General features: G+C 40.0%; 5 protein-coding genes and 1 long non-coding RNA gene across 11 annotated transcripts; 3 read left to right on the forward strand and 3 right to left on the reverse strand.

The window, feature by feature from the left end:
- Positions 1 to 7,017: 7,017 nt before the first annotated feature.
- LOC311066624 (taste receptor type 1 member 1-like) lies at positions 7,018 to 10,874 on the reverse strand (the record flags this gene model as incomplete). The annotated part of the gene is made up of 5 exons (XM_084087905.1): positions 10,602 to 10,874; positions 9,713 to 10,459; positions 9,300 to 9,512; positions 8,137 to 8,257; positions 7,018 to 7,934 (listed from the first exon to the last, which is right to left on the reverse strand). The coding sequence occupies exons 1-5, from the start codon at positions 10,869 to 10,871 to the stop codon at positions 7,018 to 7,020; spliced, it is 2,268 nt and encodes a 755-aa protein (XP_083944031.1). The 5' UTR covers positions 10,872 to 10,874.
- A 4,535-nt stretch (positions 10,875 to 15,409) lies between these two features.
- Positions 15,410 to 40,203, forward strand: LOC311065808 (cytosolic sulfotransferase 3). The gene is made up of 8 exons (XM_084086567.1): positions 15,410 to 15,671; positions 23,582 to 23,720; positions 24,410 to 24,451; positions 35,301 to 35,401; positions 38,114 to 38,240; positions 38,449 to 38,546; positions 38,635 to 38,809; positions 38,890 to 40,203. The coding sequence occupies exons 1-8, from the start codon at positions 15,648 to 15,650 to the stop codon at positions 39,000 to 39,002; spliced, it is 819 nt and encodes a 272-aa protein (XP_083942693.1). The 5' UTR covers positions 15,410 to 15,647; the 3' UTR covers positions 39,003 to 40,203.
- LOC311065809 (uncharacterized protein) lies at positions 24,767 to 29,830 on the forward strand. 3 transcript variants are annotated; one of them, XM_084086570.1, is made up of 5 exons: positions 24,767 to 24,889; positions 25,338 to 25,399; positions 25,928 to 26,086; positions 28,154 to 28,243; positions 29,111 to 29,830. In XM_084086570.1, exons 1-5 carry the CDS (start codon positions 24,886 to 24,888, stop codon positions 29,423 to 29,425), a joined length of 630 nt encoding a protein of 209 aa, XP_083942696.1. In that variant the 5' UTR covers positions 24,767 to 24,885; the 3' UTR covers positions 29,426 to 29,830. The 3 variants fall into 3 exon arrangements, with proteins under 3 accessions (XP_083942696.1, XP_083942694.1, XP_083942695.1); XM_084086568.1 differs by lacking the exon at positions 24,767 to 24,889 and having other exon boundaries at positions 25,162 to 25,399; XM_084086569.1 differs by lacking the exon at positions 24,767 to 24,889 and having other exon boundaries at positions 25,163 to 25,387.
- A 2,579-nt stretch (positions 40,204 to 42,782) lies between the features above and the next one.
- LOC311065807 (cytosolic sulfotransferase 3-like) lies at positions 42,783 to 80,417 on the forward strand. The gene is made up of 7 exons (XM_084086566.1): positions 42,783 to 43,110; positions 59,036 to 59,174; positions 67,333 to 67,481; positions 78,714 to 78,906; positions 79,142 to 79,239; positions 79,331 to 79,505; positions 79,590 to 80,417. The coding sequence occupies exons 1-7, from the start codon at positions 43,006 to 43,008 to the stop codon at positions 79,700 to 79,702; spliced, it is 972 nt and encodes a 323-aa protein (XP_083942692.1). The 5' UTR covers positions 42,783 to 43,005; the 3' UTR covers positions 79,703 to 80,417.
- On the reverse strand, positions 80,155 to 112,212 carry LOC311065804 (uncharacterized protein). Of its 2 annotated transcripts, XM_084086553.1 has the most exons (4): positions 112,054 to 112,211; positions 90,893 to 91,731; positions 89,844 to 90,107; positions 80,155 to 83,604 (listed from the first exon to the last, which is right to left on the reverse strand). In XM_084086553.1, the coding sequence occupies exons 2-4, from the start codon at positions 91,656 to 91,658 to the stop codon at positions 81,611 to 81,613; spliced, it is 3,024 nt and encodes a 1,007-aa protein (XP_083942679.1). In that variant the 5' UTR covers positions 91,659 to 91,731; positions 112,054 to 112,211; the 3' UTR covers positions 80,155 to 81,610. The 2 variants fall into 2 exon arrangements, with proteins under 2 accessions (XP_083942679.1, XP_083942680.1); XM_084086554.1 differs by lacking the exon at positions 89,844 to 90,107 and having other exon boundaries at positions 112,054 to 112,212.
- Positions 112,213 to 140,543: 28,331 nt separating this feature from the next.
- LOC311066512 lies at positions 140,544 to 141,880 on the reverse strand. Of its 3 annotated transcripts, none has more exons than XR_014603091.1 (7): positions 141,753 to 141,880; positions 141,468 to 141,516; positions 141,296 to 141,364; positions 141,110 to 141,191; positions 140,982 to 141,015; positions 140,812 to 140,898; positions 140,544 to 140,669 (listed from the first exon to the last, which is right to left on the reverse strand). It is a non-coding gene; the product is annotated as an uncharacterized lncRNA (long non-coding RNA). The 3 variants fall into 3 exon arrangements; XR_014603092.1 differs by having other exon boundaries at positions 141,689 to 141,789; XR_014603093.1 differs by lacking the exon at positions 141,753 to 141,880 and having other exon boundaries at positions 141,468 to 141,604.
- Between the last annotated feature and the right edge of the window lie 2,299 nt (positions 141,881 to 144,179).

Here is a 144,179-nt window from a genome sequence, read left to right on the forward strand (position 1 = left end):
GAGATGGTTTTGATGAGGATCAGTGCCAATGGCTGTCGTGTTGATGAGGCCTTCACAGGGGAGAGTCTAGTTGACACAATTTCTGCTGACACTTCAGGGATGCGTTGTGGTCATGTCTAGGTGCAGGTCCTCCATCTGGTCTGGATACAGCCCGGATCCGGCTGATTACATCATGCGTTGTGGTCGTGTCTAGGCGCAGGTCCACCATCTGATCTGGATACGGCCCAAATCTGGCTGACTACATCATGTGTTGTGGTCGTGTCTAGGCGCAGGTCCACCATCTGATCTGGATATGGCTAGGATCCAGCCTGGATCCAGCTGATTACAGTAAACCTCGGAATAAGCAGAAAGACTAATATTAGCGTAGATGCCATTCTTCTTATGATTTCTTTTTTGTACGCAATCGTGCTGTCTCTCCACAAAAATCGAAAAACGTCTAGTTTTGTTTTCTTCCAGTTGCGCTCCATTTTTTTGGCTGCTCTCTTGAGGGCCCAAGTGTGCTCGTTGTACCACTGCGTTGGACTATTTTCTTTAATCTTCTTTAACCCTCTGGGGTCTGAGGTGTTTTTGGGGCCCTTGAGATGTTCTGACATGCCCTGACATTTGTGCTTTTTTCAGTTGCTTATAAACATATTAATGGCAAAGCTGTAAATTCACTCTATATAGCACAAACAGGACTACCATAATATGTGAGCCACATGTATGTACATGTTTTCATTTTTGAGAGAATAATGTTTATGCATGGTTATTGAAAAAACTAAAAATGAAAGTTTCTGAAATAAGGCCACAAAACACATACTAAATATGTGTCAATAAGACTTTTGACTAATGGATGTCGTCGCCTTTTTTCTTCAAAATGATGTGAAAATCATCCTGCCTAATCATTCACATAAAACGATACATTGATTTAAGTTTTGTGAAACACTTTTAGTTTGGAAAGCCAATATGCGGATGGGGCGTAAACGCTCCAACAGCATCATGCATATTTAGTAGTTCACACCTGATGAGACAATACCCCTGCATACTTAATGAGCCATTCATTCAGGTGTGTCACCTGTAGCTAACTTAAATATACAAGCTTCATAAAAATTATCATTCTAGAAGAAAATTTCAGATGGCATTTAGAGGCTTTTGCATCTGAACTCTTCATATACACACACACACACACACACATATATATATATATATATATATATATATATATATATATACACGCACACATATATATATGCATACACATATATATATAGTATGGGAAATTTAGGGAGAGGTAGCCAAGGTAACCAATTTGGTAGTGTATATATATATATATATATATATATATATATACACTACCAAATTGGTTCACAGTTGGAAGCATCGCAATTTTTTTCCCACAAATTGTGCTTGCAAATTGTATAATATCCAAGGTAAACATGTCTAGTAATTGTGCAGTTAATTCTCATACTGTATTTTCAGTTTTGGAATATTTATCCTCTCCCTAAATTTGTCACTAATAAAACACAATACAAATTATTTAAAGAAAAAAATTATATTTACCTTTTAATAGTTTGTTTACATCTACCTTGTAAATATTTTTTTTTTATTAAAAAGGTTACAATTACAACAACAATTCAAGTGTAATCTTTCTTTGTAAAAACTAAAGTATACAAAACGTATTATTTGATGACTTTATTTTTGACAAAACATACTATATTTGAGCAAAATTGGCAAACAAAAGCTTATTTGATGTGGCAGTCTATTGTACAGTAAAAACTTTATAATCTATTCAAAACTAGTCAACGTCTTTCAAAACTAAAGTATACATTTTATCATACGTATTTCAAAGTAAAGGATTCATTAGTTAGTTGATGACTTCATTTTTGACAAAACACATACAGTATATATTCCTCATCTCAGTATAGCAATAGAGTTTGCTAAAAGCTGTTCATTCAATACAGCAGCATTTGAAAATCGATAATATTTTGTAAAATTACATTTATATTTGCATTTATGTCAAAACCTAGACACTTTTAAACATCAAAATGACATTTATTAATATGTATTCGTGTCAAAATGACATACAGATTTTCCTATTCAATTTTGCATGGAAACGCTTCCAAGACGCTTGCGTGTCGCGTGAAAAATAGGCGTCAGTTCTATTTCTAGCATGCACGCGTTTTCCACGCGGCTCGTGCCGCGCCTGAGACGCACGTCTCACGCAGGCAGTGTGCAAACGCGATAGCCGACCCCAGGGGGTTAAGCGCAAAGGAGCAACTGTGTCTAAAGTGCTGGAAAAGAGAGAGACAAAAGTTTCTGTCACAATATCGAGTTCTTCTAAGTTATCTGGGATGCTGAGATGATGAAACTGATCAGGAATATTATTAATAAAGCAATCTTTAGTGGCAGAAGTGATAGATCTAACATATTTGTAACACGGAGTCGGCTTTGCAACCTTGGCTAAATGGAGTATACACGAGACTAGATAATGATCTGAGATGCCATCGCTCTGCTGCAGAATATCAACGGCATTAACATTGATTCCATGTGACAATATTAGATTTAAAGTATGATTATGACAATGAGTGGGTCCTGACACGTGTTGTCTAACTCCAAAAGAGTTCAGAATGTCTCTATATGCCAATCCCAATGTGTCTTTTTCGTTATCTACATGTATATTAAAATCACAATTAGGACTTTATCTGCAGCCAGTACTAACTCCGACAAAAAAATCAACAAATTATTTGATAAAGTCTGTATAGTGCCCTGGTGGCCTGTATACAGTAGCTAGCACAAATGTCGGTAACACTTTAGAATACTGTATCTTACTTACTGCATAACTAATAAGGAATTATTGAAGAACTAATAGGTAATTCTTCATTAACTACTTCTTTACTACTGTTAACTACTAAGGAAGATGTGCTTCAGTATGTAATAGAATTTTATGATTGTGTTAAGTATCAGTTAGTTAATCAATAACTAATGAATTATGTCATATATCCTGAAGAACTACTATTAATTATCTACTATTTAAGGTTCAAGAAAAATAACTAAGAAGTAACTACTGAACAGTCATACAAAACTACATTGAGTTGTGACCTTCCTTATTTACTAATGTTATTAATATAAGAAAATACAATTTTAACAAATGCATATAAATGTTAAAGAGGTTTTGGCCTATGTGGTTTTGTGAGTGTGTTCTGTAAGAAATAAACTTCAGAAAGGAACCCCACTCAAGTGCCTTGCCTTAACTAACCTTAGATTAGTTTTTATATTGTATATACAGTACTGTGTGTGTCTGTATTCCTCAGCATAGAATGCCATTGAGTAAATTCATGTATTTGAGGCAACGACTAAGGGAAACTGAACATGTAGGGAACTTATTAGTAATTAATAAATAATTATTAGATAATTCTTCAGGAATTACTTAGAACCTGAAACAGTATTCTAAAGTGAAAATATAGGAAACCCATTAGTAATTAATAAAGAATTACCAAATAATTATCCAGGAATTAGCCTACTTATAACCTGAAACAGGATTCTAAATGTGAAAATATAGGGAACCTATTAGTAATTAATAAATAATTATTAGATAATTCTTCAGGAATTACTTAGAACCTGAAACAGTATTCTAAAGTGAAAATATAGGGAACCCATTAGTAATTAATAAAGAATTACCACATACTTCCCACTCAAATCAAACTTACTGTTAAAAAAAAACACTATCATGTGTAATCATCTTAACCTTTGTAAAATACATGACAATGACTCGTTTAGGGTAGGCTACATGATATCTTCCTTTATTTCAGATAAGGACATTTCTTAATACAGCTTATTTTATTTTGTTTTTGTCACGGTTAATCGATCCGTGTGTTCATTTTGCGTATCTGAAAACTCTTGGAACTCAGATAAAAACTATTCCAAGTGTAATCACCCGGTCTCTGTTCTCCACTTATCTTTCTTATTAGTGCTGAATGACTAAAACTGTCTAAAAAACTAAAAAATATTGTTCAGTGCTTTTTACTTTTTAAGTACTTTAAAAATGAATTACATTTGTACTTTTAAGGTTAATTTGAAAATGAATAGGCCTAATTATAATTTTACTGAAGTCATATTTTATTGGGGTATCCATACTTTTACTCAAGTTCTTGATTTGTGTACTTCATCCACCACTCCACTGAAAATTATTGTACTGGATTTTTACTGGATTATTGTAGTACTGGTAACTATGACTGTTCATTAGTAGTTACTTCAAAGTTATTTTTCTTGAACCTTAATTAGTAGATAATTAATAGTAGTTCTTCAGGATATATGACATAATTCATTAGTTATTGATTAACTAACTGATACTTAACACAATCATAAAATTCTATTACATACTGATTAGTTAACACATCTTCCTTAGTAGTTAACAGTAGTAAAGAAGTAGTTAATGAAGAATTACCTATTAGTTCTTCAATAATTCCTTATTAGTTATGCAGTAAGTAAGATACAGTATTCTAAAGTGTTACCACTACTAATTATTTGGATCAGTATTCTAAAGTGAAAAATCTCAAAAGCTTACAATGACTTCAGTCAATATTAGGTTGTTATCATGTTTTTCACTTTAGAATACTGATCCAAATAATTAGTAGATCCTTTAAAATGATGTAGTAATACTTGAGTCATTACTAGTGGGTTACCATTACCTTTTATTATAAATTATGCATTATTCATGTTAATTATGAACCTGTAGATAGTAGTTCTCTGGGAGGTATGAAAAAAATAGTAGTTATTGATTAGCTAATAATGAACTACTACATTCATCTGAGCGCTATTACTTACTAATTTGTTAATCAGAGTTTCTTGTTAGTTAATAGTAGTTACTAGAATGTTAATAATACGTTACTCATTTGTTCCTGTGTAATTATTCATTAATGAAGGAACAGTATTCTAAAGTGTTACCTTAGTAGTTATTTTAGAAGGATGTAGTAACACTTGATTCATTACTAATGGGCTACCATTACCTTATATTAAACATTGTGCATTATAAATATGTATTAACCTGTATATAGTAGTTCTTATAGTCTTCAGTGAGGTATGAATAATAGTAGTTATTGATTAGCTAATAGTGAACTACCACATCCGACTGAGCGCTATTACTTACTAATTCGTTAATCAGAGTTTCTTGTTAGTTAATAGTAGTTACTAGAGTGTTACTAATGCATTACTCATTTGTTCCTGTGTAGTTATTCATTAATGAAGGAACAGTATTCTAAAGTGTTACCATGTTTGTTATTCTCTGTATCTGTGGTTCTGTTAACAAGAAATCATCAATTGCAAGTAGACAAACAGTGCTTTGTTTAATAATAATGGTTTTCCTTTGTCTTACCTTCTCCTCTGAGCTTTCTAATAGGAGAGGCCCGCAACCAGGAAGCCACCATATATACCATCCTGAGGGGGAGGAGTTGAATTGAGAACGTTTTTGCATGTTTTTACTAAATGCTTATGGGTTTTTTTGTAGTTGAAATAAAGCATGATGAAGAATCTATGAAGATTCTAAGTTAAACTTAGAATTTCCAGTTTGTGATTGACTGAGGGTTGTCATTGGACTGTTTGAATATAGGGGGAGGAGCCTGATCTATAAAGAGAGTCCAAATGTTTGATGAAGGGAACAATAAGGAAGCATCCAACTGTTTTTTGTAGCTATTGTCAGGTTGCAGAAACTATAGAGTATGTGTTGTTGAGTTGCAGACAATATGAAGAACAGAGGAAAAAGATGATGGAAGAATTAGGAAAAGTTGGAATAACAGGGACAGGAATGAAGGAACTACTGTAAAGTGGGGAGAATGAACAAAGCAGAGGAAGTTTTTTAATTTTTTTAACAAGAACAGGTCTGATGAGAAGAATATGATGTAAATGGACACGACAGGAAAATAAATCCATAAGATGGCAGTAGTGCAATGCTAATGGATGCAAGCTGCCGTTGATTTTTGTTATGTATTAATTGTTATCTTTATTGTTCCTTTTTTTTTTTGTAATTTTTTTCTTATCCTGTGTTGGATGACCATGGTCCCTGTTACCAATTTTTTTGGACCATGCCTTGAATTGGCTTGAATTAAAGGCACACCTATGCAGTTTCCGTTTTTCTCAAACAGCGACCCCTAGAGTCGCTGTGGAGTACTTGTATTTAACGTTAATGTTGTAAATACCACTCACGCAGAGCCGTTTCTGCACTCTTCCGACTGCACTTTCTTCATTTTATTCGTGGACTCTGCCATGATTCATGTCTGAAATGCGTGCTAGTGTCTTCCATAGAGGTTGCTTCATATGTTGTTGATATATGTGACATCGTGCCGTAAAGCAAGTCGTGATTCTTGCGAGATTTGTTGGGGTGCCACCTCTCAAACTTTTTTTTTATTGATGGTTTTGCCCTACTAAGAGTTTGTTTACCATCGAAATGATTTCAAAGCTGTTATATTAAGGTACAAATCTTGCATAGTGTGCCTTTAAAGCCAATTCAAGAGTCTTCAGAGTTCTTGCTGCCTGCCTAGCCACTGTCAAGACCTCGTTATAACAATTTGAGTTGATTTTTAAATAAAGACTGCTGCACTTAGATCCTGTTTCATCTCTGCTGCAACGAACAGTGACAACATCAAAGATACAAAACTGATAATCCAAACCTTACAAATCTATATTGATTGCTTAGAGTTGTGGAAGTTTTGAAAATGTTCTTTATTACATGTAAAAAGCAAGCATTTGTGTTTACATTAACACTTAAGTGTAAATGCTAGTATGTGAAGAACACTTGTATAAATATTAAAATTATTCTCTTCATAAATCACATGTGCTAAAGTGTAGAATAAACCCCAGAATGTTTCTTCCTTCTCTACTTTTACCGTGTGTGTATTTAAGATTGTGGTAACATAATAGTGAAGGATCTAATGCTAACAGCTTAACAAGGTTTACTCCCAAGTAGAGGGGTTTTCAGAGAGCTACAAATCCTCCAACTAATGGCAACTGCAATTCCCTTGTGGATCTGCATCTTTGCATTGTGGTCTAAGTCCTACTAATGGTTTGGGTGTAATTCTGAATAGATGTTTGAAAGTATGCAGGAGTGTTCTTTTGAGGTTGGAATATTATAATGTAAGATTTCGTTATGAAATAGCTTAAGAGAATTCCATATATACTAGATATCTGGGCCATTGCATTCAAAAGCATGATGTACTTGCTTTTGACAGAGAGGTATGCTGTGAAGTACACAATCCAGCTTAGATAGTACAAAATGAGACTGAAAGTTATTGATTTGGCCATTGACTTTCCCATGTAAGAAAACAGGAGACACAGGAAACCAAGAAACCAACTTATAAACACAACTATGGTAAAGGTTATAGTGTTCCCCATTTCACAGATGAGCATAATTTGATCTTTAAAAGTCCATGAGTCAGCGATGGGTTTGTCAGGAGAGACAGTCATCCATATCACACAAGAAATTAAATGAATGGCAGAAGAAAATGCAATGAAGAGCCACTGTCCATTGTGCTTTACCCAAAGGCTGTGTACCCTAGGGAACTGAGCAGCCATTTTAAAAACACAAATGATTTGAAAGGAACCGACAGTCAAACACGAAAGACAGACAGTGAAGAAAAATGCAAAAATGGCATTTCTCAGGTGGCAATGTACAAATGTGGGTTGTCCAAAAAAAAAGTATACACTAATGGAAGACATGATCAAACATATCAACATAAGAAGACACATGCTACCACCAGCAGACCTCACCACTGGTGTGTTGTAATTATAGGTGAAAAGGCAAAATATGGCAAAAAGGAGAATAATTAGGCATGTGGCAGAAACCATGACAGCGATGGAGGAGATTTCTGTGAACTGAAGATAGACAACAGAACGTGTCTTACATGCCGCGCTGCCCTCATCAGACCATTCACTCTCTGCACATGGAAAACAGGTATAGGGGTCCCCTGAGAAACAATAAAATAATATGAACGTTTAGTAATACCATTTTGCCAAAAGCCATAATAATAGTAAGTGGATGTAGGAAAATATTGTCTTGAAATCACACTTCAAAAAGTTTCCTATATTCCAAAAGCATTGTGGTGATAGAATGGACTAAAGAAACTTAAACACAAAGGTGTTACTGACCGACACCTATAGCATACTTACGAGAATAATCCACATAGCTGTTACGCGGGCATTTTTTACATGTAAAACAGCAACTATGAAAACCTTCAAGTTGCCTTGAAAATCCCTCCTTACACTCAACAGAGCAGTTTGAGAAAGGAACCTTTAAGGAATGGGAAAACGTGTTATTAAAGTTACAAATTTTCTCAATCAATTTTACAAATTTCTCCAAACTAAGACCAGTGTTCTCAAACAATTAATACAGCCTAAACGCTATGTTCGTCTATATATGGATTGCAAATTACAGAATACAAATAATGTAATTCCCTTAACTATCATGACTTTGCCTTACATAAGAGACCATCTGTGAAAACAGAGCAAACAAATAATAAATGGCAAATGGCAAAAATAGTGCATGAGAATGTAGACTGGTCTGAGGAAGAGTAAGGGTGGAATAGGTGAAGAGTAAAGGGGAAGATTTCCAAAACTCGTTCAAGAGTCGGCAAGATGAGATGAGAGCCACTCTAATAGATGAATCATGGGTTCTATTCTGTAGTCAACGAAAACAAAAAAGAAGGAATGTCATTGGTCAGTGTTTGTCTTAGGGTTAGGCAATATCCAAATCCACCATTCATTGTGGGTTAGAAAATCACCTACATTTCGTGATGATGCTGCGCTATATTCTTCATTTCTGATTCCATTTGTTAGATATCTCCTGGAGATAGAGGATGTTCAACCACAACCTCTATGTCAAAGTAACTCTTCTCCAAGCGGCCTGCAGAGATATTGAGGCATATATCTGCCAGACATGAATTCAAGTGAATTCACACTGTCCTTTCTTTAGATACATAGCTCAAGATAAACAATTGGAAAAATATCTCCATTGTGTCATTCTAAATTAACTTTTTCAATTATAGGCCTATACTTGTGTATAAGTATGTAATTAATAGAGAACAGTTCAGTAGGTAACATAAGTATTTGCTTTTCAGGTGTTTTTCAATGACAATTTTCTTTTTTTTTTCTTTTTTTATGTGAATTTGCTAGATTGTTCTGGTATTTGTTTGAGCATATTGACCTTTGTTTGGAGAAATATGTATAACTGATTGAGAATTTTTTTCAAACTACAAAGCTAAATATTTAGAGAAGGATCACCAACAAACAAACAGACAAACAAATAAATAAATAAATAAATAAATAAGGCTTACAGAATCATTATTACTCCAGGGTAAAAGAGAGTTGTCAATGGTAAAAGTAATTTCTGGATATGTATCATATGTGCCCACCAACTCAAACTGTGGAGAATTTACTTCAGTGTGCCAAAGCACAACTGCGTAACTGATGGTTGGATCATAATTATTATCGTATTTCACCTGGCGGCCATTGAGTGGAAAATCCAGCTTTTTCATTTCTCCCAGAAGCTGTTGTCAAGTATGTTCAAATAAACAAGAAAAATAATTGATAATAATATTACTATGACTTTATTGACATAATATGCAATTTCCTTAAAATATAAACATTGTTAATTATTTAATTAATTAAAATATTGCTATTAAAATAATGAATATTGAATGTAGTTACAATTATTGGTATGTTAATGGATTCAAATAAATTCACTTACCATGTATGGCTTAGCCACTGTGTTTTTGTGGCATTTATTCATGTCACACTGCAGAACCTTATGTAATGCATGAGCTACGGTATATATAGCGGCATAAATAGCAAAGGAAAATGAGGGATTCTCATTTATAATCTCCTCTTTGGTCAACAATATGCAGTAATCACAAATTTGATTACATGTCTTACTATTACTCTTGACTTCACTCTCAGGTTTGTAATTAACATTAGTTGTTCCCCTGTCTTTATAGATGAATTTATCAAATCCAGGTAATGACAACAATCTCTCTGTAATGCCAATGACTGTACCAATATTCCTAATTCCTGGCTCTCTTGGAAGTTGTTGATTCATAGACCATGTTTCACTTGCAATCCATACTTTGTCTCGTATGTTCTCTAATATGGCTGTTTTGATTATGTTGATTGCATATTGTGGTACAGCGAAAACCACAATGACATTGATGTTAAGCATATCAATCTTTTTAAGTGTTAGACTGTAGTTTGCATTTAAGCTTAAAGCCTCTTGATAGGCCAAACAAATGCCAGTGTTGTTGATGTACTTGTTAAACAGCTTTAGTCCGTCTGAACTGTAATTGTCTTGGCTACCAAGAAAGGCAACCCAGTTCCATCCAAACCATCGTATGATGTGAATAATCATCTCTATCAGGTCTTTGTTGCTGGGCACTGTTCTTACAAAAGATGGATACTGAAGTTTATTGCTTAATGCATAGCTGGAAGCTCCATAATTCACCTTTGAAAGAGAAGAAACACTATTATTATAAACAATTAATTTAGCATATTATAACCTGGTTGTTCTAAACAAAGACTAGAACGTGTATACGTTTTTTTAATGTAAACTGTTAAAATTGTAATGTAAAATTGGTCAAATTTACCAATGGCATAAGGTCCATTGTGATCAGTGGGGCAATTGTAATAGTTCTTGTGCTTCCATATGGCCCTGTTAAAGCAATAACTTTAGGCTGATAGTTGTTGAGTTTTTCTTTAGGTTTTACTGATCCATTATTTGAGATAAAACTTAAGACTGAACGGAAATTCTTTGTATTAGAACAATGGTCAAAAATGTCATAGCCTAGAGATACATTGGGCAGAAGAGTGGTGGAATTATTAATTTCTTCAACAGCAAACCTCATCACTTGCAACATCTGATAGCCAGATATTGAGGAACTGTGCCTTGAAAACATCAGTTAGGAAGTTAATACTATAGCATGTCATTGAAAATTCAGTTTAGAAATGTGAAATGCTGTTTTGCAGTATTGCGTAATGATAATTCCAGACTGATAAAAGGTCCTTGCTTACCTGAAACATTCAGTGGTCTCTGGGGTGATAATGGGTGTTACATGATCAATTTCATGTAAAGCGAAAAGGCCACCCAATAAGTAATCTCCTTCCAAGCTGAACTAAGATTTTGACCAAGAAACTTTGAAAAAGAAACAATTACTGAAGCCCAAAAGGAAAACGTACAAGTTATTGTGAAGCATGGTTTAAGATGGACCGTTAATCTTGAAACAAGGCTGTGTAGTGGCTGGCCGTTTGAGAGAAATCAGGCTGATATACTACATTTAATTTGCTTAAAACACACTTCTGTTTGCTTATACCACTATATTCAATGATACGATTGCCTATTTCCATATCTAAACTCACAAAGCTTGTGTCAGTCAGTTATTAAGTAGAGCATTACACCACAAACGTCTCCTCATACATACATTTACAAATTAAATTCTTGTGAAACAAACTGTACCCATCTTACCTCTCAGCAGGGGTTTTACAGGTGGAATAGAGTCAGGTTTCCCAGTTAGAGGTGGAGAGGAAATACAAACAAATTACTCTGTGATGATGTATATACATTCTGAGATTTTATGCAGCTTCTGTTGAGGTGATTACTGTGTTGTTCCATCACAATTTGAATATATATATATATATATATATATATATATATATATATATATATATATATATATATATATATATATATACATATATAACAGCTTTTAATTAACCCAGTTCCTGCATACATTTAAATACTTTTGCATATGACTATAATCCAGATTTGTCATTCAACAATTGTAACATTACACCATCAGTGTCACTTACTGACAGACTTCTAAGAAAGTATAATATATGCATTATATTAGAACCAGATTTTCCATTATGTATTATAATGTACTGCATTGTACTACGTACAGACCTGGTCAGAATTGGCACCCTTGGTAAATATGAACAAAGAAGCCTGTGAAAATAAATCTGCATTGTTAATCCATTTGATCTTTTATTAAAATAATTCTCAAAAATGTAACCTTTCATTGAAGTAAAATATCATTTTGAAATAAATGTTTTTCTCTAATACACATTGGCCACAATTAATGGCACCCTTTTATTCAGTACTTTTTGCAACCTCATTTTGCCAAGATAACATCTCTGTGTCTTCTACTATAATGCCTGATGCCGCAGTATATTTAATTGTACACATGGGGTACTTTTTTTTTTTTTTTATCCCTTTGTGCACCAAAACCAACTTTAGTGTTTGCTGCAAAACAGCAATTTTTTAGTTTAATCTGACCATATAACCCAGTCCTTTTTAAAGCACCAGTTGAATGTACATTTAAATAGTTTATTAATCATTTACTTAGCACTTTTAAATTTGCTTTGATGTCAGGTGCTCTGGCTCCCGGCAAACATGTGACTACGGTGGCTGGTGTCTCTATTTCACACATTCAACAGGATTCACAGTGGGTGTTTCACTGAGTGGGGAGAATCTGTTTGATGTTGTAATCGGAACGGAAGAGCGGTGTTTTGTCCCGTGACTACAGCGTCTCACCGTCACTCAACTGCCCTGCTGCACGGGCTCTACAGCCGGAACCGAACAATGTACAGAGTTCACTAAGCTAGTCACATCCAAAGCAGTATCTAAAGCCCTTGCACTCTTACAATTTAACCTTGAATTAAAGTTTGGATGCGTGTCTCTAGTTCTGAAATCTTCTCCGTCAGCCTGACTATCTCCCTGCATTTATCACATGTAAATCCTGTGCTGACAGAGAAGGCTATTGTGATGACGAGGCAGAGACATTCGGATCCATGTGCAGATACTTTATTGGAACACACAAGTAAACAGAGTAAACAGACACGGTAATGCAGAAGCACTCAGGGGAAGTCCAGAACTCGTAGTCGATATCAGGCAAGGGTCGGGGCAGGCAGCAAACGTTCATACAAATGTCCTTGGAAACGGGCTAGGATCGAGAACCAGGAAATACTTGTGAATAACTGTAGAATGCTCAGAGTTGTACGCCGTGGCAGAAACAAGACTTCGCAGGGAACAGAGGGGAGCGGGGTCCTGATAAAGGGAAGTTGAGTGAGAACAGGTGGCAGTGATAATGAGGATCAGACAGGGATGGAAGGTGATGAGTGTGATGAGTTCTAGAATTCAGGGGAGAGTGATCTAGAGAAACCAGGAGGTGGCGTCGTTGAGCACACCATGACAGCTATGCTATACATGTTACATGAAGTGCAAGTGACAATGAGAGGAGAAGATGACATGACCCACTGTGTTTGTTGACTGATCCTACTCACCATAGTTTGTTTGATGAATGTGTAAAAGGCACGAGAGAGAAAAAATTTTTTAAATAAAGAGCGCATGGATGGCACGCTAACAGGCAAGCGAATTACTAGCGTGTTGTGCTAGCAATAACGATTTAGATTGAAGCTAGCGATGTCAGGTTAATGTGTGATGTTGAGTATGTTATATTTAACAGTATAAACAACAAGGAATGATTGTAAATGATTCAAAACAGAAAGATATACAAAGCTTACAGACGCAAACCAACTCAACAGCAGCCAAGAAATGCTGTTGAGATGCTACTTCAGTTCTTTTTATGATTCCAGTGGTGTCTCTCTTGGACCCTGGCGGTCGGCCCCTCTCTCTCAAGTTTACGAGGTGGAGCTGGAACTGCTCAGTCCAGGTGGCCAAACACCGTCCGCTCTTGGGTCCAAGAGGCACATCCAAGGAATCCTGTCGACTACAGCAAATTGTGGAGGCAAACAAAATTCTAGCACTGAATAAGAGACAAACATTTTCAATTGTCTTTGAGGTTTATTTTCTTGCAAGAAAAGGACAGCAGTCATACAGTCACACAGAGTGGCTGTAGAGTGTGACAGTGAAAAGAGGGCATCCTTCCTCCTTTATAGTTTTGACTCCCAGAATGTTGTTTTTCTAGGCCAATGATGGTATTTTCAACCATACGTGCAACATTCTTAGACTTGTTCATCATATTGTATCCTTGAGTGGAGGTCCTCCTGTCACGTACCCACAACTCTTTACTATTCCAATAGAATTCCATATTAGAATAAGGTTTGTGTGTGCTCTTTTACTGTCATATGATGGTCACACACAACTTAAAGATAAAATGTCTTCCACAATTATCATTACTAACATATACAGTCTAGGTTGTGCATTAAGTTTTGCAAGAATTTTCTTTAGACGATTCACTTCCTGGTTCCTAAAAGCCTTTGCTTTTTCAATAAACTGTAACACATCAGGGAAATATTCTTCAACTTCACAAACTGTTCTTGCATTTTTTGTCACTTTGAGAAAGGACTTTATATCCTCCACACTGTAAGACCGGCTGGAAAATCCACTCTGAAGTAAATTACATGAAACGCTACATTCAGAGAAATCGCTTTCACTCTCTGTATCAGTTGGACTAAAGTCACAATCACCCATTCTTTTCGCCTGTTTACCAATATGACGTTGCTTTAGTCTTCTCTTTTGAGGCGTTTTAAAGGCACAATCTTCTGAATCAAACACAGAACACTGATTCCCATCGAAACCCCGCTGAAAGTTGCTCAACTGCTACGGCCGAGCCGTCGCTGTTTTGCAACTCGTTCACCTGACCTGTAGACTGATCACTCACTGCGGATACTTTATATTTCTCCGCCTCAGCGGCACCCACTCTTCACTTCAGTAGTCTTATCTGCCAGCAGAACTTCTGTTACTCTTTCAGCGTCTGCTATTGGTACCAATTTTTGAGCCATACTTGTTTCAGTGACCTCAGCAACAGTAGGTAATGCAGCGGTAACATTCTGCATTTCCTCATCATCATTTTTCTCACCATCATCAGTGGATGATTTTTATCAGTCTTATTCAATTTGCCTGGACAAGCGCAGATAAAAATGACGTTATAAAACTCGTCATGAGGAAATTTTAAAGACAGATCTAATTCGCCCAGTTTTTCTTGAAGAACCAGTTTGTTCAACAGTTTGCTGTTCATGCGAGACACAGACAGAATGTTCTCAGGCCCAATCACTTCTTCTACAGCCAGACTCCACTCTTCTATACTGACCGCTGAGTCTATTTTTACACCTTGATGGCGCGTCAAAAAAATCAAAACTCCCGCTACCTGGGGCAGCCATGCTCCCAGAACAAAACCGGGAGCAGACACCCTAGAATATTATACACCTCCTTACCCTCCCAACTAAATTAATAAAGCAAAACCTAAAAATTAAATCACCAACAAAACAATTTAAAAAAAATTATTAAAAGAGAGAGAGAGAGCGAGAGAGAGAGAGGGTGACTGACTACATCTGTCATTATGATTGTGGAAAAGTTTATTGAGTGTGGACTTTCTGAACTTGCAAAACCTGTTGTTTCATGTTGAGTGCAAAGTGCAGAGAGAGAGAGAGAGAGAGAGAGAGAGAGAGAGAGAGAGAGAGAGAGAGTTGAACATGAACTTGAACGTGAGGGAGGGAGGGAGGACCAGATAAGCTGTGGTTTGTATATATAAGCATTGCAAGACTGACAACACATAATGTAATTTAACACAGAAGAGCTTCAAGAAACATTTGAGGAGAGCAAAAGAGAAGAACAAAAGAAAAAGGGAAAATAAAAGATTGAGAAAACGGTTATAAAGGAACACCTTTTCACCATAATGGAAATCCATGAATCGTCCTCAGTGAGTAAATAAATATTTTAAGTATGTTGAAGAAAATCGCATTAATAAATCAAAAGCTGTTTCATTCACCCTTGGGGGTGAAAAAATTGGGAATGGAAATTAGCAAGGTATAAATGAAAAAAACAACTGCAATGTAATTGTAATGTGTATGTTCTATTTTAGTTTCGTTTTCACTCTGTTCCTGCTTTCCTGAGGTCCTAGTTTCCCTGTTTGTTAATTAGTTTCCACAGTCCCTAATTTCCACACACCTGTTCTGTTTCTATTTGATTACATTCTCTGTGTATTTAAACCCTGAGTTCTGTCTGTTCATTGTTCCGTATCATCAATGTTTAATTGTTTGTGTTCTTCTGAGTATTCTCAGTGATTATATTATATTATAAAATCAGTTTATTTCAACAAATCTCCTGAGAATCTCCAGAATCCGGAACCTAGAATAGATTCTTTTTTCTTTTTCCCCCTTCACTATGGACTTACAACTGTCCAACTGCTCTGCCTTGAGCAGGAAGAACAAAGCCTCGAAGACCACACAAGGACATTTTTAGATCAGGGCGGAACAGGGCGGAGCAGGCCGGGCAGGCGCCCAGAGCGGAGTAGGCTGGACAGGAAGTTCAGATACGACCTTTGCGGTCACGTCGAGGCAGACAGAAAGTTCAGATACAACATCTGCAGTCCCGCCAAGGCAGACAGGAAGTTCAGATATGACCTCTGCGGTTGAGGCAGACAGGAAGAAAGTTAAAATACAACCTCTGCGGTCGTGTCGAGGTAGACAGGAAGTTCAGGTATGACCTCTGCGGTCGTGTTGGGGCTAACAGGAAGTTCATAGTTCATGAGGCTGGGCTCTGGGACAGGAGCGAACTCTGGAGCGGACTAATGGGCTGGAGTAGGCTTTGGAGCGGGCTCTTGAACTGAAGCGAAGTGCACGGCCCAAACACAATAAATGGCCATCGCTGTAACAGGGAGTGCAATTGTTAGTGGGACCACTTCTGAGACACCCAGACTTCATGCCACTGCAGAAATCGACATCAGAGTTGTGTCTTGTAGACTTGAAGCCAGTCTCAAATGCCTAGGGGTTGCCTTAATGGCTTCATGTGTAACGTTCATGTCGACCGGTAACACTGTCCATGACAGCTGAAGGCTCTGGCGAAACAACCATGACGCCTGGAGGCTCTGGTGCGGTGGCTATCTTGTGAAGAGGCTCTGGCCATCTTGTTAAGAGGCTCTGGTCTTGGGAACCCCGGACTGGAAAGAGCTGAGAGCACTGGACTTGCCACCATCAGAGCTAGAAGTGCTGGGGGGACGGTGATGAGCCAAGCTCCATGGCCACCGGAGCTTGATGCATACTCTCCTCCCCTAAAAAAATTGTATAAGAGAAGCATCCTCTTCTACTTCCCTGACAGTCAAGTCAAGTCACATTTATTTATATAGCGCTTTTTACAATACAGATTGTTTCAAAGCAGCTTTACAGAGATAACAGGAAAATAATGCAAAAAAGTTTGTTTCCATTAGAAAATAGCGTCACAGTCCAGCTTAAGTAAGTTCAGTGATGTTTCATTTTTGTTTTTAAAAAAGTTATTAATTTAGTTAATTTATATATATATATAGCCGCTCTGGAGTAAACCGTGATGTCATCGTCCAGCTCAGTTCAGTTCTTGCATAATAGTGTCAATGCAGGCAGATCAATATTATTGTTGAATATCTATCTATAAATTACAGAAACGTCTGTCTGTCTGTGTGTCTGTCTGTGTGTGTATGTGTCTGTTAACCACATATCTCTCAAACCGTTAGTCCGATGGATTTCAAACTCGACAGGTGTCTTGCTACGGGCATGAGTAAGTGCAGTGCCAAGTTTGATGTTGTTTGGGTGAGAAATGCTAAAGATATCGTTAAATATATCATTTTTAGAAGGTTGTGGTTTAAAAATAAACATTCTGACATTAGAGGGTTGTATCGGTCAAAGAAGCCCCAAGAAGGTTGTGGTTTAAAAATAAACATTCTGACATAAACACTCTGTCAGCTACACTGTTTACTTCTGAATATTATAGTTTGGTTCCAAATCGTGATAAATTTCTGTTTCAAACTTTCACATAGCATCTTTAGGTTATAATAACATAAAAAATTAAAATCCAGATTTTGATTTTCAAAGATTTATTATAAAAACGAATTATTTTTTCCCAAAAATGCAATAAATTCATGACACTTTTTTTTTTTCAAAATGCAAATAATCCATTGAATCAATATAAAAGTTATTTTTTCTCATATTGAAACTGTTGAAATCAGCCATTGCTAAGAAATATCTCCTGAACTTTTTTGACTGCGATCAGCTCACAAAAACTGATTTTGCACGGGCACTTTGCACTGCTCCCTGAATCGTTGCGCTTATTCATTTGTGGATGTAAACTGAATCTGTAAGTCAGCTATGCTGTTTACTTCTGAATTATGTTTAATTCTGGTGCGCTTAACATTATCGCTACTGTGTAAATGCTATTTACCAACTAAACATATCCTTTTCAATGCGTTAACTGATTTTGCACGGGCACTTTGCACTGCTCCCTGAATCAACGCGCTTATTCATTTGTGGATGTAAACTGAATCTGTAAGTCAGCTATGCTGTTTACTTCTGAATATTATATTTAATTCTGGTGCGCTTAACATTATCGCTACTGTGTAAATGCTATTTACCAACTAAACATATCCTTTTCAATGCGTTCACAGTCTCTTTCACGGGCATCATTTGTAGTTGCCTATGCACAAACTGTTTGCTCAAGCATAGCGTTTTCTCAGAGTTCACTGTGTGATTTCTAACATGCACAAATAAAAATGTCACTGAACTTTTGCTGTGCAATTGTAACAATGAGCACTCAAACACACCAAACCAACAATTACTAAAAACACACTTAAAACTTATTTTGCATGGGCATTTTGCACTAGTTAAATTAAATGTTAAATTTAATGTCCCCAACTAAGCAAGCCAAGCCAGTGGCAACAAAGGTGGAAAAAGGCAACAGTGGCAAGGAACCAAAACTCCATCAGGTGGCAGAATGGAGAAAAAACCTTGGGAGAACCCAGGCTCAGTCGGTGGGCCAGTCGGTGGGCCAGTTCTCCTCTAGCCAATGAATGAACAGTGTATGATTATGATTCAGGCAGCATTACAGGTCAGAAATCAGATTGGTTTGGAACAATCAGAATATTATCCAGTTCCAACTGGTTGAAGATCGGAGTCACACCGGAATGGAGATGGGTTTTGATGAGGATCAGTGCCAATGGCTGTCGTGTTGATGAGGCCTTCACAGGGGAGAGTCTAGTTGACACAATCTCTGCTGACACTTATGGGATGCATTGTGGTCATGTCTAGGTGCAGGTCCTCCATCTGGTCTGGATACAGCCCGGATCCGGCTGACTACATCATGCGTTGTGGTCGTGTCTAGGCGCAGATCCACCATCTGATCTGGATACGGCCAGGATCCAGTCTGGATCCAGCTGATTACAGTAAACCTTGGAATAAGCAGAAAGACTAACATTAGCGCAGATGCCATTCTTCTTATGATTTCTTTTCTGTACGCAATCGTGCTCTCTCTCCACGAAATTCGAAAAACGTCTAGTTTTGTTTTCTTCCAGTTGCGCTCCATTTTTCTGGCTGCTCTCTTGAGGGCCCAAGTGTGCTCGTTGTACCACGGCGTTGGACTATTTTCTTTAATCTTCTTTAAGCGCAAAGGAGCAACTGTGTCTAAAGTGCTGGAAAAGAGAGAGCCAAAAGTTTCTGTCACAATATCGAGTACTTTCATTTGAAAGTCACGTGTCTAGTATCTGTAAAACCGCATTTTTCCATCTTAAAAATATATCTAAATTACGCCATATGCTCTCATTGACAAATGCGGAACAATTAGTTCATGCGTTCATGACCTCAAGGCTAGATTATTGTAATGCTGTACTGGATGGTTGCCCTGCACGCTTAATAAACAAACTACAGCTAGTTCAAAACGCAGCAGCTCGAGTTCTTACCAGAACCAGGAAGTATGACCATATTAGCCCAGTTCTGTCAAAACTGCATTGGCTCCCTATTAAACATCGCATCAATTTTAAAATATTGATGATTACTTACAAAGCACTAAATGGTTTAGCTCCACAGTACTTGAGTGAGCTCTTAACGCATTATAGTCCTTCACGTCTATTGCGATCTCAAAATTCCGGCCAGTTGATAATACCTAGAATATCAAAATCGACTGCTGGCGGTAGATCCTTTTCCTATTTAGCACCAAAACTTGGGAACAGTCTTCCTACCATTGTCCGGGAAGCAGACACACTCTGTCAGTTCAAAGCTAGATTAAAGACACATTTCTTTGACCTAGCATTCACATAATACATTATAGACTTCTATAATTCAATGTTAGGCCGCATAGATTAGATCAGCTGGAACCAGGAACACTTCCCATAAATCCTGATGTACTCGTTACATCATAAGAAGAATGGCGTCTACGCTAATTTTAGTGTCTTTGTTTATCCCAAGGTTTTCCCGCAGCCTGCCGCATCCAGGCCGTATCCAGATCTGACGAAGGACCTTCGGCTGAACCCGATGTCAACGCAGTATCTAAAGCCTTTGCATTCTTACTATCCTTGATTAAAGTTTGGATGCGCGTCTCTAGTTCTGAAATCTTCTCCTTCAGCCTGACTATCTCCCTGCATTTATCACAGCACATTCATCACATTATTTAAAGTCCTCACCGCTACCAGAGAAGGCTATACTATACATGCGACACGAAATGCAAGTGACAATAACAAGAGAAGACATTACTCACAATGTTTGTTGACTGATCCTACTCACCACAGTTGTTTGATGGACTTGTAAAAGGCGCGAGCCGGCAAGCACAGATGGCAGGTTAACAGGCTAGCAAGATACTAGCGTGTTGTGCTAGCGATAACGATTTAGATAAAAGCTAGCGATGTCAGATTATTGTGATAGGCAATATTAGACAATATCTAATATACTGTATGTTGATGAGTAAGTTATATTTAGTATTATAAACAACAAGGAATGATAGTAAATAGAGATTTAAAGCAGAAAGCTGTACGGAGCATACAGACGCAAACCAGCAGCAAGGCAGACAAGAGCAATCGATCAGCATGTGAGACAGGAGCAATCGATCAGCGCATAGCTGAATGCAATGACAGTGAATGAGGAACCACTCAACAGCAGGGCATAGTCCAAAAACTCAAACAGCGACCCTTGAGGACCATCACGGTTGAGTTTAGATTAGTAATAATCATTGAGTCCATAACAATGTAAGTCAATAAGATCAAAATCTGGAAAGTCTGTAAGGTCTGGTGGATCCATGAGTGGCGAAGTCTGCTGTCCAAAAATGTAATCCAAAGACAGGGAATAGATCAAAACACAGGGCAAACCATCCAAACAATAACAGGGTCAAAGGGACACAGGCAAAAGATACAAGAAACCAGGACAATGCTCAGAATTGCAGTAAGACACTAGACAAGACTTCACAGAGAATAATTGAATAAACCAGGTATATTTAGTCAGTTATCAAGGGTAATGACACACAGGTGGAAGTGATCAAGCAATAATGAATCCAGGCAATGGGTTATGGAAAGTGTAGTTGTTGATTGAGTGGCAATAGTCTGGGGTGGAGTGTGCGGTTATCAAGGGCACTCCAGCTGGTGATCATGACAGTTTTCTCCATGATAATATTTTTAAATTCCATTTATTTCACCAAATGTTATGTGTTGCGAGCCTCCTTGCAGCAACCTGTGACAGTAATGGAATGGAAATGCAAATACACAGTTCAGAAAGTGTGAAAATAAACAAGAAAATCACATGATATCAGTGTGAAAATAACTAAAGTGCAATATACTTTAGGCCAGTGTTTCCCAACCGTGTGTGCCGTCTAGCAAGAGCAGCGGTGACGTGTAAAAAATCCTTACAAATTTTTTAAATTGGTAAAAACTGTAAAAAAGAAAAATACATAAATAAAAATTATTATTATTATTATTATATGCCATCAATCTCTGATGTATCAAATAACAACAAATAACACACATTCCTAATAAAAATGCACATCATAAGAAGGGTTGGTCTGAATTTCAGCTTGGGATTGTACATAATTTTCATTCCCGTGCTCACATCCAAAGTATGCACACACGCTGCCTCTCAAACAGCTTGCAAGGGCCAAATAGATTTATTTTTCGCGGCTTGTTGCTCTTAATCAAGTTGTTAATCAAATAACAAAAGGCAAAGAGAAAATCACTCACTGCTCTTGACTGAATAACTTTTGTAACTTTATTTGATTTATTTGATTTATCTGTTTATAATTTTTACAATGAAAATGATACAAGATCATTTTATATTTAATTACATTGTTCAGTTCTGTAGTATTCCTTACCCGAATAGCCCTACTACTGTTAGACCTACCTGAAAAACTTTTGATTTTCCTAGAGGCAATTTATGTCATTTGTGTCTTTGTTCCAGTTTGTTTATTTGTGCTATTGTTAGTGATTTTTTTTTTTTTTTTTTTTTTGTTCTTATTTTATTACTGACTGTTGACTTGTCTTTTTTTTAATTCAATTCAAAGTTTGAAATCAAGCTATCTTGTGCTACTGCAACAAAATTACCCCATTGTAAAAACACAAATACATTGAGTGAGCAAATATTTAGATGAGATAGTTATAATGGCAATTGAGCAATGTCTATATATTTCACAGGTTGTTTTGGTTTTTGTGTCATGTTCAGGAGCACGTTCAAGCTCAAACCGGTGCACAACATTTTGCTACGGTTTCTGGGTTGAACGACATGTTTCCTGGAAACAGTGTTCTTATGAAAAGAAAATATATTTCCCTATATGAATGATCAATATATTAAGTGGTTTAACAGTATATTTGAAAATATACAGAATATTGTATTAATATATTACAATATATCGATATAATATATTAAGAAAATATGTGACAACATATTTACTAATATATCATAATGTATGTAATTTTATATTCAGCAATACACTTCATAATATATATATATATATATATATGTGATCAGATATGCTACTGCATGTGTAATATATTGGAGATATATTGACTATATGCAACATAAATGTAATATATTTCTTAATTATTTACATTATAAATATTTTGTATTTTCAAGCTAGTTTACAAACACACAAGCACATCTGCATGCACTAAAGTATTTAGCCAAGAGACTATCATTGCTGAGGAGTACACAGCCATTACTTTTAAAATATAGTCAACCTCACCACAGGCTCTAGTCTTCAGCACAATGGTAACCCCAAAAACTCACACATACCATAAAACCTTTTAAATTCCAAAATAATAGAACATTAAACACTAATAGATCAACCGACTTTGTATCAGCATTTCCTTGTGTGTAGTGTGACTAAAACACACCAGAAACCTAACACATACATGATCAATGCATATATTGCAGTATATTGAAAAATATAAGCACTAGTTTCCCATATATGGAAATGGATTATTTAATATATCACATTATATTTTGCAGTATATTCCCCATATATTTTTGTTAATATTTTTGTTAATTCAGAGGAAATTATTGATTGCGAAGCCCTATACTTTCAATGGATGGACAAAAAATGTGATAATATTAAAAATAAATGATAGTATATAGTGGTTATTCCCCGTGGTATCGAAAATGGTATAGAATATTGATACTTTTCAAGGTATCTTATCGCAGTTAAGTCTCTTATCATCAGAGGTCATAAAAGGTCTGTCTTAAAAGGTTTGTAAATGCTGTATTTAAAAATCTATTTCTTTGTGTATGTTTTGCATTTTTCTTTTCTTCCTCTGAAACCTGAAAAACCTGATTATTCCTACGCAGGGATTAATGCAGTGAAACCACAGCAATAACTTGAGACTTTTTAATACTTTAGATGAAACTACCTGGTCGGCCTGAACTGTTTGATTTTGAGGGTGTTTCTATGATCCACTACTTCACTGACAACTGGGAAAAGGTGAAAAACTTTCAAGCAAGACCTGATGACATTCTGATCGCCACTTACCCCAAAGCAGGTGAGGGTACTGCATGATTAATAAATTTAGCCAGCATGTGATGTGACCACGGATCTATATACAGTATACATACATGCCATACGTTTAAAAGTTTTGGGTCAGTAATATTTTTTATGTTTTTGAAAGACTTCTCTTATGCTCACCCTGGCTTCATTTATTGGATCAAAATTACAGTAAAAACTGTAATATTGTGAAATATTATAATATTGTATATAATAATAATAATAATAATAAATTTCATTTAAAAAAGCTGTTTTCTATTTGGATAAGAAATCCTTGAGCAGCAAATCAGCATATTTCATGTTTCGAAATACTAGTACTTATACTGCTCTCTTCACGGTAATGCACTTAACAACTAGCCGAAACATTCTAAGACTGAACTGAACACACTTACACACTTTCCAATGACTGGAGCAGATTTTAAACACTGACTGAACACAACTGTCTCTGCATGTTTGGGCATGATCAGTTGTAAGTATCAAATCACATTCATAATCTGCCTTGCAGTCGTTAAGTGTGCCTGGCTTATCAGGACTGACAAGTTTCTGAATACTGAATAAGCGTTGCCTACATGTAGATGTTTTCATCTGACATCTCAAAATTGTAGAAGTTTTGTTTCAGGGTCACTAGGTATGCCTCTAATAGAGGATTTTAATCATGCAGAATTCTACTCTCCATTCTTCTTCTAGGTACCACATGGGTTTCTTATATTCTAGACCTTCTGTATTTCGGTAAGGATGATCCAGAGCGCCAGACTTCCCAACCTATCCATATGAGAGTGCCATTCCTGGAGTCAAGTTTTCAAATTATACCACACTGTAAAAAGTGATTCTGAGTTTTAGTCAGGTGGACTAGTAAAATCATGTCTTGTCAACTTGCAGTGTCTCACTACACAATAGGATGAGTTATGACAACCTCAACTTGAAGGGAAATGGAAAACTTTAAATAACGTGTTCATATAACAACAAAGCATAGGTTCTATCAACTTTCTGTGTAATGCGCATGTGCCAGAAACTCTACGTCATGATGACGTACTATTTGAACGAATTTGAGGCAGACGCGCCATCGCCATTTTTTTGCACGAGAAGTTGCTGATGCAAGAAAAGACGAAGGAGCCCGCGTTTGAACGAGTACAGGTGGACTTTTATGGACTGCAAATAATGAAATGAGTAAGTATACCCTAATTTGTGCTTTCTTTCATGTTAAATTAGGCTTGTTTCGTTAGCGCATCTCGTCCGTGTTTTGATTCCAGGCACATTTTGATTACATTTGGCAAACTCGATTAACGTTAGTTATCAGGAGCCACACGCACTGCCAGGCAAATTTCTGCTCGCTCGACAGAGACACCGAGCTGCTGTCGAGACGTGAGCAGAAAGAGAAGTCGTCATTAAAAGTTAATGTTTATAAATAGATAAAATAGTGTACATATAATTTTTTTTAGCGTGTTCTTAATCGGTTCATTATCGTTAGAAACACCTAATAACCAGTAATGTTAACGTTAAGTTAATATCTGAAGCAGCGCGGCCAGTCCATATTTGTGTTTAACATGACAAATAAAAATGCTTGATTGACTTATGTTTCTTAAACGCCCTGTTGTTATTTTTTCAAATGACATAGGCTACCATATGAATGTTTTTGAGCACGTGCAAACGGCGTGTCTTCTATTGGTAAGTTGCGATGTAAGTTATTAATATAAGTTCATAAATTTTTGTAGTGTAATAATCACATTATTAAACTTATATGTAATTTGTGTTACCTGTGAAGCTCTGAAGAATCATGAAATTCAGAATTACGTTATTTGTAGAAAACATTTTAACATAATAAAAGCTATATGTATAGCATTGCTCACTTTTATATTGACAGCAACATCATCAGTATAATATTCAATGCATCACCCAGCCATAGAAATAAAAAATGTTGATATTTTTTTCCTCATTGTATTTGGGGAGTAAGATGTTTTAGGGCTACATGATTATGACAAAAATCATAATTTTGCCTATTATAATAAATTTGTTTACACAACAATTGTAGACACAAACAAGTGCTGTTCTATTAGAAGATATGGGAAAACTTAATATCCTAAGATTATATGACCAGTTCTTTCATGTTGAGTGAAATTAAAATGTTTTAACTTGTTAATGTTGTAAGACTGTCACTGAGACCCTGGCATCTTTGTTAAATTTGTAAATGCATTTATGTTTTTATAGATCAGCAAAGAATTCACCAGGCTTGTGTCAAAGGACCCGAGCAAGTCCTTTTTGGAAGGCCTAGATGGTCATCTCTCAAAGCAGATACAGTTATTCAGGTCAAAGCGGTATGAGGACATTCCAGAAATGACTTCAGTACTGGAGAACGTTGATAAGGATGTGAGTCAATTTATTTTAAAGCAGTCTTTCTCTCCCCAAAATGACAATTCTGTGATCATTTACTTACTTACTCACATCATAAACCTAGTGATAGTGACATCTTTTCATACAATGACTTCAGAGTAACTGTCTAAAAAGTAACCTATACGATTTGTATGTCATATTCAAAGTCTTCTGCCATCATACAATCTCTTTGTATGATGAAAACATACACATTTCAGTCATTGTTTACAATAATGTTTTATTGTATTAGCTACTACATAAATATCAAGCCTCATTGGTTCTTGCAAGTCTTTTGATCAAATGTCATGACACAAGAACTAATGAGGTTTGATGTTGTTGTTGTAGTATGTCGTAGTAACCTTAACACTGATATGATCTGATCAGTTCATTACACAAAGTTTTAAAACTTTTAAAATAGGCAACATGACTCATCCACTACTTTTAACTGCATTTTTTATAGTGTTGACTTGTCCTTTATAGAGCTTAACAGCCTAGCCATTGTTCATTTATGAATATTTTTGCATGTGTTTAGAGTGGCATGTTGGTGAGTAAATGACAATTATCATCTTTGGTAACCTATCCTTTAAAGTGTTGTTACAACCTCAATTCATTTAAGGCAGGGGTGCCCAATCCTGCTCCTGGGGAGCCAAGATCCTGCAGAGTTTAGCTTCAACCCCAGTTAAACACACCTGAACCAGCTAATCAAGGTGTTCAGGATCACTACAAACTTCCAGGCAGGTGTGTTGAACCAAGTTGGAGTTAAACTCTGCAATACATTATTGGCCCTCCAGGAGCAGACTTAGAGTGCTTTCACACTGGGGTCATTTGCTGCGGTACGAGCCAGAGCGCGATTGTTCCTGGTTTCACACTCAATTTGATTCTATTGAACCCTGGTGCGTTTGCGTGCATATTACATCATGGCAAACGTGCACGGCGCATGATAGAAAACAGAATGTGGGTCAATATAATTCGGTGCTATTATGCGCAGCTGAGTGAACAACACAGGTTTACTGTGTGTGTGTGTGTGTGTGTGTGTGTGTGTGTGTCGCATAAGGTGACCTTCTGCTGCTTGCAAACGGACTCTTTTGAGGAGACAGTGGATTTCCAAATTTGTTGCCCTGATTCCACGTGCTGTGCGCGAATACACTCCAGGCTCACTCTCGTTCGTATCCAAGGTAAATCATCAACACTGTCATCCCTTACATGTGTTTTATTTAACTAAATACATCATAATCAGCTAAAACGCATGCGCAGGTCACTTTACTTCCTGTAAAACTGGGTGCGTGCTTGTTCAGGAAGTAAAGTGACCTGCGCATGCGTTTTAGCTGATTATGATGCATTTAGTTAAATAAAACACATGTCCAGGATGATGGTGTTGAAGATTTACCTTGGATACGAGCGAGAGTGAGCCTGCAGTGTATTCGTGCACAGCGTGTGGAATCAGGGCAACAAATTTGGAAATCCACTGTCTCCTCAAAAGAGTCCGTTTGCAAGCAGCAGAAGGTCACCTTATGCGACACACACACACACACACACACAGTAAACCTGTGTTGTTCACTCAGCTGCGCATAATAGCACCGAATTAATAAAAAACACAATATATTGCCCCATGTTCTGTTTTCTATCATGCGCCATGAACGTTTGCCATGACGTAATATGCACGCAAACGCACCAGGGTTCGATAGAATCAAGTTGAGTGTGAAACCAGACCAACGCTGCGGAGAGCGCCGGGAACAATCGCGCTCAGGCTCGTACCGCAGCAAACGAGCCCAGTGTGAAAGCACCCTTAGACACTCCTGATTTAAGTGCCATGAGCGTGTTACACCCACTATTAAATCTTATTTTGGTGCTGAACAAAAAGGTAACAAACAACTGTTGTTGCACCACATCACTGGTAAATTATTTACAACAAAAGTGTACAAGTGAAAATGTGCAAATTTGAAATGAATGTTTTTATTTTTTCTAAAAACAAGACAGAGGGAGGGGGAGAAAGGATAAACGAATAAAGAAAAACAAAGGATTGATCCAATAAAGCTGGTACTTTAACCATCCTTTAATTTACAGACAACAAACCAAACGATGAGGACTGCAGCATTGCTTGACCTGCCGTGGTACATGCGAGAGATTCCTTCAAAATTCATGAAGATATGTGAGGTAAGCTGAAACCTTTAAAGGAGAACTCCAGTCAATTTTAACATTGAGCTCATTTTTTTGTACATTTGGAGTGCTGTCAGTACAGAGAACAACGACAAAAATCGGTGTTGCCTACACCGTGTTATCCTCTTTTTAAAATTTGCACCCTGTTGACTTAAATGGGGCAAGTTTTAAACCTGCTTTTAGCCTCTTAAAATCCTTGATGTGTCATTACAAGTGCACAGCCAATGTGAGTGATTCCTTCAGAGTGAACACGGGTGAATCTGACTGCAGTAGATGTGAAAGATATTAATAAAAATGATGTTATTTCAGCCAGCGCTCATACCTGTATTTACATCCTGTTTTCGGTCGAAGTCCAAAGTAGAGTTCACGCGCGTGATCATAGGTACTAAACCTATGCACGTGAACTCGACAATCGACTACTGTGGACTTCGACCGAAAACAGGATGTAAATACAGGTATGTGCGCTGGCTGAAATAACATCATTTTTATTAATATCTTTCACATCTACTGCAGTCAGATTCACCCGTGTTCACTCTGAAGGAATCACTCACATTGGCTGTGCACTTGTAATGACACATCAAGGATGTTAAGAGGCTAAAAGCAGGTTTAAAACTTGCCCCATTGAAGTCAACAGGGTGCAAAGTTTAAAAAGAGGATAACACGGTGTAGGCAACACCGATTTTTGTCGTTGTTCTCTGTATTGACAGCACTCCAAATTTACAAAAAAATGAGCTCAATGTTAAAACTGACCGGAGTTCTTCTTTAAGGCAAAACAAGGAAAAATTGCAGGGGTCTGGGGACTGTAAATTGTTTGTGTAATTGGTTTTAAGTAATAGTACCTTGTTTTGTTTGCATTCTATAAAGCCCAGTGACATTGAAGAGGAAGTGATCAAGGGTGTGGTGATAGGAATCCTACTGGTTGTGGAAAATGTGATGGAACCTCAGTCAGCGTTCTACAATGACATTGTCCTGGTGATTGAGGAAGAAGTGGTAATGCGTCACCTGAGTGCTGTACCTAATGCTTTTCTGAACCTGATGGGCCTGGTGTACGCATTAAACCTCAACTACCCAAAGAAATTCAAATTCACTTTTGAAGTGATACAGCGCCTGTTTATTGGTGTTGGATCAGACTCTTGCACCGCAAGAGTTCACTCTTTGAAGAGCAAGTTGCTGAGATAAGACAGAAAACAAATGTTGGTATTCTTGATTTTCAAACAGACTGTTTTCTTGTTACCTTGTTCTGCTTGCTCTTTCCTTGCCATGTTTCTACGAGTGGGAACTGAAGACACTGTTTTTAAACAGTTTAATCTGTGAAGTTTTTAATACAGCTTATTGTGAATTCTTCATGTACACTTGTTCCTGCAATGAAAATATCTGATAATGACAAGGAGAGTTATTTGTACTATTTTGGCTCTAAGATGGGTCTGTGCATAGAGAAGTTTGCACTTGTTTGTGTGAGCTGTATGTATGTGAGGGTTTTTCTTGTGGAGTTTTTTTTTATCTTTGCAAGATAATTCTTTGTGTCTGTCTTTTGGGTGCAATGCATCTATTTAAAAAAAATAAATGCTGAGAGTTTCAATTTTGCAGTTGTTGATTTCATTAAAAATCTGGTTCCAGATAGATATCTAGAATTTCTTGTTAAAGCAAGCAATGCAGTCCAGTAAACTCAAATAGTTAAGTTATGATGTTGAGGAAAAATGACTATTTATGTCAATTAGACTTAGTTAATGGTTGTGAAAACATGAAAAATTAAGTTCATCCAATATGTTTTTCAGTTGACTTAACTAAAAATGATAAATGCTTATTAATTGATACAGTACGTTGGCTCAATTTACTGCAAGTTATTTCAACAAATACATACAAGTTGAGTGAACTTAAATCCTAACGTTGGTTAAACTTGACTGAGTCAATGCAATAAGATGACTTGACTAAGTCAAGTTGTGTCAACAAATCATTTTTTACAGTGCATCAGGTCAGAGATCACAGTATAATGGATGTCCCCTGAATTTGTTTGGGTTTCATGTTCTCTATTAAACTTTGTTTAACATTTTCACTGTACATTTTTTTACAATGTCTTACAAGTCCATTATATACTTTTGAATTATGAACTGAACCAAGATCACAAGTTATTAACAGATTTAGTGTTGCTATTCCACAATATTTTAAAGTCCTGCATGTATTCTATTTTCTAACTTGTATGTATTTTATTTTTTTAATTTAGTTATTTTTTTATATTAATTTTTTATACTATGATTATAAATTTTAAAACATTTGGGCCTGGTTTCACAGACAGGGCTTAGATTAAGCCAGGATTAGGCCTTAGTTCAATTAGGGCATTTAAGTAGCTTTTATAAACATGCCTTAAAGTGTCAGTGCAAGTTGCTTTCAGTTAAAACAGCTCAAACATGCATTTTAGTCTGGGGCTGAAGCCTTCTCTGTGAAACCAGGGGTTGAAAAGCCATGGAAAGACTGATTACAGACTAGGATATTTTTACTAACTCCAACCAGGAGAGGTCGCTAGTTTCCAGTCGTTGCCTAATTAAAGCTTAGTATGATGTGCACGCTCAAAGCCAAAAAGAAACAAAAAAATGACATTTTCCAGGCAAGGTGGGAAACAGATTATCTTTGTACCGATTTCAAGGGGGCACCCAAGTGGTAAAGTTTATTTGTTAAAATGCATCGTCAGAAGAACCTTTGCCAAATGCATGACAGAAATCTGTTAACCATTAAGAACCAGTGTTGGGGAAGCTACTCTGAAACTGTAGTTTGACAAGCTACAAGCTACCCATAAATTAAAGTAGCTACTCTACAAGTTACTATCAAAAAGAAGCTAGCTACATTGAAACTACTTTGATATTTATTTAAAAATAATAATAATAATAATTACATTGTATATTACAAATAATTGTTAATAAAGAATGTTTTAAGTAAAATGTTTGGAGTTTAAAACAACACAATGAGATACAATTATGATAAGAGTACATTTTTATCCAATCCAAAGATACAATACTCAAATGATGCCTATATCTCAAACTGACTGTCAAAGTGCAAAATTGCTACAAATGTCACATCAATGCAAGAACAAAATATATGCAACTTAAATTGGATACACAGGAGTAGACAGACAAAAATTCAGGTTAAACTGCACATGCAGTGATGCAGCATAGTGTGTACAGAGATCATACGCTGCTTTCATGAACACAGTGTGCATCTGCTGCAACCTATTTAATTAGATCACCTTTGCCATGTGATTAGTCAAGTCAAGTCATCTTCATTTATATAGCGCTTTTAACAATGTTGATTGTTCCAAAGCGGCTTTAATTTGATAATAGGAAATTAAAGTAACAGAGATTGTTTTGGCTTTATAGCAGCTCTAGAATAAAGTTATTGTCCAGCTAAAGTTAGTTTTGATTGATTCACTTCCGTCGCAACGATCATTAGTTATTAACTCAGGGGCCGCTAACACGACACAGTTTTAACAGAAAACTCTTAAGTTCTTTCTGCGCAAACTTCAAAGATGCGAACCAGTGAGAACGCCGATGGTGTGCACATGCACATAACGAGTTCAGTCTATAGGTAGGCGTGTAGTCCTTCCCTACAAATCAACCCTCAACAAATTACTTGTCTGGCCTTAAAATTTATAATACAGAATTTTTATCGCTTCCGCATAGCCACACGAACCGGAATTATCCCGACAACGCTTTATCTGTAGAGAGGTAAATTGAGGGGGGGAGGCCTTCACAGGGGAAAGACTAGAGGACACTTCAGGACTGCGCTGTCATCGCATCCAGGCGCAGGTCCTTTATCAGATCTGGATACGGCCTGGATCCGGCGGACTGTGGTAAACCTCGGGATAAACAGAGAGACTAATATTAGCGCAGACACCATTCTTCTTATGATGTAACGAGTACATCAGGATTTATGGGAAGTGTTCACGGTTCCAGCTGACCTAATCTATGCAGCCTAACATTGAATTATAGAAGTCTATAATGTGTTATGTGTATGCTAGGTCAAAGAGATGTGTTTTTAGTCTAGCTGTGAACTGACAGAGTGTGTCTCCCGGACAATGTTAGGAAGACTGTTCCAAAGTTTTGATGCTAACTAGGAAAAGGATCTACCGCCAGCAGTCGATTTTGATATTCTAGGTATTGTCAACTGGCCAGAATTTTGAGATCGCAATAGACGTGAAGGACTATAATGCGTTAAGAGCTCGCTCAAGTACTGCAGAGCTAAACCATTTAGTGCTTTGTAAGTAATCAGCAATATTTTAAAATGTATACAATGTTTAATAGGGAGCCAATGCAGTGTTGACAGAACAGGGCTAATATGGTAATACTTCCTGGTTCTGGTAAGAACTCGAGCTGCTGCATTTTGGACCAGTTGTAGTTTGTTTATTAAGCGTGCAGGGCAACCACCCATAATAGCATTACAATAATCTAGCCTTGATGTCATGAACGCATGAACTAATTGTTCCGCATTTGTCAATGACAGCATATGACATAATTTAGATATATTTTTAAGATGGAAAAAATGCGGTTTTACAGATACTAGACACATGACTTTCAAATGAAAGATTGGTATCAAAGAGCACACCCAGGTTCCTAACCGACGATGAAGACTTGACAGAGCAGCCATCAAGTGTTAGACAGTATTCTAGATAATTACATGAGTACGTTTTTTGTCCAATAATTAGAATCTCTGTTTTTTTTAGAATTAAGTAGTAGGAAATTTCCAGTCATCCAATTTTTTATATCACCTATGCATTCCATTAATTTTGTGAATTGGTAAGTTTCATCTGGGTGTGAAGAAATATAGAGCTGAGTATCATCAGAATAACAGTGAAAACTAATTCCATGCTTCCTAATGATATCTCCCAAGGGTAGCATGTACAGAGTGCACACATTAGTGCACTAAGCTATATCGCAATTTTGTTTTCCATTCAATTGACAGATGCTTACCCAATGCAGTGATGTAAAACACTACGTTAGTGATCTTTCAGCTTCATCATAAAACTGTTGCGGGACAGATTAAACTATGGAGGATTGCCACTGTAATAAAATTAGATATATTTGATATACATTTGATATAGAGTGCAATAAAGCAGGATAATCAATTTAAAAAGGCTATTATTCACCTTTATGAGTCTTTGACAGACAGTTTTGAATCTTTTGTTTGTATAAATCAACTGTAACCTTACTAGTCGATTTGTGTGAAGCATCAACCCACTCCTTATGTCCTACACATAACCATCACACAATCTCTTCTCAGTGAACTGTAAAGCCGCAAGATGCACGATGAAACAATAGATGGCGGTAACGCACTATTTTAGTTTGTGATATAATAAGAAGACGCTTTGCTTCTTCAGTGCATTACAGGTTCGTCAGAACACAAAACGGAGTGTAGCTTTTGGTCGCACTACACCACTACTTAGGCATGAGGAGGCTTTAGTCAAATTTCTATCCCACCATACTCAAGGGTAGGGGCTGTCGGCCACCCAGCCCTAACCCGGTCCGCCTCCTAAGCGGAGAGAGGCACAGAAGCAGAGTGTGGTGAGTCGCACTCCCCCTCGTAAAGACTGTGGATCAGCTCGGCGAGCTCAGAGGCTCAAAAAAAATCCTGTGGCCCCCAGGACAGGGCACGTAAAAATACATCAAGCAGCTCCTTTTCTACTCCCTTATGACACCACTGTTCCATCCTTGCCACCTTCTGTGTTTCAGGGCAACAGCAAAATGTTTTTATGTGTTTAAAATGTGTTTACAGCTAAATGTTGAATGTTCTGTTGCTTCCTGCTGTCTCCCAGGACAAGACCAAGTATTGAAATTAGAACCCCTTTCAGAGAAGTTGGCAGCGTGGAAACTACTGCCAAGTATCTCTCCTTGGATCCTAAAGACAGTAGAAAAAGGTTACAGAATACAGTTTGCGCACTGCCCTCCGTGTTTCAACAGTGTGGTCTCCACTACCATAAAACTGGAGCAAGTGCATTTGCTGTCACAAGAGCTGCAATCTCTTCTGGGCAAAGAGGCCATAGAACTTGTTCCCCTCCCAGAGAGAGAGTCGGGCTACTACAGTCGGTACTTTCTGGTTCCCAAAAAAGATGGGGGTTTGCGTCCAATTTTAGATCTTCTCAGTCTGAACCGTTTTCTCAGAACATCCAAGATGATTGTGTCTCAAATTGGTTTGTCACAGTCGATCTCAAGGATGCATATTTTCATATAGAAATTTTGCCACAACACGGGAAGTTCCTGAGGTTCGCTTTCTGGGGCGAAGCTTAAAAATATCGGGTTCTTCCATTCTTCCTAGCCTTGTCACCCCGCACATACACAAAATGCATGGATGTAGCTCTGGCTCCGCTGCGACTCTAGGGTATCTGCATTTTGAATTACATAGACGACTGGCTGATCCTGGCCCAGTCTCAAGAGCTTGCGCTCCAGCATCAGGATGTTGTCCTCGCTCATCTTGTATCTCTGGGGTTAAGACTCAGTGCCAAGAAAAGCATCCTCTTGCCTGCCCAGAGGACAACTTACTTAGGGGTTGTATGGCACTCTAGCCTGGATGCCAGCCAAACTTAGCCCCGCCCACAACATTTTTAGGTCGGGAAGTTCGGTCTGGACTTGATCCATTGTGGAGCTATTATGCCCGAACCAAAGCTGTTCGGACCAATCAAATTGTCAGGTCGGGCTTTATAAGATGATGGACAGATGATCAACAGTAACGTAATCATCCACGTCACTAACGAGCGCTTGGGTTGAATTCGTTTACAACAAAAATTTCTAATCTTTCCCTGTTTAATGTATGTATTCACATACAGTATAGCTCTTATTTTGTAGTCAAGTCACATTTATTTATATTGAGCTTTTTACAATATATTGTTTCAAAGCAGCTTTATAGAGATAACAGGAAAATAATGCAACAAAGTTTGTTTCCAGAAGAAAATAGCATCACAGTCTAGCTTAAGTAAGTTCAGTGATGTTTAGTAGTGTGTGAGATCATGTCTTGGCTGAGTGACACTGGGACACATTAAATTTAGAACCACATTGTTCACTAACTTTTTCAGGAACGGAACTGGCTGATAATCTGATCACGTCGCCTCGCCTCATCAAAACTCACTTACCTGTTCAGCTTGTGCCCAAGTCCTTCTGGGAGCAGAACTCAAAGGTAGGGGATTTGTTTTGTTTTTTTGTTTTTTTCACTCTATGACATGACAAACAATACAAATATAATAAACATACCTGAATGTGACAACATGTCATTAATCTGCCATAAATCATGATGATGATGATGATGATGTGAAACTCATTTCATGATAATCTTATAAAGTGATTTGAGTAAAATTATGTTCTATCTTGATTTTATTTAATTTTAGGATATTTATAATTTTAGGATATTTATATACTATGTATTTGTGTTTTAACCCCCTCATTTTAAAGCTTAGAATCTCAACTTTTTAATGCATCTAATCACTTTGATCAACTCTTAACCAGTGCTGAGTTATTCCTCTAAAACCGAGTTTACCCCCGTAGGCGGCACCTAGCTGCGAAATTAATAATCATCATATTTTTTAAAAAATATTACCTTGATCAACTTAAAATATGTCATTTGAAAGCTTAGAGTCTGAAATTTACAATGAATGTAGCCAATTTGATAAACTCCTAAGTAGTGCTGAGTTATTTGCTGATAAATAGAAGAAAAGAAAAAATTCATAATTTATAAACTACTTTTTTGTACTACATACTGCAATATGTAAAATACATCATACAGCTCAGATAGTCCTGTGTCCAGTGCTTGAAGTGGGGGGAAAAAGGTGCCGGTACTCTCTTGCCTTACTCTCACCGCCTTCACCCAGGGCCGGATTAACAATTTCCTGTGCCCTGTACAACCAGACTCAAGCCCCCCCGTAGTTAGGGGGGTTCGGGGGCATGCTCCCCCGAGAAAATTTGGATTTCTCTGATCTACATATGTGCAATTTAGGACTTTTGAAGGCCAAAAAATTATAAGAAATAGGCTATCTTTAAAACCTTGTCATTAGATTATTTGTCAATACCTGCTCTCTCCTCATCTTCATATTTCTTTTTCTCTCAGTCTTCTTATCCTGGACTATTTCTTCCCCTCCTAAAGCTGAACTTAGTCTTTTCATTTTCGTCTGTGTCAATGACGAAAGTAAACATAGGCTCAACAGATATTTATACGTTTTATGAATAATTTTCTTAGATAAGTTAATTCACTCAAGGCTACCAGGAAAGCTGTAGCCTAAGTCAGTATTGCCATTAGGAACCTTCTGCAAGCTTTGAAATTTGAAAACGTCTATTTTTAAATGTTAAAAGTAATTTTAAATAATACAAATTATATATAATGTCATATTCTGTGTTAATTTTGACCACGAACCACGCGCTGTCACTTTAATTCAGCGCGTGCAGCACAGCGAAAATAGACTCGGTGTGGAAACGATCGTGGGTGCGGAAAAAAAATAAGCACCGCATACGCATTGCAAACGGAGTATATGTGAAATGGGCGTGACACTGACGCTTTTTTTGTCAGTGGTAGAGTACCGGCTACATGCGAGAAGTAGCGGTACGCAAGAAAACGTGCAGGTACGCTTTGGAGTAAAATGCAGAAGTGCCGGTACTGTGTACCGGTGAGTACCGCCCCACTTCGAGCACTGCCTGTGTCATATGTCATTTGAAAGGTCTCAATGAGTAGAATCCAACAAGCATAATTGTTTCAGGCTTTTTACTAAACTTGAGCAAGGTTTCTGTAAAATAAGCCCCTCAAGAGACCCATGTGTAAACCATATATGGATGCTGAATTTTAGACACATTTCTGCTTGTAACTTCATGAAACATGCTCCGATTGCGGAAAATGACACATCATTATTTACAGCAGATTGTTAAGATTAAAAAGAGCCATAATCCATCACTCAGAAGTAAAGATATTCCTCATGGAGTTCTAATACACAAAAAATCCACACAAGTACGTAGCCAAGCGAGGTAGCTTAGAATTGACCTTTTTACTCGTATCTTCGTGAAACATACATCGATCATGAAAAATGACATATCGTTATTTACAGCAGGAGCTCATGATTAAAAACCCAATATATTCCATCAATCAGATCTAAAGATATTTCCTCATGGCGTTCTAACACAAAAAATACCTCACACGCTCCTATCCTAGTATATACTCATGAAACACTCGTGTTTGGTTTTCACTTAACTTCACGAAGCATGCACAGATCGTAGAGCATTTTTTTTTTGTATTTATCAGCAGGTTCTTGGCAGGAGAATGTCCAAATGTAATGTAATTTATATTTTCAAAAAATTTGAAAAGAGTTCTATCAAACGATACCTACCTTTTGACTCTCCTTGTTATAGTTTTGGAGTTATGAGTCTTTAGTTTTGTGTGTGTCACTCAGACAAAACAACTCTAAAAATGCCTTCAGGGCTTAAGGGGTTAAAGACTCATTTTAAAGACTAATTTAAAGACTCATTTGAATGACCTTTAATAGAAACTGCCTCACTGAATTGCAGTTTTATTGAAATGAAATGTTTAGCATTTGTGGTAATTGCTATTAAAACTACAACTGGAACTATTTAACCTACAAAAAATGGTGGTGATATTAGGACATTGTCGTGTCTAAAATGTTGCTTTACTTAGAGTAATTAGGTACTGATTATTTCTGGTAATCCAAAAATTTAAACAGCAACATTATTTTTTACATTTAGGTGTGGTTTTAGCTGTGACACAACCATTTCTTCTTCATTATTATTTTTCTTGTGCAAAAGTATACCTGTTACAGCACTCTATATAAATAATCTTTAAATAAAGTTACTTCATGTCCTGTTTCATGTTATAATTTTTGTTCACTCATTCTAGATTGTGTATGTAGCTCGGAATGCAAAAGACAATGCAGTTTCATATTTTCATTTTGATCGAATGAACATGGTACAGCCTGAACCAGGAGACTGGAACACCTTCTTACAGAAATTTATGGAAGGAAAAAGTAAGGACAATTCTTGTTTAAGTCTAATAATATATTTATTTATTTTTTGTCAGTTACGATTTGAAACTTTTTAAAGAACCATTTTAATATCTGGGAAAAAATTAAAAATAAAACAAATATAAATATAAATATTATATTATAAACTACAAAAAACATTAAGAAATCTGTCACTGAGAAACATGATTTAACACCAGCCATTTCCTCTTAGATGTGTTTGGTCCTTGGTACGACCATGTCAGTGGATGGTGGGAGAAGAAACAGACTTATTCTAACCTACTATACTTGTTCTATGAGGATTTGGTTGAAGTAAGTTTTTTTTTCTTTTTCTGTTTTATCAAGCGTAAAATCAGTATCTTAAATGTGTCTAAGGTGTATATTTTTCTGTCTTTTTCAGGACACAGGACGTGAGGTGGAACGTGTGTGTTCCTTCTTGGGTTTGTCCACCTCAGTAGAAGAGAGAGAGAACATAACAAAGGGGGTTCAATTTGATACCATGAAACAGAACAAGATGACCAACTATTCCACAGTCCCAGTCATGGACTTCAAGATCTCACCCTTCATGCGGAAAGGTTAATAAACTACTCAATCATCTAATTTAGTCCCTCTGAATTCCGTAATTTAACTTGCTTTAATCTTTTCTTTCCAAAAGGCAAAGTTGGAGACTGGAAAAATCACTTCACTGTGGCACAAAATGAACAGTTTGATGAAGTCTACAAACAGAAGATGAAGAATACCACTGTCAAGTTCCGCACTAAACTTTAGACTTGAGTTCTCAATCTTTCTCCAGGGGCCAGTAGCATAAACTTTACCATTATGTTAAGACGGTGTCTTAAAATCTAGTATGACCCACTAGCAGTTAATCGAGGTAACTTTTTTTTTTAAATCAAATTAACTTTTCAGTGTCAAATTAGGCCAATCTACGTTTTTATGTAACTGGTTTAAAAAAAATAAATAAAAAAAGTAATGAGCAGTCTTAAAGAAAAAATAAGATGTCTAACTTTTAAGACTAGTCTTAAGCCTGGAACACACCAAGCCGACGGTCGGCCGTCGGGCAGTTTCCGTGCGTCGGCCGACTATATCTTCTCAGTGTGTTCCGCACCGTCGGCTGAAATTGGTCCTCGTCGGCTTTGTAACGGCCGATTCGACATGTTGAATCGGCGTCGGGCCGTGGTGAAAGAGGGAACTCTGATTGGCTGTTCAGCTTAGTGAATGAGTCAGTGCACGAGAATAATAGCAAAACAGCGAGCAAAGTCAAAACGGTACAGATAGAAGGCTGTTCTAATGTTACGTCATCTTACCTGAGTGTTCCTTGGCGAATATTTCAATATTAACACGAGAGGAGTGGAATAAAGAAAGTGTTTAGCAGGATTGATATTCAAAACGGTAGGCTAAGCACGCACTGCTTTGTTTACCGTTTGTGTATCTGCAGCCGCAGCGTCGGTTTCCCTTTTTGAATAACGAATATAGACGAATATATCTGCAGAAATAGACAGTTGTCTCATTTACACGCAGGCGCAGAACGCGCATTCTAGCTGACAGTCGGCTGTAGTTCTCTCGGTGTGTTCAAGTGCAGCTTTTTACCCCGACGCGAGGCGACAACACAGTCGGCTTTCATCAGCGCTAGTTCGTCGGCGTCGGCTTGGTGTGTTCCAGGCTTTAGGGGTTTATGCAGCTGGTCCCAGGGTAAATGATCAATTGATCAAATGATCAATACATGATCAAGTGTCATTTGAATTATATTCCAGTTATAGAAATTTGTCCAGTTATTAAATACATTATATAAGTAATCAAAAATAAGTTGATTTCTGTGAAAAACCAGTGATGTTTCTTTTTAGTCTTATTGCCAGTCTGTTTGGGGGGAAATGTCAGAAACATGTCATTATGGTGCCAGTAGTGGCCCAAAAATTACACAATGCAACTTTTGTTACAATCAACATGGCCACAGTTGTATTTACAAACAACTAAATAAACTAGTGTGAAAATGTGTGTTTTTGTTATTCGTTATTTATAATTTCATGATAATATGACTAGCATAGTTTTCATTTCAGACACAATTAACTATGACATTTTGCATGTATTTGTATTTTTACCTGGCAAAACAATTTGTGCGCTCACACTCTGGATTTTTTTATATTTATATCACTGTATGAGATTATGATGGGTCATACAACTCTGGGAATTCCATGGACCCTTTTCACGGAACATGATGACACTTTTTCCACAGATATCAACATCACAAATCTAGTAGCATTTTGGTCACACTTTAGATTAGGGTCAAATTGCCACTATTAACTAACTATTAACTATGATTTTTTGCCTCAATAAACTCCTAATTACTGCTTATTAATAGTTAGTAAGATAGTTAAGTTTAGGTACTGGGTAGGAATTGGGATTAATGATGTAGAATAAGGTCATGCAGAATAAGGCATTAATATGTGCTTTATAAGTACTATACACAGCCAATATCCTAGTAATATGCATGCTAATAAGCACCTAGGCTAATAGTGAGAATTGGACCCTAAACTTTTACCAAAGTTTTTTAACAATTTTAATACACATTTATAACACTGTTTTAGGGTGTGTTTCTAAAACAACGGCTGAAGGAGTGATGGCATATTTGACATCTTTCTCTCTTTTGACCAACGTAATTAATCTCTGTATATTTTTTCCTTTTTTGGGAAACGCTATCATGATTTTTATCTTTTGCTATTGGAGCAATGTGGAATACAAAAATATTGCCATCGTCTTCCTTTCATCACTATAGACGTTAACCCAACTATGATGACTTCCACTTTTGAGAACCCCAGAAAGGGTCCATTACATTTAAAACAATCTTCTCTATGTTTTCAACACTCTGATATGAGCTCAGTGAAATGTTTTATTGTTTTTTAATAATCTGTTCAATAATTGGTTAAAGCCATGCTTGTGGAAGTGGCAATATGGATTCTCTGTGCAGGTGACAAGTGAACACAAAGACAGGCAATCTAGATACGGAAAACGGACAGGAGACTGCAGGACGAGACGATCTCAGCTGAGTAGGTAAGGAGTCTGACATAAAGCAGTGTATACTGCAATGAGACCAGACAAAGAGTGAAAGGTGAACAGGGCATATAAAGGGTGTGTTGATGAGGGAGTGCAGGTGCAGCCAGTACTTTGGTGATTGTGAACGAGTGGGCAGGTCCTGGTGATTGAGTGATGATTGGGGCTGAGACGGTGTGGCTGACTCTGTGACACCGTGCTTGTGGAAGTGGCAAGATTTTGGATGCACAAGCACTGCTTTTGCACCGCCCCCACACCGCCAGTGAAACCAGCTGTGTTTTGCCGATTTCCGCATGTCTCCCATTGAAAATGAACTAAACACTTGTGTTCTGTGTGAAAGGCCCTGGCATGTTCACTTCACAAACCATAAGTAAACAATTTCATAATGCTTTGTCTTAATGGTGGTTTTATATGGATAATGTATTCAGACACTAGTCAAGTGCAATAACAAGGGGATGTTGATATATTTTTTTATATCTATATTTAATGATGTTAGCCAACCATATATGGCCATTTACTGGCAATCCTTATAGGAGAATCCCCCTTAAAACAGATCATTTCAAACAGATGGTCAGACTGATGGTTGAAAATAACAATTTTAGTGAATATATGACTTTCTTTCTGTGGAAAACCCTTAATTAACATTATAAATGAACCTAAAGGAATTTTCAAATAGAAAAAAAATCCATGTTGTGACCCCTTTAAATCATTCTTCCTTTTCCTTTTCATTGGATCAAGCTGATTGAATTGTAAATGTCATTGATGAGCTTGCCCCTGCAGTTTTGCTCCAGCTTTTTAAGCTGATATGCTTTCAGTCAGTCTTCTGAAACTGTCAGTCACTTGACACTTGACAGGCAGCCAATGATAATTACAGGAGCTGAAAGAGAGGTTGAAATACATTCCTAAGATTTTTCTTTACAGAGTTCCAGGATTTCGAGCTGGGGGGGGGGGGGAGGGGGGGGGGGGGGGGTCTTGGAGTTTTTCTTGGAGTCTCCAAGAAAAACACTAACTTCCTGTACCAACCAAAAACTAGTATTTGAGGGGCTCCACTGGCCCTGGGAAGAGTCTTATTGTCATAACATCATAAATAAATTAAATTAAATTTCTGTTAACAAAGTGTTTGTTTGTTTGTTTGTTTTCTAAAAGGTACAGCAGTGCTCTACTTAAAAAGCTTTTAAGGAGAAACAATTTGTGGATAAAGTAGGATATTATAGTGTAACAAAAGAATATTAACCTACATTCTGGGGGCCAGCCAACAATATCCATGAGGAAATAAGAACAATACAAGTGCATGGAAAGTTCAAACAAAAGTGTGTGCGTATGTGTGTGTTTGTGTGTGTGTGTGTGTGTGTGCGTGCGTGCGTACATGTGTGTGCGTGTGTGTGTGTGTGTGTGTGCGTGCGTGTGTGTGTGTGTATGTTTGACCTATATTATGAGGACTAAAGTCCTTATATTGTGGTGGATATTCAGACTTCAGGCCACACCCCCCATGTGTAAGTGTGTGGGGGTGGGGGTGAGAGAGAGAGAGAGAGAGAGAGAGAGAGAGAGAGAGGAGGAGTGGGACTCAGATTTCTGTGATAATCATTGTGGAAAAGTGAATAGAAGAAAGGCTGTCTGAACTTACATAACTTGTTGTTTGAGGTTGAGTGTAAAGTGCAGAGACCAAGAAAGAGGATAAGCACTGCATTATTACACCACATAATATAATTTAACACGGAAGAGCTGCATGAAACATTTGAGGAGAGCAGAAGAGAGGAGCAAACAAAAAGGATCAAGAGATTTACAGGAACAACACTTTTTCAACATAATGGAAATCCCAGACTTGTCCTCAGTGAGTAAATACATTTTTTGAAATTATTTTAGGAAATAACTGAAGAAATACCTTACCTGATGTATAAATCAAAAGCTGTTTCATTCACTCTTGGGTTTGAAAATTTGGGAATGAGGATGGGTGAGTTGAGAAATGAGAAATCATTGACAAAGGAAATAACATGATTGCAGTTTAAAGGCACTATAGAAAGTAGTGTACTTTGAGTATACTTTAAATGGTGTAGTCTCATTTATCAACTTGATCATATTGATATTTCTGACATTAATCAACATTAGAAATATAATTATGAAATAATTTGTGAAATATAATTTTATTTATAAAAGTTATGGGTTCAATAAGTGTACATAATCAGAATTATATGCTAATTACTTGAACTAATACTTCAACATGAACTAATAAGTAGTGAATGCATGAGCTAATCAAGAATGAGTAAAGGGCTATAAGGGGAAGGGGGAAATATTGTGGGAGTGGGTTAAGAATGTTCTTTCCTTTTTCCCTTCTTCTTGTTACATAGTGGATTTTCTGTATATTTGTTATGAATGCCAATAAATGAAATATTAAAAAAAGAATGAATAAGCTAACCTCAACTACATCTGGAGTCATATGGATTCATGCGTGTATAAAGGCAACCTTCATTAAATGATAGTTAATGCATTAATTAACATTTAGGGGTAAAGTAAATCAAATAGGCTCTATAATAATCAACAACAAGTACTCTGACTTTGAATAAAATGTAAAAAAAAATTAATTATATAATTATAATAATTATTGAACATCACGTGAATAATATTGTCTTAAGTTAAATGTTTGCCATCTGCAGCTTTATGACCTACACTGGATTGGATCATTAATGATTATTTTATCTAATCAAAATTAGAAAAACAAACACAATTTGAAAAAAAAACTACTCACTCCCTACCTCCATGCCTCTACACAGGAAACTGTCAAGAAAAGACTCACCTATGCCCATGTATCATGTCAACTAACCAGAAGTGACACATTTTCAAAATAAGAGACATTAAACCTTTCATGCACTTACATTTCAGCCCCTGATTATTACATTCAAAACTGTAATAATCACCATCACAACACAATCACACCAAAACAATCCAAATAAATCACGTTTACATTCATAGATGCATATATTGCTTCTTATTTTCACAAATACATACTGTATGTATACACAAATGTGTATGTTTGCAAATGTCCAATTCTTCAATGTGTGAGCAATGTCCATAATCAACTGAAGAAAGTCAATCTGTCAAATAAACTGTCTACAGTCAAAATCTTTAGTCAAGCAAATCTGTCAAAATGTCAGTAAGTCATTTGAGAGCTCTCATAAGTCAGTCATGAATCTGTTTTTAGAGTCCTCCGCTTCAAGAAGGCAAATCTTAGAGATGGGCCTGTTCAAGTATGTATTCTTGATCTTGAGTCTCACTTGTCATGTTAACCCTCTTTTATCTTGTATTCTGTGAATAATCCTTCCCATAATCCATGAATACAAGAATACAAATCGTTTAGTAAGCGCTTCCTAATCATTAATATCCATAGATGCTCTGGATATAGGACGATTACAAGAAATTAACTAAACTTCACAAAAGAGTGTATAGACCATCTTCATCCAAACTTTGTCTGCCAAGAATACAACTCAAAATCTTACTTACTGATCTTATAAATCTGTCCCATATTCCTCCAAAGTGCGAACCATGCAGGATCCCTTTCTGAAGCAGAAATGTGTTGATCTGATCGTGGTTCCAATTTCTCATTGCATCCTGTTGTTCACTCTGAGCCTCAACAAAGTCAGTTCCATTACCTGAACGAATCTCATATATTTTTCTTAGACGTGTGATAAAGTGGCTTAATGCACAAATTAATGAGAGAAGCTGATATTTCAAGGTGAACACCCCTAATCGTCAAACATGTGAAGATTACTACATAATGTTTAATAATGCTTATTCCCAGCTTTATCTCAAAGGGACCAAAGCAATCCACTCCCACATGTGTGAACGGTGGTCAGGAGTAACTCTGTCTTGTGGCAAATCTGCTATCTGCTAATGACCTGTAGTTCTATGGAGACACCTGCATATACACTCTTTGTCAAAATGTCCACCAACTCTGATGACATCTGAGTGGAGTACTGGGTTGAGTCTATAGAGGGGACTAATCTAGCCATATTTTTGGGAGGCAAAAAAGAATGATTTCCAATTTAGCCTTTGTCATTTCCTCCAAAGACAACTAATTTGAAGGCACACTGGATCTGAACTTATGCATTTTCTTGTTAACGTCATCTCTTGTTGTGACTTATTCATATCAGAACAGTCAGATCAGTTTTTTCTTTCCTTGCTGAGGTCAGTTAGAATCTTTCTCAGTCGAATGATCCAAGCTACAGCTTTCTTCAATTGCATCCAAGAAGAGTAGTGATTAACAAACCATCAAACTCTTGATGAACTTGTAGGCTACTGTATTTACCAGAATACTCCCTTTTATCTCTGGGTCACAAGGATACTCCAATATCAGTACACTCTCAGAAAATAAAGTACATAATTGTACCTTTAGGGGTACAATGGCTTGCCACTGGGGCTGTACCCTCAAGGGTACAATATTGTACCTTAACCTTTAAAAGAAACGGTACATATATGTACCTTTTAATGCTTTTTGAGCCTCAAAAAGGTACATATATGTACCTTGAAGTCCAATAATAAGCCCTATGGGGTACGTTAGTGTAGATTGTACCTTGGGGGACAGAAATGGACTCCTACTGTACCCCTATTTCTGACAGTGTAGGATCCATTGGCCATTCCTCTTGTGGTCGAACAAGAAATGAAGAACTAGAAATCCATTTTAGGCTTTTCAAAAATGAATCCACCTTTAAACCTCTGGATGCTAAATCAGCTGATTTAATAGATGAATTTGCATTCCTCCATTGTGTGACTTCAGACACCTATACAATTTCAGCAACTCCTTTTGCCACAAAGCATTTGAATCTTGAAGTCTCATTCTGAATGTATTTAAGCACTGAGGTGCTGTCGGTCCAATAAAACAGAATCTTGAAATTGCGTCTTAGTTCCTTCTTCCACAACCTGTCCATATGACTAGCAAGTGTGGCAGCTGTGAGCTCTGGATAAGGATAGTAATAGATCTTAATGTGTCACTTTACTCATCAGAAGAAAGGAATGTGCAAGTTGTTAATCATTATGCAGAAGTAAATAGGATATGATGCCATAACCTTTCTCACTAGCATCTGAAAAGCAGATGTAACTCCCCCAAAGTTCAAACACTTTTGGACCTGAATAGGGAACTATTGTACTTCCTGCGTGCCTTTGAACGACTGGACTGGACTGATTTCACACATGCTTCAAGACTCAATCACGCAGACGCATTCCCATAGCATCCTAAACTTCCAATGCAGCGTCTCGTTCCCTTTTCAGGGAACCATGGTTACAGACATAACCTGACACATTTTATGTTTTTTTCCTGTTGATTCTTGTGTATTAACTGCCAATAAATGTATTTTCCTAATCAGTTAGATGTTAATGTTAGACATATCTACCTTTTAAATCTCCTCAATGAGAGATACCACATGTTGATAAAATCTATCATTCTTTAACAAGTCATTATTGAATTTCCAAAAATTAGGAGAGATCTGAGGTATCATATAAATTGATAAGGACAGAGTAACCAATGACCTGTAAGTGGGGAAACTGAAATTATACAATCTGAGACATCATTACATAATTCACTAGAAATAATCCAATAATCTAGTCTCGAACATTGTCGGTTTCCTTAGGGGTTAAACCATGTATGTTAAATACTGTTTGGGTTAGATACCCTCCAGTAGTCAATCACATATGTTGTTGTACACAAATTAAATATAGTATCATTATACACAGAATGTGAACTTCTTTGTTGCCCCACAATTTCTGATTTATAAATTATTTTCCATTCAAAAATAATCCATTTTCCATTCCATTCCAGATTACCACGTTTCTCAAACATTTCTCTATTAGCCACTATGTTATTATAACCATAAATACATAGTAATATATAACACTTACTAACTATGCACACTAATAGGGGAGGGATCTCTGTCAGTGATTTAATCATAGAAATATTGTAGAATGAGGTATCATGTTGCCATATTAAAATAAAGGTTTTAAAATAAAAATGTTGCCACATTCAAATAAGATTTTAAAATAAAAATGTTGCCATATTCAAATATACATTTTAAAATGTAGGCTAAGTGTCACTAATTAAACAAGTATATGTTCAGCTAATTGTCAGCCTCTTATGTCTGCATCTCGAGAGATTGCAGAATTCAAGTGAAAAATTATGTTTTATAAACAAAGTTCATGAGGAGCACATTCAAATAGTCTATTTAATCAGCTCGAGGGGAGGCATATTGTAATGATGAGTCAGCAGAAGTGGGATCCATGTGCAGCTTTATTTAAGATAGTAGAATAACAACGGACAGAGGTCAAACACCAGCAACAGAGATATCAAAGGCAAGGCAGAAATGTAATCATGCAACAGGCAATGGATCAGGGCAGGCAGCAGACAAAAGGATAAATCCAGGTAAACAGGCAGAAGATCAGAAGGGCAGGCAGCAATACAGAAATACGAGGAAAACAGTCCAAGGTCAAACACAAGAGATCAATATACTGGGAAAAATGCTCAGAAATGTCTGCAATGGCAAGAACAAGACTTCACAGTGAGTGTGTGTGTCATAAATAGTCCATGGAATGAGGATCAGGTGTGACTGTAATCAGTAACAGGCATGGAATGATGGGAAACGTAGTCTGAGTCAAAGTTAGTACTCCGGTGAGGGAGCCCTCTGGTGGTGATCAGAGGGAGCCACGGAGGCTTGATTTGTGACACATATACAGCCGACTCACCAAGTTACCTCGACTTCTGCATCCCTCCGCCACCGCCAGTACTCTGGGTTTGGGCTAAATTCCGAGCTCGGAGCCCTCCCCTCGGACAGCATGCCAAATACTTTATTATTATTATTTTCTTTAAAAAAAAATTGGGGGGTGTTTTTGCCTTTTTATTATTCTAGGATTGTTTGGTTAGGATTTGGTCTTAGTGATTTAGGAGTCCTCTTGACTACCCCTAACTGTTTACAGATTTAGGAGCTGGGTTTAGTGCTAAAATGCTTTGTGAAAAACTTTTAGGACAACAATTAAGGAGTCTAAAATTAGGACTGACATGCCCATTATTTCTAAGAGTTTCTCCTAAATCAGCAAGTTAGGAGCTACTTTTAGCCTTAAGATGTTTTGTGAATACGGCCCCAGATTATTTATATCTAATATATACATGGCAAACCTTGAATGCTTGAACAAGAGCCTGAGTGTCACCTTACTGGGATCATCAATTATGCGTCCATCAATGACTGCATAGCCATCTTTTAGAAAGGCTCTTTTGCCATATTTTCTAGCTTCTTGCACTTTTGGCCACAACTTAGCATGAGCTTTGAGATCTTCCTTTGAAAAGTCTTCTTTGAACTGGATGTTCATCTCTTTACACACTCTTGCCTCTCAATTTTTTCCACACATTGTCTCGAACAGTCCGTTGAGCTGAGATGCCAGAAAACAAGGTTGCACAAATAAGAAATGAGAAGCATAGTTTCCTAATTGTGACCTTATGAAACTTTGACCAGATCTAGGCTTAAAGGTTCTTGACTAAGCCACCTGATGCCTCTCACACCAAGACATACTTTGCACATTAACTGCTGAATACCTAATCTAAGGCAAGCAGGTTCATAGAAATACACCCAAGATGAACTAGACAGAGACGTGCTTTCAGTAGAAAAATAACACTATTTTATTAGTCAATAATATAATTAAAAGTGCCACACCGTCATGATAGAAGCACAATAGGTACAAACGAACAGGCTTGGCCTACAGGGAGAGACCAGGACTGGTATTGGCTGCTACCAGGGACAATATAATTAGCAATGTAACAGGACAATACTGATTCGCTGTCAAGGTAGGTTACCTGTCCGGGATAAGCGTGAAGTTCACCAACTGTGCTCTGAACTCTGGTGCCTACAGTCAAATGCATACACGCACACACACACGCATAGGCACAACCACTACAAGCAAGTGATTCAATCAATATTGTGAGGTGCAGTTTACCACTACAATACGTGGTGCAGTGCGCGAAGACGGACCCAGGAACCTCTCCTGTGAGCAGCTGCTCTAGTACTCTGGAGAAGGAGGACAAGGACGAGGAGGTCGTTATCACTAGCAGGATGGATAGAATATACAGCTGGGCAGAATCTTAACAAGACTGTATAAACTACTGGAACAGCCAATACCACATCGGTCGGACAGGGGCACTAGACGGAGGGCACTATAACCAAACAAAAGAAAGAAAAGAAAATATAAAGAAAGGCAAAACTATCAATAAACTTAATTTAGACAAGGCAAAGCAGCAGGGGCAATCTGCCTGCAAACACAAAATCATTAAAATTAGTGCTTGATATTAGGGGTGTGACGAGATTAAAACGCGACGAGATTTCTCGTCGAGGTGAAACTTTAGGCTTGTTTGAGATGCGCCTAGCCTCGCCTGAAATGTGTGCGAGAGTAGGCGGCTGCAGTGAGGGGAGGAGTGAAAAAAGCGCAGGCAAGACGGACAGTTCTCTCTTCTCGCTCTGACACCTGTGAGATCAAAGATGGATATTGCGGGATTCACGATATTCACGCTCGTGCACGGTGTTGCTAATAAACTGGATGTAATTTAAGTTCTGTTGCTTTTATATTAAAATAAATAAAATGAACAAGACACCCAAAGTACTTGTTATTTAATTCCATTCCAAATACATGTTTATCAATATTTTTTTCTTTAATACAGACATATGTGTTTTTATTTATTTTATTTTTTTATAAAAATGAAATTGCATAACCCAAAGAGATCGCACTGTCAGATAGTTTGGGAATATTCACACATAAAATATACACATAAAACATGATATTAGAGTTTTAAAATCAAACATTTTAAAAGAGAACAATACATCACAGTTGTTTAAACCAATGAGCATTAAGCTGTGTCGTCAGCAAGTCATTTCCCATCATGCTTTTGATCAGCGCAGTCAGTGGAGAGCAACTGCGCTCGCCTGCAGAATCCGACACATCCGCCTTGCGATCGCGAGAGATTTTTGACATACGTCAGTATGACATCAGAGCAAGGCGGACCGCACTCGGACACATTTCTAACCGGCATGCATCTCGCGCTGATCACCGGTGATCGATTCTGCGCAGATTTTGCTCATCTCAAACAAGCCTTTTGTCTCGTGAGTTGTTGTGATGTCAGCGTGATGGAGCGTGAGGGTGAAATTAGTATTGAAGATGCCCCTGCCACTTTTAAATCATTTGTGTGCCGGGCCAATCACACACACACTCCGCGCACACACACGCACTCACTGTCCCTCGCTCACTCACTCACTCGCGCGCGCACACACACACACACGCTCACTCGCGCGCGCACACACGCACACTCACTGTTGCTCGCACTCTCACTCACTCGCGCACACTCACTCTCGCTCACACTCAACCCGTCGTGGAGGACCGTTAAAATTAAACATGCTAGTCTTTCTGTCGTGATGTCCTGAAGCATCGCAGACGCGTAGGTTGTCGCCCACTATGACACACTATACGAAATTAAACGATCGAATCTTGCGTCCCGACGCCCGTTGTCCTTTACGAATCTCCACGAAATGGATCGTGCCAAAATCGCGCTAAAATAGTGTAATCTGAACCAGGCAGGTAATAAACATTTGACCTATTGCGCAAAGAACCTATTAAAGCACTAAGACATGGGAACAGTATAGCTAACATTCACATATCACAAGTCATATCGACATCGCAATATTAAACAATGTTATCGCACATCGCAGCTTTTCCTCATATCGTGCAGCCCTTACTGCCCAAAGGTCTCAACTGCTGCCAGAAATCGTCGACATGCTTATATTCTTGAAAAAGAACATGCCCATAATATTAGTCTGTTCTGTGTAGTTAATTTATCTCTTTTTCATGCTTGAAGAAAATTTTTTTTTCTGTTTGAACTTGTAGTTTTGAGAGAGCAGTAGGCTACTTTGATTATGGATACACACTTACTGTTTGCATTTAAAGTGTTATTTCAGTTATTTATATTAATTTTATTTATACTGTTTTATTTATTTTTTATGTTCGATTTGTGGAAAGGAGTTAGATTTCTCATGTGAAATCGTACAGGGGAGAAGCCAGACGGTAGAGTTTATAGCAAAACATTTTGCAGTGTTTGCATGTCCTTTACTGCATAGAATTCATTAAATTAGAAGTAAAATAACATGTTGATTTCAAAATGCACCTAAATTGTTTTGCATTTTGTGATTTTCAGTTGAATAAAAGACTATTTTCCATTCATACATTTCATCATTGAGGATTTCTTAAAAATTGTGTAAAAATCTCGTCTGTCTCGTTCTCGTGAACCCAATCTCGTGTCTCGTCTCGTCTCGTGGAGTAAGCGTCTCGTCACACCCATACTTGATATACACATGCACAGATAATAGTCACGTAGCATAACAAACATTTCATAGCAAACATTCTATTTGTTTACCTCAATGTGACATACGAAATGGCACAGTGGAAAAACAGCCCTTGCTTCTCAATCCTACATAACAGTTGTTACACACAGCATATTCATTAAATACATTTCTATTAAGAGATGACCATTAACACAGCCAAACACAATCAGACTAATTTTGCATGTGTTCAAGGCTATTGATCCTAACACACTGGTTCTCCCCGTAACACAATAAACATTTACCTTTTAGATGCGTCTTAATTGCGGTACAGCTACCCGGCGGGTGCCTTGCCCAAGACCTATGTGCAAATGTGCTCATTAAAATGCATATCATGTACCAACAATGACACCCACATTATGACTCAAAGTAAAATGCACAAAAATACCTTCGGTAGTACACAGCACGACTACCCGGAAGCGTCTGGCAATCAGTCTGACACCTATTTTCCAATAGCCCAGTATTAGATAAATAATACTAAATGCTTAGCTTGCTACATCATATAAACATTTACACATACCTTGGTTGCACAGGGGAACCACACATCCAAACAGTAACAGGACTGTAGACTTGGGAATCTAGACACCAGGGAATTAGCCGACAGTGAAAACTGTTTTATAGAAACTGGTCTAGCCATCAATGAATTGTTAGCCACTCAGCGGCTAGCTGGGCATCGTGACGTCAAGGGCTACCGTAGCTGCAGAGGGACAAACTTCATCCAGACAGTGACTACTCTGCCGGTTACATAATGTAATGCTGGCAGTTCAATCCAATACATGTTGGTTTCTTTGGTAAACCGAGTTAATAATTAGCATGTTAGTAATGTTCATTTTCATTGTTATGTACAGTAATTAACTGTAATTTAATGTATCATATGCATTAGCATTAGCCAGTTAGCATTAGCTTATTAGCATTTCTCATTTGACTTCAAGAGAGAAGGGAACACACCATATTTTACACATAAAAGAGGCTTATGTGTGTCTTTACAGGTATATTTGGGGTTACTTTTGAATCTATTTAAATTTAATAAGCATTATCTAATTTTGTGCATATCTCGTTTTCTGGGGACAGTCCCGGTTTTGGAGTTCTGTCCCGGCTTGAGCTGCCCCCGAAAATGTCCCCATTTCACAGCACTTAAACAACCCGCAAATACAGTGCAGAAAGCCCTCCCAACATAGACTGTTGGTTGCTAGAGAAGTCATGTAGTGATTATTTTCACAAACAGAGGGAGGCTCCAAGCTACACTGATTACTTGGTTGCGCTCCACTACTTTAAAGGAGACATATCATGCTTTTAAATCGTTCCTTTTTACATATAAATCATACATTTGTAGTCTATATAAAGCGGAACTGCAATGCTTGGGTCTGAATTCCTCATTATTATAGCTCCACAGGGCCCTTTTCTACCCCTTTTCTGATGTGCGTCTGAGAGCAACTCATTTTGGTGCGGTCTCTTTAAATACAATTGAGACACTTCATACCCCGTCCCCTCTCCAGGTTGTAGCGGTGACACTCGGTTCAACTCCACCCCGTTCTGACATTTTTGTAGTTTGATAGCAGAGATACGATTATCTAGCGGCACAGAAACGTTTTATTCACACGTTAACAAAACGTCAACAACGGAAGACTTATCCAGCCAGCCTTACATGTTCGAGCCAGAGTCGGAGCCGGAGCGAGATGAAAATGACGACGCAGAACAACGTCTTCTTATGGATGTATCGCAATGGTGTGTTACTCTATTTACACATGAAACTTTGGTCTTCCAACCTTTTACCACTGTGTCGATTTATTTTGATTAATATGTGCGAGGGAGAGAGAGCAAGACAGCGTCTAGTTTGGAGACGGTGAAGTCTTGTTTACACTTTCGCCTGGCTCAGAAGAGAGAGAGTGCGAGCGCGACCGGGTCTCTCTCCCCGCTCGTTCTTTCAGTTAAACATGCGCCCTGTCCTATTTTTTACAGTCTATGGCCCTGTCACAAGCGCGGCAGTTCATCTACATTAGACGGTGTAATGAAGCGTGTGGGTTACTACATCCAACAACCGAACATCTTCTGCATCCTTTAGCTTGGACTACAAAATTGCAGCGAGAAATAAAAATGGCGGATTGCTCGAAGTGGTGGGCCGGAAGTCAATGTCCTTATTTGGCAGTTCCGCTGCAAATACTGTGACGTAATAGTTCAAAAAACGTCATAGAGAACAGAAAAATCGGAACAGGTTGAAAAATATGACCAAAACAGAATATAAAGATATCAACGAAGCACCTGAAGAGAATAATTTCAAATTTTCTGTACTTCTAAACACTCCAAATATACAACAAAATGCATTTAAGGGCTAAAAAAGTGGATTTAGCATGATATGTCCCCTTTAATCATGGTATGAAGAACTTTCGACAAGATGTGAGCAAGCACTGTTATTAATTACGAAAGAGACAATGTTATCTTCACGTATTAACTACTCATGTTAAATTAAAGTAATACTGTTTGTATGTACTATATAACAGGGCCTAAAGAGGGTGTGGGACTGTTTTGCACAGGTTCACAAAAGTTCCACTGCCACAACGTGATAATTCCCAGTTAATTCTTAAATATACCATTGTGGGTGAACATACACACCGATATGAAAAAAATAATAATCAAGTGACCTATTACTCTTGCAACAGTTACATTCGCAGAAATAACATACTTTGTGCTAAAAATTAGCCTATAATGCAAAATACGCCTTACGGGATGATGAAGGTTAATTTCCAAAAGCACAAACATAAAATAAAACATAAAATGTTTTATAAAAACATTTAAAAAAAAAAACATAAAACGTGGAAATGTTTTTAAAAAGTTGTAATTACTATAGGCTATACAGCAGTGGCGAGCAGTGACTTTTTTAACCAGATATGCTGGGTGTGCGTTATGATAAAATGCACCTGGTGCAAATACTTTGGATGGGTTTCGCATTCGCTCTATACAGAATGTTAGCTGCTTATTTGCTTATTCTCATGACACATAGAAACACAGCTAAAGTTTTCCTAATATGTTTGACATTTTATTGAAAGTAGCCTACATTTATCTGTTTATACCTTCACAAGCACCCGTAAAACCTGTTGAGATGTGTTTGAGTCGAGTCAGGCGTGAAGCGCGAAAGGGACAAAATATGCTGTATTTTTGTAATTACATGCTTCACGTTTAAACGTACGGAGCATTGGCTGAAGACACACATCTAAATCAGAGACGACAAATAAGAAACACCATGGCAGGTGTCAGTTTAAATGTAAATGTAAATGTAAATGCCAGAAGTGTTTTATTTTTTATAAAATAATTGTTAAATAATAAAGTGTTAAAAATAATTATAAAATAATCAATAGACAAATTAGTAGCCTATTGTAAATAAAATGTAAGTAAAAAATAATTAGAATAAATGTAAGTATAATAAAAATAGAAGTATTCTTTAAAATATGTTGAAATAATGGAAATAGATGACTTTAACAAATGCATAGACTATCGATTTACAGCCTCAGATAGTTACAGTACCCTTCGTTTTGATAATTGTCCGGTATTGTTTGTGTTCAACACTCTTACATATTGGCTCTCTTATTAGTTATAATTTGATAAACCTTGGATTATTATCATCATCATCTTCATCTTCTGTGGATATCAGCATTACGGAATACCGGACCAACAGATTACGCAGCAAAGTTTGCGGCCGTTGCTAAGAAGAGCCACGATTTTTTTATCCTTTTCTGAGGAGCTTTACTGTATCGCTGTCACCTGCCCTTTCGATGATGAGACCCTGAAGTCACTGTTCTGGATAGGGGCTAATTACCATCACCCCGTTGACCTCCCAGACACCACTGGAATGGACTGGAAAGAGGACAGAGCCGACCCTCGCCCCGGAAGTGAAGCTCCACTATGAGTCTGACTAGGGGTGTGAGCCCACAACATCGAGGACGAGGGAGAAGTGACTATGGACAATGAGGGCAGGCTGATAAACTCCAGTGAGGAGCTACCCGGCTCCCACCCGGTATCTTCATCATCACTGTTTCTAGACAGCACCATGAACTATGACTAACGTAAAACTTCAAATAATAACCGAGTCCCAAATAGACGCCTGTCTCTTTTACACGCCTGGTGTGGCTACAGGTTTGGATAAATAAAGGCCGGTCTCAAATAGAGGCCTGGTCTGTTTTTTAGTTTCTGGTTGTATTTAATCTTCTAAAACCCGTCAGATCGTCTGTTTAAGCCAGTTCTATGGAGCAGATTGTGCACGCAAGAGAGCCCTGCGCATCTGGACCATCTGGACGGGAGCTGTTAGCGCAAGCAAGGCAGGCAGAGAGAGTTAGCACCGTGTCGCATCTATGACAACTCGAGGTATCGCACACCGGACGCGCACTTTGTCAGTTAATGGCCAGCAATATTGTTGTGTTTAAGGACATTATGGAATTAAGATCATGTCTGTATTATGTTATGATTGAACTGTACAATTAAATACAATCGTTGCTTAGTCTGCAGTCTGAATTCACTTTACCTCAGAGCGCCCGTTAACTGAATGAATTGAGAATATCACCTGAAAATCCGATAACATAAGCAATTTTCATTCAACCAGCTGATTTCTGTAAATTAATGTAAAACTAAATGAATATTGCAGCACAGGGTGAAGTCTCAACACTAAATTAAAGGCCTGTCTCATATAGACGCCTGTCTCAAATACAAGCCGGTGCAGTTCGGCGATTTGGGAAAATAAAAGCCTGGGCTATTATTTGAAGTTTTACGGTAATTTTCATCGACCTGCATGGACTGTGATTCTGTCAAGATTTTTGTTGCCACCATCACCGCGAAATTCAGCCAGTCCTCCAGCCCTGCCGCTGCCAGATGTTTACAGCACTGCGCCATCTCCGTGGAAGCCCTGCTATGACATTGAGCCGCAGGTCGTGTTACCACCAGCAGCGTCAGTGCAAGAGGATCCTGCCGCTCTGGCCTCGGATCTCTTCACTCCATCTCAGCCCATTGACCTGTCGTTGTGGCTCCACCGTATTCCGGCCGGCTCCCCCTTGGTCAGTCGTCATACCACTTCCGCCACGGACTTGCGAGCCATCTGCTGCACTCCATCCCTCCACCCCTACGGCTGCAGCGGGTTCCTCCTTCCCCTCGGTGTCACCTCTGTCCTCCATCACACCGGCTCCACCTCAGCCCTCGGGTACTCTGGCTTCGCTTTCGACGTTTGTCGACACGGCATCGCCTTGACCTCCAGTGCCAGCAATGTCGCTCGATTTCCTCGGCTCTCCATCTGCGCCTGTGGGTACATCAGCCTCGTCTCCATCTTGGCTCCTCCCTCCCCCCGTCGGCACTGGCAAGGTCTGGGTCTGTGCTAGCGGACTTTCTCCATCATTGGCACCTTCGACATTGTCGTCCTGACATCACCATCCTTTTGCCTCGTCCTGCATCAACATCCCTTCGCCACGTCCTGCAACCATCCCTTCACCTCATTCACATCCCCCTCCAAAACCCCCTCCATCCCTCCCTCTTCTCCTTATTTTTTACTTCAAAACTTCAATAGTCCCTTGTCTTCATTTTTTGCATTGGTTGTGCAAATGCACAAAGATGCTAGTGCATATTTTTTTAATTGTTAATGATCTGTAAATGCATCATTGTGCCATCACTTTACTTAGAGGGGCACAGCATTACTAATTATTAAATATGTGTGGCGAGCAAGAAGTGGCATAGGGCCGTGGGAGAGCGGCACGAGGCCGGTGTTGTGATTGATGATGAGCGACACCTGCGAGATGCACCAGTCTCATATCTCTCATGGAGGAGCGGAAGCATAAAAGGAGGAGCGACGACAGTGAAGGCGAGAGAGGCCAGGCCTGGGTTTTATGTTCTGTTTTTTTATATGTGACAGCAGGCGTCCGTGAGGGGCTGCTGTCTTTACTTTACTTTGGTTTTGTATTTGTTTTATTTTGTTATTAAAGTCTATAAATGTTCGCCGGTTCCCACCTCCTTCTTCCTATAACAACGAACTTTGCTACACTATTCATGCACTTATATCAGCTTGTGTGTTGTAAATCCATGAATGTGTCATGACTTTAATTGAGGGGGCACGTCATTACTAACTCATTAGTTACCCATACACTAATATCAGCCCATGCTTTGTCAATGCATTATTGTGTCATGATGACTGTAATTGAGGGGACATATCATAGTTGACTCACTGTTAATAACTTACTAAAATCTGGTTATGACTAAATATAAACTTACCATCAAATACACATGCAATAGTACACATAGTACTCAGCCCAGGTCAGTGATGTCAAGCAGTGTCATTTGGTGGCTTTTCAAGAAGTCACAGAGCAGAGATACAGTATGGTTCATGGTCTGCATCTGGATGGAGTGTGAACTGAAAATGGTACCAAGCAAACATTCCCCTAACTGTAGTGTATATGATTAATGTTTGGTTAGTTCTTTTGGGAACCTGCAACCCCTTTATTTTATTTTATTTTATTTTATTTTATTTTATTTTTATATTTTTGGCTTTTGTATAGCTGCGTACATAAGCCACAGTAGGGTGAGTTTGAATGGAAATCTTCATGCAAAACATACAAATTATTGATGTTATTAGTGCATTTAGCCTGTTATTCATTTGATAAGGATCCATGTAAATAATGGTGAACTAATGTACTATCCAATGAAGTTTATGACGTTGCATTATGACAATACTAAATTACTCTGTAACACTTACACATTACTACATCTACTTACTATAGTAATAACAGTAAATTATGCATAATTACAAGTAACTAACCCTGAACCAAACCCTAAGCCTAACCGTAACTCTACAGTAAGTATGTAGTTAATTAATATTACGCCGTACTTATTTGAGTAAGTACAATGTACTGTAGCTATGTTACCTTAAAATAAAGTGTAACCAATTATTGAAGTTTAATTCAAAGTTAGAGTACTTCTCGTATATTCTTATAGAGTCTGTTTGGTTTAGTTTTAAATGTTAATTAATGTATTAACTATCAAACATGTACTAACAATGAAGTTAAGGTTGTTGTTATTCATGCATAAATCCAAATGACTCCAATCATAAGTAAGGTTAGCTCTTCATTTATTCTTGATTAGTCTCTACTCATTAGTTCATTTTGAAGTAAGTATTGATTCAGGTATTAATACATAGTTATTCATGTATCCTTAAGGTACGAAGTTAGGACAATTAAAAGCATGATTGTTTTCGCCATACTTATTACATATTCTATTAATTGATTTTGTAACTGAAATCTTTCTTGTTAACAGGTTTTGACATTGATGGCCAGTGATGATTATCTAATAATGACCATGCATAAAGCTTCAGCATTAAACTGACACTTTTTAATACTACAGATGAAACTACCTAGTCGACCTGAGTTGTTTGATTTTGAGGGTGTTTCTATGATCCACTACTTCACTGACAACTGGGAAAAGGTGAAAAACTTTCAAGCAAGACCTGATGACATTCTTATCGCCACTTACCCCAAAGCAGGTGAGAGTGCTGCATGAACTTTTACAGGTTTAAAGAAAAATAGCCACTGTGCTATGGATTTTAATTTTATTCAGCAAAGATGCATTAAACTGATCAAAAGTGATGGCAAAGACAATGTTACAAAATATTTCTGTTTCAAACTGTCTACTGTGATAATAATAAGAAATGGGTTACACTTTTATAATTAGTATACAGTAATAAAGTATTTACAAATCATTTTCAAACTATTAGTTTACAGTTAATTAAATGTTTATAAACTGTGGTTAATACATTAATAGACTATATACAAACGAGTTCATTCATTGTCACTGTAATTAATAACTTATTGTTTAATTAGCTATTAGGTTACTCTTTTTTAAGGTGTCTGTGTTATTGTGTAATTATACATTTTAGTAGTGAGTAATAATAATGAACTACATGTACTTACTAGAGGGTTAGGTTTAGGTTGTGGTTAAGGTTAGTTTAAAGTAATTTCTTTACAATTTAAAGTAATTGCTATAGTAGCTACATGTAATACGTGACCCTGGACCACAAAACATGGGTACATTTTTTGAAATTGTGATTTATACATCACATGAAAGCTGAATAAATACGCTTTCTATTGGTGTATGATTATGGTATGTTAGGACAATATTTGGCCGAGATACAACTATTTGAAAATCTGGAATCTGAGGGTGCAAAAAATTTAAACATTGAGAAAATCACCTTTAAAGTTGTCCATTTCTGTTTGCGATTGTGCTGCATTCACTCACAAAAATAAATGTTTTATATATTTATGGTAGGAAATTTACAAAATATCTTAATTTCCAAATCATTTTTGGCATAAAAGAAAAATCGATAATTTTGACCCATACAATGTATTGTTGGCTATTGCCACAAAAATACCCGTGCTACTTGTGTTTTGTCATCCAGGGTCACATATGTGTAACAAGCACACTGTAAAATAAAGTATTTCCAAGAGTTAGATAATGGTTTGTTAGCAATTTATTAACCGTAAATAGTTCTCACTTTAGGTTTGTAACGTGGATATTCTGTTTTGGCTTAATTTAATTAAATTCATAGGTTCCTGTTTGCCTGTTTTCCCTGTCATTTGACCTAGTTTCCAGTTTGTTCCCTTGATTAATCATTCAGTTCACCTGTCATTCACTTAAATATCTCTTTAGTTCCCTCGTTTAGTCTGATATATATTCTCCCTCTTTTGTTTAGTCCTTTGTCCTCTCTCGTCAGTGTTTTGCGTGGTTTTATTATTCTGTTTCCTGAGTTCCCTTTCAATATGGTTCACTCGCATTGCGTCAACATTTTCTAACGCTTATGGGGAAAACTCTGTTTCCCTTTCGTCCTGGGAACTCCGACGTGTCGTCGGGGGAGTTCCCTGACGAATTGTGATCACGCTAGGGAGCCAGTTGCCTTCGAGAGAATTAAAACAAGCCAATGGACATTGGCATGCGAGATTTGCATTCCGCACCCCGCCTACCAGCGCGGGTATAAAAAGGCGGAAGCAACGCACACACAATGCTTTTTGCTTCGGAGCCATCCAGTGTCTACTGCTGTGTTCTGCCGAAGATTTTCATTAAAACGAGCCTTCAGAAAGAAGATTGTCATCTCTGGTGCTGGTGTGACGGCGCTTCAGCGACCATCGCTTCCCCGCTGCTGGCCGAGTCCTTCTCTTTAAAAAAAAAGAAAAAAAAAGAGCCATTTTCACGGCTGGTAAACGGGTGAGTGCAGCACACCGTGTCTGCCGCGGTGGTCCCTCGGTGCTTCGGCACATACAGAGCACTTCTTTCTAAAAGAGCTTGCGGGTGTTTCGCGTCCTTTTCAGGATGTTGTTTCACCTGTGCGTTTCTGGATGCGGTCGACTTCTGCCTCAGGAAGATGGTCACAAACCCTGCCTCTCGTGTTTGGGCTTAGGGCACGCTGAGGCAGCGTTTGTGAATGAGTTATGTTCTCATTGCGGGAACATGACTCTGGCGATGCTGCGTTCAAGACTGCGAACCCTGAAACATGGGGGAGTCCCTTCAGAGAATCCCCGATCTAGTTCGTCTGCCGGTTCAGTTCGGCAGACGGCTACTTCGGTGATTCCTGTTGTTGAGCGGATGAGGATTACAGTGAAGAACGTTCCGTCTGGTGAAAGATCCTCACGGGCTTCTCACTCCTCTAGTAGCTTGTTGCCATTGGCTGTCCCGGTGGAGCTTCCGGAGCCGCCTCGTGCGGTTCCGGTTGTCTCCTTCGGGGCGCCGCCTGAGGATCAGATGCCGATTGCGGCATCGGAGGGAGAGCAGTCATCTTCTGGTGATGACTTAGTGGGACTACCCCCTTCGGGTGTGGTGGCTTCAGCTGAGCCGGACCCAGAAATGGCTGCTATGCTCGAACGGGCGGCCGCGAATGTCGGGCTTGTGTGGAACCCTCCACCGGGTCCCGAACCTTCGCGGCTGGATGATTGGTGTCTTAGAGGGGGCCGTGCCGTTGCAATGCAGTTGTGTCCAAAGACCGCTTCCACTTGGCAGGGTGCCCCTTCACTCCCCTCCCGCGCCTGTAGGTTTTCCTCTGGTCTGACCAGAGATGCCTACATGGCGTGTGGAGACGCCGCTTCTGCCCTGCATGCCATGGCGCTGCTGCAGGTCCACCAGGCCAAGGCACTCCATGACATGCAGGGGGGTGGTCTCAACCCATTGCTGCAGGAGCCACGGGAGGGTGCCTCTGCATACCTCCTTCCCCCGGGGGAGGGCCGGGTGGAGAATTTTGTGTTGACTTCTGTTTCTGTTGACTTCTGTTCTGTTCTGTTTGGTACCCAAATTCTCATTAAAAGAGCAGTTTCTACCTCCTCTTCCAGGTCATCCACGGCCGAGACTGGTGGGCACACAGTCTCCCCCGTCCGAGAGGGTCAGAATGGCAGCGCGCGCCGCCTCCGAACGGCGCCGCTCCCGCTCCCCTCTCCCCAGCTCGCGGATAGCAGTGACGCAGCCTCAACTGCGTCGCTCCTGTCTGCAGCTGGGCCCAGAGGCGCAGAGACCAGGACACGAGGAGTCAGGGCCTCGTTCCTCATCTCTCCCCCTCCCTTCGCCACCGGGCAGTCCGCAGCAGAATGCCCACGGGCCTTCTCTGCCGTCTGCCCCTTGGTGGAAGCAGGTTGGTGTCAAGTTCCACGCCCAGACCCCGCTCTCGGTCGCTACAGTGCCACCAGAGCCGGGTCCCTGTCTTCCACCTCGCTGCCACTCCGCAGGTTCGGGTGGGCCGGTTGGGTCGGTATCTGAAAGCTGGCTCCGTCCCGCTGGCTCATCCGCACCATTCGGTTCTTCTATGCAATTCAGTTTGCACGCCGGCCTCCCAAGTTCAGGGGCATCCACTTCACCCATGTGCAGTCAGTGGATGCCCCGTCTTGCGGAAAGAGATCGATGTCCTGCTGGCGAAGGACGCGATCGAGCCAGTCCCTCCTGCCGAGATGAGGTCTGGGTTTTACAGCCCCTACTTCATTGTACCCAAGAAAGGCGGTGGGTTACGGCCAATCCTGGACCTGCGAGTTTTGAATCGGGCCCTGCACAAACTCCCGTTCAAAATGCTCACGCAGAAGCACATTTTCGAATGCATCCGTCCCCAGGATTGGTTTGCAGTGATCGACCTGAAGGACGCGTGCATTCACGTCTCGATTCTTCCTCGACACAGACCGTTTCTACGGTTTGCTTTCGAGGGTCGAGTGTATCAGTACAAAGTCCTACCCTTCGCACGAAAGTCGCGGAGGTGGCCATTGTTCCCATGAGAGAACTAGGCGTTCGCATTCTCAACTATCTCGACGACTGGCTCATTCTAGCTCACTCGCGAGATGTGTTGTGCGATCACAGGGACATGGTGCTTCGGCACCTCAGCCGGTTGGGGCTTCAGGTCAAATGGGACAAGAGCAAACTCTGCCCCACTGCCTAGAGTTGCAAGCAGTACGCCTAGCCTTGTTTCGCCTCAAGGGGTTTCTCAGACACAAGCACGTACTGGTCCGTACGGACAGCACTGTGACCATTGCGTACATCAACCATCAAGGTGGTCTACGCTCCCGTTGCATGTCGCGACTCACCTCCCACCTCCTCCTATGGAGTCAGAAGCATCTGAGGTCGCTTCGTGCCGTTCATGTTCCAGGGGCGCTCAACCGTGTGGCAGACGAGCTCTCACAGCAGCCTCCCCTGCCAGGAGAATGGCGACTCCATCCCCAGGCAGTCCAGCTGATTTGGAGTGTCTTCGGAGTCGCACAGGCAGACCTGTTTGCCTCTCCAGACACGACCCATTGCCAGTGGTTTTACTCCCTGACCGAGGGGACCCTCGGCACGGACGCCCTGTGCAAGGTCAGGGAGGACGAGGAGCAGGTCCTTCTAGTGGCGCCGTATTGGCCCACCAGGACTTGGTTCACGGAACTCATGCTCCTCGCGACAGCCCCTCCTTGGCCGATTCCTCTGAGGAAGGACCTCCTTTCTCAGAGACGGGGCACTCTATGGCACCCGCGTCCAGACCTCTGGAAACTCCATGTCTGGTCCCTGGACGGGATGCGGAGGTTCTAGGTGGTCAACCACAGGCAGTGGTTGACACCATCACAAAGAAGGTAAGTCTTTGGGGAAGCACGACCTGATCATCACATTACTTTAGGGTGCTAGGAGGTTAAATCCACCTCGTGTTTTGCACTCTGTACCCTCTTGGGACCTAGCTCTGGTACTTAGAGCTCTTCAAAGTCCTCCCTTTGAGCCTCTGTTGACAGTAGAGCTTAATATTCTGTCTATTAAGACAGCGCTCCTGTTAGCATTGGCCTCTTTCAAGAGGGTCGGGGATCTGCAGGCTTTTTTGGTCGACGAATCATACCTAGAGTTCGGACCGGGCCTTTCTCACGTTGTATTGAGACCCCGGCTCGGATATGTGCCCAAGGTTCCTACCACTCCCTTCGTGGATCAGGTAGTGAACCTGCAAGCGCTGCCCCAGGAGGAGGCAGGCCCAGCCCTAGCTTTTCTCTGTCCCGTCCGCGCCTTGCGGGTTTATATTGACAGAACGCAAAGCTTCAGGACCTCAGATCAGCTCTTTGTCTGTTACGGAGGCCAGCAGAAGGGGAAGGCTGTCTCCAAGCAGAGGTTGGCTCACTGGTTAGTGGATGCTATCACCCGAGCGTATGAGTCTCTGGGTGAGCCTTGTCCTCCCAGGTTGCGCGCTCACTCTACTAGAGGTGTTGCCGCTTCCTGGGCTTTGGCTCAAGGCGCCTCGCTGTAGAGCTGCGGGCTGGGCAACACCGAACACGTTCGCTAGATTCTATAGCCTACGTGTGGAACCTGTTTCCTCCCGAGTACTCGCTACGGCCAGTGGTGCGAGGGAATAGGTTGTGTCAGCTTGCTACGCCACTCCGCGCCTCGGCCGGATATGTGCGTCCTTGCTCCGTATGGCGCCCTACGTTGGTGAGCCTCGTGAGTTCCTCCATCACCCCTCCGGTGCCAGGCGTGGCGGACCGCCCAGCGCCAGGTCTGCTACCTCTAGTACGGAGTTGCTAGTAGACTGGGTGTTTTTCAAGTGGTCTCTACGGTGACCCATGATGCCACGTGCAGTTCAGCCGTGTCTTCCCCTTGACGGACTCGTTCTGTCGTCCCTGTTGAGTACGCTCCCACTTCCCTTGGATTGGGACCACCTCAGGGACTGCCATATGTTTCACTATCCCACTGGGCTAGTACATATGTGTATTCCAGGCCTTCCTCAGGCAGGTTCGGGCTTCCGCAGCGTCCCCCCCCCCCCCTTTTTAATGGGTTAGGGCACGCTTTCCCAGTGTTATCCAATATCCACTGAGCGGGTCTTGCGGAACAGCAGTGTGATTCCCTAGCTAGCTCCCGCAACTTATTACAAGAAACTGCTGCAGGGTAGCTTAGCTGGGCGCTGGAAGGGGCCAGCGCCATGGCGTTTTATTAGGGATCCCAATTCGTCAGGGAACTCCCCCGACAACACATCGGAGTTCCCAGGACGAAAGGGAACGTCTCGGTGTCGTCCCTTCGCCATGTTGCTGTACCTTCGCGGAGGACTGGACACTGTTTGGCTCCTCAGCGAAAAGCATTGTGTGTGCGTTGCTTCCGCCTTTTTATACCCGCACTGGTAGGCGGGATGCGGAATGCAAATCTTGCATGCCAATGTCCATTGGCTTGTTTTAATTCTCTCGAAGGCAATTGGCTCCCTAGCGTGATCCAAATTCGTCAGGGAACTCCCCCGACGACACGTCTCCGTTCCCTGAACTCAGGGAACGAGGGTTACATACGTAACCGAGACATTTTCTCTGAATACTGAAGCCTGACTGGTTCATGTATGAATGAGGCATGATTCACACCTTTATTAAAATGGCTGTAATCTGTTCTGTTACAATAGTACTTGATCTGTTTAAAATGATTTCCTTGATATATGCCTATAAGGTGTTAAATTCAAAATAAAAAATTAAAATTTGTCTAATCCAGTAATTAATTTTTTCTATTTTTGATCTGAGCACAATCAGAAAATCAGAAAACCCGTCGTTATTCGTTTTTTCATTTTAGTTCAGGAAATAAATAGGCTAATGGAAAAACAAGTCGTTTTTCATCTTTTTATTTTTGGTTTTAATTTGAAAAAACGATTGAACGAATGATCCACGGACGGTGACGGACCCATCATATTCTGCGATTATAGGCCTATATAAGAGTATTTAATTTGTATCCATAGGCCTACTCTGTGTAGCTGGCCCGCCATCTACTGGCTAAAAAAAATATTGGCCCGCGGCCAAAGTTACTTGCCGACCCCTGCTGTAAAGGATCCACTGGAGGCAAGTGTAAATGAGAACACAAGTGCAGTTTATTATAAACAAAACCAAACATGAAACAAAAACATGGCATGGCATGAAAACTCAAAAATCAAGACATGGACATGGACATGGACATGGACATACCCAAACAGTGGTCTACAGGAAACAATACTTGACAAAGACACATGGCAAACATGAGGGCTTAAATACACAGACTAATGACAAGACAAGGGACACCTGTGAACAATGATCAGACAATTAACCAATGACAAGACACATGGCAGGATCACATGACAAACAGGGAATCACATGACAGACATGGAAACAGTGGGGCGGCCTCCATGGTACTATCAAGGGACCCACTTTTTCCCCCTGGCAATTGGGACCGCACCGGATCGTTCAGCCCAAAACGAAAAATGTCTTTAAGATCCACATCATTCAATTTTACCCAGCAGCTCAGTCCACAAAATTTCTCCACGTATTTTTCCAGGGGATGATTCATTGTTGGAGGTCAAGTATTCTGTAAAGGATCCACTGGAGGCAAGTGTAAATGAGAATCCAAGTGGATTCTACCATCTACCAGGGCATTTTAGAGCACTTCATGCTTCCTTCAGCAGACAAGCTTTATTGAGATGCTGACTTCATTTTGCAGCAGGACTTGACACCTGCCCACACTGCCAAAAGAACCAAAACCTGGTTCATTGACCATGGGATTACTGTGCTTGATTGGCCAGCAAACTCGTCTGACCTTAACCCCATAGAGAATCTATGGGGCATTGCTTAGAGAAAGATGAGAGACATGAGACAGAACAATGCAGAAGAGCTGAAGGCCACTATTGAAGCATCCTGGTCTTCCATAACACCTCAGCAGTGCCACAGGCTAATAGCATCCATGCCACTCCGCATTGAGGCAGTAATTCATGCAAAAGGGATCCAAACCAAGTACTGAGTACATAAGCATGATTATACTTTTCAGAGGACTGACATTTCTCTATGTAAAATCCTTTTTTTTATTGATTTCATGTAATATTCTAATTTTTTGAGATTTAGAATTTGGGGTTTTCATAAGCTGTAAGCCATAATCATTAAAATTATAACAAATAAAGGCTTGAAATATCTCACTTTGCATGTAATGAGTCTATATAATATAATAGTTTCACCTTTTAAGTTGAATTACTGAAATAAATGAACTTTTGCATGATATTCTAATTTTTCGAGTTTCACCTGTTTGAAAATAGGGCTTTGATATGGTGATATTAAATGTTTTCTCTCTTCAAACTGACATTTAAAACAATTCAGTACTACTGATATCATTTTATGTATGCTAGTTCTTATCTTGTTATCATTGTTATGTTTCTAAGAAAAGGTTTTATACTCCTGTTCCTCTAGGTACCACCTGGGTTTCATATATTCTTGACCTTCTGTATTTTGGTAAGGATGCTCCAGAGCGCCAGACTTCCCAGCCTATCTATATGAGAGTGCCATTTCTGGAGTCATGTTTTCAAGTGATACAATCAGGTCAGAGACCACAGAATAATGTTCACTTAATTAATAATGTGTTTTTTTTATGTTGTTGTTGTTGTTGTTGTTTGTCAGTTTTTATCACTGTCTCATTTTATGCTCATTTACTTCTTGCTATTCCATATTCCAAATTTTAAAGTCATGCATCATGGATTCTGTGTGCCACATATTCTGTAATTTATATACTGTGACAGATTGATTTAAATCATCTGCTTTTTACTCAGCAAAGGTAAAATGCGTATTATTATCTCTGTGTTTCTAAAATCAGAGCCAGTTCTCTGTATTCCTCCAGAAATAAGACAAAGGTTCCCTGAGCACATGCTGAGGTCCTCTGCTGGCTTTGCTGTACACATGCAGCTGCTGTTACTGTAAATATATGAATCTGTAGCACCGATCATATCTTACTATATTAATTGTGATAATTAAGCATCAAGATAAAAATATTCCCATTTTAATTTATTTTTCAAAATAAAGATTCAAAATCCAATGGACTGTTTGCACAACTTCTTCCGTGTTCTACATAGTACGAATCAGGCAGTTCCGGGAAAAGCTATGGGGCTAAATTGATGCCAAAACCATTGAAAATGGACAGACTAAAAGTCACAAATAGATATTACAACTTGTAAACACAAAACACAATCTACAAATAGATTAAAAATCCGCAAACAAAGTCCTCATGATCCGCAAATATAAAACAAGATCTACAAATAGATACAAAGTCCTCAAACAAACTCTTTGTGATCCACAAATATAAAGCATGATCTACAAAAAGATTAAAAATCCACAAATAAACACATCCTGATTCACAAATAGAAATCAGTGACTTGTACTTGAAAACCAGAATTTGAATGAATGTAAAGTGACTTGTTTGCAGGTGAAGATCATGTTCTGTTTGTAGATTGTGTCACATTTGTTTTCAGAATTCTGACACTATTGTTTTGCTGTTGTGACAAAATAATGCCATAATCATTGAAAATTAAGAGACTATGAGTCAAAAATGCATATTACAATTTGTAAACACAAAACAAGATCTACAAATAAATTTAAAATCTGCAAACAAACTCCTCATAATCTGCAAATGTAAAACACAATCTGTAAATAGATTCCAAATCTACAAACAAACTCCTCATGATCCGCAAATGTAAAACAAGATCTACAAATAGATAAAAAATCCACAAACAGACTCTTCATGACATACAAATATAAAATGCGATCTACAAATAGATTTAAAATCCGCAAGCAAACTCTTTATGATTCACAAATAGAAATCAGTGACTTGTACTTGACAACCAGAATTTGAATGAATGCAAAGTGATTTGTCTGCACATGAGGGTCATTATTTGTTTGTAGATTGTGTTGCATTTGTTTTCAGAATTTTGGCACAACTGTTTCACTGTTTTTTCCCATTAAAAAATCTACAAATGCCCTCCTCACAATTTGCAAACAAACACAGTCTAACTTGTATTTTCAAACCACTGTAAAAAGACATTCTTACACATTCTGTGCAAAGCTCAGCATGCAAGTGTTGAATCTGTGTTTGCAGATCACAGGGCATTCACAGATCCCTCTGCACACGTCTACAGATCTTTTTGGCACTATCCGCAGAGTTGTGTGACTACGATCCACACGTGTAGTCAGCCAATCAGGGGTATTGCTTCAATGTGATGTCACACCCCCTCAATAAGCCCTTTTCAAAATAAGAGCTGACACTTCTCGGATGGGTGGGCTGGGCTCACTGCCATTTACTGTTGCCGGTGTTGTACTGAAATCCGACTCCCCGGACAAATCGCACACCCCTTCGCGTGCACGCGCAAGTGAGTTTAAATGCACTTCCTTTGCTATATCCGTTTATCGATCAATTTTTCACACAGCAAGCACCCAGATCCTGCATAGAAGCTTTGTCTACACTTAAATAAATTAACAGAAAGTGAACTAGCGTGGATAAAAGATGCAAAAAACAAACACAAACAAACAAAAAAACATGGCAGATCGATTCAAACTATAAACTTCGACGGGTAAGGAATAAAGCTACCAGCTATCAAAACAAAACTGTTAATTTAACTGAATTTATCGTTTGTGTGTTAAACACGCTGTGGTTCATAGGAAAATATTGTATTACTCTCCCCATTGCACATGAATGTCATTAAAAATAATCATATTTAACCTTTTTTCACGAAGATAGGCTTTAAGAGTTCATCAAATATATATTGTATATACAGTGAGGAAAATAAGTATTTGAACACCCTGCTATTTTGCAAGTTCTCCCACTTGGAAATCATGGAGGGGTCTGAAATTGTCATCGAAGGTGCATGTCCACTGTGAGAGACATAATCTAAAAAAAAAAATCCAGAAATCACAATGTATGATTTTTTAACTGTTTATTTGTATGATACAGCTGCAAATAAGTATTTGAACACCTGTCTATCAGCTAGAATTCTGACCCTCAAAGACCTGTTAGTCTGCCTTTAAAATGTCCACCTCCACTCCATTTATTATCCTAAATTAGATGCACCTGTTTGAGGTCGTTAGCTGCATAAAGACACCTGTCCACACCATACAATCAGTAAGAATCCAACTACTAACATGGCCAAGACCAAAGAGCTGTCCAAAGACACTAGAGACAAAATTGTACACCTCCACAAGGCTGGAAAGGGCTACGGGGAAATTGCCAAGCAGCTTGGTGAAAAAAGGTCCACTGTTGGAGCAATCATTAGAAAATGGAAGAAGCTAAACATGACTGTCAGTCTCCCTCGGACTGGGGCTCCATGCAAGATCTCACCTCGTGGGGTCTCAATGATCCTAAGAAAGGTGAGAAATCAGCCCAGAACTACACGGGAGGAGTTGGTCAATGACCTGAAAAGAGCTGGGACCACCGTTTCCAAGGTTACTGTTGGTAATACACTAAGACGTCATGGTTTGAAATCATGCATGGCACGGAAGGTTCCCCTGATTAAACCAGCACATGTCAAGGCCCGTCTTAAGTTTGCCAATGACCATTTGGATGATCCAGAGGAGTCATGGGAGAAAGTCATGTGGTCAGATGAGACCAAAATTGAACTTTTTGGTCATAATTCCACTAAACGTGTTTGGAGGAAGAAGAATGATGAGTACCATCCCAAGAACACCATCCCTACTGTGAAGCATGGGGGTGGTAGCATCATGCTTTGGGGGTGTTTTTCTGCACACGGGACAGGGCGACTGCACTGTATTAAGGAGAGGATGATCGGGGCCATGTATTGCGAGATTTTGGGGAACAACCTCCTTCCCTCAGTTAGAGCATTGAAGATGGGTTAAGGCTGGGTCTTCCAACATGACAATGACCCGAAGCACACAGCCAGGATAACCAAGGAGTGGCTCTGTAAGAAGCATATCAAGGTTATGGCGTGGCCTAGCCAGTCTCCAGACCTAAACTCAATAGAGAATCTTTGGAGGGAGCTCAAACTCCGTGTTTCTCAGCGACAGCCCAGAAGCCTGACTGATCTAGAGAAGATCTGTGTGGAGGAGTGGGCCAAAATCCCTCCTGCAGTGTGTGCAAACCTGGTGAAAAACTACAGGAAACGTTTGACCTCTATAATTGCAAACAAAGGCTACTGTACCAAATATTAACATTGATTTTCTCAGGTGTTCAAATACTTATTTGCAGCTGTATCATACAAATAAATAGCTAAAAAATCATACATTGTGATTTCTGGATTTTTTTTTTTTAGATTATGTCTCTCACAGTGGACATGCACCTACGATGACAATTTCAGACCCCTCCATGATTTCTAAGTGGGAGAACTTGCAAAATAGCAGGGTGTTCAAATACTTATTTTCCTCACTGTATATGAGGCAAATACCTGTCTTTTTGTTTGTTTGTTGCTTAATTGCGTCTTAAAAATAGAAATAAAACAAATTATTAGTGATAATTGACACTTAAAGCTAAGAATGTAAAGAAACCTTAGACATTTTTTTTTTTTAAATTAATAGTTATTTTCCAGCACATTAGGGCCCCAAAAAGCATTATTTATTTAATTCATTCTTTCAATTTTACATCTTACATACAGTAGCTTATGGATATACAATTAAAATAGCTGGAGCAATTGCTTTGCGGTCAGGTGCCCTTTTTTTAAATAAAAAAAACTGCTAAAAAACAAGATGGGTTTAGCAGGGGGAGTGGGATTTTCACAGCATTAAAATATGGACTGGTGAAATCACACTCCCCTCATCAGCACAGGTGTATAAGGTCATAGACTCACCACACTACTGCCACTGTCACATCTTGGTTTAGAGATTGTGTGGAGAAATGTGCTAGAATGTACATTTCCTGAAGAAAATGTGAGTGGTGCTTGCAGTTGCAAAATTTGGCACGGTTGCTAGGGTTTTACTAGGCAGTTGCTAATAAATTTTAAATTTATTTGTAGATCTTGTTTTGTGTTTACAAATTGTAATATGCATTTTTGACTCATAGTCTCTTAATTTTCAATGATTATGGCATTATTTTATCACAACAGCGAAACAATAGTGTCAGAATTCTAAAAACAAATGTGACACAATCTACAAACAGAACATGATCTTCACCTGCAAACAAGTCACTTTACATTCATTCAAATTCTGGTTTTCAAGTACAAGTCACTGATTTCTATTTGTGAATCAGGATGTGTTTATTTGTGGATTTTTAATCTTTTTGTAGATCATGCTTTATATTTGTGGATCACAAAGAGTTTGTTTGAGGACTTTGTATCTATTTGTAGATCTTGTTTTACATTTGCGGATCATGAGGACTTTGTTTGCGGATTTTTAATCTATTTGTAGATTGTGTTTTGTGTTTACAAGTTGTAATATCTATTTGTGACTTTTAGTCTGTCCATTTTCAATGGTTTTGGCATCAGTTTATCCCCATAAAAAGCATTCATATATTTTCTCACTAACCTGTGGGAAATCCAGTGCTGGTCTTCTTATTAAGGGTTTTTTTCCCACATAATCTATACCTGTTGACTTTCTATTTATGAATGACTTTGAAAAGCTGCAATAAAGAAATGGTGTGTGTGTGTGTGTGTGTGTGTGTGTGTGTGTGTGTGTGTGTGTGTGTGTGTGTGTGTGTAAACCCTACATTATGGGGGACAAAATGTCCCCACAAAGATGGCAATATCCGAAATCCTTGTCCTTGTGGGGAAATGTTTGGTCCCCATGAGGAAAACAGCTTATAAATCATTTCAAGTGATGTTTTTTGAAAATGTAAAAATGCAGAAAGTTTTCTGTGATGGGTAGGTTTAGGGGTAGGGTTTGTGTAGGGGGATAGAATATACAGTTTGTACCGTATAAAAATCATTTTTTCCATGGAAAGTCCCCATAAAACATGAAACCACAACATGTGTGTGTGTGTGTGTTTGAGTGTGCACGTGTGTGTTGCTGCTCTTATTCCAGCCTTTTAAAATCACACAACACAATAAAACATTTGAAAGAATGTGCTACTTGTGTTAAAGATATTTCACAAAACTGTACAATTTATTTCATTCTTAACCCCTTCTGACGGACGAGGATCAGCCGGCTGCCACACAGATGTCAGCCATGGATATCCCTCAAGACCATGCCAAGGAGGAAGCCATTCCTCTGTAGGAGTGGGCCCTCACCCCAATGCTGCACTGCAATTCCAGATATTTGTAGGCTAGCGCTATCGCGTCCACTATCCAGTGGGACAGTCTCTGCTTCATAACTGACAGAATCTTCGAGTGGCCCCCGAAGCAAACAAACAGCTGCTCCATCTGCCTGAATTGGCTAGAGCGCTCAATGTACACCCTAAAGGCCCTCACTGGGCAGAGTGGGTGTGCTGTCTGCTCTTTCTCAGCAGAGGGGAGAGCAGAAAGTGAGATAACTTGTGCCCTAAAGGGCGTGGAGAGCACATTTAAGCACATAGCCACGCCTGGGTTTAAGAACAACCTTGCTGTCGTCTGGCAGGAAGTCTGCCAAACTCAAGGCAGGAAGTCTCCACTTGGGAGGGGAGGTCACTTCTCAGCGGGATTGGCCAGGGTGCTGCAGATAGCAGCTGGACCATTCCTGGAAACCATGGCTGGTTCTGCCAAAGTGGTGCTACAAGCAGGACTGAGCATCTGTCCTCCCTGATTCATCTGATGACCTGAGGGAGCAGTGCTACCGGAAGGAAGGCATAAAGGCACAGAGGGGGCCACTTGTGAGCCACTGCGTTCCTTTCCTTCGAAAAGAATATTCTCTCGGTGCGAAGAGATCCACTACTGCCTGGCCAAAAAAGCTCCAAATCATGCAGACTGTTTGGGGGTGGAGACTCCGTTCCCCTGGGGGCGGCACATGTAAAGCTTATACTGAGCGGAGATTGTCCTGTGCCCACAAGAGGAGGCGGTGTGCCAGTCTATTCAGTAGACTGCACTTGAGACCGCCATGGTAATTTATACAGGCTACCACTGTCATGTTGTCTGATTGGACTAGAACATGGTGCCCCTTGAGCGCCTGCTAGAACGTTGTGCGTTGGCAACCAGTCTTGAAGCTTTTAACGGTGGTTTTTCAAGTTTTTAATTGTTCAGGTTGGGCGCCAGACAGTTTAAAAAACTGACAAACAAATTTATAATTTTCTGTTAACCACCCTTACGGGAAGAAGAAAGAAACAGAAATGTCCATTCACGTTTTATAGCAACAACAACAAAAAATTATAAATAAATATTTCAGTCTCTTAGTGTCCAGAAACACGCCCTCAGAAATGAGCAAACAAAAAGATTATTTACAAATGAAATACAGCGCGTTTGCACACAGGCCATCAAGGTTCAACAATAGGCCTTTTTTTTAAAATAACACAAATAGATCAAATCATCCCAAAACATGAGTAAGTATATAATGAAAACGAAATTAATTCAAACAAAGTAATAGGTATTGGACAGAAAGAATAATAATTGTTTTGCGATGAGAGATGCGATGGGACGTTTGAAGTTATCGTTCAGAGTTTTAGAGATCGGTAACCAGGAGGGCTCGGGAAGACTGAATGCTCTTTTTACCTTTTGGGTTGGGTTACCTTTTACGTCAGAAAAGAGTCTCAGAAGGAACCAACACTGACAGGTCTGCAACTTCTCCAACTTCACTGGGTCAAAATTCCAGCGTTCAGATTTCAGCTCGTTCAGCTCTTACTCCGTGCATGCGCGTCCCTTCTCCATCATTTCAGCGCAGAAATTCAGACTTTCCACGTGAACAATAATCCCACAGAGTACCTTCACGACACGCTGAAACAGCGTCCTCGTTTTCCCCTGGTTTTTCCAGACGCTGATTCCAAACTTCCCGACCAGGCCCTCGCTTCCGCTTCTCTACTTCCTCTTTTCTTTTCCTCTCAATCACACAAACCCCATCTCTTTTCGTTACTATATTTAGTTTTTCGTTTGTACAAATTCTAATAAATGTTATGAAGTTGTGTAGGTTTCCATTTGGTGTTATTTAATATAATTATTAATTAAATATGGGTTTCTTTTGTTTTACACTGTAGCATCGCTACAAGGAGTCTTATACAACTACCTTCCTTCTGGGGCGATTTCCAGGGGCCCAGGGCTCTGGTACAGCCGTGGTTCACCCTGAGAATAATACGGCCCTTGCGCCACACTCGAGGTGGGATGCAGGCCTTCAAACAGTGTTGCAGAGGCCCCAGGGAACTACTAGTGAGCCTGCTGACATGAGGCCCAGTAGTTTCTGAATTTCTTCAAGGGGAGGTTGCTCCTCAATCTGAACGGTGTTGCTAACTGCTGAATTTTCAGGGACCGATCCGGCGAAATCCATGCCCGCATTGTGGACGAGTCGAGGACTGCGACCAAGAATACGATTTGTTGGCTGGGGGACAGCAAGCTCTTACTCGAGTTGATTTTGAACCTCAGGCTCTCTAGATGGCTGAGAAGCAGAGATTTTTGCGCACACAGTTTGTCCTTCAATTAGGCTAAGAGCAGCCAATCATTGAGGTAATTCAGGACTCTCACACTTTGGTGGTGGTCCGGCCTCGGTGGGACTTAGCCTTCTCTTCCTTGAGTCTGAAGCATCAGGACTGCTTGGGCGGCTCAGGGTTCAGCTCTAGCCTAGGGCGGGGTCCCTGGTGCTTAGGAAATGGGTAGTGCTTTGCTGGGCGGAAGCGCTGCTTCACACCCACCTTCTGCGGGGGCTGAGCGGACTTGGTCACCAGCTTGGCGTCGATCTGGGGTGACAAGCAGCAGCTGTGGAGCCTGCTGTCTTTGGCAGAAAATTACGCATTGCCTGTGATGTTTTCTGAGCTGCTGTGAAGCACTCGTGAAACCATCCACTGCAGGACCAAATGAGCCCGAGGGAGAGACCAGGGAGTCGAGGAAGACTGTCTTGTCAGTGTCCTTGATCTCCGTCAAGTTAAGGTGGCGCTGAAGGACCACCAGATTGGCCATAGCAAGCCTGATTGCGTGGGCTGTGGATTTAGTGGTGTGCAGGGCAAGGTTGGTTGCGCTGTGCAGCTCTTTGAAGGCCGCAGGGTCTGGGCTGTTCTCATCCATGTCATGGAGGAGCTTAGCCTGACACACTTGGAGGACCGCCATCGTGTGGAGGTTGGACGGTTGGAAGGCTTTGATCTTCTAGCCGAGGGCCATGGGCGGACACAGATGTGCGGTGATGGCATCCTCTAGCAGGGGAAGCTTTGTGTAGCCCTTTTCCTCTGTTCTGCCAACTATGGCAACTTGAAGAGGAGAGATGAATGAGTAAGGGGTGCACCAAGACTTTGTGCATTCATGAACTTTTGGGATGAACGGGGCTGGTCGCTGGCGGGGGCCTGTTGGCGGTGCCCCGGCTGCAGGAACCATTCATATAAGCGACTGCGGGTGGGCTCTTCCGGAGCCAACCAGTCCAAGCCTTACAGTCACTGCCTTGGAAAGAACATGGATGAGCTGCCTAGGCCTCGCTGAGTCCATCTCTTTAAGCTGCGGGTGGGTGGAGTTATCAAGGCACGTGGGCGCTGAGCCAGCGTGATCTTGCTGCAGCCCTGTTGCTTCACACCACGGCTCCGCCGTTTCTTCCGTCTCGGCTCGAGAGGGGAAGAGAACAGGAGAGTGTGCAAGGCAGGATCACTTACTTTTTTCTAGGAAACGACCTGCCAGCGCAGCTGTGTGAGACTCATGCTCTCACAGTGCGAGCAGCTGGTCTTTGTGAGTGCAGCCTCTTCATGGGTGCAGCCCAGACAACTGACGCTCTCAGAGTGCTCGTCCGAGGGATGTAGGCCAGCCCTGCATGAGCCACATTCGTGGTACGACATTTTGCAACAATGTTGCTTGCTCTTTTAGAAATTAAATATGCTCTTTTTAATTGGCTTGCGCCGTGAAATTTGTTTTTTTTGCGCAACTTAAATAGGCAGTCAGCCCTGCCCTTTCTAGCGGGCTGAAAAGCCATTTGTCTGTGTAAAGCACAGACCTGATTTTCCAAGGTATTCTGAGGAAACTGAGTTTCCCCATGAGAGTCAGAAACTGATGCAATGCGAGTGAACCATATTGAAAGGAAGTAGTGAGCTGCAATATTTGAAAACAGAAGTAACAAAGCTCAGTGCAAGTTGTCCATTGGCACACATTTTTGAAGTGTGAATGGGTATGACGCTTATGTGCATGATGTAAACTGGATTGTGATTTCTTATACCTAGCATAGTTTTGTTCTGTGAGGTTCATTACCAATATAAACAAATTAGAATAGTATTGTTTATTTACTGTATGTCTTGGTTTAACCACAATGACAACTAGGATACTGAAGGATACTAAAATTGAAGGATACGAAAACTATCATTAACTTGCTCAGAAAATTGAAATAGTCTGGCGAGGTGGGGCCACGGTTTGGCACATTCCCGGGATGCGATATTTTTTTTCCCAGGATGGTAGGGGAAGACTCATGAATATTCATTAGGGAAGTCATCCCTGATTGGTCTGATGACCTACCCCTAACCCCACCTCTAAACCTACCCGTCACTGGGGGTCTTATGACCTCCATAACCCCGCCCCTAAACCTACCCGTCACTTGGGTTAAGACCAATCAGGGGTGACTTCCCTAATGAATATTCATGAGTCTTCCCCTACCATCCTGGGAAAAAAAATATTGCTCCCGGGATGGACCTGCTGCGTCTTCATCCATTGTTTCGTCCATGGTTTCGTCTCTTATCTAAATATGACCATGGAGTTGACTTTGGTGGAAAGCGGATTGCTGATAGGCTGTCCCAATCAGTGGCGCCTGCACAATCCAATCACATTTGAGAGGGTTTCCGAGATGTTTATTTTTTCCTTTTTTTTTTTTTTTTTTTTTTAGAAGAAGTAACGGGTACTCACAGTTATGGATAGAAATGTAGTGGAGTAAAGAGTACAATATTTGCCTCTCAAATGTACTTGAGTAAAGTCATGAGTACTCCCCAAAAATGATACTCGAGTAAAGTACAGATCCCTCAAAATTGTACTTAAGTACTGTACTCAAGTAAATGTACTCAGTTACTGTCCGGCTCTGGATGTAGGTGACAACATGTAATCAATCTATCATAGTATAATGTGAATCTCATACTACCAAACTTAAGTGTACAACTTAGAAACATGATTTAAATGACGGAATATTCATAGATGGGTGAAAAATAACAATAAAATACAGGAGATCTGGTGGATTTATACATTTTGCTGGCATGGTTTTGACCCACTTGTCCCCTTCAAATCAATAAAATAAGTACTTGTTCAAATCAATACTTGTTGAGTAATCACCTTTATCCTATGATGAAACTTTTTTTATCCTGGTGTAAGTGGTCTTTTCCGGGATGACAATGAGGTAACGTGAGATAACACGAGGGCTCACTGAATCTTTTTATGAGAATGAAAAAAATGTGAATCATGTGGTATGGCATATGATCTCAACCAGTCCCCAGATCTCAATCCAGCTGAACACCTATGGGAGATTTTAGACTGATGTTAGGACAGCACCATCACCACCATCGAAATTAGGAAACATCTTTTGGAAAAGTGATATTCTATCCCTCCAATAGAGTTCCAGGGACTTGCCGAATCAGTGCCAATGTGAAGCTGTTCTGGCAGAACATGGTGGGCCAAACACATTAAATCTCAATCTTCTCTAATATGAGTGATCTAAGTTTCATCTGTGTTTGATAACACTGCAGCGTGTTTTGTCAAGTGAAGTGAACTTGAACAGATGTGTACTCAGTTAGTAGGGAGCAGTGAACCCAGCATAGGGACCCTATGGATTGAAAGCTACATTCCCTCTATTTAAGACAGCATTAGTTGTGTAATTTAGTGAATGTAATGCAAATCTTGTTTCTTGTCATAATTTTTGTCCACTCATTCCAGATTGTGTATGTAGCTCGGAATGCAAAAGACAATGCAGTTTCCTATTTTCATTTTGATCGAATGAATATGGCAGAACCTGAACCAGGAGACTGGAACAGCTTCTTACAGAAATTTATGGAAGGAAAGAGTAAGTAAAATATTTTGTACAGTAATGAAATTAAATCATATTAGTCAATTACAATGGTAATAACTAAAGAACCACTTTAGTGTCAGGAAATTATATTAAATTATTATATATTATTATATTAAAATATGTTTTTAGAACTACAAAAATATATGGAGAGTAAAAAGGTAAAATGTATCTACATGACCTACATGAATCAAGAATTTTACAACTGAGGAATTGTTTTAATATTCCCTAGATGTGTTTGGTCCTTGGTTCGACCATGTCAGTGGATGGTGGGAGAAAAAACAGACGTATTCTAACTTACTCTACTTGTTCTATGAAGATTTGGTGGAAGTAAGTTCAGTTCATAATGTGACATTTTTTTATGAAAATCAACATGAAAGTTAAATGTGTTTTTCCATGTCTTACTCCATGTCTTACTCAGGACACTGGACGTGAGGTGGAACGTTTGTGTTCCTTCTTGGGTTCGTCCACTTCAGTTGAAGAGAGGCAGAAAATAACAAAAGGGGTTCAGTTTGATGCCATGAAACAGAACAAAATGACTAACTATTCCACTCTCCCAGTCATGGACTTCAAGATCTCACCCTTCATGCGTAAAGGTTAATAAACCACTGATCTAATTTAGACTTTTAAATTATGTCCTATTATTTGCTTTAATCTTGTCTTTGTTTGCGTTACAAAAGGTAAAGTTGGAGACTGGAAAAGTCACTTCACTGTGGCACAAAATGAACAGTTTGATGAAGTCTACAAACAGAAGATGAAGAATACCACTGTCAAGTTCCGCACTGAGATTTAATACTTGAGTTCTGGACCTTGCACCAGAATTATCACTAAATAAATTGTCCGAATATTTTTTATAATAATCATTTTTCTAATTATAAGATACAGTATGTTTTCCTATCCCAAATGAAACGTGCAACAAAGATAACTATACTGTAAATGCGCCATTCATTGGCTGATTTCTTCAAAAACTGGTAATGTTTTTATACCTCGTGAAAGAACACATTTATGATAACATCTTTTTTAGTTCTGTTTTTTCTGTTTAAATAATACTTTTACCAATATGTTAATATGAATTCATTTAGCTTAAATTTATCCGAGCACAAATGCAGTGCTTATTTAAATTATTAAAGTTTGTGAAAGTCATGTGGGAAGTAAGATAACTCAGTGGGTAAACTGAGTTCAATTAAACTCAGATTAACCCTGAAAACCCTTCAATTAAAAGGCTTTTAAATAGTACAGTATGTTGGTGATAACACTTTCTGTTTTATTCAAAAGCAAACTTGACCACAAAAATACATAGAGACATGTATATAGATACGTGGGACTACCACTGTACCACATTCTGGCATAATTAGCTGGGACTGCACAGCATTACTCCATCCTCATAAATCATCTCTTTAAATGCTGAAAGTGTGCTTGACAGTATACCATGTGTGGGGTTTGGCCTGGTTAAAATGATCTTATTTGAGCATCATTTGATCAATAAAATTACAGCAGGTGTCAGTACCATGCAAACAGTTCATTCAGACTTTTTTAAAGCTGAAATGAAAGATAATAATTTCATTAAAAAATATGTCACAGCACAATACAAGCACATATACTGCCTGGTTAATATGTGATGCAGTTTATTTTCTACTATGGCACTCATTTCTCTTTTTAAAGAAGGAAAACTATACAAATGTTAATATGCATTTGTCTATGCATCTGTCATTGACTGACAATAGTGTATTTTTTGTGATCAGTTAATATTCTTGCAATAGGAAAGATTGTCATTCACAGTAAATGCATTGCATGTAACCACAATACACCATTATTTACAAACAAAAATATAATCTGTTTTAGATATACTCACAGCTTTCTATCATTTATTGCTCAGACATGAGTTCTACTGTATTGTATAAAGTAATGATGAGTTGAGCATCCAACTGTGTTGAAATTTGGCTACACTGTTGAATACACCAACAAAGTTTTGGTCTGCTATTCTGTCAGTTGCCAAGTCATTTATATAACAATGATTTTACTACACATAACTCCAGTTGTGGGAATAGTTTGGTATGTTTTCGGTACAAAGCATGGGCAAGAAAGTCAACATGTTCTGACACATACAGTATACATTCTGTTTAAATGCAGTGCAAAGAAGGAAGAAAAAAAATTACTATCCAGACTCAGGTCTTCACAATGCTTAGAAGCACTTAGGTTGGTCTATGGGACAAGGCACTGCAACCGCATAAACATTAACATACACACTACTGCACAAGTATAGCCACAATACCTAAATATTACAAGTAATGACAGGAGACTAGTAACTCTTTGTGAAGTCCTTTACATGAAGACACCCCACCAACAGAAATTACACAAATAACACATTATTAGAAGTTAATTAGCCTATAATAGTGGTCCTACCACTAAAAAGACAATGATGATAACTTTCCAGACCAAAAAAAAAAAAAAAACATTTTATACAAAAACATATATAATAGTGAAAACAAAATACACACTTCTGGAATGCCTTGCCTCATAGACTTCTATTGTATGTACATAACTGTAAACAAGACTTTAGAAGAAAGAATTTGAAGTAAATATTTTCAGTGTTGATTACACTTATTCACATTTGACTTAAGTCATGATTAAATATGTAATCTCTGATTTTTGGAGAATGCGAATGCGTTTTAACCTGGAGTTGTTGTGTGCCACACCATGTTCAAAGGTCAATAATGTCACTGCCAACACTGGCTGAGTCATCATTTCTTGTGACTTTCAAATATCTATGCCCCCCTCTACTATTTGATTGTGAACTTTCAAGGTCAGGGGTTAGAAAAAGCCTTGTGTTTTCTGGACTGGGCAAAAGAGTATGGCTTGTGCTTGGGGAAGGGTGCAATGAGACCGGGCAGGACAAAGAGGAAGGCACTGGTGCCTCAGAGACCCAACGGAAGCCCTGATGAGTCGGTGTAGGGGGAGCTGTGACCTGTCGGCTGGGCACAGCACTAGGAATGGAGCGATCCAGACCTGTGGAAGACTCTGTGAGCAAAGTGTGTTCATCACTGCTCGATGACAGTGTTATTTGGGGGTCACTATTCCGTCGCATCCACAGGTTTGGAAATGGAGGAGGTGATAGTGGTCGCAGTGGATAGAATAAACTTTCGCCCCCTAACAGATGCTCACGATGAAGTGCCTCATCAATACTGCGGCCAAGATCAATTGGGGTTGGAGGGCGCAGGTCAAAATCGCAGAGTGAGAAGGCTGACTCCTTGTCCCTGTCCAGACTGCTACTTGAAGAGCACTGAGGTGGATGAGCATGTGGCTGCACCCTTAACAATGAACCAGCAGAGCCCCCTGCAAAGCTTTTCAGATTGCTGTCTTTGAGTGGATCCTGATTTCGTATGAGGCTCATGCTAATATCCGCCCCTGATCGCTCTTGTCCTGCCCAGTTATTGGGCAACTCTCCGACCGCTGCACTACTACTGGACCCTCCAATTCCATTGCTTTCAGATTTCCTTTGTTGCCTTACCTTGAGGCTCTGCACAATCTTTGCCCAGCATGTATGTCTGCTGGTAGAGTTTGATGATTGAGAGGGTGAGGGCAAGCTTTCTGTGGCAGCCCCTTCCTGCCTTGGTGCTCCACATATGTGGCCTCCATTGGGTCTCCAGAAGACCCAGGAAGACACCAAAAGCAGGCAGAAAGCCCAGACAAGCTCCAACAGTCGTACCCAGAACTGACAGAGCCACCATGCCCAACGGAAGCGCCTCCAGTCTCCTAGTAGTCCATATAGCCACATGCAAGAATAAATATGCAAAAGACAGCACAGTGCCCCAAGAAGAGCGCATACTGCCAGTACCCATGCTAAAACCCTCACTTTTTCTTCACCTATTCCCTTATTTCTTCCCCGAGCTGCATGTGTGTGGGAGAGGCGTGGCAGTGCAAAGAAAAGGTAGCCTAAACACAGTGTCAGGCCTGCAGTCAGCATGAGGCTCTGTAAGACGATGGGAACAGCAGGCGAAAGTGCAGGGGAAAGTAAGTCTGCAGCAAGTAGGAGAGTGCATTGTAAAACAGCTAATACTCCTAAAAGAGGGGGGTGCTGAAGTGTTGGTGGTAGCCAAGTTACTCCTGCCTTTTTTAGTACCAATATCACTAATGCAGCCTGTGCCAAAATTAACAGTGGTAATGGCAGCGTATATAAAGCTATTATTACAGGAGGCGGCAGGAGGAACCGTGTCCCATATGGGTCAAGCAAAAAGTGGCCAGCTCTAACCACACCCACAACTAGCAAGAGGCTATTGGCAAGTATCAGTTCACCACAGTGGGGGCAATTCAAGCTGGGAGCTAACGCTAAGCCAAGAACAGAGCCAACAGTAAGCAGAAGGAAGAGGGCAGCAGAACCAAATACATGCAGCTCCCATGCAAATGACAGTGTGCGTTTTAAGTCTGCCCACACTAAAAAGCTGCCATTTGTTGCACCATATATATCAGCATTGTTTTGATCTTTGGAAAAAACACAGGGGCCCACAACAGTGCCACAAGGGTCCTTGGGTTGGGCATGGGTTGGAGAGGCAGGGTTTGGCTTCAATGATGGAACTATTCCCTGTGAGACTGACTGGTCCGTCTCTGTAACTCTTCTATCATTTTCAGAGAATACAAAATGGCCATGTCCAGTCGGGTGAGGGGAGGTTGTACTTGTACTTAGAAAAGGTGATATACCTGTGGAAATCAAAAGAGGTACAGGAAATATTATTGAGGTAACTGGCAAAACACAATAACAAACAATAGAAAAGCATGTAACTACATAAAACACATTCAGCAATATACAATCCTTTTGCAATTTGTACATTTAACAAACTAATCTCTAATTAACATGAATGCTCATAAAAATAAAGCTGGAATACACTACATAACTTTTAAAATATGAATATGTTTTCATATTCAAGTTCAAAAGTTATCAAGAAAAATGTACACTCACTGCATTCTTGAGCTGGTAATATTCTTTTAAAGGGGTGGTTGAGTATGATTTCACTTTTCTTACTTTAGTTAGTGTGTAATGTTGCTGTTTGAGCATAAACAACATCTGCAAAGTTACAACGCTCAAAGTTCAAAGCAAAGGGAGATATTTGCTTTTAAAGAAATCGTTTTTAAGGACTACAACAAACGGCTGGTATGGACAACACGACATTCCTCACGGGTCAGTGACATCACCAACCCTAAAATTTACATAAACCCCGCCCCCAGGAACACAGTCCATGTTGAGAAGAGGAAGAGTTGTTGTAGTCGAGCACATTTGTAAGTCAGCTCAAACTAGCATCCGTCTTTTCACATACAATAGAAAGTCACTCTGTGCATCTCACAACAGTTCTATACGAGCAATTTATAGATTATCATGACAGAATATGCTAATTAAAGATAGTTACCTCCACATCAGCAACATAAAATCGTCAACTAACCATTCAGAGACGTCCTGTTGCATTCTACGTGTTGTCACTTCTTGAGTCTCTCCATCTTTGTCTGACTCCGTTTAAACATAAAAGGCAGAACAGTTTCTGTCATTTTAGTGTGTGTTAGTTGGTGAGGTAATCGGAGCTGCTAACACACCAGCTCTTGAAACCCCGCCCTCTGTGTCGGGAGCAGCAGCTCATTTGCATTTAAAGGGCCAGACACAAAACGGTGCGTTTTTGCTAACCCTCAAAAAGTGACAACTTTAACATGCTACATAAAAATATCTGTGGGGTATTTTGAACTAAAACATCACACCCACACACTCTGGGGACATCAGAGATTTATTTTACATCTTGTGAAAAGGGCATTATACCACCCCTTTAAAGATTAAATTAAATTCTTGATGTTACATCATAGATTCATAGATAGAAACTGACTGAAGTGGAAACTGTGCAGTAGTGATGGGTGATTCATGAACGATCCGTTCATTGTGTCCGTCACGTGACAAATGAACGAAAGATTCGGATGGTAAAGTAAGGGACCGTTCGGTATTTATGGAAAGGACCACCGGAGGAAAATAGGGGAGGGTCATGTCTTTTTTTTCTTTGTTGAGAGGAGGGTCATCCAACTTTTTTTAGTCTAGGGGGAGGGTCACCCAACTTTTATATTCATGAAAACAGCAACATTTCAAAGTGGCTTGTTTGCTGCATATCTTTTACATGTAGCTCCATGTTGCTCTCGCGGTATCAGACCCCCATCTATATCAGATGGGTCTGACCCAACAAAAATCCAGTTTGGCGCTGTTTGACAGTGCGCGCGCACTTCAGTACGCGCTCAGAAAAAGTGCATCATGTCAGAACAGAACACCAATGAAATGTTTACCCGGCAAAGCTTTAAAGCACGAGCAAATAATGAACTTTTGTGATTGCGAATAAGTGCACAGTGTCCTGTGAGTGTAACTCTACCGCTGCATTAACATGTGTGATGTGAATGTACGTCGAGTTTTACAGTATTGGGACTGAGGCGCCGGAACTGCAGCTGATAGAATGTGCGCTGTAGCGCGATACTAGTCAAGTCAAGTCAAGTATATTTGTATAGCGCTTTTCACAATACATATTGTATCAAAGCAGCTTCGCAGTATTAAATTAAAATAATACAACAAGGTTTGTTTCTAGTGGAATTTATTGATTGATAAAATTAAATTAAATATCCCCAAAAATATCCTCAATTCATGAATACTACCATATTTTGTTTCCACGATAATGTTAGTGAGTAAATATACTGAAATTGCCACCATAACAGTGGAGTGTGATGTGTAAGATGTAGGGCTGCCACATCTTTAAATTACTATTAGTATTATTTAAGTTAACATAATAAAATACGTAGACCTACACCAAAAAACTAGTTTAAATTCGTTAAAAATGAGCAATTCCAGCGTTATGGACGTGACATTTGCAGTCAAAACTTGAAATATAAATTCTCAGAAAATGCATTTAATACCAATATATTGAAACGTCTGTTAATATATCCATACTCCCTTAATAAAGGAGTCAAGACATTAGAAAAATATCAGTCTACACATGCGTTTTATATTTAGGGAAAAATAAATTTATATTGATGGAAATACAGGGGTGCGGGAAGAGGTTTTAGGTTGAAAAAGGTCACCACTTTTGAATAAGAAACAATATCAAGACTATAAAACTCATCAAAACTCTGCGAATCACAACAAACGTATCAGTGAGAACACTCGTTCAAACAGCGCACATGCTCGAACCTGACTGCACATCACATTTTTGACTTTACTGATACTGCTTTTATTCGTAATGCAACGGGACATAAATTAAGTCAACGGGACATAAATTAAGCCTTTAAAGAAAGGGGTTATTGGGCTGTTTAGAGTGTCATACACAATAAAAGAGCCTGCACAGCGACAGGAAATAGAAATGAACACAAAAAAACCTGCCTAGTGCTATACCTTACACAACACTCATGGTGGACCTGCACTCAGGAGTTTTTTTTTTTTTTTGAGCGGCTGCGGACAAATTCTTTCTACGCACACACAATATAACATACGGTGACCAGGAGGGGACATGTTCGGTTCACGTAGTTTTGTCGTGGCCACAACATATAAACTGGTGGGAACGTGATATTAAAGGTGGGGTATGTGATTTGCAAAATGGCCGGCAGATTTTGAAAATACACAACTCAAATGGTCCTACCTTCTTTCTTTTGACTCCACCCATTCAAAGAACATGAGGGGGATGGGGGGAGGGGGGTATGGTACGACCGTTGATTGACGCACTTACTGTCCAATGATTCTAGGTGGTCTTGGAAATGATTGGCTGGAGTTTTTCGAGTCCTGCCCGTTCCACAGATGATTAAATTGCTTAATTTTCATTTCAGTGCTTCTAACTCAGTGGCTGTAAGGGGGTTAGGAATAGGATTTCAAGTGATTTTGAAAAAATGGCCAAAAAAGAGAATTACATACCCCACCTTTAAGTCATGGGAACGTCATAATATCTCGTGGGTACGAGATCGTATGTTGAGCGAACAACATCTGTTTCTCATGGCCACGACTTAATATGTTGAGGGAACGGCATCCGTTTCTCGTGGCCACGACTTAAAGGTGCTCTAAGCGATGTCACGCGTTTTTTAGGCCAAAACATTTTTTGTCACATACAGCAAACATCTCCTCACTATCCGCTAACTACCTGCCCAGGCTCCACAAACGGCAACAAAAACAAACTGGGCTAACGAAACATAACAAACTGTTCCAGCCAATAACCGACAAGAAGGATTTGGGGGTGGGGTTTGGTGGGTTAGTGCGCGGATGAGGAGGAGGGAGGGTCTAGCTAGCCTCCGTTTTATTTGAAAATACTTTGAACATCAACAAGAAGTGACGTCACCCAACATCACTTAGAGCACCTTCAATATGTTGAGGGAACGACATCCGTTTCTAGTGGCTACCAGTTTTATAACATGTGGGAACCGAATCTTCACACGCGATACGGGCTCCTCCTTTTACCCCGGTCATAATTTACTTTGTTATTTATTTAAGTTTCTCATAATTTGTTTTTGTTTATTGCCTTAACTTTATTCGTGACCCGAGTATTTCATTCAAGCCAGCAAATTTCCGACGAAAAAGCCCATTCAACTTAAGAATGTGCTTCAGGTGTCTTTCACTTACATACCCATGTCTTAATCCCAGAGACCGCATTATATCTTTATATGACATTCCTAATTCAAAGTAAAATGTTATTTCATCATTCATCTCCACTGCTGTATACAGTATTGACCGGTGTGGTACCCTCAACATAACTTGTGGCCACGATAAATAGATGTCGTTCTCTCAAAATATGAAGTTGTGGCCACAAGAAAAATATATTGTTAATTACGTAACATTCTGCGTGTATGTTTTAAAAACATAATTGAACACATAAATAACACATTTTTTAAATAGCCCACTTAAAGTGTTTATTACAAATAAATGACTAAATGCTAAAAATGAATAAATGTTAATGAACAAACATTTGCGTTGCATTTACAATCCTGTGAAAACAGAAGGTGCTGCAGCACGCCCACTTCCCACACCCCTGTGCATAAACCTTTTAATTCAGCTCAAAATATTTTACATTGGGTGTCTTTGCCGATCTCTTATGAAAAAAAAAAAAAAAAAGATATATATATATATATATATATATATATATATATATAACGTGATATTTCATGACTCTAGCCACTAGATGCCTTATAGCTCTATTTGGAGCAAATGAGCTGTTCCGCTGGGTCCTAAAGTCAGTTTTTCTTCAGTATGCATTCAGATAAATAAATTAATTAATTTAAAAAAATTGGTAAAGTTTTAGCATTTTTAGTTTGAATTTTGAGCATTTTCAGGTTTTTCAACCTGGAAAATTAACTGTAACAGGGATATACGTTTACATAAAATATTAAATATTAAATAATAATAAATAAATTAAATGAATAAAAAAAATATATATATATACTAATATATATATATATATATACTAAGCAATTTCACTGAAATGAGAACCAATCAAGGGACTGAACAAAACATGGAGTTTAAATGCAAAATTATACGTAAGCATAGAAACAAACAAGGAGATAATCAGTAACCAGGAAAACCAAAACTGAGGGTACGTTTACACGACAACGATATGCTTAAAACGGATACGTTTTTTTGACGAGTTTTCCACGTACAGCACCATTGCTCTCTGCTCAATGTTCCGCTCCGTGTTTGCACTGCACGCTTGCTCTGCTCTGTCCCTCACAGCCTAAACGCTCCACTCATGTACCGATCACACTTACTGGAAAAGCAAAGTCCGCTCAAATAATGTGCCGACATGAAATTTCTCTGTAGTAGACTTCTGTTTGCAATAGTCCTGTAACACTTTCTCTTCTATTCTTTATCTATCATCTTTAATTAGATTCAACTGGAAAGGGTCATAGCACTTGCATATTGTTGTCCTATTGTTAGTTTAACTGCTTCTGTTGTTCTCATTTGTAAGTCGCTTTGGATAAAAGCATCTGCTAAATGAATAAATGTATATCTAACATGGTATAGTTGTGCTGGGCAACGCTGGTAAAATAACGTTACCCTCTTGATCACTAATCAGCTCCCTGCTATCTGCTCACATGCTCTGATAATAATAGTTTATACTTTAGGCAATAGACTATACTTTAATTTGATAATAAAAAAAATGATCTGTTAAAAATCTGAGTCTGTTGCATAGAACTGAATGAAGAATGATATATTGATATACAGTATATTGATATTTAAAGGTCCCATATTGTCAAAAATGAAATGAAAGGATGTCTAGGGGCTATGTAACTACCATATGTTTCAAAACAGTCAATCCACAGAAAAATGCACACAGCCTGCATAAAGTAGCTGTGCCTTTTCACAAGCCGTTGTGACTTCCGTAAAAATGTGATGTCAGAACTACTCAGTCACCCCCTTCAGTCACCACCTGGATCATAATCATACACTGTTTGCTCGTTGGCTAGAGGAGAACTGGCCCCCGACTGAGCCTGGGTTCTCCCAAGGTTTTTTTTTTCTCTATTCTGTCACCTGATGGAGTTTTGGTTCCTTGCCACTGTTGCCTTGGCTTTTGGCTTGCTTAGTTGGAGACATTTAATATTCAACAATATTATCTGCCCTACTTAAAACTTTGTATGTGTCATTGTCACCTCACTCTGACCACATCACATCAATTTCGTAAGTACGCCACCTATTGGTCGAAAGTGATAAACCGTTAAATCATATTATTAGTGACTGTATATATGATTATTCAGAATAGGGGGAGTAGCCATTCAATATGTCCCGCCTTAGCTTCCTGTTGTCCACTTTCAGTGGGCCTTTAACATTTGTCTCAGTCTCACAAGTGGCCACACCCACACTAAAAACACCAAATGTTCCAAAAGACCAGGAAATTAACCCCAGTTTTGTTTTGGTTTTGGTTTTTTTCATCCTTCAGACAAATAATTCATACCTTTAGTGTTCTTTATATCGGTCACTGTTCTTTTAGTTCCTGGTTCCTTTAACTGGTCACTGGGTATTTTTGAAGATCTTGTTGACTGTGAAGTGCTTTTTGGTTGTGAATCATTGGAACTAACGATGTCCACTCCTGGTGATGGTGCCTCTAGTTGTAGACTGGTTTTGCTTGTGCTAAGAGAGGTGGTTTCAATATATGATCGTAAAGTGGTAAACTGTATTTTTGGCCGAATTTTAGCTGGAGTGGTTATCCCCAAACTACCTGATAAACAAAATAAAACATCAAACAGTTTTTCCTCTAGTTTTTGTTAAAGCATTAATATAAATACAATTAATTTAAATGTAGTATATATACTACAGAGAGAGAGAGAGAGAGAGAGAGAGAGAGAGAGAGAGAGAGATACAGGGCTTGACATTAACTTTTTTGCTCACCAGCCACATGGCTAGTGGTTCTCCAAAGTTACCAGCCACTCAGCATTTTCACTGGCCACAATTATGACATCGATACCATGGGAAAAAATGGCCATATAGATATTTTTAATATTATCTCATATATTAGGTTGCTGTCACTAATATACCGGACACACGGATTCATTATACTGTTACACATGCGTTTTCTTTCTTAACTTTACGTTCACTTCAGACATAGCTGACCGTGTTTACGTGAATGCTCACCAAGACTGGAAATTTTACATTATTTATTAGAAAAATTATTTGAAGACTACAAATGAAAAATATATATTTAACTTATAAAATTAAATATATGCCAAAGTGGCTAGTACTGTAGGAGTGACTGCGTTACATGCCACTGCTGAAATCCACCCGCATTTGGCGGGTGCTAATTTCAAGCCCTGTGTATATATATATATGTGTGTGTGTGTGTGTGTGTGTGTGTGTGTGTGTGCATTTAACATACTTTTGAAATATACTCTAACTATAATGAACTATTTCACTATGAATGTTACTACATAAACAAGTAACTAAGTAAAAGAACATTGTAATTACAGTTATTTAGGTGAATGTAGCATTACTTCATCTGTACTATACCTATTTCCAGTCGAGTCCTGTTGCCGTCCAATTGACTCATCCCGTTGGAAGTGGATACAGGCTTTTCATTAGGTGGTGCAGTTGCAGAAGGGCTTGTCTGGAGTGAAGGGTTGATTGTTGTATGTACTGTGGCCAAACTAGCCAGCACACTATGAGCTGTCTGAACTTGTGGTTTGTTCTGGGCATTCTCTCCACCAAGATATGCTATAGCCTCTGTTGACACCCTAACAAAGCCATTTTCTTCAGGTATTACCACATCACCTGACCCAACGGATGACAAGTCTTTGTCTTTAAATTCAGTAAATGTGTCATCTGACATTGACTCAGTCTCATCAACAGTCTCTTCTTCTTTTCCAGCGGCATCTTGTGGTAGTATGACATTTTGAGTAGAACCTCTTTTCACTCGGTCTTTGTGTGATACTACAAATTTAACCCTTGACCCAGTTATCTCAGTATGTGACGTTTTTTCTGAAAATATGTCCTCAGTATTTCTGCTTTCAGTCCATTCATTTGAATGTCCAATTGATTTCATGAAACTTTTCCCATAGAAGCCACGAAGAAATGGTCTGACAACTTCTAATGCAGCATTGGCAGTCAGTCTATGATCAGTTTTTTTGACAAGTACATAAGTCTGTTTTTTTGAACAATAGGAAAACAGGCTATGATTTGAATGAGTGGTCAGAGGAGAAAGAGAGTTTTCATGGACATGACTTATGATTGGATGAATTAGAGGCAGTAGAAGAAAGAGTTGGAGTGGAGGTACCATATTGACAATCTGCCCTACAGTGAAACTGCCTATGGGTGTGAAATATGCTCACCGTTTCTTCTCATTTCTTCTCCTGCAGAGAGAAACAAATACATTAAAATTAAACTCACAAACAGTGTTGAAAACAAGCCATTCTCATTGGCGACTGATAGAGCATTTGAGAGATAAATGCCTATTGAATGAGAAAAATGTATAGACATACTTTGCACCTCAGCTTTTTAATGAATGTTCAAAGAAAACATGATGGATACATCTTTTGCTGTTGCTTTCCATTTTATCAGGTAGTTGTTGCAGCTTCAATTCAGTATACAGCATCCCTATATGCATCAACTAGGCTATTTTAATTGCATATTATCATATGCTACCCTAGTCAAAAAATAGTATACTTAAATATAATTTATTCATATGTACTTAAGTATAACTAAATGTATTTGTGGCACACTATAAATCGGTATACTTAAAGTCTATTAAATTGGAACAACTAATTTTGTACCGCCATGTCATCCAAGATGTTAATGTCTGTCTTTCTTCAGTTGAAAATAAATTAAGGTTTTTAAGAAAAACATAAGTCCATATAGTGGACTTCAATGGGGTACAACAGTTTAGGTCCAAATTGCAGTTTCAATACAGCTTCAAAGTGCTCTATATGATCCCAGCTGAGGAATAAGGCTCTTATCTAGCAAAACAATCTAAATCAAATAAAAGGAAATACACATTTATATACTTTTTAACCACAAATGCTTGTCTTGCACTAGCTCTGCAATGCGCCACGCATTAACAAAACCGTGTTAAAAAAAAATGTGAATCTCTAAAGATGATGTCGTCTTGCACATGCGTATTACGTGTACAGTGTATGGTGTTTCATCACCATCTAACGGTCTGGCAGCAGAATACAGCGTTTTTTGTCATATTCGCAAATCCATGAGAATGGGGATCGGTTTGACAATGGTGTCTGTCACATTGTCAGTCTGTTTTGATTTCTGTCTTTGTCTGTGGTCTGTCAATTAGTTCTGCAGGCTGTTCCATAAAACAAGATTAGAATACAAGCCAGGCTTATTTTGGTTTGTCAGACTTATTGTCAGTTGATTCTGTTTCATAAGCAAACTTAAAATAGTTCAAACTCAGTTACTCTGGCAACTTATGCTGGGAAACTAACCTGGTCCAGGGCAGGCTAAGCCTCAGTTGTTACACACATCCTCTAACACTGACCGTCAGGAACACAATGATATTACCACTGACACTCTCTCATACCATTATTGGACTTTATTAACCACTGTTAGTCCAAAAATAAATACACAGTATACAGAAAATCAACTTAAATAAGGCTACAATGATAAATGAGAAAATATAGACCTACAAACGTGTTAAATTATATTGTATATGAAATGTTTATGTTAACGTTGTTTATATACTGTATATACAGTGAGGAAAATAAGTATTTGAACACCCTGCTATTTTGCAAGTTCTCCCACTTGGAAATCATGGAGGGGTCTGAAATTGTAATCGTAGGTGCATGTCCACTGTGAGAGACATAATCTAAAAAAAAAATCCAGAAATCACAATATATGATTTTTTAACTATTTATTTGTATGATACAGCTGCAAATAAGTATTTGAACACCTGTCTATCAGCTAGAATTCTGACCCTCAAAGACCTGTTAGTCTGCCTTTAAAATGTCCACCTCCACTCCATTTATTATCCTAAATTAGATGCACCTGTTTGAGGTCGTTAGCTGCATAAAGACACCTGTCCACCCCATACAATCAGTAAGAATCAAACTACTAACATGGCCAAGACCAAAGAGCTGTCCAAAGACACTAGAGACAAAATTGTACACCTCCACAAGGCTGGAAAGGGCTACGGGGAAATTGCCAAGCAGCTTGGTGAAAAAAAGGTGCACTGTTGGAGCAATCATTAGAAAATGGAAGAAGCTAAACATGACTGTCAATCTCCCTCGGACTGGGGCTCCATGCAAGATCTCACCTTGTGGGGTCTCAATGATCCTAAGAAAGGTGAGAAATCAGCCCAGAACTACACGGGAGGAGCTGGTCAATGACCTGAAAAGAGCTGGGACCACCGTTTCCAAGGTTACTGTTGGTAATACACTAAGACGTCATGGTTTGAAATCATACATGGCACGGAAGGTTCCCCTGCTTAAACCAGCACATGTCAAGGCCCGTCTTAAGTTTGCCAATGACCATTTGGATGATCCAGAGGAGTCATGGGAGAAAGTCATGTGGTCAGATGAGACCAAAATAGAACTTTTTGCTCATAATTCCACTAAACGTGTTTGGAGGAGGAAGAATGATGAGTACCATCCCAAGAACACCATCCCTACTGTGAAGCATGGGGGTGGTAGCATCATTCTCAGCGACAGCCCAGAAACCTGACTGATCTAGAGAAGATCTGTGTGGAGGAGTGGGCCAAAATCCCTCCTGCAGTGTGTGCAAACCTGGTGAAAAACTACAGGAAACGTTTGACCTCTGTAATTGCAAACAAAGGCTACTGTACCAAATATTAACATTGATTTTCTCAGGTGTTCAAATACTTATTTGCAGCTGTATCATACAAATAAATAGTTAAAAAATCATACATTGTGATTTCTGGATTTTTTTTTTTTTTCAATTTCAGCCCCCTCCATGATTTCTAAGTGGGAGAACTTGCAAAATAGCAGGGTGTTCAAATACTTATTTTCCTCACTGTATATATATATATATTTATATTTATATATATTTTTTTTATTATTATTTTTTTACATAAACAATTGATAGTATACAATTTAACACGTGACACGTTTGTAGGTCTTGTATCATTTATCGTTGTAGCATATATATATATATATATATATATATATATATACACACACACACACAATATACTGTATATATATATATATATATATATATATATATATATCCTACAGGTTTTCTTTTCTTACTAGCTGAATGTTTTATGCCCAAGATTTTATTAGATTTTAAAGATTTATGAATACATTTCTCTCTGGTTTTGTTTGGCAGCTGTAGTACATTTTATGGTTATCAGAGAACATTAAATTGAAAATTACAATTTTTAAAATCACAAAATTAAAAATAAATAATTACAAAAGCACAGCATACATTTTAACTGGTAAGATGACTCTAAGCTTAGTAATTGACCTACAGTATGCCAGGAGCCTACATTTGATTTACCCCATTACAATAGTCACCCTTTACAGTTATTGCTATCATAAAAATACACTTGTAGGTTTAAAATTCTAATGTCACATCTAATGTCCAAATTACAAATATTTTAGCATATATATATATATATATAGTATGTACTTTATTATATCTTTCAATTCAAACTAGGGCTGTCAGTTAAACGCGTTATTAACGGCGTTAACGCAAACCCATTTTAACGGCGTCAATTTTTTTATCGCGCGATTAACGCCTAGCAAACTTTGTAGTTTTTTTTTTTTTTTTTTTTTTGACATGCTTTTGCAACAACTAGTAACGTTAGTACAACACCACCGGATCTAGCTAGACCGGAAACAAAACAACAGGCACGCCGCACACACTTGTTTGGGCTTGCGAGCCGGCCAAAGAGTGGACGAGAAGCCGCGTCTATGGACAACTTGTATCGCACATCGGACGCGTACTTTCTCAGTTTATGGCCAGCAATAAAAGGTGTGTGTACACTCATAGAGAATAATGTGTTCGAATTTTAAATACGAGGCGCTGCGCTTCGCTTCTCGTCCAGTGTGCGACCCCCTTTAACATTATGTTTTGAGTGGATGAATGATGAGCGCGAGACGCCGAAATGGATGCCAATAAGATTCTGAATGGAAAGTTTAATTTTAAAAAACTGGCCAAAATGTTTCAGTTGACAAGACAAAAGTGATCTGTGTGTTTTGTCATTGTGAACTGAGCTATCATTGCAGCACGTCCAGTCTGAAATGGCCTACTACTTGATGGCCAAGCACACTGATTCGCTGATGCGAATTCTCCACCCCCTCGTCAATATTAGGACCTCGTCAGTATTTCTTTCACCCTTTTATTGATGGACAGTGTTACATTGTGTGAGAGATTATTTGCTCCAAGTGAGAATGTTAGTGTGAAATTGAACACTACAGTATGCCAATGTTGATTTCAAAAAGAAACATTTGCTCAAAGCAAGCCGATCCACTTTTCCATGTTGATAAGAGCATTAAAATGAGAAAAAATAATGGGACAAAAAGAAATCAAGAGACATTTAGAATAGATAAAAATGTGCAATTAATCGCGAGTTAACTATGACATTAATGCGATTAATCGCGATTAAATATTTTAATCGTTTGACAGCACTAATTCAAACACATTTAACACAATTATACAAATGGACAGTTCATTTAAAGACATAATATTTTCCCCCAGTAAATATTCCTTACTTTTCCTTCTACTTTTTTTCTTTTGTGATAATACCCACAAACAGATAGCCTAAAAAACATAATTAGAACAATAACCAATAAGTACATAGTTAGCTATTTTTACATATGAAAAAAGGGGAAAAAGACAAAAAATATATATAAATAAATATTAATAAAAAGTAAACATTCACATATTTATATCAAACTCTTAATGACACATAATTCTTAATATTATTTAAATATCAAATATTCAATATTAAATAAATAAATAAATAAATAAATAAATTAACAAATAACTATAATTAAAAGGGAGGGAGGGTTATATAAAAATGTAGTTAATGTAGGCTAATATGTATTCCTTTATTTTATGGAATATATTTTAGAGCACATATCTTTTCAAACGGTATACTTTTGCTCTTAATTTCATGTTATCCTCTCCATAGTACACTTTAGAAACTAAATCTAACCAATAATTTAAAACTGGGGATTCTTGCTTTCTCAAAAAAAAAAAAAAAAAAAATTGCATTAAAAGCTGTAATTCTCAGCATTCTAAATAAGTATAAGTCATCTTTATTAAGTAGCATAGGTCCTATACCCAAAACTATATTTTGTATCTTTATTATATTTGGTTTCTTAAAAAATTCTTCCCTGAATTAGGCTACTTCTGTTCAATCTTTTTATGTTTTTATTTTTGAGTGTAATGAGCTATAAGTTCACTGCAACTTATCCAACATCCTAAAGATAAATTATTATAATTAGAAGATATTTCTGGAGTTATAAAATATTGCATATTAATTTTCCAAGCAAAATGTATATTTTAGACAGAATTATTGCGCTCCTATTTGGCGTGCATGCGCGCAGCAGCGCTCGTTCAATGTGAAGTTTAGCAGCAAAATGGAAATATTTGCACGACTTTCTAACATTTACAGATGGACCTGTGAAATGTAAGTTTTGCACTGAGGAAGAAAAAAAGACATGTCTCAAACGCATAAAACAGCACAAAATAAACACTGTTTGATGGTGGATCGATTTGATCCACGATCGACCTCTAGGGCTTCTTCAGAAACGCATGCACACGCAATTATCTAGACCAGTGGTTCCCAAACCTGTCCTGAAGGACCCCCAACACTGCACGTTTTCTTTGTCTCCCTAATCAAACACACCTGATTCAACTCATCAGCTCATTATCACATGGGTTAATGAGCTGATGAGTTGAATCAGGTGTGTTTGATTAGGGAGACAAAGAAAACGTGCAGTGTTGGGGGTCCTTCAGGACAGGTTTGGGAACCACTGATCTAGACAAACCTGGATCAAATTAGTGGGATTGTGTGAACTTCAATGACCTTTTATGAAAAACTCTTTATCCCCAGCTTATTTGTTAGGTTGGTAACACTTTACAATAAGGTTCATTAGTTAACTACATTAGTTAACATTAACTAATAATGAACTGCACTTATACAGCATTTGTTCATCTTTGTTAATGTTAATTTCAACATTTACTAATACTTTATTAAAATCTTGTTAACATTAGTTAATGCACTGTGAACTAACATGAACAAACAATGAACAGCTTTATTTTTATTAACTAACATTAACAAATATTAACAAAAACAGTAATAAATGTATTGTTCATTGTTAGTTCATGTTAGTTAATACATTAACTAATGTTTAATAAAGGAACCTTATTGTAAAGTGTTACCGTTAGGTTCATTCAAGTCAGGTGTTGGAATTTAATCCCTGCTTTTCTTAGCGTCTTTTATGGAACAACCCTCAGCTCTGTCTTTCTCCGTCCCCTGCCTGTTTGTTTTTATGGTGTTTGATTGATTGTTAGTTCAGTTCAGGTGTGTCTTGTTAATTTGCTCTTCAGATCTGTCTATTTAAACCCTTTATTTATTTATTTATTTATTTTTATTTTTTTATTAAATCTTTAAGTAAAGCTGCTGCATGTAGATCCTGTTTCATCCTTGCTGCAACCCAATGTAACAGTGTCGTCTGTACGTGGAAAACTCAAAGGAAAAACTTCTCCGTTTTAAGCATATCGTTGTCTTGTAAACGTACCCTAAGACTAGAAACTAAACAAGACAGTGAAAACTAAACATGACTGTTACACCTATCTGGTGTTTACCAGTAAAATCTATAGCTCTATGTTACTGGAAGCAGGTGAATTAGATGTAGTGCAGTGCTCTTGCATCACAGGACTAGAAAGGTTGTGTGCACAGAAGGCCAGACAGGTAAATATTACTGTAGTAGTGTACTTGTAAGCGTATGTTGGGTTTTTCACATTGGCCTGAACCATAGGCCACTGGCCACCCTAGGTGATATCCTAAAATTCAAAACTATGATTGGCCATCTCCAGAGTCAGAGGAAGGGCCTTCAACAAATTGAGATATAACCTTATTGGCTATAATGTACATACTACATTTGTAACCATAAGGTAAACACAGTAAGTAAGAAACACTTTACAGTTCATATGCGCCTCACTAAAAAGCATGGATATAGGACTGGTGAAAATTAGTGCTAACATTATATAAATAAACAGGCATAACCTGAATTATATTTAAACATTTAGCATAAATTAAAGATAAGTAGCATCAATCACACACAGCTCTACTATCATTACATACAGCAACTCATTCTGATACGTGCTCTTAAAAGTACAGAAATCTTCAAGAGCATTCCGTTTGTGTGAATAGTTGTAATAGTAGTGGATATAACTACAATAAACTTAGTAGTTTTATGAACCCAAATTATGGAGCTTTATTGTATGCTGCAGTAAACAGGTAGGTAGATAAACTTAACTTTAGACACATAATGACAATGTCACTTTGGTTTTTCTTCTAGGCCAACAAACGTTCAACAACAGCCTTAAATTGGCCAATGCTCGACTGTCGGCTTGGTGTGTCACGGGCCTCACAACCTTAATGAACCCTTGAATTAACGTTACAAAGAGATATTGGTTCAATGTCGCTTTTACACCCGCAATTAATGTTGAAACAATTGTGAGATTTCAGTGAAAAATCCATGTCTAGGGTCATGCCCCCAACTTACTAATAATTATCCATACTTAGAATTATATGCTCTGAATGCCGAGCCAAATTGCGGGGGCCCCCTGGTCTGTGTCTCACTCGTTTCCCCTCAGAGAACTGTGATCACACTAGGTAACCGGCCATTCTCTTTTAGTCAAGTCTTTCGACACAGACCTCTCTATGGAAGAAGGCCCCCACAACCCTGGAATATTCCTACACAACTGATTCTGATAACACAGCCCCTTCATAGAACCATATGAGCAATCTGAGGTGCGGTGTGATATTGCATCGGTGGTAATTTACAAATAATGTGAGGAAGTCCAATTAGCTGCCGTGCAAATTTCCTCCACAGAAACCCCCTTAAGCAGTGCCCACAACAATGGCTTGGCTCTAGTAGAATGGGCAGTGAGGGGCTTCCTTCCCTACACACTGCTATGCCACTGTGCCTTTAACAAACCAGTGTGACAATCTCTGCTTAAACATTATCCACCCCTTTCCTGGCAAAACAAACAAATAACTGCTAACACAGTTAGAAACCATCAGCCTAACATTCCAGTGACAAGATTCAAGCACACTAAATCTTGAATCTTGGTGGGAGATAAAAAGCAGAGAGCCAAAAGGGTAAAGATGAGTAGGTGCTGGGGACTTTTGGTATAAAAGATGCACTAGTCGCAGAGTGATGCCTGAGCCATCCACATTGAACTTGGTGTAAGATAGGTGGCTCAAGTTCTGCTATGCACTTGGCTGAAAGCTAGTGTGAGCAAGAGAGTTGCATTGTACAATAAGATTCTCAAATTTACTTACAGCAATGAATTGAACAGTGATTCGCATAATGTGTCCAAGACAGTGACTAAGTACTATGATGGGAGGATAGTCCTAGAGGTCGGACAGAAACAGCGGACCCCTTTTAAAAAAATGGCACATCAGCAAATGTGCACGTGGAAACACCTCATCAGACCCAGAGTGACAGGCAGATATTACTGATATACCTTTAAGGTTAAAAAAATACTTGCACTGCTCTAGCAGTTCCTTTAGAAATGTCAAGATGTGAACTATGGGACACTTAGCTGCCACTATTCTGTGCTGCTTTCACCACAAAACAAATATATTCCACTTGATCTTGTAAACATGTATTGTAGCAGGATTACTCTGAAGAGTGTCAGCGACATTCCGTGGAAGAGTTAGTTCTAGTAAATTGACCCTCTCAAGAGAAAGATCCACAAATTCCAGATTGCTAGGTCCAGAAGTATTATCAGGCTACCCCGCCTGTGTCTCTGCGGACTGGAAGCTCGTACACAAAAAGTGGCCATGAAAAAGACAAAATTCAGTGCAAGCCCCAGATTATTGTCTGAATGAGAATACACTTTTGGTAATTTAATTTGAACACTAGAGTCTGCACACGGGGCACGAACATTGCTGTGTGCTCCCACGCTTGATGTCGCATCTTTGCCCAGATAAGAAAATCATCTTTATGACAAACCAACCGCAGAGGAATGCAAGTAACCGCAGCAACCACGTTATTCGCGTTTTCTTTTTTCATAAGGCTATACCCTTCTTGTTTTGAATTTTGTGCATGTGTATTGAATGTTAAATAAGTTAATAATGATAACAAGGCTGTTTTTATTATGGTGATTTGTACAGAGGCTACGTGGATTTGCACTTAAGCCTAAACAGACAGTAAATGAGAGATCGGCAGAGCACGTGCGATTACCTGCGTCTGGCTTTGAGGTCAAGTCATATTGGTGAAAAGGTTGCCGTGTCCTGGGAAAGCAAAATATTTGTCGTATCATCCTTTTAACATTTAAGGGTATTTACCATGAATGGCGTCAACACTGGCCAATGCATTGATCAATGCTATTGGTCTCAATTAAGTGAAGCATTAGCTTCAGTGTTACCCATGCGACGCATTGCTGGTGAAATATCAGCAGAAAGCCTCTTATCCAGTCAGATTCGAGGATCGGAACTAACTGTTATACATATAAAAATAGCCTAACAAGCTTATTTTCAGGTTTATGCTCTGTTATGTGGATCCTTATTTTGACATTCTCTTCTGTTTACTTCATTTCCTGTTTCAACGCTGTTTAGTTTCGGTTACATTGGTTACTGAATATGTCCTTGTTTTTGTGCATGCTGACCACATCGGAACACTTATTTATATAGCAACAAATTAATATAAATAAATAAATGGCGATAATACTGCATATTGCGCTATTGAGCCACTCAAAATTACCGTAAGGGAAATTCCTTCACCCAAACAGCCCTAGATCAGCCCCCACATTTGGATGCCTTGGAACATGCATTGGCCTCAGTAAGCCAGTTGAGTGTCTGCTCACATTAGAATTGTGTAGGCTAGCTGATGGGGATGCAGAGATTACAGTTCTCCCTGCAGGTTTATATAAGAATCCACTGTGGTATTATCTGTTCTCAATAGAACCTGCTGTTTCCAAAATGACAGAAGAAACTGCTTCAGAGCTAAAAAAAATTCTAGGAAATGTATAGGCTGCTGCCTCTGGAGGGTTGACCACCTGCCTCATACTACACGTCCCTCCAGTATGGCCCCCAGCACACTGAGGCAAGCATGAGAAATTGGAACAAACTTGTTCCTCTGGGCAACCCATGTCAGGTCTAGGTGCAAAGAGTGTACCCATCTTTGCACACTCCTAATATACAGACACCCCAATGAAATTACTGCAATCTTTGATGCCATCAACCTGAGCAGACATAAGCACAGGCGAAAACGCACATGCGCTTTGAACCAAAAATGCAAGCATTCTTGGAATGCCCTCACCCTGCCCTCCAAAAAGTGGCCTTGAAAAAGACACAAGCCCCAGATTATTGTCTGAATGAGAATACATTTTTGGTAATTTAATTTGAACACTAGAGTCGAGGGTATGCTCCGACGCTTGATGTCACATCTTTGCCCAGATAAGAAAATCATCTTTATGACAGTTCTCACTCCCCTTTCCCTCAGCAGAGATATTGCCACCTCAGCCTCTTTTGTGAACTTTTTCAGCTTTACTTAACTCCTGTGCAGGAGTCTGACACATGTCTTTCTGACACAAATACACGTCTTTCCTGTCTATCTTTGTAGACCAATCGCCCCTCCAAATTAACAGTAGCAACTGCTGATATCTTCACACTTGCCCTCTTTATTAACGCTAGGTGATCTTGTCTCTGGGCTGAATCCCCTAATACTCTTGACTGTAACACATCACAAAATATAGGCCAATGGCTCAAAAACTATATTCTGTAACCATTTTTGACTGTACTCAGCACCCAGGGGTAGGTTTCATGAGTGTGCCACTCCAGCAGAAACAGTGACAGTGTTTCCACTACTTGGTTGACTCAAGCTCCCTAAGCACCCTGCTGTGGGCACTCAGGGCTGGAATTTGCCTGTAAATGAGGCTCTGACCACTTGGAATTTGAGGATGAAGCAGTTTTCTCATTTCTATGCCTTTATTTTGACCAACATTCATGATAATGAAAGGGGAGATGTTGGGACAGGGCTCACAGCCTTTATTAATTATCTGTGTACATTCTGTGTGTGCTTGTGCAAATGTGAGTTGGTATACTTTGGGCTTTGAAAACACACTCTGGGCAACTAGAGGGTTGTCCTTCGCAGAACGGATGAAATATCACTGGCTTCACTCCTCTCAGAAAATCATGAGATTGCCACTACCCCTGCTTCTTCTTCTTAAGGGACCCGCTTAAGTCTCTGCGGTACTGGGGAGCGGTGATGGTGAGGTGGCCCCCAGCCCAAGCTACCTGTGGCCCTATAACATAAGGAAGATGCTCTGCTGGACAGCCTGTTCTTTAAGGTCACCTACTGTAAAACCCCTGAGCAGCTGAAGTAAAATGCAGGGAAGCTGCTGACACCTGCGCCTGCTTGTGGGGCAATTAAAAGCTTCATCCTCCTTTTTTCTTGACACAGCGGGACTGCATAACTGCCATCGTTGACCCGAAAAGTCCATCTGGGGACATAGGCACATCCAGAAACACCACCAGATATATAAAGCTGCTTTTCCACTGTCGGCCCAGTCTGAGCCAGGGCTAAAGACGTGCCGGGAGGGGCCAATAGCCTTGGACCGCAAGCACAGAGGCCAAAATCAAGTTGTGTTTCCACTGTTGGGCCAGTAGCCCCACAGCGCTACCCTAAAGCCCATCCTTTACACGCCTCTATAGATTGACTTCACACAACCCCATAATTTCACCAGCTGACTGAAAACTAGCTGAATGAGCAGCAGTGTTGACCATCTCCTGACTCAGGTAAACTCCGCCTCTGTTCATGGCCACTCCTCAAGCCCCAGTTGGCCCACTGTGGACCAAGGTATTCGGCGGGCCAAAAAACCCTGGCCATTGGCACAGAGGAAGCCCCGACGAGGCCCGATCAAGCCCCGGAAGTGACAGTAGAAACACGACTGGCCCTGGGACGCACTAGCATGCTTGCTTTTGGCCCAACAGTTGAAACACGGCTTACATAGTTTCCTAGCGTTAGTACCGCTCATTAACTGGGTCCAATTCATCGGAATTATCCGCACACACACATTGGATTTGGCACAGGTTTTACGCCAGATGCACACTCACATACACTCCTACAGCCAATTTGGCATGTCCAATCTGTCTTTGGACTGTGTGGGGGAAACCAGATAACCTGGAGGACACCCAAGCTGACATGGGGAGAACATGCAAACTCCAAACAGAAAAGACTCTTGGCTTAGCTGGGGATCTTCTTGCTGTGAGGCGACAGTGCTACCCATTAAGCCATAGTGCCACCCACTAAGCCACCACGCCGCTGAGCCATCCAAAAACTTCCACAATGGACACTCCACAAAGCCTTTCTGTCATCCTATCCATTTAAAAAAAAAAAAACATTGACTTCTATAGTATTTTTTTTCCTACTATGTAAGTCAATGGGTGCCATCAACTGTCTGGTTACCAACATACTTTAATATATCTTATTTTGTGTTCAACAGAAGAAAGAAACTCACACAAATTTGGAACAACTTGAGGGTAAGTAATGACAAATTTCAAATTTTTGGGTGAACTATTCATTTAAGCACTGGCCCAAATGGCACACTTCATGTGCATTGTAGTCTTGTGGACTTACAATGGCAGCAAAATGCTTGTCTGTTAAGTCCACAAGACAGTTGTTGATATGCGCCATTGATGCACACTTTTGCAGAGCCAGCAAGGCCATGAGTTTGGCAGCAGACTTATACCCGACAGTTAGGGCTGTCGCGATAAACGCAATATTGTAGTACCGCGCTACTTACAGGCCAACTGCAGAGGAATGCAAGCAGCAACCGCGATATTCGCGTGTTTTCTTTTTTGATACGTCTATACCCTTCTAGTTTTGAACTTCGTGCATGTGTAGTGAATGTTAAATAAGTTAAAGGGTTAATTCACCCAAAAATGAAAATTATGTCATTAATGACTCACCCTCATGTCATTCCAAGCCCGTAAGACCTCCGTTCATCTTCGGAACACAGTTTAAGATATTTTAGATTTAGTCCGAGAGCTTTCTGTCCCTCCATTGAAAATGTATGTACGGTATACTGTCCATGTCCAGAAAGCTAATAAAGACATCATCAGAGTAGTCCAAGTGACTACAGTGGCTCAATCTTAAGTTTATAAAGCAACGAGAATACTTTTTGTGGGCAAAACCCCAAAAAAGAACGACTTTATTCCACTATTCATTTCCTTCTCTCTGGGCCTCGAGTTAGTTCACGTAGTATAACTGCATAGCGCATCTGTGTTGTATGTCACATGCATCACACACATGACCAGCGTCGGCCAATAGTGAGCCTACGTGTGACGTACAACACAGATGCGCTACGCAGTTATATTACGTGAAAAAACTCGAGGCCCAGAGAGAAGGAAATGAATAGTGGAATAAAGTCGTTATTTTTGTTGTTTTTTGCACACAAAAAGTATTCTCGTCGCTTTATAAACTTAAGATTGAGCCACTGTAGTCACTTGGACTACTTTGATGATGTCTGTATTACCTTTTCTGGACATGGACAGTATACCGTACATACATTTTCAATGGAGGGACAGAAAGCTCTCGGACTAAATCTAAAATATCTTAAACTGTGTTCCGAAGATGAACGAAGGTCTTACGGGCTTGGAACAACATGAGGGTGAGTCATTAATGACATAATTTTCATTTTTGGGTGAACTAACCCTTTAATAATGATAACAAGACTGTTTATCATGGTGATTTGTACAGAGGCTTCATGGATTTGCACTTAAGACTAAACAGACAGTGAATGAGAGAGATTGACTGTGCGCGTGCGATTACATGCGTCTGTCTTTGAGGTTAAGTCATATATATTCGTGAAAAGGTTGTTGTGTCCAAGGAAAGCGAAATATTTGTTGTATTACCCTTTTAAAGTTTAAGGGTATTTACCATGAATGGCGACAGCGCTGGTCAGCATTCCACAGCGCGAGGAAGCCACGGGGAAAATAAATCAGCAAGTCACGCATTGAATCAATGCCATTGGTCTCTATTAAGTGAAGCATCAACTTCAGCGTTACCCATGCGACGCATTGCTGGTCAGCTGAGCCTTGAAAAGTGGAGCTTAAAGTTACAAATAATTAACACCTTGTTTCATTACATCTGTCTATCTTTTAATGAATCAGCATTTTTGAAAGTGTTCGTTGAATGAACAGTTTAATGACTCACTCAAAGACCATAAAAATAACCGTATAACCGTTGCCGTAAAAATAACTGTGCGCTGAGTGACAGCCTTTCAATGCGCAGAGACGCTGTTTAGTTTCGGTTACTGAAAATGTCCTTGTTTTTGTGCATGCTGAGCACATCGTAACACTTATTTATATAGCAACAAATAAATATAAATAAATCCAAATAAATAAATAAATAAATAAATGGGGATAATACCGCATATCGCACTATTGAGCCACTCAAAATTACCGCAAGGGAAATTCCTTCACCGCGACAGCCCTACCGGCATTCAAAGCAGCATTACATCACGAAATTGTGTACTCAGAGGAACACTTCGAGGGCTTAGGGTTCCATTTGAGACAGGGCCTAAGAAGAGCTTAAAGAACAGTCACGCAAGGGCGCAACTCCCATAGAGTGGAAAAAGAGAACCCTTTACTAAGTCAGAGACAGTGAAGGAATGTATGATTGAAGTGTCTTTTAAAGTAACCCAAAAAGAGTAAATAATATAAAATATAAATAGAAAAAGTAAATCATACATCCTGTTCAAATTCTAGAGTTGCATCATCCTTCAGACAGTGTTGTGAATGAAGGAATGAGGTATTTATAAACCTCATATACCTCAAAGGTCTTTGACCAAATTAGTTGAGTGAGTGATTCAACACCCCATAAAGACATCCACTTGATTTTGATTACTGAATGAATCAGCGTTATGCCGAATTCACACTGAACGATTTTAGGCCCGATTTTCGCTCGCCGACAGGTTTTGTGAGATCGCCGAAAAATGCCCGAAATCATAGGTAAATCGGTGCTCGTTCACGCGGCTGACAATTACGCAGTGTGAATGATCAAAGACGTGATCTGAGAGAATCGCTGACGAGTCGCCGACACCTGTGAGATATTTGGCATGCTAAATATCTAGACCTGTCGGCGATTCAAAATCCCACTGTGTGAAAGTGTTCTGACTACATTGAAAACTATATGAAAACTACATTGGCGATGACCTACAGCCAATGCGAGAGCAAGATACAGGGCAGCGGGGAGTTTGGGGAGGAGCATTTTCTTTTAAGCCCTGAACCACAACGTAAAAAAAAAAGAATCTGTAAAAAAAAAAAAAAAAAAAAAAAAAAATCTAGCATTTTGAGATTAAAGTCGAAACATTTCGAGAATAAAGTCGCAAATTTTTGAGAATAAAGTCAAAATTGCGAGAATACAATGTTCCATAGAAGTCTTAGAAGTTTTTTAAGAAATGCGCTCGTGAAGTCTAACTCCTTCTGACATGGATCTAAATATAATAGTAGCTTTTTACTTTCATCTGGGCTTTCAACAAAAGGAAATTCTACAGGTGCTAATCTACCAACATGGCATTACCATGGCGTTGTCTGTAGACGAGCACGAAGACTCCGCCTAGGTACCTCCGAGTAGGTATCACAATCCTGATCCAAACTTTATGTGGCACATTGACTCGAAGCCTACGTGTCTTCGTGCTCGTCTATAGGCAACGCCATCTGGGTCAAGAACACTTAACAGTAACCGTACTGTCTCCCTCTTCACAGTAAATCCTTTCTGGATATATTTTAATGCATCATTCTGTATCCAATCACTTGGCCGGATCCTGTGATTTCCTCAGATATAAAGCTGTCTATCCATGCAGTCTGAAAAGTGTTTTCGCCTGTTAAGTCTATTCCAGCGCAGTATATATTTTGTAACGTCCTAAAACAAATGGTAATGCCATGTTGGTAGATGGTAGCTGTAGAATTTCATTTTGTTGGAAGCCCAGATAAAAGTAAAAAGCTTCTTTTTTAGAATTTAATTTTTTTTAGATCCATGTCCGAGGCAGTTCGACTTTTCTCAAACGTATTTCTTTACACACACACACACACACACACACACATAAAAAAAACTTCTACGGAAGACTGTATTCTCGTAATTTTGACTTTATTCTCAAAATATTACGACTTTATTCTCAAAATATTACGACTTTATTCTGGTAATGTTTCGAATTTAATCTCAAAATATTTCGACTTTAATCTCGAAATATTTCAGCTTCACTCTAGAAATATTTCGACTTTATTCTCGTAAATGTAGAATTTATCCTGCTTAAAAAAAAGCATTATTATTATTATAAACATGGAACGGCTAAACCACCTCCACTGCCCGTTTCAAGCATCGGCTCCAAAAGTGTGTCCGGAAAGTGAGATAACATATTCTTTTGGTTCCCCTTTTAGTGATCGCTACAACCCCTTAATCTTGTCACATTTGTAATGTATTAGTTACTTGCATTATCGTGTTATGTAGGGAGCTGTTCATGAAAACTGTTTGTAGTATTTTGGGATGGAAGAGATGACTGGAGTAGAAGAGCTAAATAACAATTAGGCATTTGATCTGAATTATCGTAATGTAACACAAATTGCTTTCACTTATTGATGACATGATACTCTCGGGCGGCAGGCACAGCAGATTCCGCCATAGTCGTTGCCTGTGTTGCATAGCGCGTACGTAAATCTGGGCATCAAGATAGGTGTGTGATCCTTTGGGTAGGGGCATGTTTGTTTTGGCGATTTCAAATATCAACAGCATTTAAACTGCACCTTTAAACTGTGTAAATACATTCAGATGCAGCTTCTTTGCCACCTCTGCAGTGCAAAGATGGCTTTGGTTGATACTGATTTAGTTGGTAACAGCCTATATTTAATTCAAATTTAATTGACTAAATTTAAGAATTTAACATTAAAAATGACATACATATTTACAAGTTTAGAAAAAAAAATACTGAATATAAAAATTGCAGTAACCAGCAATATTAACTTCTCCATTGTTGTTCAGTCATTGTACAAGTAGGATGGTTGGTCAGTGAAGTATTTGTCCCACCCCTCCTCCACTCTGATTGGACAGTGACAGTGACAAGCTCAGCGTTTTACCCAACCTTGAAAAATGTTCAACTCTCAAATATTATCAAAATGCAGTCAACAGTTTGCCTATAATAGCACAAAACTTTCAAATGTTTTACGCACCATTTACATATGGTAGGGAGCAGGTGTAAATTTCTTTCATACCAACTAACATTTAGAAAAAAAATTAGTCGGAACAGCTTTACGAATGATTTACACCAAAAAAAATTCTGCTTGTGTTTCATGAATGAAGCCCATTGTCTGTAAGAATTGCATTAAAATATCTGCAAAGAGAAAAAAACGTATTGTTCTTTAACTAATTATGAATGTTTTAACAGCTAAAAAAAATTGTAAGAGTAATACAAAGACTTTCAAGTACATTAAAAAAGAGTAAAATAAAGTAAAACTAAAAAAAGAAGTTACATTCCGCTTGGTTGTATCAAGAAAGTTTTCAGTTGAAAGAGAGCCTGTTACTGCAGCTAGTCTCCCTCTTTTCCTTTCATGCACACTCAGAGTCCACACAGTCAGACATTTCCGTACATTTCCGTGAATGTTTCCAGGCCCAAACAGAGGCCCATTTGTAGTCAGAGCCCGTTTAGCTTTAACCGTTTAACTGTGTGTGTGTGTGTGTGTGTGTGTGTGTGTGTGTGTGTGTGTGTGTGTGTGTGTGTGTGTGTGTGTGTGTGTGTGTGTGTGTGTGTGTGTGTGTGAGACTAAGGTCAGAACAAGCCAGGTATCAGCAATCACAACAGCTTAGAGACACATGGATTATTTGTATTTGATTGTATTTGACATACATACAGCAGCCGTTTACATAAATGATTCAACACCCAAGGAATGTCTCATTAATTCCTGACCAGCCATAAGATACTTTGTGCAACACAGATTAAATGAAACTGCACATATAAGTTCATGCACACATTTTCCACGCCTGACTGATGACTTACTTTTTATGGTGTTTCTTTTTTTCTAATCATAGGGCTGAACGATATGAAATACCCATAAAAATGTGTAAACATTTTTTATACAGTAGGCTCATATGACACTTACTAATAAAGTGTCTGTGGATCCTCCACTGTCTCTCAATCCAATATCTTCTCTGGTCAAATTCATTCTCTCTATTTTCTTCATGAAAACAAAAACATTTTAACAGGTCAAAATGAGGCTTTCCATAAAAAGAAATGTTACTGTAAATGTTACTGTAGAGATTTCAGTTTTGATTTTCAATTTTAAATCAGCTTCTGCTCTATCCAGTTCAATAGCCATGAGGTCATTCAAAGGCTGTATGAATGGAAAATGTCAATGGGTTAATGCTGCTTTTATCTCTATTGTCAGTCTGTGTAAAGTCACTTTTTGCAGTAGGTAATGGTGCGTTCAAGTCCTCCTGGGAAGTTCGTCTTTACTAGGTGGGAAGTCGTGTTTACGACGGCTGGTGCGTTCAAGTCACTTTCGGAGTACTTTCTCTTAATTAATTACACAATAATACAGTAAGGTTCTTAAACTCTTGTTCTAGAAAATGAAGAACAAAGAAATGTGCATCAGGTGTATTTAGTTTTTTTTTTTTTTATGTTTTTAATTAATTTATGAAGCCACTGCCAACTTTATTGTTACATGTTGCATTGTTATATTATAATGCCATCATATTCTGTGCAGGCAATTAGCTTACTGTGCTGTAAATAGAAAAGCCTGACAATATCACTGCTAAATACCTTTAAGTATTGTGGTATTCCGCCATGTTTCTCAGTGACACGCCCCCAACTCATAAAGATCGGGGCTTAGAGAAAATCCCGAGCTCCCCACTGGTATTTACACATTGTGGTGGCGTTCATGTGCGTTCAACTCGTAAATACGATCTATATGAGATGACTTGAACGCACCATAATACTGTATACTCTGCTGCAGCTGTGGCAGACAGAATTAAACTAAAACTAAAACTTCAATTCTGTCTGCCACAGCTGCAGCAGAGTATACAGTATTATGGTGCGTTCAAGTCATCTCATATAGATCGTATTTACGAGTTGAACGCACCATAATACTGTATACTCTGCTGCAGCTGTGGCAGACAGAATTGAAGTTTTAGTGTTTTGACAAACCAGTAAAATAAAAAAAAATCAATAAAGTAACAAAGACAAGTCAATTAACTTGTGGTTACCAAAGCTTGGTTTACCACTGTGAAGCCAAACAAGGTTTCACAGTGTGATGAAATTACACCATGTGAGTATAAAGTTGCTCAAAGGTTCAGACAACCTTTGTCTGGTTAGTTTCAATATCAATTGTGCTGTGTGTGTCTAAGATATCGAGTAAAAACCTGTTCGGACAGGATTATTAATTAAATTAATAGAATTTTGATTGAATTCTGTTGATAAATGGCATTTACCTAAAGCTAAAAGAAGTTTTGTGCCTCTAACAAGTGCTTTCAACCTTCTGAATGGTATGCAGAAAACACTTGTGTTTTGCAACAGACTTGTCCCACCACACAGAACGCAATTGAATGCTTTTTATTTATTTAAAATATGCCTGATCAATTGAACAAGATTTTTTTCATTTGTTCGTGTCATTTCAGAACAGGCTCTTTTCTTAATTATTCTCAACAATAGTTTTATATAAAAATAGATTTTAGCAAGTGCCCGCAATTACCATGCTGAAACAGTCTGCTGCAATTGTTGTGGTTGTGTTGGTTCATTTTCTTCTACCTCAGGATCTCAAACATACGGCTCTATTACACTGCTGGCCATCTTGACCATCAAAACTCACATCACACATGCTGTGAAGGAGTGTTTTTGACAGAGTGAAAATGAAAATAGAAAATAATCCTTTTTTCCCCTCTTTTTTTTTTTGGTGCAAAACACTTCATAAGCTAACCTCCAGAAACATGATATTAAAACTATACAGTTAAAATTACTTTCCTGTCTCAGCTTAATTTAAACCTAATAAATAATACTTGTTAAAGTAAAAAGCACATATTAGGTTACCTAACAAAACATTATGGTGTATACCCGGGTAGCAATTTTGTGTGTTTTTGTGGGAATGTTTTTTTGTTTTTATCATTCGATGCCGGTGGGCATTTTAAGTATGGAGTATGAGCCTTTAGCATAGATAAGCAATGTGCTGTCCAGGGTTGTGCTACTAAACATGCGACAGTCGATTTCTTTCTTTTCTGTAGGCCTGCGTAGATACGTCCTCGAGCGCAACGATATCCGTAACGCAACGAAACGAAAATTAACAGTAACATATCTCCAATAAAGCATTTTCATCTGAACATAAACGCTTCGTGCGAGACGTCAAGTCGAAAGAGTTTCCCTGGGCAGGTAGCTGTCATGGTCATGAACCGTCTTATTACACACGCGCGGGTGCGCGTTTTCATTAATATTTAACAATGTGTTTCAGAGAGGAATAAATGAAACCTTCTTACGTGTGAGTTTGTCGTTTGTTGCAGTCAAGTAGTTGGCGTCGTGTTCATTCATTTTTCATTTGTATTTCCTTCTGCGATTCTGCCCGTGGAGAGACATTGCGGCACAAAATACAGCCCCTATGTTCGTTCGTTCGTTCGCTCTCGCTCTCTCTCTCTCTCTCTCTCTCTCTCTCTGATGTTGAGAGAGAGAGAGAGCGAGAGAGAGAGATTGTTTTCTTCTTGAGGAACCTACCTCTACCTATATCTGTCTAAAATATCCAAACAAACAAAAATGTATGTGTACATAGGCTATAGGCTAAATATCTAAGAATACTTCTGAGATCAGGCATTTTCTGATTTTACAGGGATTTTACATTTTCTGAAGAAAATATGAGTGCATCTTGGATTTTCATTTCCATACATACAGGTAAGCATGTCAGGCTTTAGATAAGAAGACATTAGATATACTGGAACTGTGTGACTTACGCATGTACAATGTTTCAATTAAAGCCCTGGAAAATTTGCCAACAATAGGTTGGTGCACTGAAAACAATGTTTGTTATTTTCTTTTATATGTTTTGTTTCTTTTTTGTTATCAGTAAGTAGGGCCTAAATGTTTTGTGTTACATTGTATGTTATTTAGTTTAATGTTTATTGCATTATTTTCTGTGTTAACCTGATGGCTCCCCTGTCTCTTATGACTTGGTGTCATAAGATGTAATTAAACATATCATATCAATCTTTGCGAGGCATGGCATCCCCAAGACGCTGATCACAGATTATGGACCAAATTTGTATCTCAGGACTTTGCAAATTTTGTGTCATGATACGATTTCAAGCAAGTGACTGGAGATTGGCAGAACATGCCATTCAAACTATTAAAAATCTCTTGAATAAAGGCATCTGATCAAAAGCATCTGAATACTGGCATACAGATCTACTCCATTGCAAAGTGGATATAGTCTGGGGCCAACTTCTCATGGGGAGGCAACTGAGGACTAATGTGCCAATTCTTCCTCAGTTACTCAAACCTTCCCTTCCTAATGGTGATGCTTTTCATTCAAATGAGGAAAAGTGTGAACACTCAGAAGTATGACATGTGTCATAGAGTCAGAAAATTGACCAATCTACAGCCTGGATGTGAAGTCTGGTTTACAGATGTTAAAGCCCCTTGGATTGTTGTATAACAGTATTCTGTGAACAGATGTCATTTGATACCTTTCCCATTTCTGGAGGTTGAAAACTGTAGTAGCCTACACCTGATATTGTTCAAGATCCACCCACTGTATCTACTCCACATTCTCTTGTATTTGCATTTTGCACAGCCTGAAATAGTATTTACACAGCCTGAAATAGGCCTACAGAGAATCTGGTCAGGGAGAGTCGGGATTAAACCTAACAGACTAAACATTGATGTGTTCTTAAAATAAGATAATCTGTATTGTTTTTGAAAGTCATATGCAGGTACAATTTTAACTATATAAATCCTGTTTTCTTTTTGAAAAAGGGAGGTGTATGTGCAATAATATGGTAGTATGTGGCAGACTGAGGGGGAGACACGCCTAGGGAGAGGGGATGTGTCATTGTGATGTGCAGATGAAGTGAATAAACTTCAAGTTCATGCAAATGTGGGACTCACAGATGTTTTTCTTAAAGAGAAAACACAACACATTCATCCATCCAACATTACCACACTCGTGCACACACACACATTGGTCCACACACAAAACACACATTCATGTACACAAAACTATTTTGAGTATTACATACTTTCTTTTTCACAGAGATAAACTTTATCCTATTCTGAACTGCATCCAATATTCATTCATCCAATATTACAAAACACGTGCACACACACACTTGAACTGTCTTTGGTCCACAGTGACCCGCGACAAAAAAGTATTTATTTAATGTTCTTTATTTTATCACATCTTCCAGACAAAATATTATGACAATGTGTTGGGATGTTCATGTTTCACAAAGAAGCTGAGAAAGTTTTAGTAATAGCACCGTAACGGTAAATAAATGCCGCATAGCACATTTCTTATTGTTCATTTTGTGGCTGAACAATGACCAAGAAACTGTCTGAGCATGAGGTTCTTGATTAAAGACCTTGCAACAAATGATGAGGAACAATCTTCTGGTGCTAATCGTATTCTATGGGTTCTGTCAGAAATAGAGCCATGGGGTCATCTTGATGACATGTTCTGCAGGCAACCTTGCCTTGCCTATTAGGTTGGGATGAAGACCAGGACAAATTTTTATCCTTTGACCAGAATGTAACAGCAACCTCAGCTAGGCCCATCATCAGAAGATTGTTCCTCGTCTGTTGCTTCAAGGTCTGTAGCATATTCTCTGTGAACTCAGCTCTTGGAGGGCCACTGTCCTGCAGAGTTTAGCTCCAACCAACTCCAATTCACCTGCCTGGAAGTTTCTAGTAATCCTGAAGAGCTTAATTCGCTGAATCAAGTGTGTTTAATTAGGGTTGGAGCTTAACTCTGCAGGGCCGTGGACCTCCAGGGGCTGAGTTTTAGACCATTGACCTTGTGATACATCTTTGAATGCAGAGGTCTTTAACCCTGCTTCTTTGGACCACTGGCCTGCAAAGTTTATTTCCAACCTGTTTCAGCACACCTGCCTATATGTCTGTAAGTGATCCTGAAGAGCTTGATTGATTGGTTTAGGTGTGTTTGATTAGCAGGGTTAAAGACCTCAGTTCTAATGCACCTTCACTGCAAGATCATCCTGTATTCTCTTCTTCTATCAAGATCTTTGATCAAGAACCTCATGCACACACAGTTTCTTGGCCATTGTGCTGCCACAACATGAAAATGTGCTATGCAGCATTTATATTCTTAATTTGAAAGAAATACTTTTTTTGTAGCAGGGGCAAAGACAATTTAAGTGTATGAGTGTGTGTGTGTTTGTGGTTCAGATATTCCCAACATTATGGGGCAAAATGTCCCCACAAAGATAGTAATACCAGATATGTTTTAATCTTGTGGGGACATTTTTTTGTTCCCCATGAGTAAAACAGCTTATAAATCATTCTAAATTATTTTATTTATTTATTTATTTTTATGAAAATGTAAAAATACATAATGTTTTCTGTGAGGGTTGTGTTTAGGGGTTGAGTTAGAGGACATACTATACTGTATAAAAATCATTATGTCTATGGAAAGTCCTCATACAACATGTAAACCGTGTGTGTGTGTGTGTGTGTGTGTGTGTGTGTGTGTGTGTGTGTGTGATCCAGGTAAACCCTACGTTATGAGGACAAAATATCCCCACAAAGATGGCAATATCTGAAATACTTTTCCCTGTGGGGAAATGTTTTGGTCCAGCTTATAAATCAGACTAAATTATGTTTTATGAAAATATAAAAATGCAGAGAGTTTTCTGTGATGGGTAGGTTTAGGGTTAGAGGATACAATATACAGTTTGTACAGTATAAAATCATGTGTATGGAAAGTCCTTCCAATATCCATTCATAATATTGGATGAATGGATATTGGATGCATGCAGTTCAGAGTAGGATAAAGTTCATCTCTGTGAAAAAGAAAGCGTGTAATACTCAAATTAGTTTGTGTATATGAATGTGTGGTTTGTTTGTGCACGCATGTTTGTGTGTGTGCACATGTGTCCACGCATGCACAGGTCCGAGGCATTTATGTTTGCAAGCACACGTCCACAAATAATGCTTTTTTCTCTCAAAAGCGTAGGTCCATATGCTCAGATCAATAAGTCCTACGATCAATCATATCCAAAAAGAAATACAAAACCTGTACTAATTGAAAGAAAACAAGTTTACCAAAAAAATCGAATCCAATATTTGTTAATAATATAGCATACCGAGAAATTTACTAGAAAATAAACAAATTAAACAGAACAAGAAAATGAGGGGACCATGCACGATTAAGGAGACTTGGAGCTGGACGTCAAAGATGTCTTGGTGCTTGGCTGAGCCAGTGAAAACTAAGACAACGTGGAAATGGGCTTAACCAGCGACGACTGAGACAACTTGGAACTGGGCTTAACCAGCGATGACTGAGATGACTTGGAACTGGGCTTAACCAGATAAAGATGACTTGGATGGGACCAGCGGAGACTTTGGACCAGCAAATATGCCCTCGAGGACAGATGCTGATGCCGGCTCACACACCTGGACAAACTCGTTTTTTTTTTGTTTTTTTTTAAACACATTTAATAGATGTTTTATCCTATCATTCCCCATGTTTTCACAAAATTAAATGATTTAAGTGCAAGGGATTATGGGTATTCCCTCCAGCCACAGTGCTTCTCAATGCTCTGTAATAGATGCAACAATATGAAGTTCAACGTGCTTAGCCTTTTTAGCTGCATTAAAGCAAAGTCAAACTGCCCACTTCACAGGTAAATGTAGTATTAGAATATTTACATTTCAAAAATACATTACATGTTAAATAATCCTGCAATCAAGACTCTCTGTAATAACATAATAGCAGTTGTAAGAAAGGTGGAATTGTTTTGCAGAACTGAGAATCAGTGATCAAACTGAGCATGCTCAGGCCTGTCAGTTCTACCTTCATCCCCAAACTTGACATTATAAGTTCTCATTATTTAAATGTATGCATTGCTCCTACTAAATGGCTTATGTTTACGTTACTCAATTTACTTTAATCTCAGCTTTTTCTACATTAGTTCAATCAACCTTTAAAAGAGTCTCTGACTAAATAAAAGTAGGATATTTTTTCTTTTCTTTTTTTTTTTTACAGTGCAACAGCAATGGAAGGACAAGACCTCACAAGAAACATACAATGTGCGGCTGTCAATCACCACGCTGGTGGTGTGGATACTGTCATTCGCAATCACAGATTCTACTTTTTGGAAGTATGACCAACATAAGAATTTTCACCGGAAAATGTCATCTGAACAAGTAAGAAACATCCACTTCTGACCAACTAAGGGGAAAAAAGCATTGCAGTAAATCACGGCGATTAAATCTAACCATTGCTTATCATCACGTCAAACCATGCAAATTATACTTTGTTCTCAAATTGTTAATGTTAACAAAATCAGCATTGAGCGACTACATTTAATGCCCTTCCAATATTTATCCTTGTTTTTGCATGGGCCGGTTGCAGTGTCTTTTTTTCTCCAAAGTCCGAAGTCTTTCGAGTTTTACAACGGGTGAATCTCCAGTTGTCACTGGTGATTGTCGTTTGAACCTTTCTGGATCCGCCATCAAATTGATAAGTTTAATTATATCAAGTGCTGCGAGAAAAGGCTATAAATCTCCACCTCCATCATCCTCACACGCAATATAGCCTACTAGCCGAGACACCTTTATTTGTACATATGTGACATAATGACGCAAAGACATGCTTGAATTTCCCGCGGAAACCCACCAGTACCACTGGAATTAAAAACATTATTACAAGCTTACCATTTTGAATCGAGCTAAGGCAAGCAGATAGTTTTGAACACTGGCTGGTTATGTACTTGCTCAAAAAAATATTTTGGATCATTTTTAACCCAAAAAAGCTACGGACTGCAGCTTTAAGTTTCTTCCTATAAATATGCTTGTGTATTTCTCATTCTGAACTATAATACTTAACTCTGCATTGTATGTATGTATCTGTATGTGTTTTAATGTTTATTATGGTGTAAAGAATTAGTTGCCTTTATTGTTAGCTACATTACTCCCAAGTGCACTCCACTGAGGTGGCATTAATGAACATAGCTGTCCACATCAGATGGCCTCTTTGGCATGTGTATATGTGTGGTTTCTGGTGATTATGCAACTGTATCTGGCTTTGTGCCATACACACATACACTTGGTGGCCTAAATCTGTTGTTTCTCATGTGAGGCTGTAAATACCTACTTGTCATTACGCTGATGTGACCTTCTCTTTTGGCACTCACACATAATAAATTACATAATACTGTTTCCTCCATTTTCAAACCATTCACTGTCATGCAACCAGTAGGACCCTCTGCATTGACTTTTAGTTACTGTAAACGTACTATATTCTAAATTTTAGAGATAGCATTTAAACTTCAGAATTAATTTAAACATGGACATAAACATATAGCTTTAATATTTTGAAATATGTCAAACAAACTAGCATCATGATGTAAAATCAAGAAATATTTAACATGCATTTCTAGCACACTAATAAAATGTGGGCAATTTTGTGTAATTGAGAATGTTAATTAATAAAAAGTGAATTTTTTTCAAGATGTTCTTTGGTACTCAAATTATGCTGAATCAGGTTATGGTCGTGCAAGCTCAAGTGCTGGCATCAACATCAAGACCACGCAAGGCATGAGTGCAACAGCATAGTACAAAAAATGAATGCATTATCTGGCAATGCTGGTGTGTAGTGTGATGTCATTACTGCTCACTGGGCAGCCATGGGTGAATCATGCAGTCAAACACGTGAGGAACAGACAGCCATTCTGTCTGATGGCATAAGGCAAGACAGAAGAGACTGCTTTCTCAAACTATTCCTGAAGCCTCTAGGGAGACGTTAGCAATGGTTTGAAAACCCATGTCTAGAGCAATTATTTAATTGCCCGGTGGAAGGAGCTTCAAGGTTGTTTATTATGTCAATTATATATTACATTATATCATATTGCACTATTTATTGCTTAACTTGTCATATATGCTGTGCAGGTTAAATCTATATTCAAATAAAGCCATGAAGAAAAACAGTTCAGTTCATTTCATTTGGAGATCAAATCACTGTTGATTTCCTGGAAGCCAGCTTCTATCAGATAAAACAATTTATCTTTCACATCAAGGGCACAACCTGCTATTGGCTTACAGCCCAGATGTTTTTCTTAAAAGGCCATTGTATTATATTTTCTGTGTAGCATGCAGTGGAGTTCAGAATTGCGGAAGCAAATTCCTTACTTTTTTTTATTTTAAACCAATGTAAATTCATGTTCCAGTTTCGCTTGTTGTTGCATAGTTAGTATCATTTTAACTATGGACATGTTCCACTTATACATTTGGCAAATACCAATACCAATACAAGTGTCACAATATCTTTGTCTTTTTGAACAGTAGCAGACATTTTTGTGAAATGTTGCTTGAAGTGTTTGCGCTTGATATACTGTAAAGACATACATTTGACTTCTGTCTTAAGTTAAGTGTCTTTTTCTGTATGTCCTTGACTTCTATTCAGTGAGAATTTGACTTTGAATAAGACCCATGATCTGGGCTGACACTGAATTACATAGACATATATAGACATACAATATGCTTAGCTCAGAGTTTACTTACAGGTGCGCACATTTAAGTTTGTTTTTAACAGATCACAACCTTTGCGAGGGAAGTGGTGCATGCACGTTTATAAATTGGTCCTTTGGTAAAACATTTCTATTGTGATGAGTTATTTTGACATGCTGTAAGCCCCTCAGAGAAGGAACACTGAAGCATGGCAAGGGTCACACTTACATAAGACACTGACTCAATCCAGTCTCCTTTTTTAGCATCACTGTTTGTGTTTCCGGTTGGGTGACCTGGTATAAACAGATGTCTTTTTGTGCTTGTTTAATGGAAATGTTGAAAGTCTTCAGTGTAACTTCTGTGCAGTTTCTCTTTGTTTATCATATAGAGTCAGAACTAACCACCTCAGAACAAACAAAGCTAAAGAGGAGTGAATTTCACAAACACTGCCCAAACACACATACTGTAGGCCTACACACAAGTATTTACAAACAACATAATCAAGTATGAATATTCATGCTCAGTAGCTTTACATAAGTGCCAGAAATAACATTTTTAATATTTGGTGTTGTAAAAAAGACAAATGCTTAGAGACCACTAAATCAAGTATACTGCTTGCTTCCAAATTTCTCAATCAAACTAATAAAATTGAGAGTTTGGTATCTGGAAGTTGGTCAATATAGTGCTCCTACCATGGTAAAATAACCAATAGTGATGGTATAACGTACTCGGTTACTAACGTAACCTCGGTTCTCTCTAGAAGAGGGAACGAGTACTGCGTAAGTATCTTACTCTATGGGGAAATCTCTTTTCCGCGAGATACTGAAGCCAGCAATTATCCTTTAATTTTGAAATAATGTAAAACGCGTTGCAGCAGCAAGCAGGTATAGGCAAGACGGCTCGCGTGCCTATTGGCTGCCCTGCGGCAACTGCAGCAGCCTATCGAGAGAGGCCCCCGTGACGTCAGATCCAATGGGAAACTCACGTGGCGTAGGCCTAATAAATACGGCTTGATAGGCTGATACACTGGTTTTCATCGCCAAAGCGAACCAGAGCTTGTTGCATGCACGGCAAAGATACGCAGTACTCGTTCCCTCTTCTAGAGAGAACCGAGGTTACGTTAGTAACCGAGTACATTCTCTTATGAGAGGTCTCTCGTACTGTGTAAGTATCTTACGCTATGGGGAACACAGTGTCAAACGCCGTGCGTGCTGAGATCCAACACCAAAGTCCCAAGGGCAGGTGCCCGGGGCTCATATAGTGCAAAATCATAAGGGACTCACAGAGAGTATATGGGAAGAGGGCTGAAAGCGTCATCCCTAAATGAATAGCACCTGATAAGGGGCCATTTAAATTGTTTCACACTGCTAGGGCGAGAATCGGCCTGGACAGATGAATATAATGGGTCTTAAACACTGCCCATTAGAGATATTTGATCGATCTGCGAGCATTGCTCAAGCAGTTTCAGAATTCTGAGCTGATAGCGTCGGGGCAGGTAGTTCTGATTTATTGGACCGAAAGTAACTTAGCCTGCAAAGCGGGAACCTCTAGGTTATAAAACCTTACATGTAGACGGGGAGGCCAAGCCTGCCACCATACAGATATCTTGCAAGGCAATCCCGCTATACCAAGACCACGATGAGGCCATGCCTCTAGTGGAGTGCGCTTTGACACCTAATGGGCACTGCAAGCCCTTAGAAGTGTAAGCCAGCGCTATAGCATCAACTATCCATCTGGATAGGGTCTGTTTCGATGCAGCTAGTCCCTTAGAACGTCCGCTGAACAAAACGAAGAGCTGCTCCGTCTGTCTGAAGACGGTTGAGCGTGACACATAAGCTCTTAATGCCCTGACTGGGCAAAGGAAGCTGGCGTCCTTCTCCTCATTACAGACCGGCAGAGCCGACAGAGAAATCACCTGAGCCCTGAACGGTGTGTTGAGGGACTTAGAAACACATATCAATGCTTTGGTTTGAGTATGACCTTTGAGTCATTTGGCCCAAATTCCATGCACGTTGCGCTTACTGAGAGCGCTTGCAAGTCCCCTACGCGCTTCACAGAAGCGAGAGCCAGAAGAAACGCTGTCTTGAAAGACAAGTGTTTGACTTCTATTGACTGTATTGGCTCGAATGGGGGCCCCTTCATGGCTTCCAGAACCGTAGAAAGGTCCCAAACAGGAACTGAGGGGGGTCGGGGAGGATTTAACCTCTTAGCTCCTCTAAGGAAGCGGATGACCAGATCGTTTCTCCCCAGTGACTGGCCAAGCGTCGATTTAGCGAACGCCGCTATAGCCGCCACATACACCTTGAGCATGGAAGGGGCTCTACCCTTGTCCAGTAGCTCTTGTAGGAAGGAGAGAACCTCTGTCACTCCACAGTCTGTGGGTGATATACCACGAGCTGCGCACCAGCTAGAAAACACAGACCATTTCGAGGAGTAGAGCCGTCTAGTAGACGGAGCCCTAGCCTGCGTGATCGTGTTCAACACTCCCACTGGGAGGTTAGCGGGTACCCATTGATGGCCCACGCATGTAGGGACCACAGCTCTGGGCGAGGATGCCAGATCGAGCCCTTGGCCTGAGAGAGGAGGTCCCTCCTCACTGGTATTGGCCATGGGGGAGTGCTTGACAGCTGCATCAGAACTGGGAACCAAGCCTGGTTCTTCCAGAACGGAGCCACTAGTAGCACTGAGCATCCGTTTTCCCTGATTCACTCTAGTACCTGAGGCAGGAGCGCAACTGGGGGAAAAGCATAGAGCAGGCAGCGGGGCCAGACGTGGGCCAGCGCATCCCTGCTCTTGGAGAAAAACTCTGGACAGTGAGCGTTTTCTTGAGACGCAAACAGGTCTATCTTTGCTCTGCCGAAAGTTTTCCACAGCAGTTGGACTGTCTGTGGGTGTAGAGACCATTCTCCTGCCGGAACATTGTTCCTGGACAGTCTGTCTGGTCCCAGGTTCAGATGGCCTGGCACATGCGCTGCTCTCAGCGAGCGCAGATTGTGCTGAGCCCAAACCAGGAGGCGTTCCGTCAGCCTGTACAGGTTTCGGGATCTGATACCTCCCTGGTGATTTATATAGGATACCACCGACATGTTGTCCGAACAGACCAAGACGTGGTGTCCTTTTATTCGGGGACAAAAATGCCTCAGCGCGTTGTCGACTGCCATCATTTCCAGGCAGTTTATATGTAGGAGCTTTTCCCGTTCCGACCACTGGCCGAAGAACGGTCTGCCATCGAGCAGTGCTCCCCATCCCGAGGTGGAAGCGTCCGTAGACACCACCATCACACTCGAGGAAGTCCCCAGGCTTACACCTGACCGGTACCAGTCGGTCACTTTCCAAGATTTGAAAGTGCTGGAGCAGTCAAGATTTGAAAGTGCTTTGAAACAGCTGGAGCACTGATGATGCTGAGGCCATGAGACCCAGCATTTTCTGAAACCTTCTGAGCGGGACTATAGTGCCGCGGCGGAAGGATTTCGTCATGCGCTGGATGTCCAGCCTGCGCTGTGGCGATAGCTGAGCTATCATAGACAGCGAGTCCAGTTCCAAGCCCAGAAAAGAAATTCTCTGACTGGGAGACAGTGAACTCTTCGCCCAATTGACTTTGAGACCTAGATTCTCGAGATGCTCGAGCAAAATGGTCCTGTGTTCTATGAGCTCTGATTGTGATCGAGCTAGAATCAGCCAATCGTCCAGGTAGTTCAAAACTCTCATGCCCCGGGGTTTCAGGGGTGCGAGCGCTGCGTCCATGCACATCGTGAATGTACGGGGTGCTAGGGACAAGCCGAACGGCAGGACTGTGTATTGATAAGCCTGGCCCTCGAAGGCGAATCTCAAGAAACGCCTGTGACGTGACGCTATTTGTATTTGGAAATACACGTCCTTCAGATCTATTGACATAAACCAGTCCCCCTGGCGAATTTGCGTGAGGATTTTCCTGGTTGTGAGCATTCTGAACCGGCATTTTGAAAGCACTTTGTTCAGCTGTCTTAGATCTAGAATTGGTCTGAGACCCCCGTCTTTTTTCGGTACCAGAAAGTATCTGCTGTATAGACCCCCTTCGCTCTGAGCTTGAGATAAAGGCTCTATGGCCCCTTTGCTCAACAGTTTCGCTATTTCGGCTCGAAGTAGATGAGCTACTTCCTTTTTCACCATAGTTTCGATTCGCGCCGCATAACGGCGGGGACATCGAGTGAACTATAGCGAATAGCCTCTCTTTATGATGTTTAGCACCCATTCTGATACCCCGGGAAGCTTTGCCCACGCACTTGCATGAATAGCTAGGGGTTGAATGAAATCTGGGCTCTGGCCGCGACATGGTGGCGACCGGAGAGCTCCGGTGTGCTGAAACACAAACATCGCACTTGTAGCGTTCGAGGCGGAGGGGCGCGCTGATCACAGCGGGCAGCCTGCCCATGCTCGACTCTCTTACAGCGGGTTGCCGAGGGAAAGCGAGCGGGGGAAGCCCCGTAGGGCTTGTCATGTCCGTGAGTGAATGCGGGCGCGGGACAGCGGGCGCATTTACTACACTGAAAACACCGTCGGCGTGAGCTGACAGTATGTGTGTTAGTTTCGTTTTTACAGAAACCGTGGGACATGCAGTGTGTAGTGTTTGTGGGCACTGGGTCGTGGGCACATTCACTACGTTTGATGCACAATCGACATGAGTCGATTTTATGTGTGCGAGCCCTGTATTTTGGCGGGCTGTGCTTGTGTGTAGGAATAAACACTGGGTTGTGGGCATTTTTACTACACTCATAACACCATCGGCCGTGGCCGGAATACCAGAAAATACACTCTTTATGGGATTTATCTGGGTCGCCGTAAAAACAGCGTTTGTGTGCAGGCAAACAGGCTGTGGTACCGATTTGTTTACTGCTGAATACACTGGAACAGTCGCATTTACTGGAACTGAACGAGCGAGAAGTTTTGGTGGAAGTCTGGCCGCAGCGGGACTTGAACACCGTCATTTTCCTAGGCTGGCTAGGAAGACTTTGAGGCCTCGGGCTTTATTTCGATCTTAGGCCGGGGCCCACGCGGCGGGGGGCGGCGGCCAGTAGAGCGAGAGCGTGGTCTTGTGTTCCGGGCCTGACGACGCTGCGAAGCGGCGGCGGGCTGAGGCTGTGGCTGGGTGTTGCGAGCAGACGGCTGTTTAGAGCGGCCTGCTGCGGAGCTGGAGTGCTTAGGTAAAAAGTGCTTCATAGCCTGTGATGTTTTCTGTACCTCAGCGAATCTATCCGCGAAATCTTTGACGGAAGACCCGAAGAGGCCGGCAGAAGAGATGAGGGCGTCGAGGAACGCGGAGCGCTCAGAGTCCGGCATCTCAGAGAGCGTCAGCCATAAGTGTCTCTCAGCCATGGTGAGAGAAGCCATGATTCGCCCTATGGCCTGTGCAGCGGACTTAGTGGCGCGAAGAGCCAAATCCATGGCGCTTCTCAGGTCCGGCACGCAGATAGCTTCCGGTCCTCCCTCGTCCAGTTTACGGAGAAGGTCGGCCTGGAAGATTTGCAAAATGGCCATTGTGTGCAACGCAGATGCAGCCTGCCCAGCGGCGGTGTAAGTGCATAGCTGAAGTAGTGCGGCAAGCTTTAGAAGGCAGCGCCGTCTTAGCACGCCATCCAGCAGAGGGCGGGCAAAGATGGGCTGCTACAGCTTCTTCCACTGGAGGAAGAGAGAGATATCCTCTGTTTTTCACGCCGTCGACTACGGAGAATGCTGCTGAAACAGAGGTGCATACTCTGGCTGAGAAGGGGGCGTTCCAGGACTTCGCGACTTCTTCATGAAGCTCAGGAAGAAAAGGCGCGGGTCTAGAAGACTGTGATACGCGGTCCCTTTGCAGGAAACATCCAGCCAGCCGGTTGTGCGCGGGTTCCGTGGGCGCCGCCCACTCAAGGCCGAGGCTCGCGAGTAGACGCGTCAGCTCAGATTCAATGCTGGCCCGTTTCCCAGACGATTCACGAGCAGAGGGGGCGACATCCACAGAGCTCGACCAATCCTCACTGCCCGACGCCAGGATAGAGCAGCTGTCATCCCCCACAGACCCGCTGAGAGCGGCGCTTCTTGCGGCGCGGCGTCGCAGCGGGCAGAGGTGCAGACTCAGTGAATAATGCCAGGCGAGTCCTCAGAGTCACCATGGGCAAAAGCTCGCAGTGAGGGCAGCCGCTGTCAGCGAGCACAAGAGCTGCATGATCCTCACCCAGGCAGGAAACGCAGATGACACGGCGGTCCCCGTCGCTGAGTGGGGCTCGGCACGAGCCACAGAAAGTACGAGGCATCTTGAAAAAGACGCTCGCTCTTTTAGAAAGGGAGTGTGCGCCGTGGCGGCGAACACACACTGGCAGAGAAAAGGATATAGTACGCCGGATAGCGTAGCAGGAACGGCGACTGAAGGCGGCGAATTGTCGACCAGCGGCTTCAGATGCAAGGACTCGTCCCGCAGAAGGCTTTTTCAACGGTGCGGCTTCTTCTTCTCCGGATCCAGCGAAGCGTGAAGCTTGCTGAAGAGATGAAAATCAGTGTATCAGCCTATCAAGCCGTATTTATTAGGCCCACGCCACGTGAGTTTCAGCGGGACGTGACGTAGTGGGCGCGAAACACGGGCCTCTCTCGATAGGCTGCTGCAGTTGCCGCAGGGCAGCCAATAGGCACGCAAGCCGTCTTGCCTATACCTGCATGCTGCCGCAACGTGTTTTACATTATTTCAAAATTAAAGAATAATTTTTGGCTTCAGTATCTCTCGGAAAAGAGATTTCCCCATAGCGTAAGATACTTACGCAGTACGAGAGACCTCTCGTAAGAGAACTATGGGTATGTTTACACGACAACGATATGCTTAAAACTGAGAAGTTTTTCCTTTGAGTTTACCATGTATAGATGACACCATTGTCAAAATGATCCCCATTCACACGAATTCGTGAAAACGAATTAAAAAAACTTTCTGCTGCCAGGCCGTTAGATGGTGATGAAACACTATAGATGGAGCACGTAATACACGTGCATGACGTAATCGTCTTCAGAGATTCGCGTTTTTGTTGTTTACATGGAGACCATTTTCCAAAACTTGCACTTTGAAACCCGTTTTCAAAAGTTAGCATTTTCAGACACCCAAAACGCGATTATCGTGTAAACGAAGGGCCAAAACACACAAAAAGTTGTACGTTTTTAGTTGTCACGGATCAACTAGGGATACCGTCTAGAGTTCTTCAAACAACACATGGAGGACGTTAAATACCAATTCTCTTACGAGAGGTTCTCTCGTATTGCGTAAGTAGCTTACGCTTCGGGAAAGTTCTCTTTCTTTGAGATCTGAAGCCAAAAAATTATCCTTAATTTTGCATTTATTGTCAACGCAGTGCAGCGGCAGGCAGACCAAAGCAAGCTGTATAAGCGTGCTCATTGGCTGCCAGGCGGCAACTGCTTAAGCCTACCAGTGAGCCCGGCGTGACGTCACACCCAATGAGGTCGTCTAACCGTCAAGAAGGGTGTGGCCAGTGTGTATATATTGAGGGCTCACAGGCTGAACTCTGATTTTCTTGTCTTCAGCGAAGCTCTTCGCATCGCTGGATCTTGAGAAGCCGCCGCCGTCGAAACCAGCGACCAGCAAGCTTAGGACAGCGCCTGAGGAAGCCGGCCACCTTCGCCGCCTTCAGCCATCCGTGCCTGCTACGCTATCCGGCGACATATCCTTTTATTACTGCTGTGTGTGTTCGCCCTGCGACACACACTTTCTCTCACTGTTCTAAAAGAGCACGAGGCGTTTTTGTCAAAATGCTTCGTTTTTCCTGCGGCTCGTGCCGCGCCCCGCTCAGCAACGGAGACCGCCACCTCTTCTGCTACGGGCGGCTGCCCCGAGTGCGAAGAACTTTCAATGTCGACCCTGCGGGCTCGACTTGAAGTTTTCGACCAAGCTGTCGCTCCGCCTGTCCCTGCCGGGCCGCGCAACAAGAAGCGCCGCTGGCAGAGACCACCGGAGACTGATGTGACTGAGGAGCTCGCCGGAACCTCTCCCTCGAGCTTCTCTCTCGCCCTCTCTGCCCCCCCTCCCGGCCGCTCAACCGCCGGCTCTCACCCGCGCCGCCGCCGCGTCAGGGGATGAGGCGAATGAGATAGACACCCTCCCTCTGTTCGAGCCGCGCTACTGCGCCGCTCACAAGGGATGGTCTCGGAGCGAGCTTCCTCTCCCTCTGTTCGAGCCGCGCAAACTGCGCCGCTCACAAGGGATGGCAGAAGCGGACGGTCTTGGAGCTCTCTTTACGTTACAAGAAAGCTACTCCGTCCTCGCGCGTCACTCACCGGCGAAAAGGAGAACAGAGTGTTTTCGTCCCGCTGTGGCCGGACATACCTCAATTTCTCAGTCCCCTCTTAAGTTCAGGTGACTGGAATTGTTAATATCGCAGTATACGAGCCTGTTATAAATACACGCACGCCTGCAAGCAAACGCCGTCACAAGACATGACGCTCTCTTATATCCTCGCTCTAACCGAAAGCTATTGTATTCGCCCCTGTGGCTCAGTGGCGGAATCTTAGCCTTTCGCGCCAGAGACCCGTGTTCGATCCCGGCTCTCGCGGCAGTTAATAATTTATGCTGTTCGCTTCTCCGAGCTCGCGGCCAGCTTTTCTTACTTACAGAAAGCGAACCCGCTCTCCCCCTTGTTGGGCCGCGCAGATTGCGCCGTTCACAAGGGATAACAGAGCGGACGGTCACGAGCAACGTTCAGCGCGCGCGCCTCACTCACCGGCGAAAAGAGGAGAGAGAGTGTTTTAGTCCCGCTGTGGCCGGACAAACCGCCAATTCTCACACATTTCTCAGTCCCCTCTTAAGTTCAGGCGGCTGGAAATATTACTATTGCAGTAAACGAGCCTGTTTTTATACACGCACGCCTGCAAACGAACATGAGGTCGCTCTCTTATATCTTCGCGCTAACTGAAAGGTAATGTGTTCTCCCCTGTGGTTCAGTGGCAGACTCATAGGCTTTCGCGCTAGAGACCCGTGTTCGATCCCGGCTCTCGCGGCAGATAAAAATTTATGCTGTTCGCTTCTCCGAGCTCGCGGCCAGTTTTTCTTACATACAGAAAATGAACCCGCCTCTCGTACCACTCCTACTCATGGTGCTCGAGTATTTATGAGCGTCTAAACACGAGGGAAGAAAAGACGGTTAAGTCCCGCTGCGGCTGGACCACTGTCAAAGCTTCACGCTCTGTCAGTCCCCGTTGCCACGGCTACTGCAGATGTTTACTTCGCAGTCAACGAGCCGGTATATCTACCCGCTCGCCTGCGTGCAACCACCGTTCTCACGGCGACCCAGAGAAATCTCAAATGAGCATAATGTCTGGTTGCACGGCTCACGCCGTATGTGTTTCAAATGCAGTGAATGTGCCCACGTTTCCGTGTTCACCCCTGCACACAAGCACTATAAATCCCGTGTTTCTCACAGAGCCCACTCTCACAAAGCAGGCAGAAGCCGTTCGAGTGTTAAAAGTAGATCACGTGTCCACCTCACCGTGCCCACACCTACTCACTGCCCGCTCTGTCACACGGCCTCTCACGACCGGTCATGTTTTAAATGTAAGTCCTGTGCCCGCCCTCGAGCGCTCACACATACTAACGAACATTTCGCCCCCGACGCCGCCCTCGCGCGTCGCGCCTCACACTATATGTTCCCCGTCCAAGCCACCGGGACACCGTGTGTAAAACGGCCAGCTATCGCTGCGTGCGATCCGCCGTATCTAAGCACCAAGAGCGCACGCGCTGCGCCCACCCCTCCGTTTCGAGCTCTCGAGCCCGCGACGCGCGGCGATCAGAGCCCGGAGGCCATTCTGCCCCTGGCTTCACACTCAAAAGCGTGGGAAGCTATTCCAGGCGCATCAGAATGGGTGCTAAGCACAGTAAAAAAGGGCTATACTCTGCAGTTCGCTCGCCGCCCCCTGCGCTTTCAGGCGCGTACCGAGACGAGAGTGAATGGAGAAGTAGCACATCTACTTCGAGCAGAATCCCCCCCGGCCCCCCTCGGTTCCTATTTGGGATCTGTCCTTGGTCCTGGAGGCCCTGAAGGCTTTTCCTTTTGAACCGCTTGAATCTGTGGATCCTAAGTACCTTTCGCTCAAAACCGTTTTTCTGATAGCTCTGGCGGCTCTTTGTTTCTTTTGGCGGACGCACCAAGGGTCTCGCCGCCTCGAAACAGAGCCTGTCCAGTCTGATAGTGGACGCGATTGCAGCAGCTTACGCCTCCAAACACCTGCAGTGTCCTTTGGGTGTCAGAGCCCACTCCACTAGAGGCATGGCCTCTTCGTGGGCCTGGTCCAGCGGAATTTCTATTCACAATATTTGTATGGCGGCGGGCTGGGCCTCCCCATCTACATTCGTGAGGTTTTATAACCTGGAAGTTCCCGGCCTGCAGGCTAAACTGTTATCAGTATAAGTGGCATGTATGCTGCCCAGTCACTTATGCGCAGACTATGTCCACATACAGGTTAATTTTCTGGTTGGCACCAGGGGAAGGATTCTTTTCCACAAATAGACCAGTGTTTCTGCTCTATTCCCTTTCCCTATACGTGTTTATGCACTGTGTGGGCCCGCGCTGCCGGCCACACCATTTCCACTGATGTATACAGACCGGCTATGCCGCTCTATCATTTATGTGAAGTGAAGTGCTTGGTACAGGTGTTGGCCCGACCGGCCACCTGTTTCAACGTTATGTTTTTCCCCGGTCTCCCTGGGATTCATGTGTTGGATGCTCGGCGCGCACGGCGTTGACAATGGGTTCCCGAAGCGTAAGCTACTTACGCAATACGAGAGAACCTCTCGTAAGAGAACGTACTCGGTTACCTAATGTAACCTCGGTTCTCTCTAGAAGAGGGAACGAGTATTGCGTAACCTGCCGTGACGCGCCACGAGCTTTTGCGCTTCAGACTATGAAAACCAGAGTTCAGCCTGTGAGCCCTCAATATATACACACTGGCCACACCCTTCTTGACGGTTAGAAGGGTGTGGAGGGCGCGAAGCGCCCTCATTGGGTGTGACGTCACGCCGGGCTCACTGGTAGGCTTAAGCAGTTGCCGCCTGGCAGCCAATGAGCACGCTTATACAGCTTGCTTTGGTCTGCCTGCCGCTGCACTGCGTTGACAATAAATGCAAAATTAAGGATAATTTTTTGGCTTCAGATCTCGAAGAAAGAGAACTTTCCCGAAGCGTAAGCTACTTACGCAATACTCGTTCCCTCTTCTAGAGAGAACCGAGGTTACATTAGGTAACCGAGTACGTTTTCTGTTTGTTTTAGTTTCTCCCAAGTCAGTAAAGTGCAAGGTGCTCACAAGTGCAAAAACACGAAAAAATTCAAAAAGGAAAAAAAAACCTTAGGAAAAAATCCAACTTCAATATACAAAAAAAAACAATAACCTTGGATCAGGTATAACAACTCAGAGTACTCAGCAGATACTGCACTCACTGACACCAGTCATAAACTAACTGACCACTTCCTTGTGTGAGAATTTATACACATGGGTATGACCATTTCTCAGCAATAATAGCATGGAAAAGTATTAAAGATCATGAAAATGTTTTAGAGATCAAGTAACCCCATTTCCTGCAACACACAAATTTAAATAGCACAGCACAAACGTCATTTCAACAATAATTATAGAAAGTAAAGAGCAATAACCTCATCAAAAACAGTTCCACCCCTTACCCACCATACTTGGTGCAACACAGCACAGGTATAAAAAGCATGATAAAAGTCCATTCCGGTCTTTCACTAAAAATCAAAATGGCCGCCAGCATGTATGCTGATCCAGGTAATGGTCAACAGTTTGAGAAAAGCTTAAATGTGAACCCAAGTATGTGTTCATGTGTTTCTAGAAAGGGCTAACAAGGGGAACACAGGGAACAGAGGGCAGCTCTGTAACACTTATCCCCCCTTCTGCAGACGACCACTGTCGTCCCGAGTGTCAGATCTCCACCCCTCCAAGAACCAGGGTCGAAAAGCTCATTTTAGTATTTACCTCCTCTGGGATACGGGACAAAAAGTCAGCCACCTTGTTCCTGGCTCCCGGGCAGTATTTCACAGTGAACTGGTAGGGCTGGAGAGAAAGAGACCATCTCGTAATCCGGGCATTGGAGTCTTTCATGCGTTCCAACCATTGCAGAGCTCGATGGTCGGTTTCTAACACAAAGGGTCTCCCCAGAAGGTAGTACTGCAGTGAATCCATGGCCCATTTAATGGCCAAGCACTCCTTCTCCACTGTCGAATAATGTGTTTCTCGAGGGAACAGTTTTCAACTCAAGAATGTCACTGGTCTGCGATCTCCATCCACTTCCTGTAGTAACACCGCCCCCAGTCCAACTCCAGAGGCATCCGTCTGCAGGATGAATGGTTTCTGGAAATCTGGGCTAAGCAGAACAGAGTCTCCACAAACTGCCTCTCGTAAGTCCTGGAAAGCTCGCTCACCTTGCTCCGTCCAGATCACCTTGTTGGGAACTGTGGCTCTAGTGGCCACACTCTCTCCAGCTTTCCCACTTCTGAGCTTCTCCGAGAAATTGGAGGAACTGGTGTATGCTGGAACTAAACTATCCCACTCTTTTGCTGCAAGCCCCCAGATATCAACCAAAAAGGCACGACCACCAAAGCCTGCAGGCCCAGGTCGCCCTCCCCCTCCTCCTGTGAGAGCTCTTCAGCCTCTGCCACAACATCAGGGCTCACACCCTCCTCCATCTGCTCTAGGTGAACCAAAAACAACTGATACCAGCTCTCAGTGATATGTGTCGTGTCCCTGCTATGATAACAGTAACTTCCTCAAATGTTTACAGAACAAGCGGGCACCCAGTGTTCCTGTATCTTTCTCTATTTCTTTTATATTACATGATAGAAAGTCTAAGGTCTTCTCAAGCCATACGGCAAACCTATCTAATATTCTGCCTGTTACATGTCAAACTAAGATTGCTGTGGGGGAAAAAATGAATACTGTCAAGTTAGCTCTTTTAAACATCCGATCACTTAAAAATAAATCACTTCTAGTAAATGACTTAATAACCACAAACAACCTAGATTTTATGCTTCTAAATGAAACTTGGCTAGAAGACAGCTGCAGTGCAACAGTCCTCAATGAAACAGCCCCTCCTAACTTTACTTTTATGAGTGTCTGCAGAGCGGGTAAGAGAGGTGGGGGTGTAGATGTTCTATTTAAAGATGTCTATCAATGTAAGCAAGTATCATTTAATAATAATAATAATAATAATAAACTATTTTATAAAGCGCCTTTAAAAGCAACTTCTCAAAGCGCTGTACACAGAATAAACAATACAAAGCTCAAATAATAAAAGTAACATCAATAATCAAATGCTAATTTAAAAAAATATGTCTTAAATACTACCTTAATGTCATAGTTCTGAGCTTCCCTAAGATCAAGAGGCAGAGAATTCCAAAGGACAGGAGCATATGAAGAAAAAGCCCTGTCACCCATAGATCATAAGCGTGTATGAGGAACAACCAACAAGTTGGATTGTGAAGATTGCAATCTCCGATTTGGGGTATAGGAAATTAACAATTCAGATAAATAATAAGGACCCAAGCCATGCAATGCTTTATATGTCAGCATCATAATTTAAAAATTAACTCGGAATCTGACTGGGAGCCAGTGTAAGGACTCCAAAACTGGAGTAATATGATTGCATGCCCTGGACCCAGTCAATATTCTGGCGGCCGAGTTCTGTACATACTGCAGTTTGTTGAGCGTGGATTTAGAGACTCCAGCTAAAAGGGCGTTACAGTAATCTATCCTAGAGACGACAAAGGAATTCATCAGCTTTTCAGCTACTGAGAAATTTAGCATAGGACGCAATCTTGCTTTGTTTCTGAGGTGAAAAAATTAATCAAAAATAACTTCAAGTTTCCTCACTTTAGCTTGAGTCGCCAAGACCGAGCCATCAATAGTCAAAGATAAAGAACCAGCTTTGGATATTTGACTGGAACCAACAAGCATAACTTAAGTTTTACCACTGTTCAGACACAAGAAATTATTACTTATCCATTCCTTTATCTCAGAAACACAGCCGGAGAGAAAATCAACATCAAGGTGTTCACCAGATTTTGAGTGTATAAATCTGCGTATCATCAGCATAAAAGTGATAATGGAGGCCAAGCGATCTCAACAAATGACCAAGTGGTGACAGATAAATAAGATAAAGAGCAGAGGGCCCAAGACAGAGCCCTGGGGAACACCAGTGAGAACAGAGCTAATCTCAGACCTGAATCCGCCCATGGAAACGAACTGAGAACGGTCAGTGAAATAGGATTTAAACAACTTCAGAGCTGTCCCCGACACACCAAAATCTTGTTCAAGGCGGGTGAGTAATAGACTATGATCAACAGTATCAAAAGCTGCTCTTAAATCAAGAAGGATGAGAATGGAAATTGCACCGGAGTCAACAGCCATCAACAAATCATTGGTAACTTTGACCAAAGCCGTTTCAGTACTGTGGAATTTACGAAAACCTGACTGAAGGGGTTCAAAAAGGTTATTAATTGCATGATGGTTACACAAATGAGAGGCAACAATACGCTCAAGTATTTTTGCCATAAACGGAAGATTAGAGATAGGTCAAATTCTTAAAATCATCCAGGGCAATATTTTATTTTTTTGGTACAGGAGTTACAGCAGCAATCTTTAATGCTGCTGGAACATCCCCCATCTGCAATGAGTAATTTATAATACTAAGGACAGTAGGGCTCAAAACATCGAAGCAAGATTTAAATAAGCTTGTGGGAATAGGATCAATCAAGCAAGTGGTAGATTTCATGCTTGATACCTCCCTTTTGAGAGCCTCAGAATCGAGATGCAGGAAATTAGTGAGAGAAATACCAGTAAACCCAGATGAACAGAGAAGTGGGACGGTGGGAGCAGATGCAACAGAAATTTGTTTGCGAACACTATCAATTTTAGAGTTAAAGAAATGGAAAAATGAATCACATTGCTGTTGAGAAAGCATCAACTTTAAGCAGTCTATTTATGGCTTGAAACAAATGTCTTGGATTTCCTTGATTGTTTTCAATAGTCTGAGAGAAATAAGAAGATCTTTCAGTCTCAATTAATGCTCTGTAGTCACCCAGAAGATCCTTCCAAGCTAAATAATGACCATTCAAGCCAGTAAGACACCATTTGTGCTCCATTTTCCGACATGCAGCCTTCCTAGTGCGCAGATTGTCATTATACCAAGGAGAAGTGCGGGCTGAAGTAACCTTACGTGACCTTAGAGGAGCAAAAGAGTCAAGATTGGCAAACAAGAGCACTGTTTAACTGTGAAACTTTCTCCTCCAAAGATGTAGAATGCAGGTCATTTAAAGTGGATACAACAGAATTGGAAAAAACTGTTTGATCGATAGACTTCCACTTCCGGAATGTTACAGTTTGGTTGGTAGGCACACTTGAATGATGCAGCTCCAGATTAAAGAAAACAGCTGAATGATCCGACAGTCCAATATCAACAGATGATAACTGTGATACAAATGAACCATTTGTTATCACAAGATCCAGAGTATGGCCTTTGTAATGAGTCGAGCCAGTTACCAACTGTGAGAAGTTAAGACAGTCAAAGAGCGATAAAAATTCCTTAGCCGTCACAAAGTCACTTCGGTCCACATGTATGTTAAAGTCCCCCACAATAAGAATTCTGTGGTACTTCAAGCTCAACATTGACAGAAAATCAGCTAATTCTGATGTAAAAGCTGCACGTGACTTAATCTTAAGTGGTCTATAAACTGTAGCAATGATGGTAGATGTAGGAGCAGAAATACTCAAAACCAGGCATTCAAATGACGAGAACTGGGAAACAGACACAGGGCTTATCTTGAATTGCAGATTGTAAACCACTATAATGCCTCATCCTCTGCCAGATAACCTTGGAAGATCTAAAATTCCAAAACCAGCTGGAGTGGTCTGGTTTAACAGAAGTCCATCATTTTCTCTATGCCAGGTTTTACTTAAGAACAGTAAGTCAAACGTTTTGTCCAGAATAAAATCCGATAAAAACAGTGCCTTGTTATTCACAGAACAGGCATTAAATAATGCAGCATAAGCCAAGCTATGTGGTGGAGACAACAATGATTTAATCTCCACACAGGGAACCAGTATTAAATTACGTTGATCAACACCAGTGTAAGACAGATTGTAAGTCTTATGTCGGCATGTAGAAAAAATGCTGGGAGAAGATGTAACTGTAAAGCTTTGCTTCGAACCCCGGTGAATATATCGTATAAGACGTAGCAAGCCAGCGTCACGACAAAGTTTGTAAGAGTCTTTAGCTAAACGATAAGGGTTCTGTTTTAAATTCAAAAGTTGGCGTACAGTGTACCTTAGGGCCATAGTCATTAAATCCGCATCCACAGCCGGTCCTAGGCATTGAATCCCCATAGCACACCGTGAACTTAATGTCGTAGAATCCACAAACACAGCCAGACCAACGCGTTGATTCCCCATTGCTCCTTGCAGATTATTCCGGATGGAGCAAGAATAAAAACAAAAGTCCAAAACAAATAAAATCACACCACCACATTGCAATCAAATCGGCATTGAGAGCAACATAACTAAAATAAACAAGATGGTGAGAGGAGCGGCAGCCAAACGCGCCAGCGTACCCCCGACAAAAATCCCCGACATTTGGGAATTACCCGTCTTTCGAATATCTGGGCATTGTGTTAAAAGGTGCTCTATGCGTTTTACTTATTATTTGCAGGCCTCCAAAATACTCTCCAGACTTTGCTGAGGACTTTACAGAACTGTTATCAACAATTTCCTCAGAGTCTGACTGTTTTGCTATTGCTGGGAATTTTAATATTAACTTAGATAATGCAGAAACCAATATGGCAAAATAAATCATAACGGTTTTAAATACTTTTGATCTGACTCAACATGTACACGGACCCACACACAATCATGGACACACTCTAGATTTACTTATCAGTAAGGGTCTAAACATTTCAGCGATTGTTATTAAGGACGTAGCACTGTCTGATCATTTCTGTATTTTCTTTGATATATTGATCTCTCCTACTATTGAAGCTAGATCTGTGTCTGTCAAAAAGAGATGCTTAAATGAGAACACTAGTGTGCTATTTATGAAGGCCATATCTTAAACACCAAACAAATCTGCGGACTGTTGATTCTCTCCTTGAGTCCTTTAACTCAAAAGTACAGAGTGTAATTGAGGATATTGCTCCTGTGAAAGTCAGGAAGAAGAGTGGCAGACAAAAAGTACCTTGGAGAAAATCAACAGCAGTGCAAAATATGAAAAGACAATGCCGAAAAGCATGTGGCGGAAGACAAAACTTGTTGTCCATTATAACATCTATAAAGACAGCCTTCATGCTTTCAATGTGGAACTAGGCAAAGCTAGACAGACTTTCTTCTCAAATATTATAAACAGAAACAAATAACACGCACTCTTTTTGCTACTGTAGAGAGTCTAACAAACCCCCTAAGCCAGATTCCCAGTGAAATGCTCTCAGACAGCAAATGCAGTGAGTTTGCTTCTTTCTCTGAGAAAATCAATAATATCAGAAAGGCGATCAGCATATCCTTGTGTGGCACTGAGGTAAGACAGATCATACAACATCCTCAGAAAGTTACTATGTTTGATTTCGAAGTAAATTTTTGGAAGAAACAGTACAGCACCTTAAAACATCAACCTGCACCCTTGACACACCTTTTTCAAAAGTGTGTTAAACTGCTTAGAAGCAGAGCTCTTAAAAGCGGTAAACTCTTCACTTCTCTCTGGGACTTTTCCAAAGTCCCTTAAAACTGCAGTTGTCAAGCCCCTTGTTAGGTTTCTGGTTGCAGCAACAAGGAACCTGGACAGAACAACATTAACATTGACAGACACTGAACAGGACAAAACACAGGGCTTAAATACACAGAGCAGATGAGGGAAATGAGACACAGCTGGGACAAATTAACTCAATGACAGAAAGGCTTTGGATGAACTAATGAAGGAGGAGTGGCTAGAAACTGAACACAATGAACATAGAGGAAGTCCAAACAGAAACAGAAATGTGACACCCCTCCTGAAAAATAACATTCTGGATAGCAACATATTGAGCAATTACAGACCAATCTCAAATCTTCCTTTCATAGGCAAGATCATTGAAAAAGTTGTCTTTAATCATTGAAAAAGCTGTCTTTAATCAGTTGAACAACTTCCTAAACTCAAATGGATATTCGACGCTGTTGTGGTTGAGAGAGAGAGAGTCCTCTCTCTCTTGAGGGAGCACTGTTTTGAGTCATAGCCTGCTGCCCTGGCCTGTTGAGGGCACGCTGGACGGCACGGTATCTTGAAGTGCCGAGAAGGCCAGGAGTTGATTGGATTGAAGACAAGGCAGTCTGACTCCCTTTGGGAGTATGAAAGCATGGCAGACGGTGCTCAGGCCTGCTGGGGCCCTTGGGTATTCACATTGCTACGGGTCATAAAACTAACTTATCTGATCGTGGCCATGGTAACGAGAAGACTTTCTTGCACTGTTTGGGGGGATGGGACCACAGATCCCAGAGTGAAGTTTGAAGATTTTTATGGTACATGTACCAAATAATTGTGTCTGATTTGGTATCAGTCGTTACATCTGTTTAGCTGTGCATTTACTGCATGAGTACTGTGTCACTGTACGTCCGACTGATTACACTGTATTTTATTTTGCATCCTCCTTTTTATTCTAAACTGAACTGAAATGGCACTGAGAATTGGGTAAGAGAGATGAAACCATAATGATGGCCTGGGTCTGTGGTGGAGTAGTGAGTTTGACGTGATTAAACTTGAGGTTCTGTGGGGTGCGGACTATACTGATTCCATTCCTAGAGCTTCTAAACAAATGGGTTTTTGGGGTGCGGACTGATGAGGCAGTGACCCCGAGGTTACCTCGTGAGTCAGTCCTAGAGTTCCTCCTGTCCGATTTTAGGGAAAAATTGGGTCTATTGAAGACGTCCAATAGATTTTTTTTGGGTGCGTCGTAAGAACACCACAGACACAGTACAATCCACATGGGAAAATCTCACAGTAAAACAAGCAGCTGTGCAAAATATGATACACTGGTGTTTTGCCAGATGAGAAGTTTATTTATGTACAATCTTATTACTCTTTTAATTCTTTTTATAACTGTATCCACTGTATGTCCGACTGATTGCACTGTATTCCTCCTTTTGATTCTAAACTGAAGAAAAAGGGGGCAGTTGGTATACTAGATGGGTGCTGGTTGTCTATCACTTACTGTAGTTTCTCCAGTTTACACTGCGGATACTCCAGTACATCAGATAACTGCTTCACTCCTGAATCTCCTGGTTTATTAGAGCTCAGATTTAGTTCTCTCAGGTGTGAGTGGTTTGATCTCAGAGCTGAAGCCAGAACAGCAAAACCTTCCTCTCCAATGCTGCAATCAGACAGCCTGCAGAGAGAAAGAGGAACCTTCCTTAAACCTGCAAACCTTCCTAACTTTCCTTACACACACAACAGGTAAAATTACATTTTGGATTAAAAGCATGTGACTGAGGTGTACAATAAAAATAAGCATTGGATTGAGTGACACCCTGCACTTTGGTAATATAAAGCAGTTAGTGTCAGTGACACCAGGTCAATAGAGGCCACTGTGGAAATATTATATTTAGATCTGCTCACATTGCTATCCAAGATTTATACACTACATTTTTTGCAACATTGAGCATTATAAGCAATAACTTTTGTTCAGTGTGTATTCTGTGCATGCTCGCTGACTGAATTCTGCACTCTTTTAGGCTGAATTTCATGCTACTAACATAACCAACTGATTGGTCATAGCGAGAACGTGCTACGATTGGCTGTCATTATATAAGAACCCTGTCTTGTGTATGTTGGGTATTATACCAGAGGATATGCGTATATCTCGACAACAGATGCTATCCCAGATAGCAATGAGTCGGCGGACCACCGTCGGTGCTCCGGCGGCAGTATAAGCGGCAGAATGGCGACATCGCAAACACGTTGGACGGCGCACTGCCGGCGGCAGCCGCTTTTTAAAAGCGGCAGCCGCCTTCCTACCGCCTTCGTTCCGCGGCCGGCCCGCGGGCCAACCACCGTTCCGCCGCCTTTATATTGCAGGCGGCCCTTCCGCGGCCCGCCGGAGGCAAGCGCTATTTTCGAGCGATCAGCCGCCGCTTATTCTGGCTATATATATATATAGCATGCAGTTTATCAAGAATAATGATTGCTCAAACCAGACAAATATCCATTTGCCATTTTTATTCCACATTTCAAAGTACAGTAACTGTATTTTAAACAAGATGTGTCAGATCACTGAAACATAACAGAAAAATATATAAATCAATATACTAACATGCAGGTTTCTAATTAAATTTTGGTTAAAAATAAAAAATAAAATCAGCCTTAGAAGCAAATTACAACTCTTACAATAATTGTTCATATAAAGAGGACAGCTCTAGGGTGAAACAAATTACCAGTAAACATTATGACAATTAAAGAGAATACTTGATACCAAATAATGTGCAGGATACCAAATAAATCAAAGTATGACATCACATTTACAAGCCATTTCTAACAATAGGATAAGTGGTAGTAATTTATAGTAAAGCTCTGGAGTAGAATAGACCATTATAACTGCAATGCTGACCTGTGGCACAAGGACTTACAAGCATTATTTGAAAAAAGAAAAAAAAGAAAGTAATTTCCACAGTGAGTGAGTATAGTGTGACACTTCTGACTTCTTTAGGGGTCTTGATGTTACTGACTGCAAGATAAAGAAAGGATTCCAGTTGTCAGTGATTCTGGGGTTTCAGTAGTCAGCCCAAGTGGTCGGCTGTGGGTCCCTCTCAGCTGTGCGGTGCCTTTTTCTGCCTTCACGGTCAGATGCTCCTTTCAGGTAACGTGAAACATTAACCTAGACCGCATCAGTGGCATCCTGGGTTGCTGAGTTCATCCGGATGGCTAATTTAGAAAATACAGATTTGTCATTTCATTTGAATTGCATGAGGCCATACACATCTACTTAAAATATAATTAAAAAAATATTCAACTTACTTTGAACAATGGTCTAAAGGAACATGTCTCTAAAACATGCTTTATCCCCTACACCAAGCTGAAAATCCAAAAAAGTGTTACAAATTACATTTCTCTGAAGCTTCTCATAAATAAATTAAAAATGTGAAAGGCTAAGGATTCAGACTGTAATATATGCAGTATACAATCTTAAATTTTACTTTTTAGATTACTCTACGGCGTTATAATCAGCAAACTTACAAGTTGTTCCTGGAGCTTTTTATCCTGCTTCAAACTGTTGTCAAGAACCGGCAAATCTTCCTGGGTGTGTAGGGGGAGTAACAGATCCCCTGACAGGAGTAACTCCAACAGACACAACATCGCCAAACTCTGCAAGACGTCACAGCATAAGGGTCTGATCTGCACCTACAGGGTTTCCCAGAATAAAATAGTCAGTCCTGGTCCCTCAACTACTAAACTATGACATTTATATCTAGGTCTACTACATGTACAGGTAGCCCCAGTGGGAATTAAACCAACAACCACAGGTGCTGTTTGCAAGTTGAACCTGATTGCCCAGTGCAAGCAAACGTCTTCAACATTGTTTGTTGAACTTGCTTCACCTACTCTTGAAGTAAGCCGCTGTCATCCGAAGCTACAAAATGAAAGGCATATGGTAATTTTGGACTTACATCACACACAAAAAAGTACAATTTAAGAAACAGGGCAAGTTCTCACCTGCTCGTGCATTGCTTTCCCTCAGGGCTTGGTTCTACATTTAAAAAATAAAATAAAACAAACAACTAAAGGCACTATTTTCAATACTGTTAAAACACTGGACATTAAGACATAGGGCTAGAATATACCTTCACAGCTGAAAACTTCATGCTTGACATGAGATGTCATTGGAGTACAAGGGCCAACAATAGATCAATGACTTTCTCCCTCCTATTGATAATCATTGACATGTAAAAATATGTTTGAAGTTATTGCATACATTTAATGAATTGGACTTAAATTTAACACTTAGTTAAGCGCAACGTATTACATACCTCCATAGTTTTCACCCATATGCTGCAAGGGTAAATTTGCTGCCGGGGGTGTAAAGCTTAGTACTTGAGCTGGGGGAGCAAACATAACAGCTTTCATTTCAATGCAGAGTATTGCATATTCAGTAATGAAACAATAATTGAACTGTGCAAGAGAATGGAATGTACAACACACCTCAACACCTTTCATCCAGAAACTGCTGCAGCGAATCCCATCAAGTGTCCTAGTGAAAAACAGATTATGATTAAAGGATTCATCATCTTAAAGTCAGCATGAAATCAAATTTTACTATTTGTATTTTTATATGTAATATTGTAGTGTTTATGTAAATGATTCATCTGTGCACTTTTTTTATTTATTCATGTACCCTTATAATCTTTAATCAAATACGTTACCCTTCCCTCCCCCCTCGAAATGACTTCTCTTCCGGTCATGAGCAATGGCGTGAGGGCGTACTACCTGTAGCTAGATACATTTCAACATGAAACGTTAGAACATGCTTGAACTCAGTGTGTAAAAAAGGTGTGTAAAAAAGGTGAAACAGCATGTGGTAGCGATCACTGTAATTCTCTTCACTTGGAAATACGTCACAACACTACGAAGGTACTGAAACCGTGTGACGAGACGAGTAAATCTGCTTCAGTTTTTTAGGTGCTGCCCCTTTCGACCGGTGGAGGTACTTCTCTGTTTGTGCTTTAACACTTTCTTAAACATTTGTACAGGTCGCAAAACTCGCAATTGCAAACTGCAAAGTAATCCCTTATACATGTAAAAGGTAAAATAAATTAAAAATTGAGCTTGTAAAACAATGAAAGACATAACCACAATTTCCTGGAGTGACAGAGAGACAAAATATTTCTAAATATTTCACTTTATCCTTCAGGTCAAAACAGGGATTTTCATGTTTCTCATAGACATTACCATGGTTGCAAATTAATAAAAAAAATATAAAGCAAACCCAAGATTTTGGCCAAGTTGCAGATATCGTTCACTGTTCACTGATTTCAAGCATTGGTGAAAAATCTAACTTCATCCATTTATTCTGCTAAATTGTTCATACCATGAATTAAATATTTATTTTAAAAACTAATCAGAATCAGAAAGATATTTATTGCCAAGTAAGTTTTACAAAAGGAATTCTTTTTGGTCTATTGGTGCATCTCAAATTGTGCATAAGAAATGTAAAGAATTGTCACCTTAAGTGAATAAAATAATTCTATATATTTTACATATCTGCTATCGCTTCAGAGTTTCAAAGTAATTTAAATGTAATTTCCTAAACCTTATCATGGAATCAGAGTCAAATCTGTTAACCCCTAATGGCTTTGAAGCAACAACAACAACAAAAATTGATATAATTCACATAATAATTATAATCGCTTTAAATGTGAAAAGTAGTTAAAATGCTGTCAGTTTCACTCATGGCTGGTCGATTTCAAAGCGACTTGCCGCCAGCCAGCCGCGGTTCATTTAGACGGCGGCAGCCGTCAGAGAGAATGAAGTCGGCGGCCCGGCGGCTGTTCGCCGGTGGCATCTCGCAAGAAATGGGAGTGACGTATTCGGCGGCAAACGTTTCATCTCCGCCAGCGGGGCGCACCTATAGCCGACAGCTTGGGGCCGGCGGCAAAAAGAAGCCGTGCAGATATTTTTTGCTATCTGGGATGGTGCCGTTTAGATATGGCCTCTGGATGCAGAGTCATTCTGAGACATTGGAAGTCAGACATACCTTCTTCATATGATGAATGGATGCAACTTATGTCAAATATTGCTAGTTATGAACGTGTGATATTTAGAGCCTTAGGACGTCATGATTTGTTTATGAAAATGTGGGGTCCCTTTCTCTCCCTAATTGAGAATGTATTATAAAAAGAGAAAAAACTCTTCCAAATATGTCTTATACCTCTGTGTTGTAACCTACTAGTCCTGTAAAGTCTAAACATTATTTATTTATTTTCTTCTCTGAGACCTAACTCTTTATTGATCTGTGTAAATGTTATTTATTTAACATGAATAAATAACGATTATAAATAACGGGGGGGATTAAGCTGGGATAAGGGGTAAAAACTAAAACATGTCACTGTTAACACTTAATTTCTGACTGATGTTCATGTTAAAAAAAAAAGCAAAAAAAAAAAGCAACAACAGAAAGGGAAAAAAAACAACGTCTGACATTTACATTTTACGTGGAGTAAAAAAAGTAACATAAACCATGTGAAATCCGATCAGGGGTGCATTTCCCAAAAGCATCGTTAGCCAAAGACGGTCACAAGTTCCATTGAATTGTGTTGGTAAAGACTTGCAACTAGTTGGCTTCGGGAAACCCACCCCAGAGCGGTCAGATTGAAATGGATTTCCAGAAATGCAATTTGAATAGGATTTCAAACCACATATGAATGTATCTCGAAACGGATTTGTAAAAATCGCATTTCATGTGATTTTGTGCCGTTCACACTTGCTAAATCTGATCGGATTTCAATCAGATATGCACAAAAAAATCTGAACATAGCCTTTATTTGTGTCAATGTGCTCCTCTCGTCGCCTCGCCTCCTTTTTTCCGTTACCACACCCCCTTGTTTAGTCCTCGTTTGCCTGATTGTGTTCACATGATACTCATATGCTTTGCTCCCTATTTATTGTGCTCCTTTCCCTTATATCTGGGTTGGTATGTTGCAATGTGTGTTTGCTTGCCTGAACTTGTGTGTTTTGTTTGACAGTGATATGTGCAGTTACTCCCTGTCTGTTCAAGTGTATTTGATAGGTCTAGTATTTCTTTGTTGCTGGTTTAGTCTTTACTTTTGCTCTGGTTCATCAAAGTCTTTTTTTTTTTTTTTCTATTTTGATTTTGTTGCATTCATGACATTTTTGTAAGCTCCAGTTATTTTTCTA

The sequence above is a fragment of the Abramis brama genome, assembly GCF_963993115.1.
Source record: "Abramis brama genome assembly, chromosome: 16".
Taxonomy (NCBI): domain Eukaryota; kingdom Metazoa; phylum Chordata; class Actinopteri; order Cypriniformes; family Leuciscidae; genus Abramis; species Abramis brama.

Excerpts from the sequence above, each read along its gene's own strand:
- LOC311065808 (XM_084086567.1), top strand. The coding sequence starts at position 15,648 with ATGGAAATCCATGAATCGTCCTCA. Across the intron at positions 15,672-23,581 it reads AAATCCATGAATCGTCCTCA|ATGAAACTACCTGGTCGGCC; the intron begins GTGAGTAAATAA and ends TTAATACTTTAG. Across the intron at positions 38,810-38,889 it reads CTCACCCTTCATGCGGAAAG|GCAAAGTTGGAGACTGGAAA; the intron begins GTTAATAAACTA and ends TCTTTCCAAAAG.
- LOC311065809 (XM_084086568.1), top strand. The coding sequence starts at position 25,295 with ATGTTTCTTAAACGCCCTGTTGTTATTTTTTCAAATGACATAGGCTAC. Across the intron at positions 25,400-25,927 it reads TTCTATTGGTAAGTTGCGAT|ATCAGCAAAGAATTCACCAG; the intron begins GTAAGTTATTAA and ends ATGTTTTTATAG. Across the intron at positions 26,087-28,153 it reads TGGAGAACGTTGATAAGGAT|ACAACAAACCAAACGATGAG; the intron begins GTGAGTCAATTT and ends TTTAATTTACAG.
- LOC311065807 (XM_084086566.1), top strand. The coding sequence starts at position 43,006 with ATGAAACATTTGAGGAGAGCAGAAGAGAGGAGCAAACAAAAAGGATCA. Across the intron at positions 43,111-59,035 it reads AAATCCCAGACTTGTCCTCA|ATGAAACTACCTAGTCGACC; the intron begins GTGAGTAAATAC and ends TTAATACTACAG. Across the intron at positions 79,240-79,330 it reads TCTATGAAGATTTGGTGGAA|GACACTGGACGTGAGGTGGA; the intron begins GTAAGTTCAGTT and ends TGTCTTACTCAG.
- LOC311065804 (XM_084086553.1), bottom strand. The coding sequence starts at position 91,658 with ATGGTACCTCCACTCCAACTCTTTCTTCTACTGCCTCTAATTCATCCA. Across the intron at positions 90,108-90,892 it reads CAGGACTCGACTGGAAATAG|GTAGTTTGGGGATAACCACT; the intron begins GTATAGTACAGA and ends TTTGTTTATCAG. Across the intron at positions 83,605-89,843 it reads CGATATAAAGAACACTAAAG|GTATATCACCTTTTCTAAGT; the intron begins GTATGAATTATT and ends TGATTTCCACAG.